This window comes from Oculina patagonica, chromosome 9 (genome assembly GCF_052425735.1).
Source record: "Oculina patagonica isolate OP01 chromosome 9, crgOcupat, whole genome shotgun sequence".
Taxonomy (NCBI): Eukaryota; Metazoa; Cnidaria; class Anthozoa; order Scleractinia; family Oculinidae; genus Oculina; species Oculina patagonica.
In genome coordinates this window covers 4,114,398-4,258,055 of record NC_135766.1, presented here as the reverse complement: position 1 = coordinate 4,258,055, position 143,658 = coordinate 4,114,398, and the positions used below count along the sequence as shown (strand labels likewise).

At 38.4% G+C, this 143,658-nt stretch overlaps 10 protein-coding genes and 1 long non-coding RNA gene across 15 annotated transcripts in view; 5 read left to right on the top strand and 6 right to left on the bottom strand.

Annotated features, from left to right (window-relative positions):
- Positions 1-18,558, bottom strand: part of LOC144665354 (dnaJ homolog subfamily C member 27-like) — a 29,438-nt gene extending 10,880 nt beyond the window's left edge. The window contains exons 1-6 of one of the 2 annotated variants that reach the window (XM_078526595.1): positions 18,230-18,558; positions 12,241-12,323; positions 11,633-11,702; positions 9,618-9,782; positions 6,382-6,501; positions 3,427-3,593 (exon numbers count right to left, since the gene is read on the bottom strand). In XM_078526595.1, the coding sequence (XP_078382721.1) occupies positions 3,427-3,593; positions 6,382-6,501; positions 9,618-9,782; positions 11,633-11,702; positions 12,241-12,323; positions 18,230-18,304 (680 nt within the window). In that variant the 5' untranslated portion in view covers positions 18,305-18,558. Of the gene's footprint in view, positions 1-430; positions 510-3,426; positions 3,594-6,381; positions 6,502-9,617; positions 9,783-11,632; positions 11,703-12,240; positions 12,324-18,229 lie in introns of those variants that run through there. The other variant, XM_078526596.1, reaches the window with a different exon arrangement.
- Positions 13,958-16,034, top strand: LOC144665418 (uncharacterized). The gene is made up of 2 exons (XM_078526678.1): positions 13,958-14,263; positions 14,713-16,034. The coding sequence occupies exons 1-2, from the start codon at positions 13,978-13,980 to the stop codon at positions 14,742-14,744; spliced, it is 318 nt and encodes a 105-aa protein (XP_078382804.1). The 5' UTR covers positions 13,958-13,977; the 3' UTR covers positions 14,745-16,034.
- A 407-nt stretch (positions 18,559-18,965) lies between the features above and the next one.
- LOC144665320 (uncharacterized) lies at positions 18,966-20,533 on the bottom strand. The gene has a single exon (XM_078526551.1). It carries the CDS (start codon positions 20,382-20,384, stop codon positions 19,428-19,430), a length of 957 nt encoding a protein of 318 aa, XP_078382677.1. The 5' UTR covers positions 20,385-20,533; the 3' UTR covers positions 18,966-19,427.
- A 4,966-nt stretch (positions 20,534-25,499) lies between these two features.
- LOC144665217 (salivary peroxidase/catechol oxidase-like) lies at positions 25,500-34,142 on the top strand. 2 transcript variants are annotated; one of them, XM_078526409.1, is made up of 8 exons: positions 25,500-25,608; positions 26,609-27,049; positions 27,699-28,459; positions 29,166-29,344; positions 29,690-30,003; positions 30,790-31,046; positions 32,801-33,140; positions 33,865-34,142. In XM_078526409.1, the coding sequence occupies exons 2-8, from the start codon at positions 26,610-26,612 to the stop codon at positions 33,947-33,949; spliced, it is 2,376 nt and encodes a 791-aa protein (XP_078382535.1). In that variant the 5' UTR covers positions 25,500-25,608; position 26,609; the 3' UTR covers positions 33,950-34,142. The 2 variants fall into 2 exon arrangements, with proteins under 2 accessions (XP_078382535.1, XP_078382536.1); XM_078526410.1 differs by having other exon boundaries at positions 32,801-33,175.
- A 742-nt stretch (positions 34,143-34,884) lies between these two features.
- LOC144665236 (cocaine esterase-like) lies at positions 34,885-41,385 on the bottom strand. Its single transcript, XM_078526440.1, has 7 exons — positions 40,659-41,385; positions 38,623-38,802; positions 37,970-38,124; positions 36,685-36,786; positions 36,048-36,504; positions 35,577-35,797; positions 34,885-35,032 (listed from the first exon to the last, which is right to left on the bottom strand). Exons 1-7 carry the CDS (start codon positions 41,240-41,242, stop codon positions 34,896-34,898), a joined length of 1,836 nt encoding a protein of 611 aa, XP_078382566.1. The 5' UTR covers positions 41,243-41,385; the 3' UTR covers positions 34,885-34,895.
- Positions 41,386-42,163: 778 nt separating this feature from the next.
- On the bottom strand, positions 42,164-53,300 carry LOC144665233 (cocaine esterase-like). 2 transcript variants are annotated; one of them, XM_078526438.1, is made up of 7 exons: positions 52,638-53,300; positions 51,853-52,032; positions 47,001-47,155; positions 46,677-46,778; positions 45,829-46,291; positions 42,980-43,200; positions 42,164-42,612 (listed from the first exon to the last, which is right to left on the bottom strand). In XM_078526438.1, exons 1-7 carry the CDS (start codon positions 53,225-53,227, stop codon positions 42,476-42,478), a joined length of 1,848 nt encoding a protein of 615 aa, XP_078382564.1. In that variant the 5' UTR covers positions 53,228-53,300; the 3' UTR covers positions 42,164-42,475. The 2 variants fall into 2 exon arrangements, with proteins under 2 accessions (XP_078382564.1, XP_078382565.1); XM_078526439.1 differs by lacking the exon at positions 46,677-46,778.
- A 1,264-nt stretch (positions 53,301-54,564) lies between these two features.
- On the bottom strand, positions 54,565-66,184 carry LOC144665239 (neuroligin-4, Y-linked-like). The gene is made up of 7 exons (XM_078526444.1): positions 65,530-66,184; positions 63,533-63,712; positions 61,699-61,853; positions 57,169-57,270; positions 56,286-56,742; positions 55,423-55,658; positions 54,565-55,003 (listed from the first exon to the last, which is right to left on the bottom strand). Exons 1-7 carry the CDS (start codon positions 66,105-66,107, stop codon positions 54,942-54,944), a joined length of 1,770 nt encoding a protein of 589 aa, XP_078382570.1. The 5' UTR covers positions 66,108-66,184; the 3' UTR covers positions 54,565-54,941.
- Positions 66,185-68,171: 1,987 nt separating this feature from the next.
- LOC144665463 (uncharacterized) lies at positions 68,172-71,602 on the top strand. Its single transcript, XR_013572955.1, has 2 exons — positions 68,172-68,392; positions 70,595-71,602. It is a non-coding gene; the product is annotated as an uncharacterized LOC144665463 (long non-coding RNA).
- Positions 71,603-73,926: 2,324 nt separating this feature from the next.
- On the bottom strand, positions 73,927-82,931 carry LOC144665238 (liver carboxylesterase 1-like). Its single transcript, XM_078526442.1, has 7 exons — positions 82,282-82,931; positions 80,453-80,632; positions 78,589-78,743; positions 77,310-77,411; positions 76,377-76,809; positions 75,288-75,511; positions 73,927-74,325 (listed from the first exon to the last, which is right to left on the bottom strand). The coding sequence occupies exons 1-7, from the start codon at positions 82,854-82,856 to the stop codon at positions 74,189-74,191; spliced, it is 1,806 nt and encodes a 601-aa protein (XP_078382568.1). The 5' UTR covers positions 82,857-82,931; the 3' UTR covers positions 73,927-74,188.
- A 1,103-nt stretch (positions 82,932-84,034) lies between these two features.
- LOC144665371 (ribitol 5-phosphate transferase FKRP-like) lies at positions 84,035-90,348 on the top strand. Its single transcript, XM_078526614.1, has 3 exons — positions 84,035-84,163; positions 86,216-86,515; positions 88,891-90,348. Exons 2-3 carry the CDS (start codon positions 86,272-86,274, stop codon positions 89,367-89,369), a joined length of 723 nt encoding a protein of 240 aa, XP_078382740.1. The 5' UTR covers positions 84,035-84,163; positions 86,216-86,271; the 3' UTR covers positions 89,370-90,348.
- Positions 90,349-96,068: 5,720 nt separating this feature from the next.
- Positions 96,069-130,842, top strand: LOC144665201 (uncharacterized). 2 transcript variants are annotated; one of them, XM_078526389.1, is made up of 17 exons: positions 96,069-96,229; positions 96,815-97,164; positions 97,454-97,618; positions 97,907-98,017; positions 103,650-103,775; positions 103,883-103,979; positions 104,312-104,530; positions 104,672-105,048; positions 105,837-106,004; positions 106,285-106,395; positions 106,569-106,685; positions 110,295-110,385; positions 110,707-111,081; positions 111,777-111,899; positions 112,849-112,971; positions 113,981-114,112; positions 116,261-116,670. In XM_078526389.1, the coding sequence occupies exons 1-17, from the start codon at positions 96,091-96,093 to the stop codon at positions 116,617-116,619; spliced, it is 3,183 nt and encodes a 1,060-aa protein (XP_078382515.1). In that variant the 5' UTR covers positions 96,069-96,090; the 3' UTR covers positions 116,620-116,670. The 2 variants fall into 2 exon arrangements, with proteins under 2 accessions (XP_078382515.1, XP_078382514.1); XM_078526388.1 differs by lacking the exon at positions 116,261-116,670 and adding an exon at positions 130,392-130,842 and having other exon boundaries at positions 96,071-96,229.
- Positions 130,843-143,658: the final 12,816 nt, after the last annotated feature.

The window sequence follows — 143,658 nt, the reverse complement described above, 5'->3', positions numbered from 1 at the left end:
ATGTGAAATTTGACATTCACTAGGTGCCCAGGGGTGGGGAATTCAACTCCGTCTGGATTCTAAAAAATATCAAATTCCCCTGGAGTTGCCCATCGCATGACAATGTATGACACTGCATAATGACAATTTTGGACTTATAAATAGCTAACAAAGAAGCTCAAGATTACCTTTTCTTCAGAGTAACTATTGAACATTTGAACAAAAAAAATACGTGTGATGTATCCTTAAAATCTAGATATTTACATTGACTCCGTCGCTGATTCCATCCCCCTCTAGGAGAAGGAAATGATTACAACACCATAAAGTCACTAATTACAATACTATATTGCAGCAATAGTGTCACTACTATCGCAATAGTATTGCAATAGTAATTTGACTATCGCAATCTAGGCAAAATGACCCCAATAGCCACCCCTACTCTATAACTCACTTTGTTACGCCATAGTCTATTCCTATTGTTGTCATATACTTGCTCACAAATCGCTTTTCACAATACCTCTTGATAATACAACTCTGCAGAGCAAATGGCAAAACGGAACTGAAATGAGTAATCTGTTTTCACAGGCCTACATGTATATGAGTCAAGGGGCAAGTCTGTGTTTGAGTAATGGCATATCAGGCCAGACTCCCCAATTTCAATACTAAACATAAAATGAGTAGGGGTTTGTTTAATACTTTCCCTAGGATTGTTTCATCCTACAACATTTAATTTGTTGTTATCTATCATCATCGTCATTATTATCATTATCCAAAGTCACTGCTAGTCCTACACCATCCACACAGAATGGATATCCTGCGGTATTGACGTACGTAGCTTCCCAATATTCATCTGAAGTATTGCAAAGCGCTACATAACCACAATATCTTTAAAGCTGTAAAATATTTCTTGTGGGTGACTCAAAAACCCGAATAGCGAATAGCGAATACTGTCGCGAATAGCGAATAGTGCGAATAGTGACGAATAGTCGTGAATAGTGACAAATAGTCGCGAATAGTGACGAATAGTGACGAATGATCGTGAATAGTGATGAATAGTGACGGATAATTAGAGACATGTAGTTCCCAGTACCTCACAACAACGTGGGTTCTTCCCGCTAAAATGGATGCTTGGTAGGAGAGAAGTTATAAATGATAAACAGAATTTCTTTTGTTTTATACCGTTGAAAAAGGTTATTCATTAGCTTATTATCGTGTTTTTTGTTTTCTTGCCGGTGATCAACAGCCCCAGGCAGAGTCCAGAAAAGAAAAGGGAATAAAATTAATGGAAGCAAGCGTTGCGTTACGAGCCTAAACAACGGCTGCGAATAAGACTGGCTTTGGCGTTGTTGTTTTTTTATAACACAACTTCTATTGTCTTCTCACATCTCATTTTCTTTTATTTGTATTTTAAATATTGTTTTGCTGATAGAACGTGCCTCGGATCGTGATTCATGAGAATGAAATGCGAGTCGGTCGGCATTGAGATGTAGGCTTGATAGATCAATAAAAGTGATTCATATAGTTATATCTTGACTTGCACTCTCTTTTAGAGTGAGTGAACAAGCATGTGATATATAATTTGCTTGAACTTCTAGACTGCTCTGTGCATGTGGCGGTAAATTTTGTAGAAACCCTGTAGGCTTATTCACGGCGACTATTTACGACTATTCATCACTATTCGCAACTATTAAACGACTATTCGTCACTATTCGTCATTATTCGCGACTATTCGTCACTATTCGTCACTATTTGCGACTATTCGTCACTATTCGCGACTATTCGTCACTATTCGTACTATTCGCTATTCGCGACTATTCGCTATTTGGGTTTTCCAGACACCCTATTTCTTGTTGACAATTTGTTGTGGAATGAATGTATACCTATGGCTTGCAACAAGTGACTTATACTCTCTCATTGATAGTTAAATGTCCCACTTGATGGCACTTGTCTTGTCTCAAGTCAATTTCCCACTCAACTGAGAAAATCGCATCAAATTTCCAAAGGGGGATGGGGGATAATCACTCCTGGATTTGACTGATAAATTACTTTTCTGAATGTAAAGTCGCAGGCTTTGGCTTTCGAAAGTTAAAAGATGACAGATCTTGCCTTGTCAGGGCACTTTTTGTATTGATGTACTTGTCGACTAAAACGTACAACACTTTGAATAGCATGTACTGATTACTTGAACTCCCCACTGCAGCTTGGCTTCACACTAGAGCTTGTAGGTGTAATCTAAGTGCACTTGGAACCTACTTTGAGTGTGACTGGGTAAAATGTACTTACTTGAACTTTACTTAGTGACAATGGAAACTTTCATAGTTCAAAAAAGCCGAAGTATACTGCCAAGTATGGTCTACAACACACTTCAGAATCACTTGACCAATAGGAAATCAAAGCCAAAACAAAGTGGTGTGCAGCATTGCCACGATTCTGAAGATGTTTGACAGCTTGTACCTCAAGTAAGATACTGTCATCAAGAGAGAAGCCAGACTTTGTAAAATGTGACTTGAGTTTTCCAAGTGCAATTGATTCAAGTGCTTACATGAAACTAAGTTAGCTTTAGGTCTGAAGCCAAGTACTACAAATGAAGTGATGTAAGCTAAGAAAATCACAAAGTGTGCTTCACTTTTGTACATTCATATACAGAAGTGAAACAAGATTAAACACAAAATTAAATTATAAACATTATTTGAACCAGCACAAGACTGTTCAAATACTGTAATAAAATACTTGAAAAACGTCCCTAAAAAAATCAGTTCACGTCTCATATACATCATCTGAGCAACCCGTAGAAACGAGTCTCATTTGCATGAACCTGACTTAAAAAGGCAAGGGAACCGTACCTGTATTTCAGGTAATTCTATTTATTTTCGTTAAGTAAGAGTTGGGTAATATAATAAACAAGGATGATTTTCGAGCATTGTAAATGAGACTTCCATACAAATTGAAATAAACTTGAAAAATTGGGCAGACGTTTTCAAGTTTTTACGAACTTAATCTGTTTTAATGTTCTCGAAGTTTGCCCAACGATGCCCCTTTTTGGCCTTTCTGTGTTTCTTTTGAGTTATTCTGCAGTTTCAAGCCGTTATGTTGTTGTGATATTTCAGTTAATTCTATGACCAGTTGGTCAGTGCCAAAATTGCCTAAAATTGCGTGACATAGCCCCTTAAAAAAGGGCTTCAAAACCAGCATAGCGAATTTCACAACAGAGCACAATGATATTTAACAGCTGTCAGTCCAGAGTTGTTAAAATAGTACAGGGTGAGACCGGCATTAAAAAAACAGGTCTTCGGCGTTGCACATACATATCGTACCCGCCTTAAGTTTAATAGTTATCAACAGCTTAACAAAGGTGTACCACTTTCTCTGGATTTGAATTGCTTCACTGTTCAAAGAGTAATTTAATATGCATGCCCGGCACTGCAACATGTAACATAGTCATCCTACCTGCTTGCCCCTGCTGTCAAACCCAGTCTCTCATAGTTATCTTTAGCCGTTTTCAGCCTGTGAATGGCCTCAGCCTGTTCTTTGGTGTAACCCAGAGTAGTGGATGCATTAATCTGAACTGGTTTGCCTCCATTTTCTAGTGTTGCCAATACTGCCTTGAATAAGGTCTAAAAGAAAGTGATTTTTTTTAAGAATCAGGATATGCTCCATTGCGATGTAACGGAGCATTCCCCCCAGTAGCTTGTGTATGGGTTATTCACTCCCTTTCAAGATATTCAACAAGAAATGATTATTGACTTGATTGATGGTATCACATGACATTCATGTACATTGTACCGTAGTAAACCATTGACAGTACTAGTCCTGACTCAAGTATGACCCACTTATAACAAGACAACATTTTTGAAGGTGGCAACAACTGATTGATGCAGCTCTGAAGCTGTAGCACTTTTAAGGTCATTGCCCTGTTTTGCATTGCGCATCCTTACTGCGCAGAATTTTACGCGTAATTAGCGCGCGCGCGCGAGCACATCAACAAAATGGCAGCTTTTTTCTATGGGGCTTAGTCCGCGAGAGAAGTAAATTGTCACTTTCTCCTAAACGAGCCTGGTGACCTGCCAGACCTATCAATTTTTTCTCATATTTTGGCTGGTGTGTTACCTCAGTCTGGAGATGAGCAAAGTGCACATACCTGAGCGTAGTGAGTCCAGTTCACCAATAAACATAATTATATTATGTGCCTCAGGGTTACACGAAATACATGTATGTATGTGTATCTACAAGTGCTTACTTTATTGTCTCGCTCCTGGACGGCGTATTTTTGAGGTGTTTTTTGGTTAGTTAAACTAACCTATCCTCAACGGTAGTCTAAGACTACTGGTGCGCTCGTCTCCAGAGATCCACCTTGTGTACCACAAGTGTTGGATCACTGAGGTGGGAGAAATAAGAACTTTTCTCCCATTACCACCATGCCTTACGCAGTGCTGACGAGTCCCAAAGAGGACGAAACAGCTGTCCACTGCTAGGCTGGTGTGTTACCTCAGTCTGGAGATGAGCAAAGTGCACATACCTGAGCGTAGTGAGTCCAGTTCACTAATAAACATAATTATATTATGTGCCTCAGGGTTACACGAAATACATGTATGTATGTGTATCTACAAGTGCTTACTTTATTGTCTCGCTCCTGGACGGCGTATTTTTTGAGGTGTTTTTTGGTTAGTTAAACTAACCTATCCTCAACGATAGTCTAAGACTACTGGTGCGCTCGTCTCCAGAGATCCACCTTGTGTACCACAAGTGTTGGATCACTGAGGTGGGAGAAATAAGAACTTTTCTCCCATTACCACCATGCCTTACGCAGTGCTGACGAGTCCCAAAGAGGACGAAACAGCTGTCCACTGCTAGGCTGGTGTGTTACCTCAGTCTGGAGATGAGCAAAGTGCACATACCTGAGCGTAGTGAGCTGTCCAGTTCACTAATAAACATAATTATATTATGTGCCTCAGGGTTACACGAAATACATGTATGTATGTGTATCTACAAGTGCTTACTTTAGAAAACAAATCAATTCATGTGTTTGAAAAATAAATTATCGCTAAAAAAGTGTACTTTGCCAGTACTCGCAGAGGAATTATAAAGGAATTATATGGAATATACATGGTCGTCCTGCTCCTAAACGAATCTGGTGACCCCCCTTTTTTATTTCAAAATTTAAGTTCCCTTGAAGTAATAAACCAGTAGGCGAAGTTTGGTTAAAAATTCAGTTCAGTTTTATTTCGGGGCAATGACCTTAAGATCACGTAGGTGGTGCGAGTTAAACACTTGAAATACAAGAATTCTACTCCCCACTGTATCTTACTGAAACCTTTGTAGGTAACCTACATGCAGGGTTCTATCTAGAGGTGTTCAGGGGTAGAAGCTTCCTCCCCAAACAGCCCAGCTCCCCCCCCCCCCAAAAAAAAAAAAAAAAAAAAAAAAATTGTGATAATTTATACAGTACATAGATAAATCAATATATCATTTAGGTCAGTGTACATTCAGTTACATTGCTATCTAGAAATTTTCCAAGATAAGTTAAGAACTGAAACATTGCCGCTGTTTGTCTCTTTTATTCACTTCTTTGTAGTGTATAAATAGCGCAATAGGAACTCTTCGTCTCAGGCGAGCTAACATTGTCAAAACCTAATCATGTGATGACCAAAAAACAATATAAAATTACGGTGAAAATATATCAAGGTTGTGTCTCAAAATACACCAGATTGCATCACAGCACATATCCATTTATATCCGGACCCGCCTAGAAGCTCGTGGCCTTCCCAGTCGGCCACTTGCAACTTCTCCCCCAAACGAAAAATCCTAATATCTAGAACCCTGCCTAGATGTATGACACATCCCTTCCTTTAGCCCCCTCCCCCTTTCTTTTTTCTCCCGAGGGTGCCAATTACTATACTGCATCTACGACTGGCCAAGAGATGCAACCAAAACTCAGTGGAGAATATCAGATTATATACCCCAAGTGCTATTTCCCGATTTCAATCTTCAATTGTCAATCGGTTCTCGTCCCATAGTTATTGTTAACTTGAGTGAACTGAACACTTTGAACAGACTAGCAATAATTTTAAATGCTAATAGAGTGACTTTGATGTTTAACAGCTTGGGGAAAAAGGTGTCCCAAAATGAGTGGCCTTGCAAAACAAATATTGAAGAAAAATGAACACAATAGTCTCCATTTGGCTACAAAAGACAGTATGCAGTGAAATTGTCCTTAGAAATAATCCATTCCTTGTTCAAAGGTCACAGTTTTTGTAAATCTTTGCTGTCAAAAAACTGTTTGTTCCTTAGAAGAGATGTCAGTCTGCAAAAAAAAAAAAAAAAAAAAAAAAATACCAGTGCATATTTTTGTGCCAAATAAGTCAGTGGAGGCTACTGTTTACATGTAATCATGGAATTTCTTACTTGAAACATGTCATTTATTCCATCTCCTGTCTGAGCAGATGTCTCAAAGTAGTGAAATCCATGACTGTTTGCCCATAGTTGGCCTTCTGTTTCTTCCACAACTCTCTTCCGACTGTCAATCTACAAGTACAGTACACTCCATTAACAAAGTCAGGAACTTTGCATGGACCTCTCATAAGTTGTCAATTAACCCAAAACAACAATGGCATTGCTGCAATTTTGCAACAGATTATACCAATTGCACAATTGATCAATAAACCAATCCAGGGCTCGAAATAACGGCCGGTCAACGGTCAATGTCCGTACTGATAGGGACTTGACCGGTCAAATGTTCACCTTACCGGGCTTGTTTTCCGTTCACTGAAGTCGATAATATAATAATATTGAAATAAACTGTCTATTTTTTCGACGTTTTTGCTTGTTTACAAGCTAAAATGGTAGAATAGGGGCCATGTGGACAAGATTTGGAACCACATATTTGTAAACTCTCAAGGGACTTTTTTAATTTCTCAAGGGACTGTTTTAATTTCTCAAGGGATTACTTTCCGCTGTGGCTGATCACTTGCGATCTCGTGGAAAAAACGTGACTTGTCACATTTACAAAGTTAACGTTATATAACAATTTTAAAAGTGATATGTCAGCTTTCTTATCTCAACGCACGTGTGTCTGAAAGGCGATCTATAAAAAGCGTCGCACAAACAATGGATTGCGTAACTAAAACACGAATAAATAATCACTAGCACTTACATCGTTTAAAAATTACAATCGTCAAAAATAAACCATACCAAAAAACTCGCTCTTTTCAAAGATATTATTGAAGTTAAAACAAATGCAAGAGATGGGGGCTTCTTTTAGCTTAGGAGCGGTTAAAAATTAGGCCAAATTTGGTCGCTACATGTAAACGCAACTCTATTTCGTCATCAGCCTAGGTCGATAGGGACGTGACCTCGCGTTGACAGGGAATGACAGCAATGTTGCATGAATCGGCTTTACAACATGCGATCGTATCTACGCAGTTCGAGTGGAATTTCTTTCGTATTAATTTTCATCTTCAAATATAATTCGAAAGCATTCACTGTATATATGGCTTATGTTTAATCCTGGGTCTTGATATCCGACCCTCGCAGAGCCTAGACAAAACGCAGCTTGAGTGTAACGATTTGTTTACGCCGCAATTATATGCGCAGTGTTTTCTCCGACAGTAGTCGGAAATATCCGTATTTTTTTTCGTGCTTTTTCGTGGAGCAATTGTAACGATACGGCCTTGAACACATTGAACAGCGGTCTACCTATAACAATTCAATTATGGCGTCGCAAAAACAAAGCGTCGAACGCATATTTTGCTGTTTCATTTGCTAATTTCGCTGCCGTAATCGACTGCCTCGAATGGTCCTTGCAATTTTAAAGTATAGAATTGTCAGATCTCGGTGAAATTTGCACTGTTTATTTGTGTAATCAGTGCCGTAGCAAGGGTAAAAAAAAGTGGGGGGGGGGGGGCATGCGAGCGCCGGAGGCGCGTGCTGCTAGGGGGGTCTGGGGGCATGCCCCCTCAGAAAATTTTGTAATCTAGAAGCTTGGAAATGCAATTTCCAGCGTTCTCCAAGAGCTATTTGTGATTTACGCATATCGCGAATTATTTACTTCCTACACTGTCTCAGCAAACCACTGAAGAGAGTATAACACTTGCAACGTCAACTACAAAATAGAGAACCGACTGTCTCTGTATCTTGAAACCAGCAAATGTTTCACCTTTCAGAGTCATCATAGTACGTTCTGGTCTTAATTTCTGGTTTGTTTTAGTTTTTGGCCGTTTAACATTGTTGTGCATCACCCTACGTACGTTAAAAAAGTGAAAAGAAGTACAAATGTTATTGTTTCAAACCTCTCAGGAGATAAAATTTTATTTTCAACATTTTATGCAGGTCTGTTTTTCCTTTTTGGGAAAAAAAACTGGGGGGGGGGGGGCACGGGCCCCCCCGGCCCCTCCCCTTGCTACGGCACTGGTAATGTTAAGGAATATGTGTATAAATACCCGGCGCGGACGAGCCATTTTTGACAAAATTATATGGCTGCATTTCCGCGAAGATAGGAAATTGTTAAACTAAACTACAAAGAAACTGTAATGATAAGTTCGAAGAACAATGCACAGGATAAACCTTCGACTCATACTTCATGCAAAAACGTCGATATCTCGAAGAGACTTTGATCTATTACTTAGTGCATACACCTCGCTGTATTGCGGAGCTTCCAACCAAAAATGAACTTGAACTGATCGAATTAAACGATTGTTTACAAATTTCGTATTACGGTCTCAAATTTAAAATATTTCCCCTGAGTTGTCATTTTCTTCCTGGACAGAAACAAATGATTAATTACTATGATTAAAACAATCTTTGACTTCTTTGCATTATTTATTCAGGGCTCAAAATTGAGACCGATACGGTTGCATTTGCAACTAATTTTTGTCTTTTGATGACTACAAAACCTTCTTTGCAAAAAATAGAGTCGCAATCAGCAAAACACAGAGTCCAAAAAATGACTTACTTAAGGAATATTTCTTTAAGGTGGGGGTGTTATATTTTTACAGATATTCAATATAATTATTGGAAATTACATGTTGTAATTTTGTCAAATCAGAAACGAGGTATGACCATTTCGAGCCCTGCAATCACAGTAAAAACATGCAAATGGTGCCAGGCATGGACTGTAGGTTTTTTAGGTGACATTATACATAGTCGAGGATGCCAAAGGCTGAATCAGTTGTACTGTCACTTGTAAAAATCGAGAGTGAATAGTCCAATTGTTTTTAGAATTTCAACTTCGTTGTAAGGTACCTCCAACAGACAATTAATAACAATTTGTCTGCATTCTAAGTTTTTGCTGACTGTATTATCAATTCATTCAAAACTTGTAGCTGTGTGCACACCCTCATTTGGCCTGTGAGCAATCTCACCATCGGGTTGCAAGTGGCATTAAGGCATCATAAGTGAGGGCTCCAGCAGTGAGCCAGTAAGGAAGTGACTTTTGCCTCCACTTTCTCACTGGCTCAATCCCCTAATTACTTAGTCAGGTTTTAACTTTTCAGTAATTTTCACTGGGAAATCTTGCATGGAGTAGTATTAATAAAATAATAATAACAAAAATAAATATAAAGAAATCAAATGAATACAAATTTAATTATTGTATCATAACTAAAATGATATGCCAATGATACTTCTAAATGGATTATAGCTACCTTGTTACCACAAACAGCAAATGCAACCCCTTCAAAGTCTGCAGCACTGCCAATATCTCTCTTGATTTCCTCCAACCAGCTATCCAATGCATCAAAACTCTCCCTGTTACCAACATCATACACTAACATGGCACCTTGGGTATCCTTGTAGAATTCATTACGAACCTTGAAAATAAAGCATAATATACAATAATGCACCTATATTTACAAGCTTTACTGACAGGATATTTAAGGTCATTGCCCTGTATTGCATTGCGCATCTTTACTGCGCAGAATTTTACGCGTAATTAGCGCAGGCACATAAAAAAAATGGTGGCTTTTTTCAATGCGGCTTAGAACGCGAGAGAGGTAAATTGTCGCTTTCTCGTAAACAAGTATGGTGACCTATCGATTTTTTCTCATATTTCGGGTGTAGCGATCAAATTCTTTCTGTAAAATGAAAACAGATCAATTCTTATGTTAAACTTTGAAAAATAAATTATCGTTAAAACATGTACTTTGCCAGTACTCGCAGAGGAATTGTAAAGGAATTATATGGAATATACAAGGTCTTCCTGCTCTTAAACGAATCTGGTGACCCCCCTTTTTATTTTAAAATTTAAGTTCCCTTAAAGTAATAAACCAATAGGTGAAGTTTGGTTAAAAATCTATGTTCAGTTTTATTTTGGGGCAATGACCTTAAAATGGGGCTTGGCTTGGGGTCAGGTCTTGTCTTCCCTTCAGACAAGCAGCTCTTAAATGTTGCTTGCCTGGGGTTGTTGCATGTTTGTTGTCTAAATAGTCTTAGATTACTTTTTGGTTTGATTTGGTAAGGGAGATGACCACCTATGCTCTTTCAAGCGAGTTGCTACGGCAGAAAAAATCACTTTTCCCGGACAGCCAGGCAGCACTTTTTTCAAGCCTGGTATGGCCAGCATATAAAGGCATCGTCCTCTAAGGGGGGTCTTGGGTAAACTTTAAGCATATAGATTTGAGTGCATATTTATAAGTTGACAAGTTCCAAATTTGGCAAAAAACAATAATTTCAAAGGGGCAGTTCACATTTTTACGACTGAACTTTTAATTAAGGAAGTTTAGTGGCTTACACATGGTTGGTCCATCATCTTTAAACTTTTTTTTTTTCTGCAACTCCGCTGACCAGCAGATATAATAGTAGAAAGAGTGTGGCAAGGCGTCGTAAACTGAAGGCGGCCATATAAAGGTGGCCTTTTAAATTTGAAGGGGTTTGACAAGAAAAACAAGAAGCAAAGAAACAAAATGTGGCTGACAATTACGTGTTGAAAGTAATCCACTGCCAAAAAGTGGACATTAAGAGCCATTAATTGATCGATGACTTTCATGTCTTAATCTGTACAGCTAGCGTCGTACATGAAGGAGCATTCGAAAATTAAATCAGGTTTTACATAAGAGTTATCAATGATGGATCTATCTAGAAACCAGAGCCCTGGCTAAATTAATTTGAACTGAACTCACAACATCTTGCACCACATCCTCACACCTTCTCCAGTGAGCTTATCCAACATGCTCAGTCTTGAGAGAGGAATACATCGTATATCAATGTAATAGACATTGTGGGTTCTATTAAACCGCCGATTATCTGCAATTGTCACGCATGTTTCCTCATTTATTGCTTTTTTAATTGCATCAAAGAAAAGTTTGAATCACCTGCTGCTCATAACTTTAGACATATATTTTAAGGTACGAAAATTAAACGTAAAACTTGGTGACAAAAATTCAGCCATGGCTCTAAGAGCTCTTTGAACAGTTTTCTATAAATTACAGGAACATCCACAGGACAGTCCTGTGCACCCAGGTGTTCTGTTAGTTGGGAGCAGCACAAAGAATGGCAAGCGAAACACAAACGTCTGGAACAGGCTTATCAGTGACTAAAAGAATGATCGCTAATCATAATCAGCACTCTGCTGTTCATAACCTGTAAATAAGGTGAATTTACAGTGTACATCATGGAAAAACTACATTTATTTAATATGTATAACTCATCAAATGTGTCTTACCTCATAAAACACTGGATGTCCAGCCATGTCAAATATGTTCACTTTCACTTCTTTATCGTTTATTGAAACCCTGTATTGAAAATAAAATTTGACTGAATGTCATATTTTGTAACAATAATTTTGATGTAACGTGTATGGGGTACTTTAGTTTCTAAAAAGTAAATAAAATGTAACTTACACAGTCATACTTAATTATTTAAACCCTGTATTGAAAATAAAATTTGACTGAATATCACTAAATTTGGTCAAGAATAAGATCGCAGCACACTGTAATGGGAAGGTTGGGTTGAATACCGTCATATATAAAAGGCTTAATTTCCTGCATTCTGTTTGGCTGTATTTTTATGGCATTGTGTAAAATGTGTTCTCAGTATATTTTCAACTTTTAAGGTAAATAACATTGTATGACATTGCATAATCTTATGACAATTTTGGACTAAAAAATAGCTAATGTCAGGAAGCTCAAGACTTAACACCCCTTCTACAAAGTAACTACTTGTATTGAACATTTTAACAAAAAAATATATATGTATCTTAATGATACCTGTTAAGACAAAACATTATGTCGATGTATATCTAGATGTTAAAATAAAAGCTCTTTAACTCACTTTGTTACACCATAGTCAATTCCTATTGTTGTCATATACTTGCTCACAAATCGCTTTTCACAATACCTCTTGATAATACAACTCTGCAGGGCAAACAGCAAAACAAAACTAAAACGAGTAATGTTTCTACAGGTTATATGAGTCTAAGGACACTGGGGTTGGGGTAAGGTTAATGCATGTATGTAAGTCTGAGTTTGAGTACCGGTTATAGCCCATCAGGCCAGTTTTCTTTGATGTTTGTTTTCAGTAGAGCGGTTTTCACTTGAGTGTCGAAAGTAATCCGTGTTTGCATTGCAAACTCTCGCGCCACTTTCTCAGCCAATCAGAAGAAAATCCTAAACCAATCGTGACTGGGTTGGGCACGTTTTTCCACGCTTCGTGCCAGCTACGTGTATTTGCTTCAAGTTTTCATTGGTTTACTGGATTGTCTGTCATTTTTTTTGTGATTGGCTAGAGTGATTACTTTCGTTTTGGTTTTACGACACTCAATTGAAAACTGCTCTTCCCTGGTGAAAATCTTTTGAAGATCCTCAAGGATCTTCAAAGATCTTTAAAGATCTGCAAAGGTCCTGTAAAGATCCTTACACACAAGGATCTTTTAAGGATCTTTAAGGATCCTAAAGGATTTTATGAGGATCTTGTGAAGATCTTATAAGGTTCCTGACAAAAATCCATTCAAAGATCTTTGCAAGGATCCTCTAGGATCCTCAAAGATTTCAATAGGATCTTATAAGGATCCTTTGAAGGATCCTTTGAAGGATCTTTTTTAAGGATCCTCAAAGATTTAATGAGGATCTTACAAGGTTCTTATTAAGATCTTTCCAAGGATCTTACAAAGTTTTTTGTCAGGATCCTTTATATAATCCTCAAGGATCTTAGAAGGATCTTAATAAGTTCTTGAAAGGATCCTTTAAATGATCTTCATCAAGATCTTTAAAGATCCTCAAGGATTTAATGAGGACCTTTAAAGGAACTTAAGAGGATCCTATTAAGGATCCTTTAAAGATCCTTCTAAGGATCCTCAAAGATTTGACAAGGATCTTTCAAGGTTCTTAGAAGGATCCTTTTAATGATCTTTGTCAGGATCTTTAAAGATCCTCAAGGATTTAATAAGGACCTTTAAAGGAACTTAAGAGGATCCTATAACAGATCCTTCAAAGATCTTCTAAAGGATCCTTAGGGATTTTACAAGGACCTTCCAAGGTTTTGAGAAGGATCCTTTTAATGATCCTTCGAAGATCTTTTTCAGGATCCTCAAGAATCCTCAAGGATTCAATGAGGACCTTTTACACGAATCATAAGAGAATCTCATCAAGGATCTCACTTGGTTATCAGTCAAACAACAAAATGTTATCTGATTATCTTGTAGTTTGAGTTTGATCTTTATAGAAACAAACCAACAATATGTGAGAAGCTCGGATCTGCATCTATATTTATTGACTCTTGCTTAATTTAAAATATTCAGTTTTTCTTATAAAAGCAATACACTTTCCAAAGCAGTCATGTTACCTCTTGCAATGCTGAAGGCTGAATGAAGCGGCGATTACAGTTGCATTCCACGTATCTGACTTTATTTTATATTTAATTTAAGTTTACTTTCTTACACAGAGATAGACGCGACTTCTCAAGTTCCAGCTTGAATAATTCAAATCACCTCATCTTTCTTGCAATATTAAGTCAATAATTTCCCGATTGTGTGAGAGTGAAATTTCCTGGAATCACCATGCACTTCTTTAAATGATTCCTGAATACTTTCCAGCCTATTTCAGACCGCTAAATGGAGTTAAAATCCAAGTTTGTTTCGTGAAAATCGAACAAAGACTGAGACACGAGCCGCCATCTTGGATTACTGGGCCCTGGGAACGAGTGGATATATCCCATGATGCAACGCTTTTTGAAAGGCGCCTGAATCTCAACTTCTTTTCAACGGTCGAAGAACAGTTTACAGCGAAATGCCTCAGGATTATGATGCCCAATTCCCAAAAAGCAACAAAATACGGATCGTTTGCCTCTAAGAAAGAATGTAAGTAGACAGAGAATCTTAAGGCTTCTGGAAGTAAAAGCTTAGACAAAGCGTTTCGGTTTTGTTTAAAGAATCTGCTCGGTGATCAGATCAGTATTAAACTGTTCATACCAGTTCATACACTGTTCTTTCGCTCTTTTACTTTAACAGTATTATTTATAGTGATAGACCTCTCGAGATAGAAAATCATTTTTCTGTTTATATGCATAAATGAATAATTTGATATCTGTTTAACAACATACATACAAAACAACATACATGTATGTATGTATGCAGCTTAGCAATCTTCGATTCTAGAATGATTAGCGATGCAGAAGAGTGCTGAAGAGACAAATACATGTACATCTAGTACGCGCGATTATTGTCAGTATACCTGTCAGTATTATTTAAATATGAAATAAGCTTCAGCTTCTAAAGGCTTTTAATTGTTGTTTTGTGCTTTCTTGTAGGTTTTGAAGGGCTAGAAAAAGACTTTCACTAACAAAGCAATATGTTTAAAAAGCTAAGTGAAAGCCATTCACAAACATGAGTGATTGTTAATGCATGTGGCAGGAATTGTAGTTTAAAACTCTCAACTGTTAGTTGTCTATAAACAGTCAGTATGTGGTACAAGAAAGAATTCCTGATAAATATCTCAATCTGAATGAGAGAAAACAAATTTCCTGATTACTGAATCTTTCAATTTTTGTTGTTGTTGTTTCTCCATATTTTTACATTTCTCATTGTATGATTTAAAATATTATTGTTTAGTATTGGTAATTTGTTTGCAGTGGTAAATTTTAATAAATTCATTCTTTAGTTTTAAATTGAAGCAGTGTTTTATGACCAATTCTGTAATAGTATTTCAATAACTAATTATCCCTGGACAGTGGAGACATTTTCTCATCCTACCTAACCCGGACTACCGCTTAAGAATCCATTTAACATATCATCCCACGTATAAACTTTTCCTCTTCACTTGTCTTGCAATATCATTGAAAAGAATTGTTGCAGACCACCTGTGTTACAATTCGCGGTGACATATTGCACAAACATCAAGGCTGTGCTCCAAGAAAAATTACAAGGAGCCCAAAGGTTCCAAACTATAAGATCCAGGGTGCCCAGCATAAAGCTTATATGAAAGAAATAAGATTATCTGGTCACCCAAAGACAAAAGTTAGTCACCTGAGGCACCTGAGTGCCATAAAAGCACAGCCCTGTAGAGATCAACTTTGTGTGACTTGTTTCTGCAACTTGCAACACAGTTTGTAATATGTAATAATCAACAATGTTAATCTTAAAGGACCGTAGTCAGCCATGCCTTTGTTTTTGTTTACATACCAGAGTTACGGTATTATATTGTACACATACAGTGTTTTAACAAAAGAGATCACTCACACTGTAAAACTGTTAAAGGTAGTTAAACAGACTTTCAGTAACACAATTTACAGCAATGTAATAAGATTTCCCTGCACCATATAGTTTTCTTAATTTCGATAGCATGGAAAATGGCAGAGGCTGACTAGGGTCCTTTAAGGCTGCAATTTGTAAATTTGTTGTTGTTGCTGAAAGGACATAAGTCCAAAATCACCACTTTGGCCGTACAAGATAAAAATTAAGTTGAATATGGCATTATGTTGAAGCTTTTTTGAATTGAAAATTGTCCCAGCATAAAGTAAATTTAAGAGAAGCAACATACAATCAAAATTGTGTTAGTGCATAAAATTAATTCATTTTCAGAATGAAATTTAAAGTCACTTATGATTTGAAAAAGTAGGGCAGACAAGGTCCAGCTACAGTTGGGATTTTGCCCAACATGGACCAAATTTAGACAGCCATTGTCTGATGATTGACTGTTATTTGCAGTCTCCAGTGCTCCAGTGTTTAAAATGTGCTGTGACAAACTGGAAGAAAACATTGCCTATATTACATGTACTTTAATGAAAGCTTAAAAAATGGCTTGTTGCAAAAGCAAAAAATGACAAAAGGTACCTTTGTCAGGCTGCAAATATAAAGATATTAACATTTTGCAGAACTTTACTGTATTTTGCATTGATTTTAAATCAATGAGATGCTTAGTTGTAAGACCAATAACATTTCTTAAAAAATGAGAACAATTTATCTGAGAAATAAAATACATTTGGAATTATATAAACAGTTGTTAGTAATGTTTATTGTTTTTGATCATCATTTAAATACTAGTATTGTTTTGCAGGATGTGATTGCAGGGATTTAATCAGCTCGCCCCGCTGTCAGATCCTTTCTAAGTCCCTGCAGGGACCCAGTAGGATCCTACCAATCAAGATCCTTCATGTTCCTGCTAAGATCCTTCAGGTTCTTGTAAAGATCCTTCACATTCCTGTTAAGATCTACCAGGTTCCTGCAAAATTCCTTAACGATCTTTTAAAATTCTTGCAGGACCATGCAAAGATCCTCAAAGTCCCTGCAAAAAATCCTTAAGGATCTTTTAAAATTCTTGCCTGACCATGCAAAGATCCTCAAAGTCCCTGCAAAAATCCTTAAGGATCTTTGAAAATTCTTGCAGGACCCTGCAAAGATCCTCAAAGTCCCTTCAAAAATCCTTAAGGATCTTTGAAAATTCTTGCAGGACCCTGCAAGGTCCCTGCAAAGATCCTTAAGGATCCTTCAAGATCCTTAAGGATCCTTTAAGATCCTTAAGGATCCTTAAGGATCTTGAAGGATCTTGAAGGATCCTTAAGGATCTTTGCAGGGACCCTGCAGGGTCCTGCAAGAATTTTAAAAGATCCTTTAAGATCTTTGAGGATATGGATGAAGATCCTTGCAGATCCTTGTCAAGATCCACAAAGATCCTTGTGCAGATCTTTAAAGATCCTCGAGGATCTTAAAAAGATTTTCACCAGGGTTATTTACTTTCCCCAGGATTGCTTCAACCTGCAGCATTTGTTGTTATTTGTTGTTATCCATTATCATTATCATTCTCAATCCAAAGTCGCTGTTACCTACATTATCCATACAGAATGGATTTCCTGTGTATAGCTTGCCAAGATTCATCTGAAGTCTTGCAAAGTCCGACACAACCAAAATGATATTGTGATAATTATTTAACAAATTGTCAACAAGAAATATTTTACAGCTTAAAAATATTTTAACTATAAAATATTTCTTGTTCACTATTAGTTGAATAATTATCCTGCTCAATCTTGCAGAACGTGGTTTAGTGCCAACCTGCTCTGCATACAGACTGACGCCTGCTAAGTATCAGGTGATATTTGGTTCAATTTTGTATGGTATTATTGTTAAATAATTTGTACAATGTATGTTGTGGGTCAAAATGATTGACAGGTTAAATTTGTTTCCAACCAAGGTCAATCTGTTATAACCCGAAGATAACATGCTAATAATGACAATTCAAAGGGCGAAAGGATACCCAAAGAATAACCCGGCAATTTATTGTGGAATGAATGTATACCTATGGTTATTGCCCCCCTCCTTATTGAAGGATGTTGTAAAAAAAAATTTCGAGCTTGCAACCAGTGAGTAATACTCTTTCGCTGATAGTCAAATGTCCCACTTGATGGCACTTGTCTCATGTCAATTTCCCACTTAACTAGAAAATCTCATCAAATTGCCAAAGGGGAACGGGGTATAAGCACTCCTGGATTTGACTAATAAATTACTTTCCAAATGTAAAGCCAAAGTCTACGGTATTATACTGTAGACTTTGACTCTCAAAAGCTAAAAGATGTCAAGGCACTTTTTGTATTGATGTACTTGTCGACTAAAACAAACAATTTAAATACCATCAGTGTACTTATTACTTGAACTCCACACTGTTACAATTAATGAAGTGATGTAAGCTTATGAAGTAAGCTTACGCTCAACACATTGTACAAACAGTAACGTACAGTCATGAAAATTAAATTATAAACATTCTTTGCACAAGCACAATACTAAAATAATGCAATAAAATACGTCAAGAAATGTAAATTTTACATGGTATCGTACCTTTCCTGTTTCAGCATTTCCCATGCTTATAATTTTAATCCGAATGGCTGTCTTGTTCCGATGAAATTTATCCATACCGATCAAATATTGTTGACCCGTTAGATATTCGTTAATCTTGTTACAGCCGTCGAAGCAAATTTCGCCATGGCTCCACAACAAACAAACTTCTAACTGTGTAGAGCATTTTCTTGAGTAGCACTCCAGGAGATTTTAGCTCGGAAACAATTAGGAAATAACTTTTGAAGTTATGAATTGGCGTAAACAAACTCAAAAGTTCATGGAAACCGCGCCGACGCCATCTTGGTTGTCAACGTTGTTACCAGTCCCAACGAACACCAAACGTCGAGTAAGAACTGGGTCGAACTTCGCCAGTCTCTCTCGGTTTCTACCGTTCCCTTTCGGGATCTTTCGGGACGACTTCCGGGCCAACTTATTTAAATATCGATTTATGAAGAACTTTATTTTGCGACACATAATTTTCGCGAATTTGCAGAACTTGTGTATAATTTTCTTCATTAAAATAATTTTGGTCGTTTTAAAATGTTGCGAAAAACGCGAAAATTTAAGGTCGTAAAAAATTTGTGTTGTAATTAAGGGTCAATAAAAAAATCAATAAACAATAAAAAGAAAAAAAATAGAAAAGAAAAGAAAAAGAAAATTTCGCTGAAACTCATGAAACCATCCTAGTCGAAGAATTGCTACGATTATAACTCAGTAAAAACCAAAACAAATTCAAAAAAAAAAAATCTTTATTCATTCTTCAAAGAAAGATAACAAAATATAAATAAATAAAAATAATATATAACTCTTCATTTGCCTTTTCCCTTTAAGCCTCTTTGCCATTAATTTTTATACATGGTCTAAAAATATTTTTAGTTAATGTTCTTACTGTATTCTTGCACGATACATTTATTATTCAAATCTAGCTGTCCGCTAAAACAAAAGGCGAAATGAACGCTAATCTTTCAAAAGAAATAAACAAACGAACAACCCGGATATAATTATTATCAAATAAATTAAGCGAAAATTACTTTGTCCCTAACTTATACACGGGCTAAAATAGATCTTGACGTATGTTTTAATGATAAATGATGATAATTTCTTCAAAATTACCCATGGCCAACTGCACGTCGAGTACTGTTCATTAACAAAATATCATTTAACTAGCATCAAAAAAATGTCAAAATTCTTAAAATAATCAAATTAAAAGAATATCCTCGTCGCGCAGTTCAGAGCTTTCCTTGCTGGACAGTGAAAATAACCGTTTCGTCTTCTTACAGGCAACGGCACAACAAACTAGCGACACAGAACACATGGGAACAATTGAGATTAAGGCAGGGTATGGTTTGTTGGTATCCACTTGACTCAAGAATGCAATGGCTGTTGAATAACTTGCAACGACTCCAAGGAGACATCTAGGGGACTTGAAAAACGACATGGCAAAATTGGCGACGATGGCACCGATTATTATATCGCCCGTCCCGAGGAAAACGTGTGTTTGGTTCTCTCCAAAGCGTACTGTAAAAACCGATGGCAGCTCCCAAGCGCTGTTCATTTCAAATAATTGGCAAAGGAGATTTCCGCACTCCCCGATGCTTAGGACCTGTGGCGTTGGATCATTCATTCGGGCGAGAAGGCATACATCGTAGACCAGCGCCGTCCATAGGAAAATCTGCAAAAAGGCAAAGTTGCGAAATTGAACGTGACTGGCCAAAAACGCGAACATTGCGATGATAATGTTGTTGATCATCCATCGGAACTCGGTCTGTACTGATAAAAGCCAAATTGCGCCGAATAAAATTCCCAGTAAATAACCCAGCTTCAAAGGCAGCCATTGGGCGAACGCGATCATTATAAAACTGACGACGGCGACATGTTGTAAAAATATCATCACGGACGGGTAATATTGTAGGACGACAACAGTTAAGCCCATAGCGGCGAAATAAGTAAAATTCAGCAGAAGATAGTGGGGAAGTTTAAGTTCTGTTCCTTTGCCTTGAGTTTCAAGCGCTTTGTTTTCTTGACTATCTATTTCGTCGCTCTTCGAAACGTTAGTCCATTGTCCATTTCGCCGCATCTTTTCGCCGTAAATAGCGCTGAAAAAGACCAGAGCGCTAACAGAGACATCCATTATCCAGAAATTGTAAAGCACCATTTTTAACTCGAGAATTAAGTCCAAAACGGCAACTATCTGCCGTTGCTCAAATTGTTTTTCTTGACGATCGTAGCGCTCTAAAAGAAGTTTTGATTTGAAGCTATCTATTATCAGAAAACTTATAACCTGCTATGACGTCACAAAGTGAAACACTGATCGGTAACAGGCGGTTTTGAATAATAGAAAAGAAGCAGAGAGACTTTTAATGGTTATTTACTGGTAGAACAAGCAAAGATTCGCCGTATTGACCTGCGACTTTGAAAATTGTTGACAAGGAAACACGTTCTTTGTTTATCGTGGTTAAAAGAAGGCAGGCCATCTGGCAAATTTTAAATTAAGTGCACTGAGATACCGGCGGAATTTTCGCTCGGGCAGTCTATCTCGATCTCTCTTTATTTTTCGATCTCGATATCGTGATATTTAGTAGTACGAGTTAGGGCATTACCGGAAGTAGTTCTGACTTATAAATTTAATTATCTATAACACAGGAAGTGAATGCACATGTCCCCTTGGTAACTTAAAACGCATTTTTTATGTTGTGAAACGGAATTTACAATTCTTTCTTTAGACGCCAATTTTAAATGTTTTGCCGGCGGCCCCTTGGTAACTTAAAACGCATTTTTCATGTTGTGAAACGGAATTTACAATTCTTTCTTTAGACGCCAATTTTAAATGTTTTTCCGGCGGACAGTCAGTTCCCTGCCTGATCAGTGATGGAACGAAGCAATAGCCAGAGGCTTTTAAAATGTTTCAGTGTTATCAACGTATGGTCAATCTTATTATTTGTTGAGATTTTTGTGGAAATATATGTAGAAGTAAGTTTTCTAGTCTACGTAGCGAAGCAGAAAGTCTCCGTCCCGGATTTATTTCGTCGCTCAGTTGAGACGGTTGAGCGATCACTCTGTCGCGAGCCACCCGGCCGGCTAAGCTGAAAATTCACTCACTTAAACAAAAGCAACCCAATGACAAAAAACAACTATTTGGCGATAGCTGTGCAGAACTGCCCGTGTTTGAATCTTTTTATTGCTGCTAGAACTTGTACAAGGCCGGAAACGCAAAAAAAGATTTCGAAGTTTCTATTTAATTTTGTAGCAGTTTGAGTTTTAAGGTCCTCTCGTTCCATTACAAATATCTCAAGAAACAAATGGCCCTATTGTCTGTTAACAATAGATAACAGGTCACAACAAGGCCCTTAGCATTGTAAACACAAAAGATATTGTTTTTGTAACAGGAGAATGAAAATGGAGGTTCCCAAGAGGTACATAGCGACTTACTGGAGTCATCAGTTACTGAGAAAGTCGTTATGGCGTGAAATTTCACATTTCTTCTTGTAATCGTTTATATTACATTATTATTCAACACATGCGCGCGCTGCCCATATATGGTCAAAATGTTAACGTTATCTGTCATCCGTACATAACAGATATCCTGTGATATACGTAGGTTGCGAAGATTCGTTCCGAAATCTTGTAAAACGCTGCATAATTACAGTTTTTCTATCTGCAAAATGTGTTTCGTTGACAATTTGTTGAATAATAAAACAATTATTCTGCTCAATCTTGCGGAATATCGTCTGATTTTAGCCAACTCGGCCTACGGCCTCGTCGGCTAAGTATCAGGCGATATTCTGCGCGATTTCGCAGGATAATTGTTAAGTACATGCTCTTTTTATAAGAATATTGTTTTTCCAACCTAGGCTAAATGCTCTTATTTTTCTGGCAATTTTAGGCTGAAAATATTCTTATGAACGTTTTTAGATAATACAGTTTGACATTTCCGTTTTAGCATAAATGGGCCGCCCATTTTTCGTCATAAGCATCGTATCGAACATTTGGCTAGTGCACTGGATCAGCAACGTCGAAATTATCAAGTGTGTAGTAAATAATAAAGATGGTAAATTTTGAGCTCGATGATAAATAATGAAGATTAATTTTTCAACAATGACACGAGCATGGCACACAAAAAAAAATTCTGCGTCCCCGACGGGAATCGAACCCATGGCCTCCCCGCAGTTAGAGGTTGGGCGCCCTAACCAACTGAGCTACGAGAGACTCGTGGTGAGCTGGGCCATTTGCTAGGTTGATATGTGACACGCGTCCTGCATACTGCTAGGATCAGTAGTGTCGAAATCATCAGTATTTATCACCGAGCCCAACATTTACCATCTTTATTATTTAATTAACTACACACTTGATGATTTCGACATTGCTGATCCTAGCAGTATGCAGGAGGCGTGTCACATATCAACCTAGTAAATGGCCCAGCTCACCACGAGTCTCTCGTAGCTCAGTTGGTTAGAGCGCCCAACCGGTATCTGGGAGGCCATGGGTTCAATTCCTGTCGGGGACTCAGAATTTTTCTTTGTCCCACTCATGCTCGTGTCATTGTTGAAAAATTAATCTTCATAATTTATCACCGAGCTCAAAATTTACCATCTTTATTATTTACTACACACTTGATGATTTCGACATTGCTGATCCTAGCAGTATGCAGGACGCGTGCCACATATCAATCTAGCAAATAGCCCAGCTCACCACGAGTCTCTCGTAGCTCAGTTGGTTAGAGCGCCCAATAGGTATCTGGGATGCCATGGGTTCGATTCCCGTCGGGGACTCAGAATTTTCCTTTGTGCCATGCTCGTGTCATTGTTGAAAAATTCATCTTTATTACGCATTATTATTTTTCAATGTTTTTTTAGTAAACTGTTCCAAAGTTGGCAGACTCGATGAGAAAAATGACTTCCCTTCCATTTTGGATAATTTTAACCCTATCCAGACCGGGGGGGGGGGGCGGCAAGTGCCCGCGCCGACTTTGAACGCTTATAACTTTTTTAATATTCAACCAAACGCTGCCAAACTTTGAGACTTTATCTAAAATTTATCTGGGAATAATTTGGTAGGGTAGGTTGTTGTGTCAGGAACTTGACGTCACCATGGCAACGGCATTTTGACAGGCATGTTTTCCCAAATTTGTAATTTTCCTGTTTCTATTAATGAAAAATAACTTTAAAGCAATTATTTTCATCTGTTTACGGGTTTTAAGCACATTTTTATTGGTTTTGAGTATTTTCCAGTAATTTTGGGCGGTTTTCTGACGTTTTGAAAAAATTCGAAATCCAAGATGGCGGATCCAAGATGGCGGCTGTTTTGACATTATGATGTCATTGTCACGTGATGTGACGTCATCATCCCACGTGACATATAGCAAAAGATAGATTTTGGGACATACTATATATCCTGTAAGTTTCATTGTGATTGCTTAAATATTCTGGAAGTTACGGAGGGGGGGGGGGGGGGCGGAATCCTAATATATAGGCAGAGTCATTATACCAAAGACGGCACTTGTGCTAGCGATTAGCAATGTTTTCCATGATTTGTAGAGTAGATAACCGTAAAATGCCGAAGATATGTCCTGGGTGTGTATTTGCATTGCTTAACATCCCTTTCAGGTAGGCTTATTTTCGGGTAGGACTTATATAGGAGTGGAATGGAGTTGGGGGGGGGGGGAGGGGGGATTTTTCAGATGAAAATTGGCCTTTTAAAAAGTCTGCATACAAGAATACCACAGGGAAAAACTCTCTAACTGAAGAGAAAGATTTGTCACCCCGAACAAATCCTACAATGCCGTAGAACAAACACATTAGGTCTCTGAAAAATAATTATCTAACGTAACAACATAAAACACACTAATCGGTATATAGGAGTTGCCTTCAAAACTGATTTTTCACGATCATCCCTGCCAATTTTGTATGCGAATCCAAACCCTCCCTCACGGGAGTGGTTACGAATACTTTGGCGCGAAATGCTGTGTTTGTGCGCAGAAACTGATCCCAAATATGACCAAGAACTTCCGTTAAATTCGATTGTTTAAATATTATTTCATTTGTAGTTTCTCAAACGAGAGAGCGTACAGAGGAGTCTAATGTTATTTGATTTATTGTTTACGTTCACCTGTTGTCTGGGTTTTATCCAGCTGATATTATTGTGCCCGAGTCGCTAGCCGGCTTTCCGAAGGAGGTACGATCTTGTGGCACCCACAAAAAACACAAAAAGACGGACGTCGAGACCTGCTCAGGAGGCGAAAACAAATACGTGCAACTCATAAAACTCACATTGAAAAATAATGTCCGCACTCGGTCTCTCATTTCATGGTGTTAAGGGCACATGCCATATCCGGCTCGCAATCCTCTTGCCTTGTTACCAAAATCTGACAAAAAATATACCCGTACCTCAGTTTTCCTGATTTGAGACGTGCTTCATTCGTTTTCGTCACACCAAAAAAAAAAGGAGTTGCTATGATTTGGCTACCCTTCTATGGGATGCAGCTAACAACTTGTCATTTTCCTCCATCTCATTTAAGGTGGAGAATTTTGCAGTAGATCACAACAGTTTCCCTAGCTTTGAGTTGATTATTTTTTGTATTCTATTCGCCTTTGCTTCATTATACTAACACTGTTATGAGAAATAAGATGTTGACCGAATCAGGGAATAAAATAATTTTGTAGAAACGAACACGAAACTAGCGTGCCTTCGCGTGCGTTAAGCCTAATTGTTTATCTTGTAGATTTGGTAGTTTATGTCTGAGTTATACGGTGGCAAAACTGTCTGTTTCTGTATTTTGCTATAAAAATGTCAAAATATCGGCTTAAAAAATGTTATTTTGATCGAGAGTTGGACGCTTATTGTTCTTTGGCTCTTAAACTTGGTTTGTTATCAGATTCGTTCACTTTCAATAACCCAAACTAGTAACTCTAAGAAATCACAGTTTGTTCCACGTTGTTAGTAGCGTTCTTCTTACATAAATATTTACTCATTACGAAATAAGCTTATATTCCTTTTTCTTCTCAAGTAACTACATGGGAGGCTAAAGGCCTTTCGAAATGTATGAGCGCGTTTTATTTGTGCACATCTCATAAGCAGACTTCGCTAGCAACGAAAAATGATTTGGTACAGTTTCCATTTTAGCTTAAAATGCCATTGAAAAGTGTGACAGTTAAAAACAAAGATATATCTTACAAATAAATATTTGGAAAATAAGTCACGAGATAACCGGTACCAGAGGCATGTTATGACATTTTTATCATGGATCATTGCATAATTAGCTAGATATATCAATTATTAGCTCCAGAACCATTTAGAACAACGCACGACAAAGGATCCAGCGTACAAAGTATCACGCAAACAGCGGCTGCTTTAGCTAGCGAGAGATTAGCTCTGTAGTTTAGGTAAGCAGTTTGTAACATTTTGGAAATCACTTTGAATTCAGTTGTAAAAGAAGAAAACGTTTAGTATCCAGTCTTACAAAACAACTTGATACAAAGCAGTTAAATTATTTCAAGCAGCTTGCATGTTTAAAAGTTATGTTTCTTTCTCGCTACATTTTATTCAGATATTAACTGAAAAGATGTAGTGTTTTAGCATTAGCTCAATTATGTGGTTGAAAAAGGACCTTACCAATTAATAAGCACGGACAAAAGGGTCACAAGAGACTCACCAAGTTGGCAAAGATTCGGATTAAGATTGCACGAAGCTTATGGACAGCTTAATATGAACCATTTAACAACAGAAAGACTAATTATCTAACAAAACGGCTCTAAATAGAACTAGTTTAAGTTGGGTGTCATTTTGTTATTGACGATCGGTAAGGTTTAATCGGGTAAGACCGGGATAAATTAAACCGAGCAAAATTGATTTCAGTTACAAAGAACACTATCAAAACAAAGTCCAACTCTCGTTTTGTAAATTCAGTAAAAACTTGAAAAAAACCTGGTTTCAAAAGAAAATCGCATTTCTGGCATGTATGGTTAGTTTTGGTTTGTAGATGTTGGAAAAATCGAATCGTACTGCACTAGTTTTGGTCTAGTTTTGACGACCGCAATCGAATGTATCATTTCCCGATTTGCTTTTTTGAGCAAAGTCATGAGTTCATCTTATAGATAAATCTAACAAACAGATAAGTTCTATGTTAGATTTAGACGCTTTAGTATAATGGCCAAGCTTAATCCTAGCACTTTTTTTCTGATCTGGGATTGAGCAAAAACGTTACCTAACTTTATTGAACAAATTGATTCCGTCGCAAAATAAAACAAATAAAACGCCTCGATGTGTCCAGACTGTAATTGACAGATTAGGTAATTGATATGTTATGTCCTTTTAAATGACGGCTTTAATCTTATCTGTAGCTTAAAACTCAATTACTGACCTACATTTCTATTTTTAACGCAGAATGGCTCGTAGCTGTGTCTTGATTGTCCTCATTTGGCTCGCCGCGCTTCAGTTGACGTCATCTTACGTCATCGACGACGTACACCCAGATGATCAGGGTGCAGATTTTGTGACAAAAGTGAAAGATGACATGGATGCTAGCGCCGGAGACGAACCTTACATGCAAAGAGATCAAGAGATGCTTGGAAGTGTGCTGAAATTTATTAATGAAAAAGGTATACAGACAGAATGCACAGAGGAAGCGGTAAAGAAAACAGGTCACGTACTCAAGGAGAGGAAAGAAAAGGACAAGACCGTTCTAAGAAAAAACTACCAGATTTTGCAGCACGGCGAAGAATCTATTGCTTCCAATAAAGAATGGCTGGAAGCTATAAAGAGTGGTATTTGCAGTCGATGTGTTGTGACGAAAATATGTGATCATCCACCAGACTATCTGTCCAAGTATGTTTCTCTGTGTTATAAGTAAAATGTTAACCTGAGCTTTTGCTTCATGAGTTGGGATATAATTTAAATATAGTTTAACTGATGACATCAGCCTACCTCCTTCCTTGGCCCTTACCACTCTACGGAGCTCCCCTTATAGATTTAGTCACCCCCTTTTAATTCTTGAAGTAAAGCCATACGATTCCTAAACAATACTATTAAGGGAAGTATATCGCGTTGAAGTATCTACACGTTCTTAGAACTATCCATTCAGCACATATGTTTTGTTTTTATGTTATTTGTGAATATGGGTAATTAAATATATTAAACAAAACCACCACATTTTTCATGGTCTACGCTCTTTTAGACCATACAAACGACGTCATAAAATGTTCAGAACTCAAGTGAAACCATCCGCCGCTAGGCAAGTGACCTCACAGCAAAGTTTAGGCCATTTTATGGATTCATTTCTATGGCCTATAAGACTCCAACTGATCGATTTGTTTTAAACAATAACACCAAAAAATTACCGGGGAAATAAATGGAAAATAATTGCGAAATCGCTCGCGCGCGTGATAAAGCGGAAGAATGGAATAAAACAATATGATAATAATAATAAGCCACCTCGGGGTGTATCAGGTAATGCTACCTTGGTTATTGTTTGCAGTGATACATCACAATGCCGGAAGCAGTTGCTTGGGCTGACGTCGTTGGTCTCCAGTACAGAACAGAAATTGAAATGTAACCGTCACGAACGCTTCCGGTCCATAGATGGGACATGCAATAACCTGAAGAACCCAAACTGGGGGGCTGCTCTAACACCCTTCGTAAGAATCGAGTCCGCGGATTACGCTGATGATCTTTCGGAACCCCGGAAATCTCAGTCTAACAAGGCTTTGCCGAACGCTCGGGATGTAAGTCGGAAGGTCCACGGCAGCAATGCAGATCGCACTAATCCTGATTCTAAGACACTCAGCCATCTGGCCATGATATGGGGACAGTTTTTGGACCACGATATCACACTGGCACTCGCTACTGGAATCAACTGTGAACTGGACAACACAAATCCAGAATGTGTTAACGTGGAAATTCCCGAAGACGATGAAGTCTTTAGGAAAAGGAAAGTCACGTTTATCGAAGTTGAACGAGATTCCCCTTTCAGGCCGCCAAATTTCTGTGCTTTGCGTCCAAGAGAGCATGTCAACCGGCTGACGGCTTTCATTGACGGCTCCCAGATCTACGGTCCGGAGGACAAGCTGGCAGAGAATCTTAAGGGTAACGGAGGGCAGTTACGAGACATGCAACATCCGCATGGGTGCCCTTTTAAGAACATGTTACCAAAACAGGATCCTGATGTATTCTGTGTCTCAAAAGACCCAAACAGGCCTTGTTTTATGGCGGGAGACGACCGAACCAACGAAAACCAGGGTAGGGACACATATTAGATTAAGATGCATATCTTATAAAATGAATCAATGTTATTATTTATTTATTTATTTATTTATTTTTTGTTATTTTTTTATTTTTACGTAATCCCCTTTAGGCCATGTAGATATCCTGTTATTTATTCAGCCTAGTGCTAGTTGGGATTAATAACTTTGCAATTATAACTTGAATTATTCGCCTGCATTAGCCAAAGTAGCTTTTAGCTTTCATTGCTTGACAAAGTTTCATCATTGATTCTACTCCTCATTAAAAAAAACGGTCACCACAGGTTTCAACCGGAATCAGTTCATCTTGTAATTTATCAATTACTTTTTAAAATACCCTAGAACTAAACGACGTTCTCACTCACAGGATAGCCCATTTTTTCGTAATGTTACTTTTTTGTTTTGTTGGAAAGAAGACCAGCTCAATATAATAGTTGACTTTATGCAGGTGGAAGGTAATCCAAGGCTATAAATCGGCCCCGGGCAACGCACTTTTTGATATAGGGCAATTGCCCTTTGGAATTCCTTGCCATTTATCATCATCATCATCATCATCATCATCACCATCAACATCGTCATCTTCAACATCATCATCATCATCATCATCGTCGTCGTCGTCGTCGTCGTCACGTCGTAGTCATCGTCGTCATTATCATCATCATCACCAACATCAACTAAAAATGTGATCTTATACGTTTCAATAGGTCTGATGTCGATGCATACTCTGTGGCTTCGGCAACACAATCGTATTGCTAAGCAACTGAGCAAGATTACCAACTGGGATGCGGCAAGAATTTTCCAAGAAACAAGAAAGATAGTTGGCGCACAACTCCAAGTGATAACTTACAACGAGTTTCTTCCGTTGATACTGGGCGACAAAACGGTAAGTCGGAATAATTTGAAAAATCCATATGATTTTTAACTGGAAATATAATAGAGGAATGGTAAAAATATAAACTTTTATGATACTCAAAGTAGCGAATCACTCGTTTTGTTTGTTAATAGTGGATGTAACTTTTTTGTTATATTTATAACAAGCCATGCTTTAACGTATTTTAAACGCTAGCTGGTATGATGCAATTTGTTGTCTGAGAGAGAAGCAAAAAAGAAGGCTTCTTAGCGCCAGAATATAAAGGAGTTCAAAAGGGATATATTTAATATGGTAGTGACGAGTGCAATAATGTATTATTTGTTACCGTTAGATTAAATTTGTCCTTTCTGTTTTTAGATCAAGGACTTTAATTTAGAGCTGTTGGAAGGGAAAACATTTTTCAAAGGCTACAAACCAGATATCGACCCATCAATCTTTGCAGCTTTTGCCGTGGCTGCTTATCGCTTTGGGCACAGTCTCGTTCAAGAGGAATTCCGGCGATTTACTCAAAAGGGCTTTGAACACAAATACTGCAACAACGAAAAAGACGAATTTTTCTCAATCCCGCTGAAGGATTTCGGGAACCCTTTTTACTTGTACGAGAAATGCGAGGGAGGAATTGACAGTATTTTTAGAGGACTGGTAAAAAATGCGGCGGGAAAGGCTGATGGGTAAGTACGGTAACACTTGAGCTGGATAGTTCCAGGCCTACTCGTATTTTTAAAGATTAGTGCAAAGAACGGCTGGTAGGGATTTGAAAGATGAAGGAGGGGGGGAGAGGGATTTCCACTTTTTAACTCGCAGCATCCCGCACGTGCTCACACCCCTCCCCTTTCTCGCCTGCACCTCGCGCTGTTCCCAAACACTTGAGCATGAGTACTGTGTTGCAGAAAAGTTCTTAAAAATTCTCTCATACTTTTTTTTCAGCAAGAAAATAGCTCGAAAATGCTCTTTTTTGATTGCCAAACTTACTTTGTAATGTTAGTGCTTAGCGCTGTTATGGTCAAGGCAAACATAAAATTTTATGTAGTAAATAAAATATGAGCAGGAGATCTGGGCATTTACAATGGTGAGCCGTTAGGCTCAAATCGGATGCGAATATTTTATTCTACTTGTGAAATGAAAACAATAAATTGAATGCAAAGTATTGTTATGTGAATCAGTAGAGATCTGTATCAAAAGTTAATGAATACTAATTAGCTGAGCAGGAGTTTGTATCAAAAGTTAATTCTCTCTAAATATCTCAATATCAATTATGATATCGGGTTGAAGTCTTGAAAAAATTTTCATACCTCCAATCCGTGCATCTGTGTACGTTATAGTACCGCGTTACATTTTTACTCGTTTTGATTAGCCGGATCGGGCGAGTCCGTTAGTCAAGAACCAGCCAGGCTCGTAGAATTAAGAGGCTATACATATTAAAATTTGCAATAAAATGATTTTATTTGTGTCTTTAGAAAATTTTCCAGTTCTGTCCAAGAAAACCTGTTTAGAGGCCCTGGTGATCTATCAGACCTCGTGAGCATCAATATCCAGCGGTCACGTGAGCGTGGAATACCGTCGTATGTCACGTACCGAAACAGTGGTGTGTGCAACCTAAAAGCATACATCAACAGCTTTGAAGATCTCGGGAAAGTTGGATTCAGAAAAGAAGATATTGAAAATCTTAAACATGTGTACGAGGATGTCAAGGATATCGACTTGTTTACAGGAGGTATATCGTAATGTAACATACGAATTGTAAAATCACAGTGCGTTGACCAATATTTTATAAACGAACGGTACGGCATCTCATGTATGTTCAGTTGCCATAACGTAAAAGTCAAAGAAGGCCTGAAAACCTGTTCAGAGGCCGTCAAGGATATCGACTTGTTTACTGGAGGTATAATAATCATGGTAATGTAACAAACCAATTGTAGAATCACAGTGCGTTGACTAATATTTTATACACGAACAGTACGGCATCTCAATGTAAAGTTGCCATAACGTAAAAGTTAAAGAAGGTAGGGCTTTCCACAAGCTGCTCGGCAAATTTTTGGCAACTTTTCATGTTTCGAGCAACTTTTTCCCCTTCGAGCAACTTTTTTTCCTCTCGAGCAACTTGTTGCATTTTGAGCAATTTCCAGACCGAAGATCTTCGAAAATTATCCGAATGTTGTTCAAAGGCCATACGAACGTTTCCGAAGATTTACGAAGTTTGACGAAGATTTTCGAGAAACGTCTGACGACGTTTCAACTTTCGGCTCATTCTGCACTAAAACATTACAAAAACTCCTCAGCAAACATGACGTCATCATTTTTAAAAGTTTTCCCATTGATATGTTATTTAGATACTTCTTTTGCTGTAAAATTGCATAAAACTGCTTAGAAATATTGTTTTTGTTTAGAAATTTAACCCTCAAAGGGAAATTAGCATTTATTTAAAGAAATTATATTGATTAGAAGCAGCGCTTTGGATTTTTTGGAGCAACTTTCGAGCAACTTTTTGAGAAATTACGGGCAACTTTTTGGGAAATCTCGAGCAACTTGTGGAAAGCCCTTAAAGAAGGCAGGACTGAAGGAATTTCGGCTGAAGAATTGCTATTGATTTTTTTCTTTCTATAAGGTCGGTCTTCTTCAAACTTTACACAAATATGCGCTCAAGTCGCGTTTTGTTACTATACAATATGAGAAGCGAGGGACGTGGGAGATTGATCGTTTAAACGGATGTTTATCGGTTGAAGGGGTTTATTAAAAAGGACGCTGTTTTTCCTTTGTTTTGTAATTTTTCTCAATTGTACAACCTGTTCCGTTAAAAATTGCAGTTTCAATAATAATTTTTTTTAAATGTTCTGCTTTCGTCGCCTTAAAAAGGAAAAACAAAATGGGAAGAATCTTGAAAATTTGGATACGATCTTTATTCATTGTCACGAAATTTTGGCAATCTTAAGGTGGCACTGCTTTGCGTCAATTTTGTGCGGGCCTATAATAACTCTTTCTTCTCGGGTTGGGTGAAAGCGTTAAACCTTTGTTTTAATTTATGTCGAATGATGATGATAAATCGTTTTGAGCTGCATGTATTCTTAACACTTTTTATGGAAATCCTTCTCCATGAATAAAAAATCACTGGAATGAAATATCTTAACACCATTTAAAAGAACACGACTTCATGCATGTGTGAATACGCACGAAGAAGATTTAAGTAAAATTTAAAGGACTAGTGATACGGGCAACATTTTTTTCAACTTGCCCCGCAACATTATTGCATTGCAATTTTCTAAAGTGTTGTTTCGCGTATTATCATCCGTTTTGCAAGTTGCGGCAACATGTTGTACAAAGTTGAACTCATGTCTACTATCACAAGATGTGATATTCTCAAACACTTTACAAATTGTAAAGCAATTTTAAGTTGCGAGACAAGTTCAAAGAAAATATTACCCGTATTACCGAGCCTTCAAAGAACCTCACAGCATTTTTGACATTCATTAGGTCTTCTGGAACAGCGTAGTGAATCTACTAAAGGTGGTGTGCTTGGTCCAACTTTCCAATGCCTCATCGCCGAGCAGTTTCGACGTTTGAGAGTTGGGGACCGTTTCTGGTTTGAAAATGAGCCCTCAGCTTCGTTACACACAGACAAAACAGCATTCACAGCCTGTCAGCTGGAGGAGATCAGAAAGACGTCTTTGGCAAAAGTGATATGCAATAACAGCGACAACATCTCCGCCATCCCAAGGAAGGCCATGAGTCTTCTGAAAGCGTTTGTTAGCTGTGATGAGCTGCCTGATGTAAACCTTGAGGTCTGGAAAAGTAGCTTTGAATGCAAGCAAGAGTAAGCAGACATTTTCCTCTTGAATTTTTCCTGAGGTACCTGTTTTTTTTTCTCTATAGCGATATTCCTTTCCGTCTCCATGAAACTTTTTCGTTTCATGGAGCCACATGACAATTCCATGATAAACAACTTAATTTCTCTGTAGGCTCGATGAACTAGCTCTTTATAAAAAATAGATAGAAAAGGAGAGCGAACAGTAAAATTATTTTATCATCCCAAAGCGGATCATATTTGAAACATTAAACTGGATGATACTGTTTTTATGTCTTTTCACTGAAATAACACGTTTTGGCCACGATTCGTGGGAACCCCCCCCACCCCCCCCCCCCCCTGCAGTGAACTTTTATCGATCGACAGATGGCAGATGAGCAATCAGATTTTGAGTCCATTGGTTTAGGACGGTTTATTCAAACTGGTTTCTTTATATAACGCCTGGCTAGAAGGTGTCTCCATGAATTTTTTGAACTTCACGAGGCTATATGTTAAAACAAAGTAATGACCTTAAGTAACAGATCTAGCCTTCTATGGGCATGACTCCATGGTTAGTCCGTTATTTAATTTTATTTTATTTTATAATAATGTAACGACATTAATTTCTTGACGGCCTTGCCGAAAATAAACTGGTGCGAGGAGCGTCCCAGCTAAATATTGCTACTGTGTTGTTATGAGTCAAGATCAAGGTAAAGCTTATGATGGCTTGCTGTATGCTTTTACGTACTTGCAGATCTACAACCTATTATTGGAATGACGAGAGCAATGCTGGCACCACAACTAAAACGAACGACTACGAACATTCTACGTTCGACTAAAAGCAACGAGGATACCGCATGGCTTTAAATAAAATGAAAATACGGATAACAGTAACCACAAAATGCATGTAGTAAGGTAATAAGGCCAGGTACGCTTCAAATTACTATTAAATAGTATAAACTTGAAGTTGACGTTAATCGTAATTCTGTCAGATGAAAAATTCTGACGCCAATAAACATTTTAAAAACTGAACTAGTTTTGTCTCCACTTGCTTTGTGTACTCCAGTCTCTTGATATTTAATTGTAATTGATTACCAAAACATTCGCCCAATTTATTTTTAAGTCCAATTATACTATAGCTGTGTTAGGCTTCGGACATTTCCTTAATTTGCACATCCATGTACATACATGGAGTTTTCCAAAACACTTTACTTGCTTGATTTCAAAGTACAGCATTCTCCCATGTCTTATACTGGTAGATACAAGTGAAGGGACATGGTCCGATGACACGTCTGAGCGACATGTAGCAGGAACAAAATCACAATGCGTACACGCACAAGAAAATGTACCTGGGGCATGTTGCAGCAACACGTTCCATTAAGCCACAGTGGAACGTGTAACTGCAACATACAGTAGAATCATGATAACACGAACACATGCACCACGCATATTCAGGACTGAGGAATAGAAAAGGTTCGAGATATCTGCAGGTTCGGGTCATCGAGGGTAAAGTTTGTAAAGTTTGTTTGTCCGAGGTTCGAGATATCCAAAGTGAACATTATGTCCTTCTGTATTTTCTTTCGTGTTTCACATCTTACATGCCTTGTGGTGCTAGCTGGGAGAGTTTTGCAATCGATTAACTGTGAGAAAAATAATGATGTTCCCGTCTGTGGGAGCGTGGTTTCGTCACACCTGTGACCCGCTTGAATGGTGTTGTGAATGTTACATGGTCGAGTCAGATAGCATAGAGTGAAAGGAAACTATTTACTTAGCATCATAAGTCAGCTACATGTTTAATGGCTGTTCAAAGTCTCTTTCTCGCCGTTTTCGTTTACAGCAGGTTACAATCAGCACAACAAGTAAAATGACACCTAGAGCCCCAAACACCCCTGACAAGATGGCAAGGACCATCACGAGGTTATCTGAAATGAAGGTAGAGCAAAGTTGCCGTTACACTCAAATCGAAAAAGAATTCACATCTTAGAAAACTTGCACCTTTAAATACACTTTTGGGTATATATATGCTGTTAAATTTTATCCTTAGTTTATTTTTGTTTTGTTTTAAACTCATTGTCATGCCGGCATTGCCATACCCAAAAACAAAGAGAATTTGAACCAAGGATAACATTGAACCACAACATCTATGCCTTGTCCCGCATTGTGTCTAGGGTTTTTGTCTTACTTCTCCTCTCTAGCTCTCAATAAGTAAACTCCAATTGAACAGAGACATGCATTCACGATAGAGCTAGTGGAATCTGCTTCTTCCCTACATGGGATGACATGAACCTGACAGAGGTTCATGTCAGGTTTTCACAAAAGTTTGTCGGTACCCATATACACTCTTGGGTGGAGATAGGCACTACGAGAGTAAAGTGTGCTATTCACGACCACAACACCATGACCCCCGGCCAAGGCTCGAGCCGACACCGCTGGATCTGGCTTTAACTATTATTGTGAATTACATACCTTTTTGGTCTTCAATTTCATCTGATGTTGTCGGTATGTGGCTGGATGTTGTGGGTTTAATCGTTTCTTCAATACTCGGTAGAAGCTCATTCCATAACGCCATCTTGTCTGGTTGCATCTTGGACCTTACTGTCAGATTCGGACTCAGTCCTAGGTATTCTTCTTTGCTTGCTGTGTACTGGGGCCAAGCCACCCCTAAAGGCGTTGGTTTGTTGGGATTTCTAGCATGACAAACAAATTGTGCTTTGTTTAGTAGTTTTTAGTTGCACCATTATTCTTTCAAATGTACAGCAACTGTCAGCTAGCATGCGTTTCGCGTACATCAATAATCTAAGTCCGCATTAAGTTACATGTAAGGACGGTGGCTTTTGGTGAGTAGACTACGTTACTATAGAATGATGCTTGCTGTTTCTTAAAGAACATAGGTGCGTGCGTTACATTATATATAAAGGAAAAATATTCCTAACTTACCCTGTTTTGGCGAAATTAGTCCACAAGGTCATAATATCCTTACTGAGTTTAATTTCCGCGGCAGTTGTGAGATTTTCGGCAATTATAAGAGGGTCACCAAACGTGAACACAACATCAGCCCTATGATACACTCCAAACCACATTGGTAATGGGAACGGGATGGCGGGGAATACACTGGGCGCTGTTTCTAGTTGATAAAAGTAGGTAGGAGACTGTTCCTTTACGAATGCTTTGGCCGACAGTATGGCAGGCGCCTTGAAGGTTGCATCCGAGTTAATGTCTATGAATTGTTGGCGTAGTAGATACGGGTCTGTGGCATTTGACCAATCGGTGTATTGGTAGATGAGTAACTCGACGACTTGTGAGTTTTGATTACGAAGCCAAGTTCGTTTGGTAATCTCCTCTTTGAAAAAAGCCCTTGACATGCCGTTAGAAACATTCACGCCTTTCATGACCCCTTTTGAACAGAAAAAAAAAACAGAACAAAACTAATTTAATCGAACTAGAAGATGCGAATGTTGCATGGTACCTGTTAAATGAAGGTCTAAAATAAACAGCTAAGTTCCTTTTCCGATCCCCGAACAACAAGAAGAACGCCTCTAAGGTATTGTGAGAACATTAAAAACATAATGCTAACCTGGGACACCAGAAATAAAGATAGAGCCATCGTCTCGTGTCACTCCCGCGATTATGTTAGTTTTGTTGAACTTGCCAGCTTGGAGGAGTTTAACAGGGGAATCTGTTGATAAATGGTAGAACAGCTAAGAAACGTCCATTGTGTTGGTTTTTATAATGTAGATACTGTACAATCATAAACTGACAGTGTGGCCTTAAACAAATTATTCGTAAATTAGATCTAGTTTCGCGTTCAAGGGAAATGCTTCGATGTTAATTAACGTACATTATTGAAAGTATAAGAAAACAACCGATAAAATTCTACGCTATCTCTGCATTTTCAGGAGGAACTGTGCAACCATGTTTCGTGATTCCCTTGGTGACGTGCTTGCTTTATCATTATGTACCGTACTGATTCGATTTAGCGCCCTCCTTCCGTACAGTTCATGTATACGTTTACTGCTACTGTACTTGTAATAATTTGTAACTGTTACAGTTTCTGTTATTGTTAGATACGTTTGGTTGTTTCTCAAAAAATTAAATAAGCGCCCTGTCCCGAATAAGCGCCCTGTCTTGAATAAGCGCCCTCCCTCGAGGTGCCAAAAGTAAATAAGCGCCCCGGGCGCTAAATCGAATCATTACGGTAGTCGGCTTTTGAAGCACAGGAAGAATCATCTGAAGATTAGCTAGCGGTTCAACAGATGTCAAATCAGCTCTCAAATCCTAACTGGTCTAACAAGACTACGTTTCACAACATTTTCAAAATATTTAATTTAATGTGAAAGATGAAATATTCAGCATGTCGCGAGCGTGCGACAAATTTAGCAAGAGAACGGGAACGTCAGTTTACGACGGCGCGCGCATTAAAAAATGCCCATATATGGGTGTTTTTATGCGCGGGCTACCCCTAATATGGGTAGTTTTAATGCGCGCGCCGTCGTCTACTGACGTTCCCGTTCTTCTCCTAAATCTGTCTTTAGAAAAAATCTGAGTCCCCGACGGGAATTGAACCCATGACTTCTCAAACACCGCCCTGGCACTCTATGCACTGAGCTACGAGAACTCATGCTATACCATGGCGCTACACAATTTTTAACCGTATATATGTTGCACAGCAAAGTCCATTTTGGGTTGAACGTTTACCACTTCCTGTTAGAGTCTCTTGTAGCAGGCGCCTATGTAGTTTGTGCGAGCGTTTGGGAAACGCAAATGGCGAGAGACGGCCACACGAGGGAAAAAACTGAACTACATGTCTGTAAATCAGTAAAGATAATTACTTTTGCAACTTGAGACTAAAACACTCATACCTGGTAGGAAATACCCATCCACAACCGGCCCGAAAGACAAAAGAATTGGGTTTGAAAATACTTGCAATTGTGCATCCAAAACCTCTTGAACGGATTTAGTTTTGACACACGCTTTCAATGAACTCATTCCACATCCAACTGCTTTGGCAAAGCTCCTATAAAATAAAAAAATATATATTGAAATCATTTGTAAACCTAACATTAAGTCACTTTCTCGTCATTTCTTAGTATATGGTTTAAGCCCACGCCAGCTGCATGTATTAGTAGTACTAAGAGAAGTTCTCCAAAAAGGGAACTGATGTTTCGACAACTAACCTGATCTGAATTCATCTTCAGGGGCAAATTGCAAGTAAAAAGTTGTTTACTTTCGATGTGAAGTTTTTCGCTGTAATATTCGTGTAACGTTGGTCGACAGTTTCTGCCCGTCCTATACTGACAAACTACTTCGTTATCCTCCCTCTTATCATTATCGGCATGATCATTCTAATACACCTGTAGCTCAGATGTCTTTAAACAAAATAACAGGTTTTGGCCACTGGCTTGCATGCGATCTATCTGTTTAAAAATACTCGAAGTGATCACTTTCCCGGCGAAAGTGAAAAAGCCGACAAATCTAAATGTAAGTATAAGATGCAAAATTTACAATTGTCTACCTTGCTCGCATATCAGCCTCGTTTCTCTCCATCGCTGACGAAAGAGCCGCAGCTGTTCCACTCTGCATGATCACGTTTTGATATAAACCGCTGGACAAAGGAGACAGCATCAACAGGGCGACACACATGCCACCAGCAGACCCACCAAATATAGTGACTTTGTTAGGATCCCCTCCAAACCTAATCGATTGGAAATAGTAGAGTTGTTCGGCACAAAAACCTTAGTGATGCAAATTTCCACTTCGTCATCTTAGGCATGCAAATTAGACAGGCGTTCTCACCCCTTTCATTTACCTATTTTTATGAGCTGGCCGACTGAATGGCGCAATTGATGCGACGAAAACGTACACAGTATTTAAAGACTTAAAATTGAGAACGCCTGTCTAATTTGCATGCCTAAGGTTACGAAGTGGAAATTTGCATCTCTTAGGTTCTTGTGCGGAACAACTCTATTATCTGTAAGAAGTCATAATCACACTTAGTTGTTTTGCTTTAAGCTGCCTGGTGATGAGTTGTCCGGCTTAGCGGGGTGCAGCTTGGTGTCGGGCTAAGCGGGTGGCGGGGTTGTTGGTTCGCTATCGACCTCAAATTTGGTCATTGCTGGATCAGGCCTGGTTCACACTAGCGACATAACAAAATATAGACAAGGTGAACCAGGCCTAACAAGTATATAAAAAAGCGGGTACAAAAGTAAAACAGGAAAAATAATCATTCAATATAAATCTTAATAGAAATGGCAATACTTCCTTTCATACTCTTTACGTTACGTGACGTCATGCCTAACTGTAGTTGGTGTTTTCGGTCGTCTTTGCGGTCACACCAATGCAGTTTACTACAGTTAGTTCTGATTAGCCTTTGGATAATTTCGAATTGAAATTAGTTCATGACAGCGCTTGTTGTTGATCCGTCAAATGTAAAAAAAAGTGTACCGGCAAAAGCTGTGCCTAGTTTTTCCTCTATTTTTTTCTATTTTTTGTACGGCAACTCGGCGTCGTAGAAAAAAATGCAATGATTGAGGTAAAATATTTTTTACGGATGCTAGACGGCGAAGAATTTAAGCTCTATGTTTGCTAACATTGGTTATATGTAATTTCTTGGCATGTTGTTTTTTTCTTTTTTCCCCTCGCTTCACGCTTCGTTTTGCATATTTATGTTCATCTCGCACGTGCGAGAAGAATTGTCACTTCTTGGTTGTCCCTTTGTAAACTTAAGACTAACCAATGAACCCTGCTTGGGTATAACTTTAGTTAGTCTGTATTGTTTTGGATCACCGAAGCGTAAATTTTCAAACTATAGTTATAGTGAACAGAGAAGCGGTCACATTACCGATATAGCTAACTATAGTCATCTCCGTCTTAACATCAGTTAGTAGCCTAGATGCGACAGCAGCCATTGTTTTGGGTCACCTAGGCGTAAATGTTCGTACTATAGTTATAGTGAACAGAAAAGCGGGCACATTGCCGATAAAGCAAACTATAGTTATCCTCGCCTTAACTAGTGTAGCCTATAAAATGTGACCGCAGTCAGTGATAATCAGCGAGTATTATCATATTCAAAGCTATTCAAAAACTAAATTCCTGTGCGTCACGCGGTTTTTGTGCATTTTGATATTCTGTGAATAATTTGCATAAACAATCAATATCCTTAATATCAATTGGTCGTAATCAGGTATAATTATACTTTTCTTTCCTTTCTCAATTTGCAATCTTATTCCGTTAAATGCCAAGAAAGCTTCAAATAATCACCCCCACCAATAAGTCATCGACCGATTATTTTTTGAAAGCGCTGTTTGCAAACAACAATTAATGTTTAATGATCTTCTCTTCAGATATTGCTTCATGACAAGTTCCTGAAAAAACTTTATATTTCAATTCCTGATCAAAACCATAAAAGGAAAATCCATCATGCGACGCAAATACTTCACGTTAATTTTTTCCTTTTAATCAGTCTATAAACAACGTGATCATTTTTAAAAGTTTTCAACTGAGGTCACTTAACGCTCGTATTAAAATATTTACATAAACTTTGTAACGCACCTTGCAATATTCTTGTTCACCCATTTCAAGGCCGCTATCTGATCCAACATGCCGTAGTTACCTCTCAGATTGTCGCTGTTCGCACTCAAGAACCCAAACACTCCCAAACGATAAGCAGCCGTGACAACTATCACGTCCCCCTCTGTTGCCAGCACGCTGCCGTCGTAACCTAACGTATCTCCCAACATAAAGGCGCCACCGTGAATCCATAACATCACTGGAAGAGACGAACTGCTTGTTGCATTGGCAGGGACGTACACATTAAGAAGAAGACAATCCTCGTTCATGAGAAGGCGTTTGCTTGGACGCAGGTTCGGCTGTGGACAAATCTTGTCAATCTTGTTTGCCTGTAGTACAGAACTCCACTTGTTCGGTGGAACGGGATCCTCGAAACGTCCCGCTTTGGCGAAAGGGATTCCTAGGTAGGTTATGACAGTCTTGTTCGTCTTTAGTGATATCACGGACCCATTGACAGGGCCATAAGTGGTGTTAACGATCACAGATGCGGAGGTCATTGAAGACCCAAAGCAAATGCAGAGTGACAGGGAGTAGAATAAGCCCACGAGGCGTGTAAATGTAGTCATCGTAATGTGCCGTTTCAGCGATTAAGGTCTCGAAACGAAGAAGCCGTTTAGGCTTTTACAAACGTCGTGACTTGGTTAAGTTTTAAAAATGTTAATCTGATCAACACACCAACTGATAATCATATGTAAGCACATTAACTCACTTCGCAAATACACCACCACTTGAATAAATAATGACCGTCACGCAACTACTCAGCCATAACTAAAGCTCTTCACATTGCTGCGAACTATATCTCAGGAGAGAGATATGCGAACTATATCCCATAGGAAAGGGTTCAGGGATCCGAATGCTTATCGTCTCTCTTACGGGTGAAGGATCTTGGTCTTACGTAGATGTTCCCCAATATTTTTACACGTCAAGGTCTTAGGGTTGCACAAGGAGAAATAAACATAAAAATACCGTCAAACTCTTATGGCGCTCCAGACCATTCAGACACGAAAAAAAATGTCTCTCAGTGGTCAGGCAAGAGCTTTCGCTTAGCTCAGATTAGTCTCCTGGAGATGGGACCTCGTTGCTTTCTACAATAGACAATATAAAATTGTATTCGTGGTATGCCCAAAACGTTTTACGCCAAAAAATTTTTCAAAGTAAAAATACAATTATCTTTCTTTCAGTTAAGTAGCGAAAAGATCTTCGACCAGCAGAAAGACGTTCTGATTGGACCATTCTAAGTATTGGCTCTCATGACTTAGCTAGTCGTGAAATAACTCAGGTAATATGCAATCACATCGTTATCAGCCTGAAGGCAATCATATATCTCATTAAATAGCCCACCAATTAATTTCTACACGCACTCATTGGACAAAACATACAATATGTGGTACAGAATCGGACGACGGGAATCACACAATATACCCCGTCCGATTTGATATCCCTTATCCGATTTTATAGAGAAGTGCAAAACGTAAACAAACAAAGTCTCCTTATCAGGTTTAACGATTTAATCAAATCACAGTGTGTAAAAAAATTAATAAAAACAATCAACTTCAGTTTTTTTTTTCGTTTTTTTTTGTTTCCACTTGCGTTTCCCTTCTCGGCCAACTGTTCATTTTTCGTACAGTCTTTCAGCCTCGGGCATTATCCTCCAATATACCAGCCATCAAAAGGGGTTTATTCACCTAATAATTAATTTCTATTCTTTTCTTTAATCCTAATCTAAATCTTGTCTGTTTTATCCGCTGATGAAGACGTCAAGAATTGCTCAATGGTTCAATGCAGTGTCTTCCAGTAGACTACATGTTAAGGGGCTCTTCGTAGTCTTTTCCTCGTCGCTTTCGCTTGCAACAGGTCACAATCAACACAACCAGTAAAATCACAGCTAGAGCACCAAACAGCCCAGTTAAGATGCCAAGGACCAACACGAGTTTATCTGAAAAAAAAAAGAAGATATTATCGAGGATCAATCCTCAATTAATTGAACGACGCTTGAGAAATGGACACGTGATGGCCAGCGGTTTGATTATCTATAAAAGAATCGTCTTTTTTTATTCAGGTTTTTTTGACCCGGACTTGATAGACATTCTTGTGTTTTCAATTACATTAGTAGAAAGAGCTATTTGTGAAACATAAAGTAAACAATAATGTGTAGAAGCTACTACACAAACGAACTCAGACAAGCAAATGATCAAACAAACAAACACTCAGACAGACAGATAGTTAGACAGACAGACTCACAGACAGACAGAGACAGAAAACCTAAATTTTACTTTAGCTTTTTTGACGTTTCATTGCAATACCTTTCTTGTCTTCAGGTTTACTCGATGTTGTCGGCATGTGGTTCGCTGTGGTGGGTCTCACTGTTTCTTCAATACTTGGTAAAAACTCATTCCATAACGTCATCTTGTCTGGAAGCATCTTGGACCTTACTGTCATATTTGGTCTTAGTCCCAGATACTCCCCTTGGTCCGCTGTGTACTGGGGCCAAGTTAACCCCAACGGCGTCGGAAGATTGGGATTCCTAAAATTTTTAAACGGAAGGGTAACGCATGAAGTCACTCACTTATCTTGAATTAACGATTTAATGGACAATAGTTTTTTCCTTCCAGAACTATCACGTGTGAACTTTACAAAGAGTCTTCAATGTCATACTCAAGGAAATGACCGTAAAAACTTCGAGCGGAAGCCTTTAGAGTATCATTTTGGCATACTAATTTCAGTTGCATGCATGCATACATGCAGGACCACTGGAAGAAAAATTTAAGAGGGCTTGTAGTGACGTTTGTTTGTTAGGTGATGTACTAAGAACCAAGCACTTGAAATGATCTTAAGAAAGAACAACGTTATAAGAGATACTGTATATAGTAAACTATATTAATACTAGTAATAGTTCTCACTATAAAGCTGCCCCCGCTTTTTTATAATTTGTTTTTTTGTCGCCTTTAATTATTTATGCCGATGGACTGCACAATTAGGCTTCTTTTTTACTGTGTCATGCGGAATTTCTTGTTGTGTGACACCGTTGCGTCCTAAAAATATTCACAAGTTCAAGTCGAATTATATTACCTAGCGCGCGGAAATAACACCTAGCGGAAATAACACATAACACATTATTCGTGATGACAACAAAAGCTTATTCCCGGGCTTATAACATTCAAAAAAACTTACAAAATTTCCAGGCCAAAAACCTAAAAAATTCCACGAGTAAAAAATATGGCACATTCAAAATTCGAGAAAACAACCACTCTTTGGATCAAATAATCTGACAGTTTGTTAGCGAAAGAAAGGTACCTTGTACTACATGACAAAGTTCACGCGTTTGTTTATTAGTCGTTGTAACTTGTAAGATGTATACGATACAACAAACCTCCGAAAGCAAACCTTACAAATGTAACGCTTGGAACATAGGTAGCCGGCACGTAGCCAAGAACACGAAACAATTGCTCGAAATCTTTCGACGTATTACTAACATTTGCTTCAAATATCACTTAACACAACCAAAGCAGAGAAACCGCTCGAACAAATCTGTGAACACGCGTAGGCCAAAACCGGAAAACAAAACGCTGCTAGCAGATGGCGAAGCTCGAAACGCGAAGGTGACCAAGTCACCAAACGCGACCTCGTGGTTGCAAGTACCCGACACCACCGTGCGCGCTTGCTAAAATATTATCCGTCACGACCGTGCGCGCCTAGTTTTGTCAAATCGAGAACGCTTCGCCCATTACAAACACATTTCTTACTTTTTCAACAAATATTCTTTGTCCTTGTATGTATACACGCGGGGAGTCCTAGGGTGCCTCCTCGGGTTTTGGCCTCTGGGCCAAAACCCTGCGGGGGCAATAAATGCGACAATCTGATTGGCCAAGCTTCTCGTGTACTATCAGCTGTTTGTACACGAGTACGCACGAGCTTAGAATTTCTGACAAAAATAATTGAAATTCGTTGAATTAAGAGTACTTTCTTAAGAATTCTACCCGCCCCCTGAAACAATTAAGTTATTACTTGGCTTCACACTAGAGCTTAAAGTATAGTCTAAGTGCACTTGGAACCTACGTTGAGTGTGAAGGGGTAAAACGTACTTACTTGAACTTTTCTTGGTGACCATGGAAACCTTCGTAGTTCAAAGAAGCCGAAGTACGCCGCCAAGTATGGTCTACACCACACTTGAGAACGCACTTGACCAATAGGAAATGGAAGCCAACTGAAAGCGCGCGCGTGCAGCGTTGTCACGATTCTGAAAAACAACTTGCCAACTGAAATCAGAAGAAATTCAAAATGGACGGCTGGTGTTCGGAGGAGCAAGAGTCTTTTATGTAAGTTAACAAAGAAAGAAAAGAAAAGTCGATGCATATGGTTAAACTTATAATAAACTTATAATCCTATTTTAACTTCCTTTTTTTCAGAGACTGCTTTAACCATCGGTTTATTTCTACCACAAAATGCGGTTCTTCAAAACCAGCCACACGTGCAGCATTTCTTGTAATGTTGAAATTCTTTAGGTCAAAAGTAACGACAAAATAAATAGGAAATTACAAAAAACTATTCTCTTTTGCAAAGGCCTCATGATTTCCCAAGCGTGCAATCGTGTTTGTGATAATTATGCGTGACTGATTTTACCCCGCGAAAGATGATTGACAGCTTGTACCTCAAGTAATATACTCAGTCATCACGTGTGAAGCCAGATTTTGTAAAATACGACTTAAGATTTTTAAGTGCACTCGATTCAAGTGCTGACTTGAAACTAACTTAGCTTCTAGTGTGAAGCCAAGTATTCACTCGACATTTACAATACAATACAATACTTTAATTTGACACTCCCCTTACGGGGTTTTTCAGTGACAATAAATTACAATAGAAATAACAATTTTAAAATTATAAAAATTACAATGATAAACATTACAATGACAAAAAATTACAATGATAAAAATTTGGAGGAGGTGATAAATTTCTAGGAGGTGATAGATGATTCGTCTTGCGTTCTCATCAACTATCACCTCATTGAAACTTCAAGCTCATAATGAGTGGTTTCGTCCGAAGATAAAAGCCGACTATGAAAAAAGAGGGGAAATAAGTATTTGTTTGTTCACTTGAAGTCACGAGGATGTCGAAGGTAGGGGAATTTAAGGCGTTTTTTTTATTAACTACTTACCCTGTTTTGGCAAAATTAGTCCACATGGTCATAATATCCTTAGCGACTTTGATTTCTTCGGCAGTTGACAAATTTCTGTCCATGAGTAGAGGGAAACCAAATACATAAAAGATATCAGCTCCGTGATATATTCCGGCCCATGCGGGTTCTAATAATTCAACACCAATGAATCCGAATCTTTTCGGTGCTATTTCAAGTTGGTAAAAGTAGGTATAAGCTTGTTTCTTGACGAATGCTTTGGCTGACTGGATGGCGGGAGCCTTGAAGTTTGCATCTGTGTTTATGTCAATGAACTGCTGACGTAAGAGGATAGGATCACTGGAATTCGACCAGTCTGTGTACTCGTAAATTAGCAACTCGAGGATCTGTGAGTTTTGATTTCGAACCCATGTTCGATTGTTGATCGCCTCTATGAACAAAGCCCTTGAGATGCCTTTCGATAGGTCAAGAACTGGTAAGAGCCCTTTAGACAAACGAGATGCTAGAAATTAGTATATAAACATGCTTTATCGACTCACTATCAGGAAGTCATCCCCATCAATTAGTCCGGCAATCAGTCAGGTCGGTTGGTCGGTCGGTCGGTCACTCGTTCAGTCAATCAGCCGTTGCTGTACTGACTAGCTGTTACAGTTACCGTCACCGTTTCCGCCATCGTTAACATTAAGACCAATATGATATACTAGTCTCATATTTCCAAAGAATGACAATTTTGCACTTAAAGTCGTAGAATAACCATGGATATTTTGAGTTAGTGTTTATTAAAATGGTATTCTAACTTAGTGGTTATTAGAAATGATATTGTATTAGACTCCACTCGAAGTCCACTTCCAAAGTTGATTCGCTCTAACCTCTAGCACCAGAAGCAAAGATTGTGCCATCATCTCGTGTCACTCCGATAATGATGTTGCTCTTGTTGAACTTGCCCGCTTGAAGAAGTTTGGTTGGAGAGTCTGCAGTATAGAAAAAAGTGTTATTTTGTAACAGTAACGGGTTGCTTTAAGTGACCGATACATACAGGAGAGGACAGGGAATAAATTAGTTTATATTTACCGGGCTTCGTCGGTCTGTATGGGAGAATCTTGACCGAGGTTCGTGAGTACAGACCGCACAAACAACCGAGTCAAGCACGACTCAAGGACGACCTATGCATGTCCTAATGGGACAACTCATACCTGGCATAAAGAAGCCATCCACTACTGGTGCAAAGGGCAAAAAGTTGACCACATTATCTACTTTGTGTAGTACAGCTAAAAGGTCTTGAAAGGACTTCTTTTTCGCACACATTTTCAGCGACGTGATATCACATCCAACAGCTTTAGCAAAGCTCCTAACAAACAATAAAAAACAAACAGAATCGAAATATCACCATAAAAATGGGTCTTTCGATAGCCACTATAATCTCCAATATAAAACTTGTTTGTAGCTTAATAAACAAAAGAGGGCATTTGTGCATGAAAGTTTTACCTCCCTCATCGTGTGTGAAAGGGGCTCATCGTTTTAGTTAAAGATTTTGAACGCCAGTTTTTTTGAATTCCCGATTAACAAAGAAAAAAAAAGATTTCCAGTGATCTGTATACGTTCTGTCAAGTCTCTCAGAAAAACATTTGAACATTTCTTTTACCAGTGTGTTTGTAAACTTGCAAAGTTTTCGTGCAGTCTTTTACTTTCGCGATGAATGGCTCCAGCCACAGTTTGCTAGATTTCCACGTCAAAGAACTTTAAAATCGTTGAATACATTTTGTACCGTGACAGTTTGCCTTTTTCCTTTCTTTTCTTATGACTTTTATAGGTTTAAGAGAACTTTTAAACGTCTTTGTCGCGTCGTTCCGTAAATTTTGTGCGTGGAGCTGAACCTGTGTTTTATTCTTTCGGCCGCTGTAATTGGTTTACCGCGTCATCCGATGAACTTGTTGAGAATAAGACATTTGATCACGAAAAATAACATAGATTCCTATTTCTTTGACGAACGTTTTCTATAGTAATTTCATAAAAGCAATAAACCGCACTTTCTAGGGCTTTACTGGCTTAAAAAAAACACCTGGGATGTTGGGAGAACACTCGAAAAGCTTGTAAATCACTCGCCTGACGGCTCGTGATTTAAAAGCTTTTTTCGTATTCTTCCAACATCCCGCGTGGTTTTATTACGCCAGTAAAGCCCTAAAAAGTGCGGTCTATTGCTTATAGGTGACTCCATACCGGGTAATCACATATGATGTGGCGCGCGCCATATAGTTTTATATTTTGAAATGTGGTTTTGCATTCGTTTTTACTCCCAGTTCACTCAAACTTATCAAATGCGAGCAGCAACGACGAAACTGTGTCCTACAACCATCTCTGTTAAAAATGATGGGTTTGAGTCGTGAATTAAGACTTCTCAAAGAAATATGTCTTTTAGTGTTGAGGTGGCTTTAAATGCGATTTTCTTCAATTTCCTTCGGTAAAATCTTCCTAAATTTTTACAGTACATCAAAAATACCTGGAAAAAATTTTAAACAGAAAAAAAGTAAAGGTTGTAAAGGCAGATTCTTTGTTATTTGCAAACCCAAAAAGAGCGCCACGTAAAGTAAAATAATAGTAACCCCTCTGCCAACTTTTACGAAATTTCACCAAAGGAAACTCGAGAAAAACTTGACGAAAATTGCCATTTTTGCCCCATACATTTGTAACAACAACGTCAGCAGAATAGAAATTCGCCAGAGCGCTATTTGAGCATGCTTCAACGTCGAAACTGCTAGGCTCGCTTACAGTTTTTACTGGGCGTTCGATTAAATTTCATGGAAAAAATCTATAAACTCGTAATCTTTGGAAGATTAAACAGCATTGTCCGGCCTTGAAAATCTATTACGGATAAAGTTATCCTTTGAATTGTTTTTTATAAATTTTTCCCACTACAGCGAGAAGTCAGACAAGGTTGTCCTTTGTCCTCGAATAGAACTTCTTTCTAGATCCATAAGAAGTGATCCCACTATCAAAGGTTTCCAAGTCAACAAGCATGAACTAAAAATAAGCCAATATGCCGACGATACAACAGTCTTTGTTCGTGACCTTGACTCCGTCACGAGTCTACTGAACTTGCTCAAAGAATTTAACGAATGCTCTGGCCTAGAAATTAACAACACCAAAACCGAAGCAATGTGGTTAGGTGAATGGAAAGATAAAACAGATGAACCTTTTGGTTTTAAGTGGCCAAAAGAACCTATTAATGCTCTCGGTGTTTTTTTCTCTTACAATCATGTAAGTGCCGACAGACTCAACTTCGGCGAAAAAATAATTAGCCTTGAAAAAACACTTAACACTTGGAAACGGAGAAACTTGACTCTTTATTGTAAAATCAACATTGTCAAAACTCTTGGGATATCTAAATTGATCTATTCAGCCTCTGTACTGCCTGTTCCAGACCACTATATCCAAGAAATAAATAAATTAATTTTCGACTTTATTTGGGCGGGAAATCCCCCTAAAATCAAAAGAAATACTTTAATTGGAAATAAAAAAGATGGCGGCTTGAAAATGTGCGATTTTAATATCATGGAAAAAGCACTCAAAATAGCCTGGGTCAACAGAATTCAAGACGACTCACAAGCTTCCTTGGAAAATAATCCCCAACCAGCTCTTGCATAAACATGGAAACCTCGCCTTTTTAACAAAATGCAACTTTCCAAGAAGTTTACTCGAACATGAGAAGAAGCTTCCATCTTTCTATAAAAAAAAATGTTAGATTATAGGTGCGAATTCAAAACCTCAACGGGACTCGACTGTAAAACGCTTCCAAAAAACGAGCTATTGTGGAACAACAGGAAAATTCTTGTAGAAAATAAACCTGTCTTTTATCACAATTGGTATCACGCCGGTATTACCAAACTTAAGATAAGCGTAGGGCTTTCCACAACTTCTCATGTTTCGAGCAACTTTTTTCCCTTCGAGCAACTTTTTTTCACTCGAGCAACTTGTTGCATTTTGATCAATTTCCAGACCGAAGATCTCCGAAGATTATCCGAATGTTGTTTAAAGGCCATACAAATGTTTCCGAAGATTTACGAAGTTTGGCGAAGATTTTCTAGAAACGTCTGAAGACGTTTCAACTTTCGGCTCATTCTGCATTAAAACATTACAAAAAATCCTCAGCAAACATGACGTCATCATTTTACAAATTTTCCCCTTGATATGTTATTTAAATACTTCTTGTGCTGTAAAATTGCATAAAACTGCTTAGAAATCTTTTTTTTGTTTACAAATCTAACCCTCAAAGAGAAATTAGCATATATTTAACGAAATTATCTTGATTAGAAGCAGCGTTTTGGATTTTTTGGAGCAACTTCCGAGCAACTTTTAATATCAGAAGCAACTTTTTTGGAGTTTTGGAGCAACTTTTGAGCAACTTTTTGAGAAATTACGGGCAACTTTTTGGGAAATCTCGAGCAACTTGTGGAAAGCCCTAGATAAGCGTCTTATTAAATCAAAACGGCGACTTTCTAAAATGGCATGAGTTTGCTTTGAAACTCAACCTGAATGTCCCTTTTACTAAATATTATGGTCTGGTCAATGCAATTCCAAAAGATTGGAAAGCTTATTTTAAAAACCCAATTCTAATTACCGAACACAATACCCCGGTCAACACTCTAAAAACCAGTTCTATTTACTCCTCTCTTTTAAAAACCATCTTCATCCCCCCCCCCCCCCCACCGCCGAAACCAAACCCTTCGTTACGGTTTTACAAAACACACCGTCCAAAAAGTCTATCACATGCCATTTGCAGTCACAAATGAAGTTAAAATAATAATTTTTCAGTATAAAGTGATTCACAATGTGCTTCCAACCCGCGCCACACTTTATCGAGACGGCCTGTCAGAAAACCCCATATGCAACTTATGCAACGTCGAACCCCAAACTCTGCAACACCTACTTATAAACTGCACTCTATCAGTTGACTTCTGGACACTGTTCCAAAACTGGTGGCACCAAAAGACGAATGAAACAATAAAATTATCCGCAACCCATGTGCTTTACGGCTGGCATGATAGAACAAAGCATTGGCAAGCTCTCAATTATTGTCTACTTATAGCTAAATACTGTCTTTTTTGCACAAGCGTGCGCGGAGATGTCCTAGATTTCCAATGCTTTCTAGTGTTACTTTATGGAAAACTTGAAATTCACAACGAAATCGCGACTGAAAAAAAAGCACTTCCAAAATATTTTCTCACTTGGGCTGTTTTACTTAAGCTTTAATAAAAAAAAAGTTGTCGCTGTACATGTGCAATTTTAAACAGGTTGAACGTTAATGTAGTGTATCAAAAGTAATATTGTGAAACGTAATGTAGTGTATTCTATAATTTGTAAACTTTTGCTGGTGTGGCGCTTTCGTGAATTGTAATTTGTAATTTGTAACTAGTGTTTGTATGTTAGAAATAAATAAATAAATTAACAAAAAAAAACATCGTGGTTGATCATTTTTGCCTGAGCTCGCGTCAGCTCGCGCGGGCAGATTCCGAAAGCTTGCATCATCAGCGCGAGCGCGCTCAAAATACTCTATGGAGCCTCTTTAAGGTAAACTTTATTTGTGGAATTGTCGAAAGAATAATCAAATCCCTCTTTTTCGCCTTTTGAAGACACAGTCACGAGAAAATATAAAACTGGGGGTTCGTAGTGACTTTTAACAGTATAAACTGTACATTTTGGTATCACTTGGGGAGTTTAAAACAGAAAGCCGAAATTTTTAGCTGTACAGAGAATAAAAGTGTGAAGTAAGAAGGAGGCGTTAGTGTGTGTGTTGTTAATGGATCCCCTCCCCCCCCCCCCCCCCCCCAATGCAACCGTGGGAAAAAACTTCGCATGTTTGTACACTTTCCCGTCCTCATATCCGCTTGTCCCTCTAAGCCGGCAGAGCATGGGGCATGAGGAACAAGTGACACTGGGGACAGATGATTTGATTGGCTAGATTTTTAACCAAGGAAAGCGGGTAATCTATTGTATTTTTTTGCGATTTTTACAACATACTGAAAAATCCGATAATAGAACTTGCTTAACCTCGCTCGTAATTCCGCTTCATCTCTCTCTAACAATGCTGCTAGAGACACTGCTGTACCACTCTCTATGATCACGTTCTGGTACAGACCGCTGGCCAGTGGGGATAGAAGCAACAGCGCAACACTAAATCCACCAGCAGACTCTCCAAATATGGTCACTTTGTTAGGGTCTCCTCCAAAACTAATTCGGAAGAAAAATAAATAAAATTAGGGTCAGTGCAAACAAGATGAGCCCTGAAAGACATTTCGATGTCACCAGGCATAGAATCACCTTGAAGTTTCATGAACATAATTTAATTAGTTACAAAAAGTACCAAAAATGAAACCGTGATGATGTAAGAACGTTATACAACTTCGAACATATTTGTTACTCCGAAGTATTCCGCGAAAACAATATGCATGATTGTGATTGCGTGATTGCCGCGAAGTGGGGAAGGGACTTATTGTCGTGATTGTCATCAATTTGCATCGAAGTGGGCTTTTGGAACCCTTCGTTGATTAAATTTACATGTAATTCGCTGATACTTAATTTTCAGTCTGAAAGAAAAAATAGAAACATATATAGTTTCCCATTTGTAGCTGGCAGGCCACCGCCAAATGTTTTGAAACATAACCTTAAAATAGATTCCTGATCAAATATAATAGAGAAGGGAATTTAGAGAACAGTCAATATTGCCTCTGTTTACTCCCAAAGGATCATATCAATTAATTCGACCGCGCTTACTTTCTAATCATTCAACAAAAACAAAAACTATAACATGAAAAGACAGTAAATTATTGTCTAACCTTGCAATATTTTTGTTCACCCATTTCATGGCCGCTATCTGATCCATCATGCCGTAGTTTCCTCTCAGATTGTCACTGTTCGCGCTCAGGAATCCAAACACTCCCAAACGATAAGCAGCCGTGACAACAATTACGTTCCCCTCTGTTGCCAACACGCTACCATCGTAAAATATAGTATCTCCTATTATATAGCCGCCACCATGAATCCACAGCATAACTGCGAGTGCAGAGCCGCTTGTTGCATTACCAGGGACGTACACATTCAGCAGAAGGCAATCCTCGCTCATAAGAGGAACTTTGTTCGGGGGCAGAGCCGGTTGTGGACAAATCTTGTCAATCTTGTCTGCCTGTAGTATGGAACTCCACTTGTTCGGTGGAACGGGGTCCTCGAAACGTCCCGCTTTGGCAAAAGGAATTCCTAGGTAGGTTATAACAGTCTTGTTCCTCTTCAGTGATATCACGGACCCGTTGACAGGGCCATAAGTGGTGTTAACGATCACAGATGCAGAGGTCATTGAAGACCCAAAGCAAATGCAGAGAGACAGCGAGTAGAGTAAGGCCACGAGGAGGGCTAGTGTAGATGTTGTCATCGTAATGTGCCGTTACAGCGATTAAGTTTTCGAAACGAATAAGTTGATTTGGCTATAATTTACAAGTGTCGCGACTTTGAATATATAATGACCGTCACGCAACTACTCAACCATAACTGAAGCTCTTCAGAGCTGTCAACATAGCCTGCGAGCAGGGTGCACGCGCGAATATACCTTGGGGCACGCGCGAGTGGCGAGCGAAGCGATACGGCGGGGAGGAGACTGGCGGAGAGGCACTAATAAAGTGAGCCGCATATGCAATCACACTAGACCACTAAGTCTGTCTTAGTGATCTCTTAAGTCGACTTAGTAAAAATGACGCGTGTGAACGACTAAGTCACAAATGCGTGATTTCTGTCTTAGTGTCGGCAAACTCAAACGAACTAAGTAGATCTTAAGTCTGTTGCAAACATGACTTAAAGCTTGCTTAGGAAACCTGATAGCAAAAAAATCAAAAGCTCGCAGAGTTTTATCAGATACAAGTTCCCGCGCTGTAGGCACGAAAGCCCTAAAAGATCACGGAACGGCCACTTCTCATGAACAAGAATCAATTCTGAACATGTATCGCCGAGAAGAAGACTCTTTTGAAGGGGCAGCACACAATTACACTACGGACTTTTCTCCTTATGCAACGTAAGTCGAGTGGCTTTGAGTGTTTATTTTTTTTTATTCTTTTACGCACATGCCATTTTCTTTTCTTATGACATTACTTGCCGTTTTCCAAACAGGTCTGAAGCACGACTCCCGCATGTTTTTAATTCAGCCACACCACCACAATATCATCATAACATCAAACCAGTTCTGCGGTCTTGGCCAGGCCCACGCTCTTCTGCCTATACGACGAAAATGTCGTCTTCTATGGTGTACACTCAACAGAATTGCGGTCAAAAACAGCAGGCTTTCGCTCTCTTGGACGAAATCTTCCACTATTCTTTCACGAAGGAACATAAGGTTTTGTAAAGTGATTTGATTAATCAACCTTTGTAAATTTAATAAACACACAACAGTCGCAATTAAAGCGATGTTACGGCTTCTCGGTCTCATCTTGATCTTTGTCGAATCGCAAAAAATAGTTCGTGACTAAATTTACGGCAAGCTGCTTACCTTATCTGTGATTTCTATCGCTAATGATGACAGTTTTGCACGCAAAGAATTTGTCTCCCAAAATACGTCTGAACGCTTAAGCAGACTTAGGCTAACTTAGCTTGACTGAAGCTAAGACAGACTTAGTGTGTAGTGTGAACCTAACTATACGACGGTTATCAGTCAGATATACCCCGTCCGATTTAATATCCCTTATCCGATTTTATAAAGCAATGCAAAACAAACAAACAAAGTCGCCTTATCAGGTTTAACGTTTTAATCAAATCACAGTGTATAAAAAAATAACAAAAAACAATCAACTTGAGTTTATTTTTTTGGGTATTTTGTTTAAACCTGCGTTTGGCTTTTCGGTCAACTGTTCAATTTTCGGGCATTATCCTGAAATATACCAGCCGCCAAAAGGGTTTCATTTACTAAACTTCAAGTTAATGTCTATTCTTTTGTAATCCTAATCTAAATCTTGTCCGTTTCATCCACTGATGAAGACGTCAAGAGTTGCTCTAAGGTTCAATGAATTTTCTTTATTTTCAGTAGACTACATGTTAAGGGGCTCTTCGAAATCTTTTCCTCATCGCTTTCGCTTGCAACAGGTCACAATCAACACATCCAATCAAATTAAAGCTATCGCACCAAACAGCCCTGTTAGGATGACAAGGACCATCACGAGTTTATCTGAAAGAAAAAAAATATATTATTATAACCGAGGGTTAATCCTCGACTAATTAAATGAAGTTTGAGAAGTGGTTCGAAAATCTATAAAAAAAAAAAAGAATCGACTGTTTTGATTTTTTTGCCCGGACTTGGTACACTAATTTTTTCGTTTTAAATTGCATTTTACTGGTGAAACGTATTGTATAAAAGAAGTTCTGGGTACAAGCTACTTTACAAGCAAACTCAAACAAACAAACAAACAAACAAACAAACAAACAGACAGACAGACAGACAGAGAGACAGACAGACAGACAGACAGACAGACGGACAGACAGACAGACAGACAGACAGACGGACAGACAGACAGACAGACAGACAGACAGACAGACAGACAGACAAGATGCATTATGTACTTTAGCTTTTTACGTTTATTGCTGTACCTTTCTTGTCGCCAGCTTTATTAGATACTGTGATCACGTGGCAAGTTTTTGTGGGTTGTGGTGTAGTGGATTTCACTCTGTCTTTAATACTTGGCAAAAACTCATTCCATAACGCCATCTTGTCTGGACGCATCTTGGACTTTACTGTCAGATTTGGACTTAGTCCCAGATACTCCCCTCGGTCAGCAGTGTACCGGGGCCAAGTTGTTCCCAGCGGCGTTGGAGTATTGGGATTTCTGAAAATTCAGGTGAAAGGGCAGTGTATTAGATCACTGTTCAGTAAATATACACTTGAAGAAATATAATGATCAAAAGTAGCAAGATTTTAATTCCTCGTTTTATTGCGACAACGCTGTTTCGTTCGGTCAAAGAATGACCGCACTTGAAGAAATACATACATGCGAAATTAGATTACAGTCCCGCTGGAAGGATAATGTTGATATTGTTAGGTTCGGAGCTTTTATAGGTCGGAAGATTTTCTTGCAAATGAAAATAGAGTTTACAGAGAAGAAATAAATATGCGAAGTAAGATGGAAGGAATGACGGTCTTGTTAGGTTTTGAAACTTTTATAAGCCTGGGAGGAATTTGCCGTGCGTCTGTTCAGTTATAGATCACAGATGACGTCAAAATGTGGTATGAACAAAAAAGTAGCCCAAGACCCGCTAGGCGAGTTTGTCACTGATGTTCATACCACATTTTGACGTCTTCTGTGATCTATAACTGAACAGACGTTCGCTCGGCAAAATGGAATCTATTTGCTATGTAGAAGCACTTTTTGCACTCCCATTTGCCAGAATTCCTCCCAGGCTTATAAAAGTTTCGAAAAAAAGTTTCAAGGTGTCTCTTTTTTATTTATACTTACCCCGTTTTGGCAAAATTAGTCCATAAGGTTATGATATCCTTAGTGACTTTTATGTCATTAGGAGTCGTTAAATGCTCGGGCACGAGTAGAAAAAGACCAAATACGTAAACAATATCAGCTCCATGAAATATCCCGAGCCATTCAGGTATTGGGCCCGGAACGCCAGGGAATCTCTTCGGTGCTGTTTCCAATTGGTAAAAATAAGTAGGAGACTGTCCTTTATCGAATGCTTTGGCTGACTTTATGGCGGGAGCTTTAAAGTTTGCATCAGTGTTCATGTCAATGAACTGCTGGCGTAAGAGAATAGGATCGCTAGCATTTGACCAGTCTGTGTACTCGTAAACCAGCAATTCGAGGATTTGTGAGTTTTGATTTCGAATCCATGTTCGATTGTTGATCACCTCTTTAAACAAAGCCCTTGAGATTCCTTTCGATAGGTCAAGTACTGGTAAGAGCCCTTTGGATAAACGAAAAACTAAACGTTAGTGTAAGGATTGGGGCTAGTCAGTAAGTCAGTAAATCAGTCAGTCAGTCAGTCAGTCAGTCAGTCATTTAGACAGTCAGTCAGTCAGTCAGTCATTTAGACAGTCAAGCAGTCAGTCAGTTAGGCAGGCAGGCAGGCAGCAAGCCATTAAGTCAGTCAGCCAGCCAGCCACCCAGTCGGTCGTCAATGAGTCTGCAGCCAATCGGCCGGTCGGTCGGTCGGTCTAACGGACGGACGGACGGACGGACGGACGGAAGGACGGACCGACGGAAGAACGGACAGTAAGTGAGTCAGTCAGCCAGCCAGTCCGTCAGTGAGTCGGTTAGCGTACGGTCGTACTGATACCGATGCTGTCACAGCCACTGTCCTACTACTCTTGAAGTTTTAATACATTCTAACCTGGAGATCCGGTGGCAAAGACTGTGCCGTCATCTCGTGTCACTCCAATAATGATATTACTCTTGTTAAACTTTCCAGCTTGTAGAAGTTTGGTAGGAGTGTCTGCAATTAGCGACAATATTAATACCGCTTACACTTGCAAAGTGATAACCTGTAATCGAGTTGCATATTTTATAACAGTAACGGTGCGCTTTTTGGATTTGTTTAAGATTCTTCCAAGTGCGCTTATCTAGTACATACCGAAGAGAACAACAGAATATTTCGGGTTTCCAACACACTTAAGAGGCTGTATCTGTAATAGTGGTCTGCCCGATCTGGCTTGTTAAATAGATTTCGCTCTTTTCTAGTGTGTTGCAAGACTTTCATGTACTTATACTAAAAACACAATTCACTTGACCGGATCATTAATTTTTTTCGAGTTTTTAAGGATTTTCGGTTCACTCGAACGAGCACTTGTAACGACCACTGTCAAGGCTTAAATTTACCACAACTTTGAAAATTAATTAAAAAAGAACTAACAACTTCTGTACCAAACAAACACTACAGCCTGTTAAATTATGTCTTTTTAATTTATCACACCAACTTTCACAAACATTGAGCTCGAATCAAGCTAGCAGCAAAACATTAATGACACCCCTATCACACACCTTGATGAAACACTTGAAAACAGCTCAGATTCAAACTTTATTTTTGAAAAAGTGAGGCGGTCTACTTCAATCAAACCAACGCAACCGAAAAGTAGATGTAATAGAAAATGTTCCTATCGAAAAAAACCTTTTGGTATCGTCTTAATGAAATATTTACAGCTGTGTAAACTTGCCCAATTTCGAAGATCTTCATGTTTGCAGCCATTTTGAGGGACTCGTCAGGACGAGGAGTTTCATCAACTGGCCTCGCAGACATACCTCACACCTTCAGAAATAAACAAAGATTAGATATAAATGCAGTGCAGTTCAACTGAAAGAGAATAAATCGTGTTTAAAAATGGAAGCTCGACTTACATTTTGACTGTCACGAACGTCTACGGACGTACGGTTGTTATTATTGGAATTTCGCTCGATGATTCCATTAGAAATAACAATATTTGACACACAAACTTCGACTTAATGTAACCTATGAATCATCTCAAGGCAGTAACTTTGTGCTTTTCCTTCCTTACTGGCGTACAGCAAAGATTTTCCATCGCAAAACGTTGAACGTCGAAGAAACAGCTGAAGAAACGGCCTGTCGGTCACTACTTCATGTATGAGGCACTATACGGTACACATACGGTACACAACGGTACTCCATACATGAAGTATATAACCGATCAATCGATAAACATGTCAGTTTGGTCTTCTTTACCTGATGCTTGCTGTTTTGTCGTGAAAACAACTTCGCTGTACGCCGGTAAAGAAGGGAAAGCACGAGGTTACTACCTTTAACTGATTTAAACGCTACATTCAGTCAAAGTCTGCGTGTCAAATATTGTTATTTGTTGTGGAATCATCAAGCGAAATTCGAACAAGAATGAGTAGACCTTACGCCCGTAGAAATCGTTGAAATGTAAGTCGAGCTTCCTTTTTTAAACACGATTTATTCTCTTTCAGTTGAACTGCAATGCATTTATATCTAATCTTTGTTTATTTCTGATGGTGTTAGGTATGTCTGCGAGGCCAGTTGACGAAACTCCTCGTCCTGACGAGTCCCTCAAAATGGCTGCAAACATGAAGATCTTCGAAATTGGGCAAGTTTACACAGCTGTAAATATTTCATTAAGACAATACCAAAAGGTTTTTTTCGATAGGAACATTTTCTATTACATCTAGTTTTCGGCTGCGTTGGTTTGATTGAAGTAGACCGCCTCACTTTTTCAAAAAAAAAGTTTGAATCTGAGCTGTTTTCAAGTGTTTCATCAAGGTGTGTGATAGGGGTGTCATTAATGTTTTGCTGCTAGCTTGATTCGAGCTCAATGTTCGTGAAAGTTGGTGTGATAAATTAAAAAGACATAATTTAACAGGCTGTAGTGTTTGTTTGGTACAGAAGTTGTTAGTTCTTTTTTAATTAATTTTCAAAGTTGTGGTAAATTTAAGCCTTGACAGTGGTCGTTACAAGTGCTCGTTCGGGTGAACCGAAAATCCTTAAAAACTCGAAAAAAATTAATGATCCGGTCAAGTGAATTGTGTTTTTAGTATAAGTACATGAAAGTCTTGCAACACACTAGAAAAGAGCGAAATCTATTTAACAAGCCAGATCGGGCAGACCACTATTACAGATACAGCCTCTTAAGTCGAGTCTAAAACGAAAGTGTAAGACGTTTCAGCGTCATAATGTCGCCACTATTAAGTTATGTAAAATTTCAAAAATTTTGTAAGAATATAGGAAAGGATGGGAAAGGATAGGATAGGATGGGATGGGATGGGATGGGATGGAATGGAATGGGATGGGATGGGATGGGATGGGATGTGATGGAATGGGATGGGATGGGATGGGATGGGATGGGATGGGATGGGATGGGATAAGATAAGATAAGATAAGATAAGATAAGATAAGATAAGATAAGATAAGATAAGATAAGATAGGATAAGATAGATAGGAAAGATAGGTAGGATAAGATAGGATAGGATAGGATAGGATAGGATAGGATAGGATAGGATAGGATAGGATAGGATAGGATTGGATAGGATAGATAGGATAGGATAGGATAGGATAGGATAGGACAGATAAGATAGATAGGAAAGATAGATAGTGTAGGATAGGATAGATAGGATAGGATAGATAGGATAGGATAGGATAGGATAGGATAGGATAGGATAGGATATGTAGGATAGCATAGGATAGGATAGGATAGCATAGAATAGGATAGGATAGATGGGATAGGATAGAATAGGATAGGATAGGATAGATAGATAGGATAGGATAGATAGATAGGATAGATAGGATAGGATAGGATAGATAGATAGATAGGATAGATAGGATAGGATAGATAGACAGATAGATAGGATAGATAGGATAGATAGGATAGATAGGATAGGATAGATAGGATAGATAGGATAGATAGATAGATAGGATAAGATAGGATAGGTAGGATAGATAGGATAGGATAGGATAGCATAGGATAGAATAGGATAGGATAGATGGGATAGGATAGAATAGGATAGGATAGATAGGATAGATAGGATAGATAGGATAGATAGGATAGATAGGATAGGATAGGATAGGATAGGATAGATAGGATAGATAGGATAGATAGGATAGATAGGATAGATAGGATAGATAGGATAGATAGGATAGGATAAGATAGGATAGGATAGGATAGATAGGATAGGATAGGATATGATATGATAGGATAGGATAGGATAGATAGGATAGGATAGGATAGGATAGGATAGATAGAGGAGTCATGAATGGTTCCTCAAAATGTCGCAGTGCTCGCAGTGCTCGCAAAATTTTAGTGGGTGCTCGTTTGCTCGTGCTCGCACATTTTTACAAGTGCTCGCATGCTCGATTTTTAGTGGAGGTAGGTTTTTGAAAAGTGCTCGTTGCTCGCAAGGCTAATTTTTGTCAATGCTCGTGCTCGCAAAGAAAAACCCTGTGCTCGCATGCTCGGAAATGTTCGCAAAGACCATTTGATATCCCTAGATAGGATAGGATAGGATAGATAGGATAGGATAGGATAGAATAGGATAGGATAGATAGGATAGGATAGGATAGATAGGATAGGATAGGATAGGATAGGATAGGGTAGGATAGGATAGGATAGATAGGATAATATAGGATAGGATAGGATAGATAGGATAGATAGATAGGATAGGATAGGATAGGATAGGATAGATAGATAGGATAGGATAGATAGGATAGATAGGATAGGATAGGATAGGATAGGATAGATAGGATAGATAGGATAGATAGGATAGGATAGATAGGATAGGATAGGATAGGATAGGATAGGATAGGATAGGATAGGATAGGATAGGATAGGATAGGATAGGGTAGGATAGGATAGGATAGGATAGGATAGGATAGATAGGATAGGATAGGACAGGATGGGATGGGAAAGGATAGATAGGATAGGATAGATAGGATAGGATAGGATAGGATAGGATAGGATAGGATAGGAAAGGATAGGATAGGATAGGATAGGATAGGATAGGATAGGATAGGATAGATAGGATAGGATAGATAGGATAGGATAGATAGGATAGGATAGGATAGGATAGGATAGGATAGGATAGGATAGGATAGGATAGGACAGGATGGGATGGGAAAGGATAGATAGGATAGGATAGATAGGATAGGATAGGATAGGATAGGATAGGATAGGATAGGATAGGATAGGATAGGATAGGGCAGGATGGGATGGGAAAGGATAAGGATGGGAATTTAATACTAGGCCTCTTATTGTTTTAACAACATAAGTTTAGGTGTGAAATAATGTCAAGAAACAATGTAGGCTGATTAAAAATACATTTGACACGGAAAAAGATTTATTTTTTTAGATGGAGCAATAAAAGCAAATACTCGAACATGGATTGATATACCTACTCATACCTGGCATAAAGTGACCATCAACTACGGGCGTAAATGGCAAGTAATTAGAGCGTTGAAATACTTTGAGCTGTGCAGCCAAAAGGTCTTGAAACGACTTCTTTTTCGCACACATCTTCAGTGACGTGATATCACACCCAATTGCCTCAGCAAAGCTCCTACAAGCAGCAACAAACGAACGAAACTAACATCAAATATCACTGGATAAGGTATAGTATTCTATAAGCTCTATATACGTACTATATAATCTCCAGGGAAAATAGCCAGCGAACAGGCTTCCCATTTTATTTCCGGACGGTGGACAACCTCGTTCCCAGGGCTTTTCAAGTTATCTACATCGCTAAGCGATTTTCTCGCGCCGTTAACGAGTACAATACAATACAATACAATGTTTAATGTGGTCATACACTTAGCTATGGTTTCGATGCGTCCCGCAGATATGGTTAGCAAAATCTGCGGGAACGCACCAGCTAGTTTACAGGTAAGCCACAATGAAAATAAAAAATAAAAATAAAAAAAAAATAAAAAATAAAATAAAATAAAATAAAATAAAATAAAATAAAATAATCTGAATAAAATTCTTCAAAGCTTTAAAGCTTTAAATATGTGCGACATTTCCTGATTAAAAATGAGCTACCATTGACTATTAGAATATAGTCGCTGTATACGTGTGATGGAATTCTAGCCGTTTTTTTTTTAAAGAACATAGCTAAAAACTATAGAAGTCCGGTACCCCGGATGTGCGAATTGCTTGTTGAATTTCGCTGAACGACTTCACCTATATTCTCTTGTTTTGTTGTTTAAATGATCTTTGAGACAGCAAGATTTCACCAGAACGTTCTACCTACCCTAGCCACGACCTGAAAACAGAGGACTTTACTTTTGTTCTTTTTAAATTAAAATTACTGTAGCGGCAAATTTGAAAAACATTCTACGAAACGAACGCATATTTTTTTTAATGAAATTGAAATGAAACATGAATACGTAAATATTTCAATTCGGTTTGTCCACTTTTTCAGCCTTTCAAAATCTTTTGGTAGTTGGAAAAAGGACTATGAATTGAAGATATAAATGAAACAGTATCTTCGCGAATAAATGAAAAAGTCACCAAAGAAAAGAATAATCTTCCACTTTACCGATGCTGCATGCATGTTTAACTACTGTCATAAGTGTCGGCGAGTCTTGTAAGTTCTGTGTTGAACTTCGTTGTTTAATGCTAGCTATCTAAACCAACTAGAAGATGAAGTAAATATTAAAGATTGTAAATGTTAAGCTCGGTAATAAATAATGAAGACGAAGTGTTCAACATGACACGAGCATAGGACAAAGAAAAATTCTGAGTCCCCGACGGGAATTGAACCCATGGCCTCCCAGATACCGATTGAGTACTTTAACCGACTGAAATACGAGAGACTTGTTGTGAGCTGGTTTATTTTTACTAGGTTGATAAGTGACACGCGTCTTGCATACTGCCAGGATCAACAATGTCGAATTCATCAAGTTTGTAGTAAATAATAAAGATGGTAAATGTTAAGCTCGGCAATAAATAATGAAGATGAAGTGTTCAACATGACACGAGCATGGGGCAAAGAAAAAGACTGAGTCCCCGACGGGGAATCGAATCCATGGCCTCCCAGATACCGATTAGGCGCTCTAACCAACTGAGATACGAGAAGATGGTTTACCTATGTCCTAAAAGAAAATAATGCTCTTTTGCGGTCTAGAAAAGCAGCTGAATGCCCTCGCCTAACGGCTGTTTAAAGGATAACGGCTATAACACCCACTGAGGCCGTCATGTTGATGATCAGAAGGAAGTGGTGTATGATAACTAGCTTACCTCGCCCGTAAATCAGCTTCATCTTTCTCTAACAATGCTGCCAGAGCCACTGCTGTTCCACTCTGTATGATAACATTTTGATACAAACCGCTGGCCAGTGGAGAGAGATGCAACAGGGCAACACTAAATCCACCAGCAGACTCTCCAAATATGGTCACTTTGTTGGGGTCGCCTCCAAATCTAATTAGTTTGTGAAAAAATAAATAAATTAGCGACTGTGCAAACAAGTATAGCCGGAAACCGCATTTCCATGTCTCCATGCATGAAACTACCAAGAAATTTATAAAGTACAAAGCGACCTTATGTTAGCCATTTTCGTTAAAACTGATGTCATGGACATATAATAACGTGAAGTGACCTTCCATAATTACCGTAATGATTCGATTTAGCGCCCTCCTTCCAATAAGCGCCCCCTTCCGAATAAACGCCCCCCTTCGAATGTGTTTTTGTAAATAAGCGCCCCTATTCCAATAAGCGCCCCCATTCTAATTAGCGCCCCCGTTCTTATAAGCACCCCTATTCTAATAAGTGCCCTTATTGTGGATAACTGCCCATACTGAAGTCATTGACGTCAACTAGATAAACTCCTGACCGTTCGCTGTACAGTTCATGTATATATTTACTGCTAAAATGAACAATTATTTTAAAAGTAACTGAACTTTAAACAATTCTAACTGTTATAGTTTCTGTTATTGTTAGATACATTTGGTAGTTTCTCAAGAAATTAAATAAGCGCCCGGTCCCGAATAAGCGCCCTGTCTCGAATAAGCGCCCTCCCTCGAGAAGCCAAAAGTAGATAAGCGCCCCGGGCGCTAAATCGAATCATTACGGTAACTTTAATTCTCAGGTGTTTCTACTTGCAGGAATGCTCATTAAATTCCGTCTTCCCTCGTTATCTATTTCGATGTAAAATATGAGAAGCCGATTTTTTTTTTTCTTTTTCCGTCGAGCGCGAAGCGAAACTAAGAAACTAAGGTCGAGTTTAAAGATAACTGTTAAATATGATCTGTCACGCTTTTCTGCGCTTTATCTGGGGGATTAAGACAAACAAACAAAAATTGTTTTTCTTGTGACAAAAGTGTCAATCAGTTCAGTGATCCTTAATAAATTGTTCGCTTCACATTTTACTGTCTAGTCATGAGTACGAATTCAAGCGGTCTTTGACCGAATATTTCCGTTATTTTGGAAAAGAGCCCTCGTAAGATAATCCAAATGAAAGGAAAGATCGGTATAGGCCAGAGCAACTGTTCTGTTGCCGTAGTCCGAATTATGATGCACAGCAATTTGCTCATAATTTTTCGCTTTATACGGCGGCACGCTTTCTTTTATATGAGCTTCGACATCGTTACGAACGCTCGCATTAAGAAGGTAGAAACAAAAACTTGCGTTGATTTGATTCAATGCATCCGGTTTGTCTTTCCCTTTTGAATATTATTTTTGCTGCGAAATTAGCACAGTATCAAGTGACGGGTAGTTTTGTGTACGTGTGTCCAAGTGCGACCCTAAATACAACAATTCACTCGGACAAGTTCCGAGACAAACATTGTCCTCAACATCTTGCAACATTTCAAATGTTTGTCTCAAGTGCGACCCGGGCCTAACTCACTGCTAGCTAGACAGTCTTTTTTACATGCGTGACCGATGTACACGTATAAACAATGAACAGCTTTTAGCACCTTTTAATTTCATTTGTTCGTTTTCGCTTTATTCTAAAAAAGACCGGAACATAGCTTTCCTCGTCGATTTTCAATGATCAAAACATAGCACCGAAAAACGTTTTGAAGCTTGAGATCATTCGAGAGATTCGTGATCATTATTACTGTATTATACTGTAAACCGATATAACAGGGACGCCCGATATTTCTCTTTCACTCACAACAATCACGCGATTGATTCGAAACCGTTTACTTTTCCTACACTCTCCAACAACAGCAACAGCAGTAGCTGCCGAAGCAGCAACATCAACAAGAGCAAAAAAAAAAAAAATTCCTACGTACCTTGCAATATTCTTGTTCACCCATTTCATGGCCTCTATTTGATCCATCATGCCATAGTTACCACTCAGATCATCGCTGTTCGCGCTCAGGAATCCAAAAACTCCCAAACGATAAGCAGCCACGACAACAATCACGTTCCCCTCTGTTGCCAGAACTCTACCGTTGTAAATTATAGTATCTCCTGTTAAGAAACCGCCACCATGAATCCACAACATAACAGCAAGTGCAGAACTACTTGTTGCATTCCCGGGGACGTACACGTTTAGTTGAAGACAATCCTCGCTCATAAGGGGGACTTTATTTGGGGGCAGAACTGGCTGTGGACAAATCTTATCGATCTTGTTTGCTTGCATTATGGAACTCCACTTGTTCGGTGGAACAGGGTCCTCAAAACGTTCGGCTTCGGCAAAAGGAATTCCTAGGTAGGCTATTACAGTCTTGTTCGTCTTCAGTGATGATACAGACCCGTTGACAGGACCATAAGTCGTATTTACGACAGTAGATGTCATAGATGACCCACTGGAAAAGCAAAGCCAAACCGTGTAAAGTGAGCACACGAAGAAGGCAGATGTAGCCATTGTAATGCGTAGTCAAAGGTTTCGGTCTCTACAGTGACAAATGCTTATTTGTTTATCGAAACAATATACCGCCTGCAAGTCTGAACGTATTGTATTCAGTTATTCAGTGACAGTTTGTTTACAGAATAATAATCACATGAATATGACAGTCACGCTATGCTCACTCAAATGGTCGGTATTCTACTCCTCAAAATCTAATAAAATTAATTATAATCACAGGTAGGTGAAGCTCGTTTTGGAGCTGTTAACGTTACATTTCGTAGAACGTTAGGCTTTGGCAGACTCTTATTTTATAAAGTCTAATATTTCATACGCTCTTCACTGATGCGTTAACTTTTATGCAGACTTAATTATAAGAACTTTTATGGAAATGCAAAGATAGCCGACAAAACAGTTCAAACTCCGATGGGGGGTGGGGGGGGGGGATTGGTGTTAATAAAACCGTTTAACTTCACATCACGTGACAATTACATTATGATGTCAAAATAGCCGCCATCTTGGATCCGCCATCTTGGATTTCAAGACGTTTGGAGGTCATTATTCAAGTCGTTCCTTTTTGTTGTTAAATATATACGCACCAACTACGACAACTCAGCAATCTCAATTTTTTGAAAAACTATCCGATCTTATCAACGAAGAGTATCACTTCAAAGAATGCAAAATTTAACTCGGTGACGATTTCAACGTGACTCTAAATCCCTCTCTCGACGGTTTAGGTGGAAATCCGACTCTTAAAGAGTCCGTCAAACGTTTAGATGACACGCTAGCTATTGCAGAATGAGTTGACTGATATTTGGCGAATTCGAAACCCCGCTCGTAGGAGTTTTACTTGGAGATAAAAATCTCCCTTTAACCAAAGACGACTAGACTACTGGTTTATCAGTGACCAATTGCAAGATGACGTAGCCACAGTCGACATTGTGCCTGCTATTAAAACCGACCACTCAGCGGTCGTTCTTGTAATAGATAGCATAGGCGAACAAAAACACGGCCCGTCCTTTTGGAAAATGTATTTTCTACTGGTATGCAGTCAATACAGTTCATTAACAGGTTTTTGGTTATTTATTTCGCTGTGTATGACACGCCGCTTGGGCGTGTCCCTTGGGTATCTCTGATTGGTTTGATAAGGTATTTATAGACTGTTCAGAGTTGTTCAGTCCTCTCGCTTTCGCACACCATGCTGACATTGAAGTTGTAAACCCGAAGTTTTGAGTAATCCTATGGTTGCAGCAAGAGTCTTCAAATCCAGAGTTAGTCAATTAAGTGTCCTCCCTGTTCAAGAATTACCTGTCGTCCTAGTTCGGATAGTCAATTAGAATTCGGAGGAAAGTCGAAAATCGACATTGAAGCATTGTAGTTTAAATTCATAGTAATTATAAGCTGTTTGAGTTGAACGTTCGCTCAGCTAGAGATCAGCCAGGATAAACCGTCAGAAGTCTGCAAGCTGGTAACGGAAGGAGGACAGCTCACAACGACGCGGCAGAAGGCGATAAATCTCGCAGATAGAAGCAAAGACGAGTTGTTGGCTCTACATGTATACGAGTCGGACGAGCTTGCTTGTCAGAAGATGCAAAGATAATTGACTGTCAGCCGAAAAGAAGAAGGCGGATTCGGACGCTAATTTCGCAGTATTCTCAAGAGGTTCTAACCAACTAGCAATTTAGCCTTCTCGCGGTAAGATCTTATATTTTTTACTTTGTGATGTCTCGCGTAGGTTGGATTGCCTGAGCATCCAACCATCATTCCCTTGGTGTGTATTTTTTGCAGTATTGAAGAAGAAAATAATTTACGTTCGTTTGAGCGTAGCGAATTAGAACGTAAATGTATTTTCTACTGGTATGCAGTCAATACAGTTCATTAACAGGTTTTTGGTTATTTATTTCGCTGTGTATGACACGCCGCTTGGGCGTGTCCCTTGGGTATCTCTGATTGGTTTGATAAGGTATTTATAGACTGTTCAGAGTTGTTCAGTCCTCTCGCTTTCGCACACCATGCTGACATTGAAGTTGTAAACCCGCCCGCCCGCCCATTCGTTTTTGTTATCTTGTCTTATTGATTGCTTGTCAATTTTATACATGTTTTTTTGTCCGAACAGAATGTGTTGCAGGTGTTAGTTTTTATTTCAAACGGCGGACAGTGGGCTAAGGACTGGAGGTTCGGAAACTTTTGCAGACTGCAGTAAAACTAAAGTAGTTGAACTTCCCATTAATTACTGGAGCAGCGCCGCTTCCACTAAGCCCGCCGGTATCAGGAGCACGCAATGATGGGGCATCGAAATGATATTGGTAATGTCGATCTGTTTGACGAATTGAATGAGGTAACACAAAAATCAGATATGAGCGTGAAGTTTCTACTAGACCAGGTGTGTTGCAAGTTATTAAAGGGCAGTCTGGGAAGAAATATTCATTTCTGTTATTTTTAGGCGTCTCAGAGATTATTGTATCAGTTGTTTTAGATGGTTTTCGTCTTCCTTTCAAGAAGATTCCCTCAGAAATTTTTCAAAAGCTATGTGTTATCTTTGCATCATTCTGTATTTGTAGATAAGCTATTTAGTGCCTTTACATTTTACCGGGTTGGCAGAAGTTAAGGCTCCTTCTTATATGGTTTACCCTTTAGTGTTTCGAATTAACCCTATGGAAGAAGAGATAAACATTTTTATGAACAAGAATTTAGTGCGTAAACGGGAATATCACTTTGCCCTATTCTAAAAGGGAGTATTTATGGTTTTGTTTGGTCCAAGTGGCTATTACCTATCACCTTTATTCACACCCTGATCATCGTACATAAATTTATATTGTTAGGTTTTCGCTTGCTTTTCGTTAGGTGACGCTTAGTTTAGGTGTTTTTCTGTTTACTGTATTTCCATTTGGGTTGGATCTTTATTCCATGCCTCAAGTCGCTCGAACTGAATATTGAAGGATTTTAAGGGGGTCAACATTGTTCTATTCCTGGACGAGGAGAAGTTGATCCATATTGATTATTACTCTTGTGCAGTCTTAGATCCAGTTTACGGAAGTTCAGATTTATTTTTTAGCTATGGCGGGAAGTTTTAGTGGACCCTTGTTAATTTTCGAATGGTATAGTATAGAACACTATCTATAGAACAATTCCTATTTCGGATAGACGGTTATTTTTACTTTGCATTTCTGTATGTCTTCATAATTGTTTCAGAAAAATGTTTATGGGGAATTGTTTAGCCTGGCTTGGAGGAAATTTGTTTCCATTGGTGTAGTATTTGAGGACATTTCCCGAATTATGACTAGTTATTACAACAAGGACATTGAGGCTGCGCAGGATTACGATTTCACTAGACGTTTACTTTGGCCCAATTTATTCTCTAAGAAAACATGTTGAGTATTGAAGTGGACTGGACAGGATGAATTTGAAAAGTCATTATGGATTGGCCCGTCTTATTGTATTGTTAGCTCAGATGCTAGTGCCACAAAATGTGGCGTCCATTTAGGTAACAGTGAACAAGTGCGCCATAATGATAACTGGGTGCATGTATACACGTTTGTGGTATGACTTTTCTGGAAAAGTTTTTGTCATTTCAGCAAGGCTCTTATGTTAAGTTGGTTTTAGATAGTTGTTCGTTTGCAGAGTATTACATTCGAGTAGCACGAAGTTGAAGTTTACATGTTATATAGCCCAAAATTTTCAGCTCCTATTGACAGCGGTGTCAAATTGTATGCTATGGTTTCCCGTACGGAGCTCGTTGTGAGGATTATAAAGTCGCATTATTTATACATAAATGGTTGACTAATTACAACTCATCATGTTTTCAAGCATTGAATATGGGTGGGAATCCCATATAGTGGTCTACTTTGTCAGTTTGGCAACAACTAGGTTTTCACTTTAGTTTTTGAAATCCATGCAGGACTTACGGAGTGGATTTATTAATTCACTAGGTATTCACTGCTCGTATACATGCAAGGCCATTACCACATTTATCGTACTGTTCTGGACCTCGTCTCGTTTTTTCCTAAACTTTCAGAATAATTGCTCGTTTTGCAATAGATGGCAAGCTGTTTATAGTCTTTATAGCAAGAGTGTACTGGAACATCGGCGAAATACTGTTTTACTTCGAGCAGATTCTTTCATTTCAACATTGGTAGCTGTTTGTATAAAGTTTTCGCTGATTACAAGACCGCTGAGGCAGTTTCTATTTATGTTTGGTTAAGATTGATTGACGTTATCAGCAAGGAGGCGCTGGCCTGACTTTGGGACGCTTGTCCATTCACTCATCAGAAGGAGGCGCTGGCCTGTTTTTGGGACGCTTGTCCATTCACTCATCAGAAGGAGGCGCTGGCCTCATTTTGAGTCACTTGTCCGTTCACCTTTCAGAAAGGAGGCGCTGGCCTGATTTTGCAGAGCAATTTGTCTGCATTCAGCTTGTGTTAATTTATTTCAGTTTATGTGCTCGCTCGCTTCCATGTAGGTTTATATGGATACAAATGCCTGTCACTTCTCTTTTTTCTTCATTATAGATGTTAACTATTCAAGGTTATCAGAGGAGCCCCCAGCTAGCAAAAAACCAAGCACGAAGGACGTCCTGAAGTTGTTTATGAAGGTTACTTCACAGCAAAAAGATATTCAAAAAAAAAAAAAAAAAAAAAAAATCGTCAAGTTCTTTATAAGATGCGGTATCTTGTCCTCATACTGTCTCAGTTTCAGTTGTATCGCTTTACAAGCCGCATGCGCATCTTACGTAGTTTCAAGTCTTATGCTGCTTTTATTTTGATTCATGTCCGCATTATCATTAATCATTTGGCCGGATAGCTCAATTTGAAATAGTTTTTTAATAGCGGTTCAGCATTTGTTAGGGCCGTGTTTATCTCTGCTAATAAAATCATCGATAAGTATGCTGCTCCATCAACAAGCCTGAAGGACTTGCGCTTAGCTTGCATATGTTTGTTAGGTAGCGAAAGTTTCTTCGAAATGATGTATTGAATAGTTTGTTACCTTAAGCTTAGCTTTTGGCATTTTGGCTGTTCATTCTAGTTATTTGTTCCTTACGTACATGTGGAAATCTACTGATGTTTACAGTGAAGGGACTAATGTTTAAATTAAGAGGTTATGTAACTATATTATCTCGTCTCAACAACAGCTTAACATTATTGGATCAATAAGTTTTTTGTGGTTTTTCAATACCGTCTAGCAGAATGGTACCAAGCTGTTATGCGCAAGATGTAGGGAGCTATTGAAGAACTGTAAAGGATCTTGCTCTGAGTATTTCATTGTCATTGATAGCATAAGCTCGAAGAAGCTACATCCGTGGTTAGAAGTAGCGCCAATTTATCACAACGATTACTTTTATTACATTGTACATATAATTATTTTGAAATAACTGCTCACCTTATCCTAACTGATTTAATAAGTATTTTGGTACTTCTATTTTTTCTGGTAGGCGTCAACATTAGCTCTAAACGTTCCTTTTTCACTGTATGAAATGATCAATAAATGTCAGCTTGGATTGCCTGAGCATCCAACCATCATTCCCTTGGTGTGTATTTTTTGCAGTATTGAAGAAGAAAATAATTTACGTTCGTTTGAGCGTAGCGAATTAGAACGTAACTAAATAATAGCCTTCTAGAGGACAATAAATATGTCCTTATGATGCGTGAAAAGTTTCGAGAATGGAAGGCGGAAATTGACTTCTGCAACGACCCGAGAATAGTGTGGGATTGGATTAAACACAAGGCTCGCCAAGAAACTATCTCTTTTAGTAAGCAAAGAGCTCGCCAGAGAAGAGACACCATAAAAATAATTGAGACCAAATTAAGGAAATGCGAGGAAGCAGTAGCTGCGTCTCCAACAAGAGAAAATATTGAAAATTTAGAAAGGGTAAAATTGGAATACGAAAACGAATACAATTACATCATAACAGTCTCAATTATTCGTTCACGTGCCACATGGTACGAGAAAGGTGAAAGGAATACAAAGTATTTCTTGAACCTAGAAAACAATAAAAAGAAAAAGAGCTCTGTAAGAAAGCTGTTACGGAAAAATGGAAAACAGACCACAGACCCCAACACAATTGCGGACGAAATGGTTTCTTTCTATTCTGACCTCTATGCTGAAAAAGCTGACGTTACTGTCGACCTGTCGACATGCCCTTTCCTAAACTCTGCGTACATTCCCAAATTATCACCGGAAATGCGCGACACGTGCGAGGGCGAACTAATGTATGCCGAGTGTTTTAATGTTCTCTCTTCTTTTAAAACGCCAGGAAAGTATAAAAACAAAACGCCAGGAAAGTATAAAAATAAGCGAAAATAAGCCACGACGTTTCGAAGTCATCTTGAGTTCATTATCAAGTAGATAAGAGTAAAATAACGGTCGAGTTAAGTTTAAATGCAAATAGAGGTGATAGAGTATATTAGAATATTTTAAAAGAAGTGGTCAATAGCGTCATTATTTAATTTAATTATAACGACACGACAAACGTACATTTGCACCTTTTCTTTCTCTTCATACATGCTTATTTTAGCTTATTTGAGATTGTTGTTTATTGTAAAGCCACACGTCTGTTGTGACTAGCTTCTTAAGTAAGACTTCTACTACTACTACTACTACTACTACTACTACTACTACTACTACTACTACTACTACTACTACTACTACTACTACTACTACTACTACTACTACTACTACTACTACTACTGCTACTGCTACTGCTACTGCTACTGCTACTGCTACTGCTACTGCTACTGCTACTGCTACTGCTGCTACTGCTACTGCTACTGCTACTGCTACTGCTACTACTACTACTACTACTACTACTACTACTACTACTACATGCATATGTGTAAACGTACGTTTTGCCACACTAAATTTTAGAAAAAAAAATAAACTCAAAGCTATGCGACCGGGCACCAGTTAAAGTAAACCTACAGAAATGGCCTCCCGAAAGAAAAAACAACTGTTTCGCGTGCAAAAATACAAACAAAAATACAAACATGACTCCCCCCCCCTAAAAAACAGTAATCATGCAATTTTTTTTTTTTTTACTGATGAATGCATTCATTGTTCATCGATAGTAATAGGCAAACTATCCCTCCCAAAAAGCTGACATTACCTTGACTGTTTACCGTGGATGCCGTTTTATATGGCTTGACTGCATTTGTAGGGAAATAAATGTTGTGCAGTGTTAATGGAGTTTGGTACATAATAAAGTAGGGACATCCGGGGGCCTACTCCCCTGGATAAATTTGAATTTTACGTAAAAGTATTTTTTTTCAGGGCCCTTCCCCTCCCTTACAAACCATATATTTTTGGCTTTTTTTTCATGACACCCCCTTAAATCCCCCCGCCATGATACCTCATAAAAAATGAATTGTCCCTTATCAGCCGTGACGAGAAAAAAATTCTGGATGTGAAGAATTCAATTGCAGGTGAATTACTCGCGAACTCAATCTTTTTAGAAAAGTGCTGACTGTGTGGGGAGATGAAAAACAGTTACTAATGCGACCTCATAGCCTGCGAATACAGCCGCCTCTCATTCGCGTCCCGCAACGAAGAGCGAAACACGCCAGGCGGCTGTATTCGAAGGCTAGCGACCTCAGTGACCTTGACAGTTTGGCTAAATAAGCCTTGGCTTTGGATTAAGTCTGCGATTGAACGGTCTTCTTCTTCTTCTTCTTCTTCTTCTTCTTCTTCTTCTTCTTCTTCTTCTTCTGATCTTCATTGTGTTTGCTTATTTCTCTGTCTGTCTGTCTGTCTTTCTGTCTTTCTGTCTGTCCGTCTGTCTGTATGTCTGTCTGTTTGTCTGTTTTTTTTATCTGTTTGTTTGTTTGTTTTCAGCTAACACAGCCAGGTGCCAAACAAAATCACACGTCTTTATTAACCATAACACATTTTATTTATAATCATAACTACCCTAATGCCATACAATCAGCTACCAACTAACGTCACTTTCGTACCGTACTGGGGAATATTGGCGCTCAGTCATGATCATCCCTGTACGGACCTCGCTACACTCAGTCCGACACCCTACAACCGCAGGTCAATAATCCTTGGTACGGTACTCGCTCTAGATTAGCAAAAAAGCTTTTATTCTACTGATTGTTCAAAGTCGTGGACTACATGTTTAATGGCTCTTCGAAGTCCTTTCCTCGACGCTTCCGCTTACAGCAGGTTACAATCAGCACAACAAGTAAAATGACAGCTAGAGCACCAAACACCCCTGTCAAGATGGCAAGGACCATCACGAGGTTATCTGAAAAAAAGTATATATCAACCATAAATAAAGATGTACAGAAACGAGATAAACTCTATATCAAAAGGCGTGTTTAACACTCATCTGGACTACACTATCAGTAAGGGCACAGGGAACCCGAACGCTGTATTGGCAAAGTTAATAATGAAAATAAAGATATTTTGTTACCTGTGCTCCTGTGTCTTCTTTGTCCTAATGGTTGTGCTCTTGTGTCTTCTTTGTCCTAAAATGGTATTTGTCGGTGCGAACGGTTGAGCGCCTTGTCTGACGCTCCGTAAAAACGACGCAGTAACACGTCTCGATTTCCATTCATGTTATTAACTATTAATTCTCAACTGAAATACGAGATTATCTCCCCAGGAGTGTTAATGGTTAATATGGAAAGAAATAGTTAATAACATGAATGGAAATACGAGACGTGTTAACTGCGTCGTTATTTACGGAGCGTCAGACAAGGCTTGCTCAAACCGTTTTCGCACCGATTCAAATACCATTTTAAGGACAAAGAAAGACACAAGAGCACAACCATTTTAAGGACAAAGAAAGACACAGGAGCACAGGTAACAAACATATCTTTATTTTCATTATTAACTTTGCCAATACAGCGTTCGGGTTCCCTGTGGTAAGGGTATGCTTTCAAGTTTCACGAAGTCCAAATTTTTCTTAGTTTTTCGAGCCCATGGTCAACAGTGTTATTGCCAGGCATTATCAAGTGTCTAAAACTCGGCCGACGGCAGAGTCTGTTAGGGTGCTCGTCTACAAATTCGGAAGTGCCCGAGAAACCTTATGCCCAGCCAATGATTGTATGTTTATACAAAGTAGCCACTGCAGTTTCACAACTTGTTTAAATGCTAACAATGTGGGCTCTTGATTACTCTTAGTCCGACTTATTATAATTATTTTACCGGCTAGCCTTTTGCAGTCAAGATTCGTTTGGCACCTTTCTTACAAAGTGTACATACCTTTTATCTCATCTGTTTGTTTAGTTGCACTCGGTATGTGACTCGCTGTGGTGGGTTTCACTGTTTCACGACCAACACTCGGCAGAAACTCATTCCAAAACCTCATCTTGTCTGGACGCATCTTCGACCTTACTGTTATATTTGGTCCTAGTCCCATATATTCCTCACTGTCAGCGGTGTACTGAGGCCAAGTTGTCCCCAACGATGTCGGATTATTTGGATTTCTAAGAATTGCATTAAAATAGTTTAGTAGGTATATGGCTTCATTTGGAACTGCATGTACAAGATTAACGTCGGTCCTTTCACTCACACACAACGCTCCAACTGGCAAAGGTTTAATTACACCACATTATTAACGAGCCTTCAGTCCTCGCCAGAATTTACAGTCATTGTCCCGAAATAGAACTGAACATAGATTTTCAACTAAACTTTGCCTACTTGTTGAATACCTTAAGGGGACTTAAATTTTGAAATAAAAAAAGTGAGGTCCGCATATTCGTTTAGGAGTAGAAAGACCTTGTATATACCGCATAATTCCATCATAATTCCCTTGCGAGAACTAGCAAAGTACACATTTCCAGTGATAATTTATTTTTCAAACATAACAGTTGATCTGTTTCGTTTCACAGAAAGAACTTGATCACTACACTGAAAATCTGAGAAAAAATTGAAAGGTCACCATACTCGTTTACGATAAAGAGACGATTTATTTTTTTGCGGACTAAGCCGCATAGAAAAGGCCTTCATTTTGATAATGTGCGCGCGCTAATTACGCGTAAAATTCTGCACAGTAAGGATGCGCAATGCAATACAGGTCTTACTGTAGGTTATCTCCGGCGAACAAGAACTGAAGCCGTAGCGACGTTTGGTGACTGCCTTCGTTTGCATTAAGTGCCAGTATGCACCTCATGGAATGGGCATTCAAATGGTTCATTCACAACTAGATTGATACCACAGTTGATGAACGAATAGAAAACAGAGAAAACAGAAACGTGAAAACTCACTGAGCTCTGTGTAGTCATACTGTGCTTGCTAATAAAAGTACCTTATCACCTGCATTTTGTTGTTTTGAACACAAGAGCCACTTACCCTGTTTTGGCAAAATTTGTCCACATGGTTATAATATCCTTGCCAAGTTTCATATCTGTTACAGATGAGAAATTCTTATGCACGAGGAAAGGTCCACCAAAAACGTAAAATACATCAGCACCATGATAAACTCCAGTCCACGGAGGCTGTGGGAGACCAGGAAATACCTTAGGTGCTTTTTCAAGTTGGTAAAAATAGGTAGGAGCTTGTTTCTTGACGAATGCTTTGGCTGACTGGATCGCGGGAGCTTTAAAGGTTCCATCTGTATTCATGTCAATAAATCGCTGGCGTAAGACGTAAGGATCTGTGGCATTGGACCAGTCGGTGTACTCGTATATGAGTAGCTCGTGCAAACGCGAGTTTTGATTTCGGATCCAAGTTCGATTGCTAATCACCTCTTTAAACAAAGTCCTCGGCATTCCGTTGGAAAGGCCTTTGAAGCAAAAGAACAAGTAAACACATTAAGCGAATTTTAATTTTGTAATATCAGTATCGTCAGCTCTTAACAACTCTAAAACGGCTTAATACATGGTGGTTGTTCCTTGCGTCTTTGTCCCCTACAAGGCGTACGGCAAATTTTCTCCCTTGCTGCGTTCTTACTTCCATATCCCGACCACTGACCGATTCCCGTAGTTAGCTTTTTGTACGGATTTTCAAGCTTTGTACGAACATCACGCCAGGTGATGTTACTTTGTCTGAAGTAACGCTGTGTCGCGTCAATTCGCGTATACTTACGTTGACTCGCGTTAAGTCGCCTCAGGTCGCGTCAAGCGCGTTGAGTCTCGTCAGTCGTTGTACGCTTCGGCACTCAATAAAAACGAAAGCACAAGAAACAAAAATAAAGCTCTTCGAGCCAAGTGTGGTCCACTTGGCTCGAAGTTTTACTTTTAACCTTATATATGGTTTGCGAATCAGATAAATACATTAACTAACCTGGAACTCCAAAAGTAAAAATTGAGCCGTCATCTTTTGTGACTCCAATCATAATATTACTCTTATTGAACTTGCCGGCTTGAAGGAGTTTGAGAGCGGAATCTGCAGAAAGAAACTGTGTGTTAATTTAATATAGCACAATCTAATAGCAGTCATAGCCTAGTACACCTCATCTGCAGACAGATCAAGAGCATTAAGCAACTGGGAGTGCTCCTACTCCTACTGGGTAAGGGTCACCGTGCAAACAACCGTTTATACGATGCTATTACTTACAAAGCCCTGGCCGAGGTCATTGTGTTTTGTCCTTGGGCAAGACACTTTACTTTCACAGTGCCTCTCTCCACCCAGCTGGTGTATAAATGGGTACCAGCGATGTTAATGCTGGGGGGGGGGGGGGGGGGGGGTGGTTTAACCCTGCAATGTACTAGCATCCCAACAAACGGGGGGGGGGGGGGTATTAATACTCCTTTTCGCTTCATGCTACGGAAGCCGGGATAAGCTACGGCCTAATGTGCCACAAGGCTTCGACTTAACCTTTATTACTTTCAAAAAGATGTGTTAAAGGAAAGAACTTATTAATAAGTCTAACGCGAAGTTGCATGATGGCTCAAAGTTGTTTGGAAAGGACGTTTCGCAAGTTCGAGAGGTTATCTGCTAAAGATGTTATAATTATTATAAACAAAAACCAAATTGGGTGTGGGAGAGAAAGTTTGTTAGCCTCTTCTTTAATTTGCACGGACAGTAAGGTTGTCCCTAAGATGGTCGTCAACTTTTTGGGCAGCTTTTAATATTTCAAGCAACTTTTTCCTTTCGAGCAACTTATTGTATTCTAAGCAATTTCATTATCGAAGATTTCCGATTATACAAACGTTTCGAGTACTTTTTGAACTTTTTCGAAGAAGTTTGCCGAATATTTCCGCGGAGGAAGTTCCGAAGATGTTTCAACTTTGGCTCATTCGGCATTATGAAAACTCGTCAGCAACATGACGTCTTCGGTGTCGGTATTCGGCCTTTAAATGTTGTTTAGATACTTTTGCTGAAGTAAAATGCATGGAAATGCTCAGAATCATACCTCCAAAGGAAAACTAGAATATATATACATGTATGGGAAAAAATCTAAATAAAAAGCAATTTTTGGATTTTTGGAGCAACTTTCGAGCAGCGTTTTGGAACAGCCTTAATGGACTGTTTTTGGCGGTAAGTTTTCATAAGAACGTCCGCAGGAAAAATGTGTTTAAGTGGAATTTATTTTTATTTCCTGTGATTAAAGAACACATACCTGGCAAAAAGTATCCATCGGGCACCGGTGTAAGGGGCAAATAATTCTGCGGTGAAACTATTTTGATTTGTGCTGCTAAAACCTCTTGAACAGTTTTCTTTTTCGCACACTCTTTTAGCGAAGTAATTTCACATCCTATAGCTTTGGCAAAGCTCCTGAAACAGCAAACATTAAAATCAGTTACAAGAAAATGTTAGTTATATATATGCAGGGAAAATTAAAGTGAGGTACAAGAATATAATTAAGTCCGGTTCCAAACCACGAAACACGACATAACGAGAATTCTTCTGGCATGCGTGCCCGTGTCATCACCTTTTTACCTGATTTCCCGTGGAGGGTCACATATAATCACAAGATATGCATTTTCGTTTATCACATACACCAATAATTGACACCAATAAAAAATCCTTATGCTTTCAAAACTACAGTGCTCCGCTTGACTATAATATCTTTTAGTCTCCAGATCCAATATACATATTTTTTTGTTTGTACTTTTGTTTGTTTGATGATTTGTTTCTTTGTCTGTCTGTTTGTTTGCTTTTTGTTTTTGCTATAAACGAAACAGGGTACAAAACGTTGTATTTGGTTGAAGGTCATCTATTATACCGTAATTTTGGGAACATAGAAAATTATTAAAGGTGTTTACTTCATATAAAACAAGTACAAAACTCGCCTCAAATGTCTTTCTTTTCATAGCATTATTCCCATTAATTATAAGATGAAGGAGAAGGAAGGCCAGGGGGGGGGGGGGGGGGTCATTTTTTCTTTCTGGCAATTCAAGTTGTTTCTTAAATCATTGCCGTCACCGTCGATACTTACCAGCGTCGTCTGTTACGTTTACAGTACAAAAGCACCAAAATAATATGAGCTATCTCAAAATGAATTACTGACAACTAATTTAAAAATGGGCTAACAATTCCCACTTGCTCTGCTTTTGAAATACACTTAGTCCACAGTATTGTTTTTTGGTTAACTAGAAGCAATTTGAGAGTGATAAATGATCGTCGCAGTGAATTTCCAATTTAAGCAATGGGAATAAAGAAGCCTGAAAAAAATTCAGGGCTTCAACGGGATTCGAACCCGTGACCTCCGCGATACCGGTGCGATGCTCTACCAACTGAGCTATTGAAGCCACACATTGAGAGCGAGGTCAATTGTGAGTTCATATTTTCCCGTGAGAGGAGTGAAATGCTGTAATGTATATGAAATGATTCATATATGAACTGCGGATGTATATGAGAGTGATAAATGATCGTCGCAGTGAATTTCCAATTTCACTCCTCTCACGGGAAAATATGAACTCACAATTGACCTCGCTCCCAATGTGTGGCTTCAATAGCTCAGTTGGTAGAGCATCGCACCGGTATCGCGGAGGTCACGGGTTCGAATCCCGTTGAAGCCCTGAATTTTTTTCAGGCTTCTTTATTCCCATTGCTTAAATTGGAAATTCACTGCGACGATCATTTATCACTCTCATATACATCCGCAGTTCATATATGAATCATTTCATATACATTACAGCATTTCACTCCTCTCACGGGAAAATATGAACTCACAATTGACCTCGCTCCCAATGTGTGGCTTCAATAGCTCAGTTGGTAGAGCATCGCACCGGTATCGCGGAGGTCACGGGTTCGAATCCCGTTGAAGCCCTGAATTTTTTTCAGGCTTCTTTATTCCCATTGCTTAAATTGGAAATTCACTGCGACGATCATTTATCACTCTCATATACATCCGCAGTTCATATATGAATCATTTCATATACATTACAGCATAGAAGCAATTTGTAGTTTTGTGGTTTATGAGTGTTGTGTCTAAGCCCCTTAATTTATAAGCATTGTTTCGAGCTCTAGGGCATGGATACCTTGCTCGTAAATCAGCCTCATCTCTCTCCAACGTTGCAGCAAGGGCCACTGCTGATCCACTCTGTATGATGACGTTCTGGTACAAACCGCTGGCCAGTGGGGACAGAATCATCAGCGCAACACTCATTCCACCGGCTGATACACCAAATATGGTCACTCTGTTAGGGTCTCCTCCAAATCTAAGCGGTTATAAAGGTACATTGAAATTAATCAATACCTCAGTATTTTAATGTCTTTTCAGACGAAAAAAGCCCATGCCCAACCTCCAAAAATAAACTCTCTCGAGAAGGTAGTCCCCTTTTCTTAGTTGGGATGATTCGAATCAAAGTTCGTGTTCCATTTATTGCTTTACATCCCACAGAGCTTTTGGTTTTTACGGCCATGCCAAATTTCGTGGTTCAGCCGAAAAAAGGTAACACCAAAATGGTGAACGTGTGAGTACAGCCTGTCGTTGCTCCAGTTGCTCCAGGCCGGTTTGGCGTTCACAGGCGGCTGTATTCGATATTATGGGTTCTTCGGAAAAACTACAAATGGATAACATTCCTCCTAAACGAAAATTATATGCTGTTTCTCTTACATAACAGGAACTGAAACAGTTAAAGATGATTTCCAGTCCGTACTGCGCAATCTCCGCCTGCAATGTTTGTGAGTCTTGCAAACAGAAGAATGTTTACTAGCAAGAATAAAAATTCCGGGACAAAACTTACCTTTTTCTTCATTATTAACGCCAGATATCCTTGCAAAACAATAATAACGAGTAAAAAAAGCTCGACGGTATTTCAAACGGACGTTTTAGCTCATCGTGAATTCTCGAACGAAACGATCCGTAATGGCGAACTAAAAAACCTCATGTACGCTATCACCGAAGTGTATCGTTTCAACGAATTCAAAACAAAAATGAAAACAAACCCTGAGTCTACGCAGTACGGACTGGAAATCATCTTTAATCATTACAAAAATACAGCTTAACCCCAATATCTCGAACCTCTAGGGGCAACGAAAACTGCTTCGAGAAATAGGGAGTTTCGAAAAATCGGGGGTAAACTTACAGACAAGTACTATACAAGGAAAACAAAATTTGTTTCGAAAAATCGGGACTTTCGAGAAACCGCGGTCTCGAGTAATCGGCATTCTACTGTATTAAAGTACACTCTTTTTATTTTACAAGAATAATGTTTTTCCAACCCAAGCTGAATATTCTTATTTTTATGCCGATTTTAGGCTGAAAATATTCTTATGAACATTCTTACATAATACCGTTTGACATCCGTTTTAGCTTTTAGCATGTATTGTGGTATCAAGGTACCGTACGCGTTCATCAAACTGTTATAAGAATCGAACATTTGGCTAGTGCAGGTTTTTATCGATTTATTGACAAGTTAGAGGTTTTTTTACGGTACAGTAAATTAAAAAACATGATATTTTGCATTGTATTTACAAATTTTTCAGCTCAAAATTATATTCTTTTTTAAAATCTCACCTCGGGTTAAACATTCTTTAAAATTCGCATATTTTAGCCTCGACATTCTTGTGAACTGTATTTTTATAAAACAAAAGAGTGTAAAACAAGTAACAGAGAACACAGAGGGGCAATGGGCACTGAGGAGTCACGCGTATTTAGCAATCCATTTTGTTATGTAGCTTTAGTCACGCGTTTGTACCGAACATCCCTTGATTTTATAACTTGATTTACCGCTTTTATATCAGATTACAAGAAATATAAATTTACTGGTGTGCTTTCGACCGGCGCTGCCTCCGACTGACGACTTAACAATTCACAAGCGATTTCCATTGATCAAGAATTAATAATATAAAATTATAGCCATACCTTGCAATGTTGTTGTTTACCCATTTCATGGCCGCTATCTGATCCATCATGCCATAGTTTCCTCTCAGATTGTCACTGTTCGCGCTCAAGAACCCGAACACTCCCAAACGATAGGCAGCCGCGACAACGATTACGTTCCCTTCTGTAGCTAGCACACTTCTGTCATAACCGATAATATCTCCTCTGACATAGCCGCCACCGTGAATCCACAGCATAACTGCAAGTGACGAACTGCTTGTTGCGTTTCCAGGGACGTACACACTCAGCAGAAGGCAATCCTCGCTCATAAGAGGAAGTTTTTTCGAGGACAGACCTGGTTGTGGACAAATCTTGTCAGTCTTGTTTGCATGTAGGGTTGATGTCCATTTGTCGGGTGGAACGGGGTCTTCAAAGCGTTCTGCTTTGGCGAAAGGGATTCCCAAGTAACGTAGAACAGTCTTGTTTGACCCCAGTACTGTTGCAGACCCCCTTACAGGTCCATACGTCGTACTTATCGTCGGTGCAGTCATTGAAGAAACGGGCGGAAAAAGCGGCGAGAATGCCCACAGCAGCACAGCGAATAAAAACACGGTCATTGCCTTTCTGATTGTTTTTGTTTGACTCAGTAATATTGGACTTCACATCAGTGATTTCTAGTCAGCATTAATGTACATGGCATGCAGCTCAGGCAAGGGGTGTTGTGTTACGTCTGGTGTTACGTAGTGAGGATTGGCCGTGACAATAAAACACGCAAACACCGTGACATGACATTGTCGAAAAAAAGAGCTTTATTTCGCCTTCAATAATTCATTACATCACATATGATATACATTCTAAATACAGCAGGAGATCTAGCAAGCTCTGCAGAGCTTTTTTGAAGATCCCCACTTAATTATAATATTATTCATAATAGTTAACTAATATTAGAAGGCGGATATAAGTGTCTTGTTGGCTTTGACTTTGTTTATGACAGGTAACCTGGGTGTTCTTTGCCATGACATAAATATATCACACATATGCTACACCTTAGTAACGCCCTGCGTATAAATTTAGCTTGTTACCTATACGGAAATCCGTAAAAGTAAGTGTAAAAATAAGTTGTACGGTTTACAAACATGCATTTTTCATTTGTAAAACTCGCTGAAGAAGTCCGCGACAGTCGGACGACTCGCGTGGGAGAATAAATCAGTTTTACAAAACAGATATCGTTCTCAAAGTGCTTCCTACTAGTTTATTTTTCAACTAAAAATTCCGTTTTCCAAAGTCGCAGGAAAAGGAAGACGAAAATGGAAGTTCGAATTCCGTTTTCCAAAGTCATAGGAAAACGGTTGGAACTAAGGTACACGCATTCCCAATACTTGCTAAAACAGAAATATCAAATGGTGTTATCTAAGAATGTTCATAAGAATGTTTTCAGTCTAAAAGCGACATAAAAATGAAAATATTCAGACTGAGTCGGACAAAAAAATATTCTTTTAAAATATAAAGAGTATACAGAATAGTGACGGGATGCAATAGAACAAACAACATAACCAATACCCCTAGGCCTAGGCCTAGCCCCAGACACAACTGCTGCAGCGGCTACACTAGAGGACCACTAGAATTTCAAGCTTGCGAGAGCTGTTGAACTACTGTTGAAAATACCTATTTTGCATTTGGAGCCTATTAAATTATTTTAATTATGCATGTCATGTCCACTACCTTGCGTGACAGGTGGCAACACAGTAAATTAGCATAATTAGCATACCGTAACTAACACAGTCAAGGACAAGTGAAGACAGCATTTAACGAGGATTGTGTATTGGGTTTTCAATTGAATTCTCTGTGAGAACCAGAAATAACCATACTTCAAGTATAACTGGCCTTGGTTTATAGAAATGATATTTAATCACTGTGAGTTATGGTGAGTTGAAACCATCTTGTTGCTTGCTCGTGTTGTTGTCGTTTAGCATTATACTATTATATGTATCGAGAAAAATGTCCGTAAGCTAAATTAACCCTTGAGGGCTTATTTTGGGACGAGATTTCCCAGGGTTTAAGTGTATATTTTCGTCTTACTTTTAAAACTTAATTTCAGAATCTCGCTTTAGTAATACGGCTTCTTTCAAGCTATCGCGCTTTCAATTCGTGCCGAGTTTCAGTCGCGATCAATACTAACAAGTATTAAGTATTAACATTAAAATGCCATCTTACTGTCCCATTTTTTTATTGTCTTTATAAGGCCTTAGTCTTCGAGGTCTTAGTTTGTGAGGTCTTAGTTTTCGAGGTCTTAGTTTTTGAGGTCTTAGTTTTCGAGGTCTTAGCGTCTTAGGTCTTAGGTACTGTTTACACGGACGCGGTTTCATTTGCCACAAATTGACTGGATCGCAAAGAGTAAACATGACGAACCTAGTACAGAGTGCAGTGCTTGCTTATACAATCACGTTCGAAAACACTTGGAAAGCGGTAGGATATGTTTCGTGTAAACACTTCGAAACCGTGTCGTTTTCGATACGGTTTTGAGGTCATGGAACCGTGTTGATTTTAATAACCGCGTCCGCGTGTAAACGATGCCTTAGTTTTTGAGACACACTACAGTTGAATCTTGATTTCACCATCACGAACCTCCCGAAAACGCGAACCAAAAGTCATTTCCGTTGAATTATCTTCAAAGTCGAACACTACAATATTTTAACCCCGATCTCTAGGACCAATTTTCGTTTCCCTTGGCGTTTCGACTGGAGAGATCACGTCGATCAGAAAGGATTGCGTGACCTCGCTAAAAACACATTTGCGAAGTGGCGCGTGGTTTTTAAACGACCAATATCGTCCCGCTGTAATCGTATAACAGCAGTTTCTTGCCATGGTTGAAATTTATTCTCAGCGATATCGGAACCGCAAAAGCGACAGCAGTTAACGATACCCGTATTGATGGACTTTGGAAGTCATATTTTGTCACGTATATGTAATTCACAAATCTCAATAAAAATGGACTTTGCATTTATTAACTCAATTGGTATGCTTAACGACTTGTCTATAGAATATTGTATGTAATGGCTATCATAATCTTAATTTCTACGTGCAGCAATAAAGGCCAAGACAACCAGCCAGCATCCGTTACAAAATAAGTCTACTATGAGCATATTAGCCTGCGTAGCAAGCGTTCCCGTGCGAGCGAAGTGCTGCTATGTGTCGGGCGCGAACGAATATTCTGGCGAAGAGCGAAAGATTCTGGCCGTGCGAAAATTGTGGCGAGAGCAAAAAAGGGAAAAGAAGGGGGCCCTCCCCGCTCCTTTCCCTTTTTTGCTCTCGCCCCAATTTTCGCGCGGCCAGAATCTTTCGCTCTTCGCCAGAATATTCGTTCGCGCGCGACACATAGCAGCACTTCGCTCGCACGGGAACGCTTGCTACGCAGGCTATGAGCATATATTTTGGGTTTTACCTGTGTGTAACAGCTTGTGAATTTCTCTTTGTTTTAGCGCTATTGTTTTTCTGCTCCACATTGTTTCGAGGTTCTTTATTGCTTTGTTGTTTTGGTCGTTCTTTGTTTTGCGTTTACGACAGTGGTGTTTTTTAGCAAGTTTATACACCAAGGATGAGCCATACACTCTGTTTTGTTTTTATTTATATATAAAAATGCGTAAAATTTGGCTGAGCCTGATGACGTTCTTATTTTAGCCCATACATTTTCTTAAATTTTGGGGCAAACCTTAGCCTCAACGTTCGTATAAAAAAATGGTTCTTACAAAATAAAAAGAATGTATTTTGTTTTGAATACGTGACGTTTTGATTCCTGTGTTATTTTGACAGAGTTGTCACGCTATGCATCAGGACTGGAGACTAGTATCATCATTTTCTTAAATTTTGGGGCAAACCTTAGCCTCAACCTTCGTATAAAAAATGGTTCTTACAAAATAAAAAGAGTGTATTTTAGTTTTGGATACGTAACGTTTTGTTTCCTGTATTATTTTGTCAGAATTGTCACGCTATGCATCAGGACTGGGAAGACTAGTATCATCAAACAGATCAAGCATGCTTTGCTGTTATTGTTCACCAAGAAGACGGCGCATGCTCACCTACAAACTGTTATCAGTACTGTTAATTGCTTTGCTTGCTGTTCTTGCGTGTCTACATCTGATTATTTTGCCATCGGCGAGCGGTGGATACAATGAAGAGTGTTACTTATCTGATGAAAAACGTCGAACATTAAGGATTATGGTGCAAAATATTACACGGGTATTTGACAAGTTTGGCGTGCAATATTGGCTTGACTATGGTGAGTCTTGTCTGTGCTTATAAATAACGTAATATAATTTTAATAATCATTAGAACGGTTTTCACTTGAGTGTCGAAAGTAAATTGCGTTTGCTTTGGTTTTGCATTACTACGCTTAGTGATTGGCTTAAAAATCTCGCGCCACTTTCTCAGCCAATCAGGAGTAAAACCAAAACCAATCGTGACTCGCTCGCGCACGTTTTCCCGCGCTTCATGCCAGCTACATGTATTTGCTTCGAGTTTTGATTGGTTCACTGGATTGTCTGTGTCCTTTGTGATTGGCCAGAGTAATTACTTTGGTTTTGGTTTTACGACACTCAATTAAAAACTGCTCTAGACAATTTATTTAGTATTTCCATATCTATACATGTCATAGCCTGCGTAGCTGGCGGGATTCGTGACCGAGTGCTTTGTTTACGGCGAATGGCAGACCCGAGCTGCGAAGCCGCGAGGGAATTGGGGAGGAGTCGAGCACTCGCGGCTGCGCCGCTCACGCACGCTGGCTTCGCTCGCGATTTTTCTCGCGCCACCTTATCCCGCCAGCTACGCAGGTTACAAGTCATTACCAAGATTATGTCAATACTATTAATTACAGTTGTTACAGTTGGTTTTCCATTGTTTTCATTTAGATTGATAGAGCTCGAGTTATATGTATTTACTACAGAAGTGTTTGATTTTTTTTTTTGTACCAGGCCTGGATGGGTTTTATGTTATCGGCTGTAGGTCTCCTTAGAAGGTTCTGTAAAATAAATCCAGAAATTAGAAATAAATAAACTCACGGGATATTTTTATGTATCAGTCAATTCCAAGGGAGATCACCCCCCCCCCCCCCGGGCAATCCCCGGGCATTTGACCGCTACTGAGGCCCAGATGGTGGGGAATTTGATCGAACAGAAGCCCGGATGGTTGGGCATTTGACCGTTCACAAAATGTATCATAAACTATAAATCGCTAACGAGCTCAAGCGCGTGAAGTTGGTTGAACTTGAATTTGGTTACGTTAATGTAAAGTACCTAGTTTCAACGTATCTATCTTTTCCTATTAAAATTGGTTGATAAAAAAGGCATGAGTGTCCTTTTTGTCCAAGTTTTAACGAGAAGGTAACTGGTCGTTAGTGAATCCGCTCGTACTTGTGGGCAAAACGACCGCAATTCAAGGAGAAAACCGACTTACAATGACATTTCAGCTCCGACCTTTGTGGCATTTGACCGTGCAACTGACCCACGTAGTGGGGAATTTGATCAGACATTTTGAAAAAAGACAAATGCCCGGTTTTTTGCCCGGGGGTATGATCTCGCTTGGAATTGACTGATATATTATGGGTAATCTCCATGTCCAGTTCATTTCTTGCAGCGACATTTCCGCTTTGCTTGTTTACTTCTTGAAACTGTTTGCAAATATATTACGCATTTTTTTTTTTTTACTTCATCTTTCTCCCAGTCGTTGTAATCGTCTTTATTACGGCCACCCTAGACTTTGTCTGAACCGTACAGTGGATAAGGAAAACACGAGAATCAAGAAGTTTATCGGTGCATGTATCGAGTGATGACTTTGAAAATTAAGAAGTGACAAGTAGCTATTACAAATCCCTTCACAAAAACACTACTAAATTAAATTCCAATTCGTTCTTGAATCAGTGGGATCAGAAGAGCCACTATGTGGAAGATGCCACTGTAAATTCCCATTTACTTATTAATTTATTTATTATTTTGTTTTGTCTTGCTAGTTTGTTTTACATTCTCTAAAGTTTTTGTTTGTGGAAAGAAATAATTCCAAGTAAGGTATAATTGTTGGCGGTTTAGTTTTGACTTCGTTAATTTTCCCTACGGTACAATAGACCATATTCGTATTCTCGGTATTGGACTGGAACTAGCTTGCAATGGAGGCTCATGCGGGGGAATATCATTAAAAACAGCTTCATGTCATTTGCATTTGAAAAGATTACCCGCGTTTAAGCTTCCATTGCAAGCTAGTTCCAGTCCAATACCGAGAATACGAATAAGGCCTATTGACGTTACGTGACCAAAATTCATTCACGAGGCAAATTGGTATTAGCTTTGTCATGCCAACCTTTTCTAAGGTTGAATCTTCGTCGGTGTTCCGGATTCTAAAGTTATGAACTATCCGGATTATTCCTTAGGGTCTACTTCTTAAGTTAATATAAAATAATTGTCCCTACACCCGTTGTTACCCTGTCCCCACCCCTCCCCTTACAAAAACGCCAACATTGTAATTTCTCATGTAAACAGTTTGCGACGGGGTGGCTTGGTGTGGAAGGTGACCTCCTACCAGAGACAACTTTTCTCCACATGAACAAGCCCTTAGAAGGCTCATAGCAGTATAAAACCTAATATTGCATCCACTGCTTTGTTTCAGGAACACTTCTTGGTGCGTATCGCACGGGAGATATTCTACCACACGACCACGACGCTGATATTTCATATATTTTAAACACAGAGAGCGCAGATGCCTACTCGGAACTGAGGAGGCTGGGAATGAAAGCAAATGGCTTAATAGCAATCTTTGGGAATGTGACTGTTGATTTTGTAAGGTGGAAACAAGTAAATGTGACGACTGCCGGTAAAACGGAAATAATGCTTCACAAATTCTACCCATCCTCGTCGAAAGACAATTTAATTCTTAAATATCATCATACGTTAGAAACATTTTCTCAGTCCTGGGTAGTTCCCCCATCGAGGATCAATTTCCTTGGGGTCGATGTCTCGATTCCTAACTCCCCAGAACGTTTATTGGCTTTCAGATACCCTTACACTTACGGATTTTTTGGGCTTCAATTTCCTTACAAGTGGAAATGCTGGGTACCCTGTTTGCTACGAGCAAGCAATGGATGCTAAAATTATAAAATGGATAGAGAAAATGTGAAAGAAGGATTAAGTTCAATTTCTGATCGAAACGTGTGTACCTAGTCTCTAACCTTCATATGCAGATGTAAAAGTACAGCATTTAGTATGTTCAAACCAGAGTTTTATGAATCATAATCCTTTAATTTCGTGTTTAAACATCAATAATAACCAGTACATGCTTGAATGGGGTTTACCAACAAGCGAAAAAGAGCGAAAACTATAACTGAAAACCGACAAAATAATGTATTTTTTAACTAACTACCGACACGAGGGCCCTCCAATTCATACCCGACTAGCGACGATGACAGCCGACAAAGTAATAAAATTTTAACTGACTTTACCGAAATGTGCACAACCCCATTCAGACCGTCATACATGTATGCAATGATTAAATCAGTGTTTGAGCGATATCTTTTGCCGTCCTTGAAAGTCGTTTTCGTTAGGGTTTCCTAGATTTAGTTTCGTAATTTTGCAAAGTATTCCAACGGTAATGAGATTCGCTGTTTCGCGCGCAGACAAAGTAAAGCCTACTTAATAGATAATCCGCTAAAATCTGATTACCTTTACTACATTGGATACGCCGCTTTGAAATAGGGAAAAACCCCAATTTAAAATTTGAAGTTCGGGACTGCTTTAGGTCTATAAGGACGAGGGGACAGCTTAGACTTGCAACTAGTTTCTGCTTCAAGTTCCAGCGGGGACGAGTTCCTACGTCCAAACAATATAGACGCGTGGAATAAACTTTGATCCCTTTGTAGTTCGGACCCTCGAATAAGGCGAAGTATTCATTAAAATTAAGGTCGGACGGGTGGAGAGGATACGTCAATGCGACTAGTCCTGTCGTGTAACTCTTCAAGAAACTTGTTGCAGGTAATAGTCGCAGGGACATGTCCCTTCCTGTGTTCCGTCCTATATAGTTTAGCCACATTGTGTGTTTGGCTTGTGAGTAGGCTCACTTTTGAGTCACGCACAAACAGCAGAGCAGCACGTGACACACGTGCGTCCGACTCGTTTACTCGCAGGCTGTTGTATGTCTTGCGTGTTCGTGTTCGCGTTCGCTTGACCAACCAAAACACGCGCGCGTTGCATTGGTTTACGCCCGTTAAACCAATCTAAATTCGAACTGTTATTTTGTTGGTCGCGTTTGTCTGTGCGCAATTATTTCAACGTCGGCGGAAAATCGTTGTCTTTTCAGTTTTAGATATGTTTTCAGTCAGATATGACGATATTGTGCGCGCTATGTTTAGCAAGGAAAGATATGAATATTAATGTGCGTTGTTGATTTATCAAAGCGCAGGAATCTACCAGAAAAGGGCACAGGACCGGGATATACGACACGCAATCGAGTGCTTCTCAACTGATTTTTTTATAAAGTCCCACAATGCTTGCACCATACATCAATCACTCCCCACGGTTAACTCTAGAACCAAGGAATGTTCGTTTTTTAATGAAGAACTCCCCGTTTTACAAGCCTGTATTTTTTTTTAAGAAAATTTATGTTACATGACTATTGCGTATTGTAAACAATAGGCACACAAATTATGCCATATGTGTTAAATCAGTTCAGGGTAATTTTACTGTGCTCTTATTATTAAAAAATCAAGTTTCGTGGCAATGTGCCCAAGTTGATAACTAGGTTGATAATTAATCGATAAGTGACACGCGTCCTGCATACTGCTAGGATCAGCAGTGTCGAAATCATCAAATGTGTAGTAAATAATAAAGATGGTAAATTTCAAGCTCGGTGATAAATAGTAAAGAAATTATTCTACATGACACGAGCGTGGGACAACGGTCTGCTTGTCAAAGTATTAGTTCAATCAGGAGATTTTAGATGTTGATCATAACAAATGCGACCTTTATACTAAATGCTTTGCACTTAGCAGTTTAATTAAAGAAACTCTAGGAGGATTTCACAACTCATTAAAGATCACATGATAACCTAACATCAGCCTAACAAGCACTCATAATAGTTGTAGCTGTAGTGCATGCGTTTATCAACTTACTTTCGGCTGTAAAGACATAAAACTATCATCGTTTCACTGTATACGAAAAGTGTGTTTTACAAATAGTTTCTATGCATCGATATGCCAAAGTATGTTTAAATTCATCTGGCAAATGTACACAAACTGCGATCATTAGGTCAGTGAGTGGTCTGTTGCAGCATCTCTGTTATGCTTTTCATTATCAAAATACGGTTAAATACGGAAATCGCTTTGTTTTAAATCGGATTAAATTATTTTGTCTTTTTACCTCAAAAAAAAAGAAGACACTTTTCTGTGCGACTGTGAAATCCTAATAAGCTCAAAAGGGATGCCGCCGGGGTTAAAAGCTAAGCCGGAGAGCAGTCGTGATTCTTCATTTTGTTGTTGCACATCGTACACGATAGATATTGTATAGTTTTGTATTTTTACAAACCAAATAAAACCACTGCTCACCGTTATGCCACTGGATGCTACACGTCGTTTCAAAGAGCCAGGTAAAGAAAAAAAAACTTTAGGACCCATTTGCTGTCGACCATTACTAATCCACCGCTCTACCCTTCACCCTTCCAAACAATTCAGTCACTAAACTAAACATGCACTTTATAGAATTCACACAGGACAACATTTGCATTGTTTTCCCAGTGGTAACAAATAAGTTTGATTCATTGGCTGAAATGACTTGACTTTTACGTTGTGGTAGATGACTGTGTTGAAATTCTGTTTGCGTGAAGTTCCGTTTTTATACCTGATATAAGCTCTTTCCGTTATAAACCCACTTGTTAAAGCACTTAACTTGCGTACACAAAACGTCCCAAGGCTTACAAACGGGACTTCACCGCAACACGCAACTTAGACTAACGTTAAGAAGAGAGGCAGCTTCGAATCCAATCCCCAGCTGAGAATTTAAATAGGTTGAAAAGGAACACGAATTAAAGAAAATAATTAAATATAAAAACTTCGCGAAAACAGCGGACCATAGCCAAAAGACAACAAACAATACAACCCGTTCTTAAGTGACGACCTTTTGACTTGAAATTAATTAGTTCTTTTATTTAGTTTGACATCATTTGAAAACAAGACATGGCATCTTTCCCTGAACGATTTGTTGACGTCCCATTCCAGCCGTATGTCCGAGAAAGGCGCTATCCAATCATCTGAACTATATAGAGATGTCTTGATCGAACCGAATCCAAACTTCTATAAGTAACTCTTGAAATTTGAAATGTTCCAATAGAAATTACATCGGATTAGCGCTGGGATGGAAGCAAGTGAGCGAAGCGCTCGAGATGGGCCTTTCCTGAGGGTCATGAGAAAACTCATATTCCGATAAACACGTTTGGCCGTTTTTGTAATCGCTGAAATGATACAGACTGAAGAGGTTGTTTTTTGTGTATGTCACATCACTGTTAATGCTACACAGAGGATGTCAGTTTAAAGCCAAAAAAATACCAGATAAATTTATAGCAAGTCCTAGCTGTGTGTACATCTTTAACTCAAAGTCAGGTTCCGGATCTTACTACAAGGTCCGTAAAACTTCTGGCACACATGCACAGTACAGTGCAACACGTTAAGTATGTGATAAAAGGCTCTGATCTCAGGACCTTTTTACATGGAGGGTGGGTGCCTCGGCTAACCGAATTACCCGGCGGCTAGAAGGGCTGAGACATAGCTCGCGTTTACATGCAGAATTTACAACCCTTCTACCCGAGTTGAGACACCGTCGTAGATAGTAACAGCGTGGAAAATCATGCAGCTCACACGATTGAAGAAAAATGTTACTTTTTACTGAATAATCAATGCTAGCTGTACCCTGGGTTCCAGAGGTTTTTTTTTTTTTTTGCGGTGACAAAGAGCGGCGAAGCCAAGATCGTCGGCTTCGCCACTCTCTCGACGATCGCGGCTTCGCCGCTCTTTGTCACCGCAAAAAAAAAAAAACCCTCTGGAACCCAGGGTATGCTAGCTGACCTCAAAGCTCTTAGAAATTTGCCGCGTACATTTTCACTGTTTTCTTAGAGAATTTAACGGACAACGTAACGGCAACCACATTGATTTTATTTTGTTGAGTGAAGTAGCATAATCATTCCTACAAAAATTTAGAATTAATTAGCTGTGTACGTTGGTCAATGTTTGGGTTCAGAATTATATACATTTTAAGCCATTAACTTCAAATTTAATTTACAAACACGCGCGAAGACTTATCCCGGGAAGCCGGGATATCCCTGATATAACCGTTAACACAGCAAAAAGATAGCCCGCTTAAACGGGTGCCCCGGGCAAGTAGACGGGGTGCCCCGGGAAGGCAGTGTATCCTGTCTAGCATGTAAACGCCTCAATGCGTTTTCAAAAGGACTATTAAATGTTCAAGCAAGCAACCGTCTACGATCTCCTACCGGTATACGTTGGATCAATAGTGATCTCATAGGTTTGACATATAGAAAACTGAAATGAAAAAGCAGAGACCGATACAACGTAGAATGATAGAATTATTTTTGTACTATATCATAGTTTCGGCTGGCCAAACCAGCCTTCTTCAGGTACAATGGAGTACGTATGAAGAGTTGGCTAGCCTAGGGTACTTCGTTACCCGGATAACTCGGTTAGCCAGGGTACCCTCCCTCCCTGTACAAAAATCCTTATTCACTCACACTTTGAATGAAAGTGATACAACACAGTCAACTATTTCCTTAATTATCTTTAAACATCCGCATCTGAAAGAATTGATTTTATCACTGGATAAATTAGATTAATGTATTAAGAAATGCCCGACTGTACCGGCTCAACTAATCCCTTTAAACAAAATACAATAGTATGTTCGTTTTTAGTAGCGCTACTGGACTTTTGCTGAGGCTTAGCAGTACAGCTTGAGATCGTGATCATCGGTGTGATAAATTAGCTGCATTGGGGGAGTGGGAGGGGGAAATTCGCTCTCACTCATCAGATTAAGTTTCTACAGGTGTACCGGAAGGAAGAAATAGTCTTTGGTGCGCGCATCGTACTGATCCCAGTAGATAGAAATTGTAATAGAGGAGCAGGATTGGTATTTCGTGGTTTGTACGTCGAAGTAAATTGCAATTGTATCGTATAACTAGTACGTAGAGGGAATGACGCACTTCACAATTCAGTAGATAAACCTTTAAATGACCCCACCTTTCCAAAAAAATAAACCCTGTCAACAACTCAAAAATAGGAACAGACCGATCAAGCAATTCCACTGTTTTTCATGCGTTAACCCACATGTTTGCTTGGGAATAAAGACATAAAATTGTTCTTTCCTAGAAGGAAATATATGTTTTACAACATGATTAATTTCGAGTCAGATCAGGAACTATAGTGTCTTCATTTGTCTTCGACAACTGACAGTCAATAAATTGAACTGAGCTGACAGTCCATAAATTACTACTCCTGGGTCAACGAGCGCTATGTTTATGTTTATTAGTAAATCAATTTTATTTTTGGAACGATATAAAAGCCTCTTGTCCTTTTTTTCCTAGAAAGACTAGCAAATACTTTCATTCTCGCACGCACCTCTCGAATCTACAGTTCAGAAGCTGTCATAGAGATGCTCCCGGGGGTTAGATTAGAAGCTAGGAGAGCAGTTACTGCACGTCTCACATCAATAAAAAAAGATAGACGTTTTTTTAGAATTGTACATTCCTTTAACACAGTTAAAAACTGTCGTACTTATGAGTTATTCATGATGTTACCAGCAATTACGGAAATATAGGAAAGCGGAAGACGATGGCTCAACACTCCTGATATAATCGTTATTCTGCAATCCAATGCATGTCAGATAGTCAGATTACCGCCCCTCCAAACCCCAAATACTTTTTTAGCTCAGAATGCATTATGTAAAAATCATTTTGCAGAAAAACGATGCTATTTAAACTTCGGTTTCATGACTCTGTTTGATCTTAATTCAATCAATTGACTGGGATTACTTTTCTGTTATGTTTTTGCTAAATGACATTGCATAGTTTAAGCTTTTTACGTTATACCAGGTAAACGTTTAAGCCTTCTCCGTTATAAACCCACTTAATAACCCTTTGGGGCAAAAGAAGGTCCATGGGTTACAATTGAGATTACCGTACGCAACACGCAGATACTACGTCAAGAAGAAAGACAACGTCAAATTCCATCACCTACTTAGAATGGAAATAAATTGAAAAGGGACAAGAATTAAATTACATGTACAGTATAGAGTAAAACGAAATAAAAAAAAACCGTCCAAAAACACGAAAAGCAGGAGAAATACAAACAAAATGTTCTTTTTTATGTTATGGCCTCGTGACTTTAGTAAAATAGGACTATAGTGAAGAGCGTCCAAACATAACAAGATTCAACAAAATTCCCTGAACTATTTAAAATGCTATAATTACTATATTTACGAGCTAGGGGGTAGAGGCGTACTTGTCGAGGGGGGGGGGGTCTGCAACAAGGTATAATGAAAATGAAATGCAGATACCAATCTGCACAGAGTCGTTCGCTTTGATTTCGATGAAATGCACAATTGCCTATTTTCGATAGGGAATTGAGGTCAATATTCAAGAAAACGTAGATCTCATTTGCGTAGAATTCCCATAATTATGTCTAATAGTGACCACACCTTCTATCTCTCCCAACACGACCCCCCCCCCCCCCCATAATAACTCATCGTAGAACGTGATGCTTTCCCTTTGTCTTTATGATTATCTTATAATTCGACATGTGCAAACAAATGACGATCGCTTATGGCTCGCGTGGTCATTATTTTATGCAGCAGGGTAGAGATTTCCTTCAGTCGGAGTAAGATGTCGTCAGTGCAACAATACCCGTTGTACTCCTTTCTTGTTTTCTTCATCTTTTGTGCCATAGTTCCAGCCAGTGAAGGTATGGTACTTCCTTTTGTGCGTCCTGTGATTGCTTACCTAAGCGTCATCGTCTGTTTAGGCCTACTTTATGTTTTTTTGGAAGAGACAACTTGTGGAAGGAGAATTGGGGGAGGGGCGCACACAAGAAGGAATTTATGTGTTTACATGGACATAGACGTTTGCGTATACTTAAAGAAGGCAACATGCTGTATATGCATTGCTTTTAAAAACTTAAATGAATTGTTAAACAGAGCATTCATCGACGTTGTTAGCAGGTTATATTTAATACTGAAAGAAATGTTGGCTTTCAAGTGCTGCCAAATTGCTGGGTTGCAGAGCGCTAATAAGCCCATTTATTTTTTGTAAAAAAAATCAAGCGGCGTCACACAAAAGCTATTCCAATCGAGGTCAGATCTCCCCTCAGAGTTGTTATTTTTGAAGCTCGATCAGAAACTGAATTGCTTGTGCCGATGAGACAAATAAAACTGCAATCAAAGATAAGCCTTTTATATAACCGACCTCTTTTTCGGATATTTACAACGTTTTTTTGAAAATAGAGAAGCAATCATTCTGAGGAGAATTTGTTTTATTTATCTCTTTACAGCATTCAAGGCTGGGAAGGAAAACGTTACTACAGTTCCACCAGGACTGTTTGCTTGCAAGGTGATTTACTTCCAAAGTCCTTTCTATGGCGGACAACAAATTATAGTGCTCACCTCAATTGGCCATAACACGAAGAGTCAAACACCACGGAACGGCGCTTCAGTCTGGGTTGAAGATGTTAAAGCAAGTGAATTCACCGTTTGTGTTCTCGAGCTTGGAGATGCTTCTAATGGCACGGCGATGGTTAACTGGTTGGCATTTGAAACTGTTCAATCTGGCTCCCAGATAGGTACAACTTCTTTAAACTCTTGGACAACTGGAACAAAATGCAAGCGAATCGACTTCCAACAGGTAAGATTTTGTCTATGTTTTTTTCTTCAATTGTTACAAAAGACAATCATGTAGGGTTAAGAGTAAAGCTTCCGGCTATCAAATTAAGCTTCCACCATCCAACGCTCCCTCGCTCCCTCGCTCCCTCGCTCCCTCGCTCCCTCGCTCCCTCGCTCTTTCGCTCCCTCGCTCCCTCGCTCCGGTTCCTACTTACCCTAGCTTTGCCTTTCCTTCGTCGCAGAGGACCTCATTTTTTCGTAGATCATCGATTTTCCCTAACGCATATTGATGTTACTGTCTTTTATTTCAGCGTTTTTCGACTCTTCCAACCATATTTGTGACGGCTAGTCACCAAATTCCAAAGAGACCCCAGGATGCCATGGTTGTCTGGGTACAGGAGATGCGCCAAGACAGTTTCAAAGTTTGCCTACGAGAGGCAAAAATGTTCGATGGGTCCCATGAGAACATTAAGATAGTGAGTGATATTTTTTGTTTTGTTTTGTTGAACCAGTACATTATTTGAATCATCTAGGGCTATCTATATATTACATTGAACAAAAGATTCCCTAATCGTTCCAATAAAAGCTTATGGTAAACAAAGAATGATAACTTGATATTATGCACCACTATAATAAATAAATTTTTAACTACTTGAAGAAGCACAGGTGCTGAAACCGACGATAGACGTAAACTTGAAATGAAACGTAATACTTTTGATCCTTTTAAACTGATTGTTTACTTTTATCTTTTTTTATTTTTGCAGAATTGGATGGCGTTTACACAACTGAGGGTGAATAATTTTACCCTCATCGACAGTCTCGTGTTTACCAATACAAAGTCGCCATCCCATCAAGATAACTACGCTTTCTGTCAGGTAAGAATTAAATCAACAACAACTAACGTTACCTTACCTTACCATATTTTTTCTTCTTTTCTCTTTTCTTCCTTTTTCTTAACTGCAGGTACCTTACCTTAACTTACCTTATCTAACCTAACCTTACCTTACCTTACCTTACCTTACCTTACCTTACCTTACCTTACCTTACCTTACCTTACCCTACCTTACCTTACCTTACCTTACCTTACCTTACCTTACCTTACCTTACCTTACCTAACCTTACCTTACCTTACCTTACCTTACCTTACCTTACCTTACCTTACCTTACCTTACCTTACCTTATCTTACCTTACCTTACCCTACCTTACCTTACCTAACCTTACCTTACCTTTCATTACCTTACCTTAACTTACCTTACCTTACCTTACCTTACCTTGCCTTGCCTTACCTTACCTTACCTTACCTTACCTTACCTTATCTTACCTTACCTTACCTTACCTTACCTTACCTTACCTTACCTTACCTTACCTTACCTTACCTTACCTTACCTTACCTTACCTTACCAAACCTTACCTACCCTTACCTACCCTTACCTTACCTTACCTTACCTTACCTAACCTTACCTTACCTTACCTTACCTTACCTTACCTTACCTTACCTTACCTTACCTTACCTTACATTACCTTACCTTACCTTACCAAACCTTACCTACCCTTACCTACCCTTACCTTACCTTACTTTACCTTACCTTACCTAACCTTACCTTACCTTACCTTACCTTACCTTACCTTTCCTTACCTTACCTTACCTTACCTTACCTTACCTTACCTTACCTTACCTTACCTTAGCTTACCTTACCTTACCTTACCAAACCTTACCTACCCTTACCTACCCTTACCTTACCTTACCTTAACTTACCTAACCTTACCTTACCTTACCTTACCTTACCTTACCTTTCCTTACCTTACCTTACCTTACCTTACCTTACCTTACCTTACCAAACCTTACCTACCCTTACCTACCCTTACCTTACCTTACCTTACCTTACCTAACCTTACCTTACCTTACCTTACCTTACCTTACCTTACCTTACCTTGCCTTACCTTACCTTACCTTACCTTACCTTACATTACCTTACCTTACCTTACCAAACCTTACCTACCCTTACCTACCCTTACCTTACCTTACCTTACCTTACCTTACCTTACATTACCTTACCTTACCTTACCAAACCTTACCTACCCTTACCTACCCTTACCTTACCTTACCTTACCTTACCTTACCTTACCTTACCTTACCTTACCTTACCTTACCTTACCTTACCTAACCTTACCTTACCTTACCTTACCTTACCTTACCTTTCCTTTCCTTACCTTACCTTACCTTACCTTACCTTACCTTACCTTACCTTACCAAACCTTACCTACCCTTACCTACCCTTACCTTACCTTACCTTACCTTACCTAACCTTACCTTACCTTACCTTACCTTACCTTACCTTACCTTACCTTACCTTACCTTACCTTACCAAACCTTACCTACCCTTACCTACCCTTACCTTACCTTACCTTACCTTACCTAACCTTACCTTACCTTACCTTACCTTTCCTTACCTTACCTTACCTTACCTTACCTTACCTAACCTTACCTTACATTACCTTACCTTACCTTTCCTTACCTTACCTTACCTTACCTTACCTTACCTTACCTTACCTTACCTTACCAAACCTTACCTACCCTTACCTTACCTTACCTTACCTTACCTTACCTTACCTTACCTTACCTTACCTTACCTTACCTTACCTAACCTTACCTTACCTTACCTTACCTTACCTTACCTTACCTTTCCTTTCCTTACCTTACCTTACCTTACCTTACCTTACCTTACCAAACCTTACCTACCCTTACCTACCCTTACCTTACCTTACCTTACCTTACCTAACCTTACCTTACCTTACCTTACCTTACCTTACCTTACCTTACCTTACCTTACCTTACCTTACCTTACCTTACCTTACCTTACCTTACCTTACCAAACCTTACCTACCCTTACCTACCCTTACCTTACCTTACCTTACCTTACCTTACCTAACCTTACCTTACCTTACCTTACCTTTCCTTACCTTACCTTACCTTACCTTACCTTACCTTACCTTACCTTACCTTACCTTACCAAACCTTACCTACCCTTACCTTACCTTACCTTACCTTACCTTACCTTACCTTACCTTACCTTACCTTACCTTACCTTACCTAACCTTACCTTACCTTACCTTACCTTACCTTACCTTTCCTTTCCTTACCTTACCTTACCTTACCTTACCTTACCTTACCTTACCTTACCTTACCTTACCAAACCTTACCTACCCTTACCTACCCTTACCTTACCTTACCTTACCTTACCTAACCTTACCTTACCTTACCTTACCTTACCTTACCTTACCTTACCTTACCTTGCCTTACCTTACCTTACCTTACCTTACCTTACCTTACATTACCTTACCTTACCTTACCAAACCTTACCTACCCTTACCTACCCTTACCTTACCTTACCTTACCTTACCTTACCTTACCTAACCTTACCTTACCTTACCTTCCCTTACCTTACCTTTCCTTACCTTACCTTACCTTACCTTACCTTACCTTACCTTACCTTACCTTACCTTACCTTACCTTACCTTACCTTACCTTACCTTACCTTACATTACCTTACCTTACCTTACCAAACCTTACCTACCCTTACCTACCCTTACCTTACCTTACCTTACCTTACCTTACCTAACCTTACCTTACATTACCTTACCTTACCTTTCCTTACCTTACCTTACCTTACCTTACCTTACCTTACCTTACCTTACCAAACCTTACCTACCCTTACCTTACCTTACCTTACCTTACCTTACCTTACCTTACCTTACCTTACCTTACCTTACCTTACCTTACCTTACCTTACCTTACCTAACCTTACCTTACCCTACCTTACCTTACCTTACCTTACCTTACCTTACTTTACCTTACCTTACCTTACTATACCTTACCTTACCTTACCTTCCCTTACCTTACCTTACTTACCTAACCTTGCCTTACCTTAACCTACTTTAAATCACCTTACCTAATCTTACATTGTCTGCTCTTCTTTTTTCCCCTAGTCTTCTATTCTGTTACCTTTCCTTACCTTACCTCACCCTTCCTTGCCTTGCCTTTAAGGGCCCATTACAGTATCTCGTTGCCAAGCTACGCGGTTGCCACGTAAGTGCAAATTTATTTCCGGTTTCCTCGCATTAGCGGCTAAATTTTACGCGAGTTTAGGTTCCTTTCGAATTCGGTTGATTCTGAATCATATTCCTATCACGGAAATTTGTTCTGCAGTAAAAGCAAACTGGGTAATACTAAATGATTGCAAAACATATACGAAGCCCGAAGCAAGTATCCGAAATTGCCGAAATATTTTTAACAGCAGCGCCGATGCATTAGAAAACATGCGAATGTGTGGCGCTACCGTGTTTTCATCGGTTAATCATTCAGCTCACTGAAGAAATCTGTAAAAGCCACGGGCAAAAATTAAAGCATTGTCACTTGAACTAAACCAGGCTCATAGAAAAAACAATGATTCATTTCGTCCGTGAAACGAAGATAAGGTAATTTAAGGCAGTTACCGAATAAATATTTAGGAATGAACTCGATTTATCTGCCGTAAATTGCTTGCAGAAACTGCTAAAATGAATAGTACAGCAGTCCTACCACATGACAAATTCACAAAGGTACAAAACTGCGAAAAGTAAACTATATAAAACACCTGTATAAAAACATTTCAGCTCACAAACGTTAACTATTTTTTAACCGAACTACGAATTGTAGCCTTCTTGCTCAAAGCATAATAACGCCGTTTACGCTAATTCGCAAATTAATACGAACCGAAAATAAAGAAACTCACACTAAACACTTTTTAATACTTACGACCGACTCTGTTTACATTTGCCATTGCCTGTACATGTTTGTTGAGCGACAGTTAACGTCGTTGAAGCTTTACGAATACAAGAAGTAGTAAAGTTTGCCGAGCGTACGTGAGGGAAAGCCAACTTAGTGCGGCGACGTCAATTACGATGATTTCAACCAATCAGTCACTATAAAATTTTATTTCCGGTACAGACGAAAATGCGTACTTTTCTCGGAACGAAAAAAGCGTACCTTCTGTTTTTTGCAGTAAATCGAAAGAAAATACAATTTTCTTGAAACGTAAGCATGGGTTTTTGGAAAATCAAAACAACGCAAAAGTTGTGTTCAAAAAGGTGGTCAAAAGAACACATTTTCTGTCCTTATTTTTCAAGTTTTTGTGCTAACGGAAAACGCATGCTTGCATTTTTAAAGATCAATGTACGGATTGAAATAATACTACAAACTATGAATAAAACCGTAAGTTTCTTGCGAAAAACTCCATTTTTTGTTCTGGGTCACGTGACATTAGACCTGCCCCGATGACGTTATCAACTGGCTTGCACTCGCACTTTAAAACTACTGTCCAAATTTGGTTAAATAAAATCAAAGATACATCAAGTTACAGCCAATTGAATTTTCCCTAGCAACGGCCCAAAAAGATACTGTAATGGGCCCTTAATGCCCTTCTCTTCCTTTCTGTTCCCTTGCTGTATCTTACCTTCTCTTCTCCTCTCTTCTCCTTCTTTTTATTGTCTTCTCTTTTCTTCTCTTTTCTTTTCTTATTTGCTATTCTCGTCTTTTACCTTCCCTTCTCATCGTCCCTCTTCTATTCTCTTCTCTTTTCTTTTATTCGTTACACTTGTTTTCTTTTCAATTATCTTCATTTCTTTTCTACTACCTTTTTTCTATTATATCCTCTTCGCTTTTCTTCATTTCTCTTTTCAGCTCTCCGGTTCTCTACTCCTTAACTTACCTTACCTTACCTTACCTTACCTTAACTTACTTTACCTTACCTTACCTTACCTTACCTTACCTTACCTTACCTTACCTTACCTTACCTTACCTTACCTTACCTTACCTTACCTTACCTTACCTTACCTTACCTTACCTTACCTTACCTTACCTTACCTAACCTTACCTTACCTTACCTTACCTTACCTTACCTTACCTTATCAAACATTGTGTACCTAACCTAACCTAACCTAACCTAACCTAACCTAACCTAACCTAACCTAACCTTACCTTACCTTACCTTACCTTACCTTACCTCACCTCACCTTACCTTACCTTACCTTAACTTACCTTACCTTACCTAACCTTACCTTACCTTACCTTACCTTACCTTTCCTTACCTTATTTACCTTACCTTAAATTACCTGATCTAACCTAACCTTGCCTTACCTCACCTTACCTTACTTTCCTTACCTTACCTTACCTTACCTTACCTTACCTTACCTTACCTTACCTTACCTTACCTTACCTTAACTTACATAACCTTACCTTACATAACCTTACCTTACCTTACCTTACCTTACCTTACCTTACCTTACCTTACCTTACCTTACCTTACCTTACCTTACCTTACCTTACCTTACCTTACCTTACCTTACCTTACCTTACCTTACCTTACCTTACCTTACCTTACCTCACCTCACCTTACCTTACCTTACCTTACCTCACCCTACTTTACCTTACCTTACATTACCTTAAAAGTATTACTTTAACATTGCAGACAATAAACTTTACAGAGCCCTTTTATGCTCCTCCTGTTGTGATAGTGACGCCAAAGCACAGTGACAATGGTAACAAGTCCCATCTGTTTGGGTCTCTTTGTAACGCTGTTACTGCTTGGGTAGAGGTAAGATAAACTTCCTGTTAAAAATTTATTTGTTAATTTGTTTAAGTGAATAATCTGTTCAAAAAACAAAACATTGAAAATTTGCTTGTATTTTTGTCTTTATTCAGCATACATCTACAACGGATGCACAAGTGTGTGTAAAAAACTACAACAGTGACCCCAACAGTAAAGATGTTATTACAGTGGACTACATGATCACTGGAGGTAGGCAAGAAGGTTTAATTCATTAAGATGCAAAGATGTATAGAAGTAAAATATTGTGCTTACTTCGTGCCAATATTACATGGGATTTTCTTTTTGTCCAATCGTGTCCATTGTATCTCTATAATTATTATGAGGCTTCACTACAAAAAATTAAAGCACTGTATGTTCAACTATCGTATACCATATCTTTTCTAGTGTTACTTAACTGTACAGATACCCAACGTTTCTAATTAATTTTGGGAATTTTTCTGTACATTACAATATATTTCTTCCTAAGAACACAACTTTCAAATCTTCACTCACGATTTTTTTGCATGTTTTTATTTTGCCAGACTTGGATCCCTGCATCGATGTGACATGTCATTACCACTGTCTGTGTAAAGCGTTTGGACCTCAAGATGCTCGCTGCGTTTCTGTAGACAGTTGTCCATCCTACCAAGAACCTGTATGTAGCTCAAACGGGACAACGTATGACAACAAGTGTCTTTTCCAACAAGAGATGTGTATTCTGCGGCTTAACTTCTCAGTGCAACACCCTGGAAGCTGCGAAGGTTAGAAAATCTTTGTACTGTATTTCTAAGATGAAGTTGTCTTTGTTGTTGATGATGATGATGATGATGATGATGTCGTAAAAGGAAGCAAATAGGAATATCTTTGATACTAAATAATATTTTATCTTATTATATTTTCAGGATTTCCTTTCCAGCGAGGCCGTCGTCACATGCGACACATTCCATCCCTAGGCTATTCACATTGTGAAGTTATTCGTTTGAAGCCTTATGTGTTTTACCCTGACAAACCACTTGAGGTCCAAATCACGGTCAATCATATCGACACGAAGGATATGTCCTTTGTTCATGATGCAGCCGTGGCTTGGGTTGAAAATGTCGCTTATAACCAATTTACTGCGTGTGTGATGGCGGCAGGCTATAACGAGCGAAAGTCATATGCTAACGTGACAGTTGATTGGATGACGTACCAAGGGGCGCCAGTGGGTGGTGTTGCTGGGGAAGCGCGAATTTCACAGTGGTGGACTGGAACGACTTGTAAAGCAGTCAATTTTCCATCGGTACGTCATTATTTTTGCTTATTTTGAAACTAGATGTCAACACATAAATTGACTTGTACTAAACTCTAGCTTATGCCTACGACATTACTGCACCTTTGAAGATTTTGTTTACTGTTACAGAGCATGTATCCTCCATTACTGTCTTAAATTGTTGTAAATACTTCCAACAAGGGAAAACAACAGCAATAAAACAAAACAGGACCACGGCAACGACAACGACAACGACAACAGTAGCAATAATATAAAACAGTAATAACAACAGCAACAACGCCAGTAACAACCACAAGCAACACAACAACAATGACTATACCAAGAACACATCAATAGCACAAGACGCAACAACAACAACAACAACAACAAAACAGCAGCAACAAAAGGAAGAATGGAGAATGTTTTTTTCCCTATCGCTGCCAGATACACGGCAGGGGGGAGCAGCAGGGATAGCGCAGTGCATGGTGAGACTGCGCTCGCTTCCCACCAATGTGGCCCGTGTTCGTTTCCCGGACCTGGCGTCATATCTGGGTTGAGTTTGTTGTTGGTTCTCGTCCTTGTTCCGAGGGTTTTTTCCAGGATCTCCGGTTTTCCTCCCTCCACAAAAACCAACACTTCTAAATTCCAATTCGATCGGAAATTCGAGGACAACAGGTTTGTCAGTTGTAAGACTGTTGCGTACAACCCTCGTTAAACAAAGCCGGTTATTTTTTTTTTTATTTAAAAGAAGTGTTCGCTTATTTTTTTGTTGCTTCAGTGTGTGTAATTTTCTGTTTGTTTCTTTTTTTTCCATGCAGGGGAAGTTTTCAGTGATACCTTCAGTATTTGTAACTGCTGCGCACCATCATGCTGGACTGAAGCGTGACGCTGCCAGTGTGTGGATTGAAGATGTCACACAATCTTCATTTAAAGTTTGTTTGAGAGAACTACAGAACTACGCAGGATCACACGAAGATGTTTACGTTGTAAGTGTACAGCTTTCCTACTTTCTTAATTTATGAAATTGAGTGTCTGTGCAATTTTCCATATGAAAAGAAACGCTTAGGGCTATTCCATAAGTCCCCAGTTAGCGGTCGAGAAGGAAGCTGTGTTGAGATTCAAATTTACAGTTGGTTTTGCCATCCACATGTATGTTATTAAAACAATTCGAAACAAAACAGAACAAAAAAGTTAGTTTTTTTTGTTTTTTATGTTGTCATTATTATCTTGGTGTTTGTTAATGGGTGATCTATTTTCTACTCTTAGAAATGGTTGGCGTTTTCGTCTCTCCACAAGCCTCTCTTCTCAGAACATAGCTCAGTCTATTTTGCTAACTCTCAGCATCCTCCTGCAGATTACAACAATGCCTATTGTAAGGTGAGCATCCCTCTCTTCTACGCCGAGAGCTTTTCTTTGTTATTTTCTCGATAAGTCTAATAGTAGGCTTCTAGGCAAAAATTAAATTTACACTGTATGCTTGGGTGTTAATAAAAAAGGTGGGGTTATCAAGTGAAATATAGCGACCCTAATTACTTAGAGTCTTTCTTTAGGATGTCCGCTTCACCAAGAACTACAACAGCACTCCAAACGTGTTTGTTTCGGCGAACCATTCATCTGGCGGTGGAAATAAACAACCAGAACACAATGGGATAGCCGCTTGGGTGGAGGTACGATCAAAATGTTTTATGTTTTCTTAAACTCTTTAAGTCCAAATTTCGTCATAAAAGATATCATTACTGGTCTTCAACAGTGATCAGTGATCAGTCACAGGGTCCATTTGGTTTTAAATCAGCGTAGGTAAATCATATGATTTGAGTACAATACATATTAAACAAATGCATGCCATTTCATTTTTCGTTGTCCTTGCAAAATCACTGATTCTCAAATTATCAGCAAACTTTGGGTGCCGTTTCAAACATTCGAATGGGCAATCATTTAAACTTCCTGGTGGAAAAAAAAACTTTGAAGTATATGAACTCGTGCTACAATTTGCTCACTGCTGCACGCTCAGACTGCTTAATTTTAGCACTTGCTTTAGGTGTTAAAACTGAAGACAAGGTCTCTTTTGTTTTGTTTGCATTTTTACTTCTTGTTATTTTTTGGTTGTTGTTGTTTCTGTTGTTGTTTTTCCTTTGGCACATTAACACTCGGACGCGTACAAGGGGGGGGGGGGGGATACCACCCCCTTAAGGTTTTTCGAAAGAATTTACTCTACAATGCTGAAACTTTCAGTAGCTGTTTATTCATCTCTTGCAGAAATTTTGATATGTCACTCATGTGTCCATGATATTTGACGTCGCCATGGTAACGTCATAATTACAAGCTGGTCCGGTAAAATCGTCAATTTTAACATTTTTCTTTATTTTTCTAGTTTTTGAAAGAGAATTACACGATTTGATTATTTTTTGCATTGTAAAAGCATTCTATATTTCCTTGTTAGCACTAGTAAAATTACTAATTTTAAAAACACGAAACAACTTTTTAAAGACATGTTTCGGCATGACTTATGCCATCTTCAGTTTATTGAGAATTTAAAATCTAGGGCTATATATATACCCAAGCTACAAATACAAAAATAGAAATGTATACAAAGTAAAATTACAATAACAAAAGATAATGGTAAAGCCGTTACAAAGTGGCAGGTACTGTCTGGTACTGTCTAGAACAGTAATTACTCACAGTGTGAGCTTTAGACCGTTACTAATAGAACAAAAGATTAAAATAAAAAGGTGTTGACATGCTGCACTTGAGTGTTTAAATCTGGTTTTAAACTATTAATGTAAAAGGCCTCTTTTAATTTAAGAAAATAAACGGTTTGAGCAGAATCCAAAATTTTAAAGCAATCAGATGTGTATAAATTTTTGCAATTAGATGAACTGTTAAGGTGTTTAAAAACATGTGAATTTTTGTCAGTTAAAGTATGCTCTTTGATCCTTGTTGAAAATTGACGGGAAGTCTCGCCAATATAACGGGAGGTACATCCCGCACAAGTAAATTGATAAACAACAGAGGATCTAATAGCATCAGGAATGGGATCTTTAAAACTGAAAAAATTCTTTATTTTAAAAGAGGAAAAAACTAACTTGATGTTTAAGTCGCTGCAAAAACGCCTAGATGACTGTTTAATTTTTATCTGGGTTATATTAGAAACATTGCCGATGAAAGGTAGTTTGAAATAGCGAGTGCTAGTGTTGTTAGAATTACTAATACTAACATCACTAGAGGAATTAAGTCTAACATTACCTAGATAACGTTTAATGATTTTGTCAATTATGTGGGAGGGAAATGAGTTACGTTTAAGAGTTTCTGTTAATTTAGCGAGATCTTTGCGAAAACCCGAATTAGAGTTATTGATTTTAAAAGATCAAATGAAATAAGAAACGCAAGATTCTTTTTCTTTTGTTCAGGAGTTTCAAAATATTAGATCATACGACAAGTTTCTTATTTCATTTGATGTACAAAGTTTATTTACTAATATCCCTCTTGAGGAGACTATAAATATTGCAGTCAATACTATCTTCAAACATAATCCTGATTTTCCCATTAGTAAGGTTAGTCTTAAAAAGTTGTTTTCATTTGCTACTTCTCATACCCATTTTTTATTCAATGGTTGTTTTTATGATCAAATTGATGGGGTGGCTATGGGCTCCCCTTTGGCTCCTATCTTAGCTAACTTGTTTATGGGTTTCCATGAGGAACAGTGGTTAAATAATTATAAAGACTCCCCTATCTTATTTTACCGTAGATATGTCGATGACACCTTTTGTGTATTTAACAATGAGCAAGATGCCATGTTATTTTTAGATTACCTTAATACCAGACATCCTAACATAAGATTTACATTTGAAAAGCAGTTAGAGGGTAAATTACCTTTCTTAGATATTTTAGTAGATAACTCTTCTCCTATTTGTACCATGTCTATATATCATAAGAAAACCTACACTGGTCTTCTTACTAATTACTTTAGTTTTACTTCATTTAAGTATAAAATAGGTTTAATTCATACCTTAGTTGACAGAGCTTTTAAAATCAATAACTCTAATTCGGGTTTTCGCAAAGATCTCGCTAAATTAACAGAAACTCTTAAACGTAACTCATTTCCCTCCCACATAATTGACAAAATCATTAAACGTTATCTAGGTAATGTTAGACTTAATTCCTCTAGTGATGTTAGTATTAGTAATTCTAACAACACTAGCACTCGCTATTTCAAACTACCTTTCATCGGCAATGTTTCTAATATAACCCAGATAAAAATTAAACAGTCATCTAGGCGTTTTTGCAGCGACTTAAACATCAAGTTAGTTTTTTCCTCTTTTAAAATAAAGAATTTCTTCAGTTTTAAAGATCCCATTCCTGATGCTATTAGATCCTCTGTTGTTTATCAATTTACTTGTGCGGGATGTACCTCCCGTTATATTGGCGAGACTTCCCGTCAATTTTCAACAAGGATCAAAGAGCATACTTTAACTGACAAAAATTCACATGTTTTTAAACACCTTAACAGTTCATCTAATTGCAAAAATTTATACACATCTGATTGCTTTAAAATTTTGGATTCTGCTCAAACCGTTTATTTTCTTAAATTAAAAGAGGCCTTTTACATTAATAGTTTAAAACCAGATTTAAACACTCAAGTGCAGCATGTCAACACCTTTTTATTTTAATCTTTTGTTCTATTAGTAACGGTCTAAAGCTCACACTGTGAGTAATTACTGTTCTAGACAGTACCAGACAGTACCTGCCACTTTGTAACGGCTTTACCATTATCTTTTGTTATTGTAATTTTACTTTGTATACATTTCTATTTTTGTATTTGTAGCTTGGGTATATATATAGCCCTAGATTTTAAATTCTCAATAAACTGAAGATGGCATAAGTCATGCCGAAACATGTCTTTAAAAAGTTGTTTCGTGTTTTTAAAATTAGTAATTTTAAAAGCATTCTGTCTTGATTTCGCATCAATTTCCGTTATTTGCTGACTTTCTAAGAAAATGGTGAAATCCAAGATGGTGGCTATTATGACGTCAAGGGACGTCATGTGACGTCACAGTCAACAAAGAATTGTCATCTTGTAGGGTTTGCAACAGACTTTGCGCCTTAATAGGACAAAAACTCTGGAGAGGGATTCCAGCCCCCCCCCCCCATTGTACGATAGTGGGCGAGGGGGGGGGGGGGTATGAGTTTGCTTGTACGTCCGAGTGTTAAACTATATTCAGAATGTTAAAGTGAAGCATTTGAAGACACCACTGATAATGTTTTTACTGTTTTTGTAGTATATCAACAACACCGGTGTTCGAGTTTGCTTAAAGGAATTATACGAGACAAAGTATGATCCGCTGTCCATATCATACACTGTCTTATCAGGTATGAACACAAAGTATATCATCATTTTAATCATCTCTTATATCAGCAGCAATTTCTGTCATATTCCTTTACACAATGTTTCAATTATCGCGATGAATATGTCTTGTATCGCTATAAATGCAATTTTTGAGTTTGACCTTTTGTTTAACTTGATTGTTAGAAATTTATTTTACAAAAAATAAAGCAGAACTAGTCGTAGGAGGGCAACTTAAATACCAACGCACGTGAAGAGATCAAAATATAAACAAAAGGATCATGGCCCTAAAGATATACATATACGACAAGTCAAATCACATAATTGGCTTCTCTTTACATCAACAGATGTTTGTCATCCCGGATGGAATTACTTTGGCGGTTATTGCTATTTTGCAAGCCCCATCTGCGCCTCGTGGCTGAACGCCGAGTCAAATTGCTCTGCGATGAACTCTGATCTAGTCACAGTTCATAACCAGCAAGAAAATGTGTACATACAACACCAGCACAATGGAGAAAGATCATGGCTTGGATTGAATGATCGAAGTGTGGAGGGTTCGTTCGTGTGGACGAATAAAGAACTTACCAGTTTCAGGTTCTGGGCGCCACAACAACCGAATGACTGGAACAATGAAGACTGTGTGCACACTCTCGGGGCCAGGCATGGATACACCTGGAACGATGTTCCTTGTGACAGCTGTTTTAACTATACTTGTTTTACAGGTAAAAATCTCTTTGCAATGTTTCACTGGTTAATTGTAATTTGTTTACTGACTGATCAGTATATTGGTTAAGGTAGATACGTTTGTTACCTTTGCGGTGAATACAAAATACGGACACTATTAAAAGAACAGCTAACACCTTAAAATTCCTGTAGAAGCCCAGGGTTTATAACCGAAGTTTTACGGTATATGCGCAAAAATGATTCGCAATATTAATGATTCACCCTTGCTTGTGACATTTTACAAATCTATCAGTCAGTCCCATCATCGGTAGATCAGTTGAACGATTGATAAATTGTTTGGTTGAAAAAACCTTTATAGTTAAATCCTAACAAGAAGAACATGTCAGACAAGGGAACATGTACCTGGCAAGAAACTGTTTATCCGTAAAGGCTCTTAGAGTCCACATATTTTACAGTGACCCACACAAAGAAATGTACTTTCAAGACTCACTACTTCTAGTAGTCCTCTTAAGGTTCTAGGCTACTCAAGAATCGAAAGAAAAACCCTGTGTTGTTGGCATCGCCATAACATAACTATGCGCTATCAAACCATTTACAGTTGGGGTTGATTGATTACACCCGTTTTAAAATCAATACTTTACTTAGTGAGATTTAATTCTTTTTCCTTCGTGTATTTTCTTTCTTTCTTTCTTTTTGAATAAAACTATTCACTGTTGTACTTGATTTATTGCAGATCTGGACGAGTGCAGTACTCACACCTATACCTGTGACGTCAATGCAGATTGCATAAATACCGTGGGCTCATATTCTTGTTCGTGTAGAGCTGGATATACAGGAGACGGACAAACTTGTAATGGTAAGAAAACAAACAAAAAATATATTGAGGATTGATCAAAGAAGTGACTTCCAAAGAATACATTCAACTCTCTTTAAAACGGACACCTTCGGGAGCGGCTCAAACAGCCCGTCTTAGAGAGGTGTCCGTCTTAGAGGGAGTTTTGTTACAGTGAAATGACTGAAAAACGGCAGGGATGGGACCAACACCAGGTGTCCGTCTTATAGAGTGGTCCTTCTTTATAGAGATGTCTGTTTAGAGAGAGTTGACTGCATATACACTTTCACGCTGTTTTAATTATTTGTAACATCAGAAAATTTTACTTTCGTCGTCGTCCTGACAGGGACGTTTCATGAAAGAAAAAAAAAACGTTCTCGTAGCGAAAATATACTTAGAGTTGGGAAATGTTATTTCTGTGTATTATGCACAGTGAACTTTCACTCGCGCCTGTTAAGGCGAGTGTTATGAGATTACAAATATTACTTGGGTTAGTTAGTTTTGTTTTGTTCTGTTATGTTTTTTTTTTTTTTTTTTTTTTTTTTCAAATATCTGTCACCGTTCACGTGCGTTCATTTAGTGGTTCATAAATAGGAATACCGCACACACCGCGGCGTCAAAAGCCACATCAAATACTGATGCCATGTTTTCATTAGACTAAAAGCCGCGTTTTGGATCTATTTACATGCAAGTATCGATATAAGTAGGACAATTAGGCTGCCAAAGAAATCTCTAGTCCTGTGATAGTTCATTACTATTTAGTTTTTTTTTTCATGCATTTCGATGATGGCTTAGAAGCTGGGGATTACAAACATCCCGACAGCAGATCGAGTATTTGTTAATGAATTTAGAAAGTAAGTAAGTTAACGGTCCATATGCAACAGTTCTGAGAAACCGAGAAATGGTTAGGCCATACAACGGCGATAGCTCTAACATTTATGCGCTATTTTTTTTGTTTAACTGACTGTTTTAGATATAGACGAGTGCTCTTCCAACTCTCACAGTTGCGACGTCAATGCTGTCTGTAGCAACAATCATGGATCTCACACTTGCACATGTAAAGCTGGCTATTCAGGGGATGGCAAAAGTTGTACTGGTGAGTTTTCATTTGTGTTTTATGTGTCTATACAGCCTACAGGGTTTCTGTGTATCTCTATATTGCGTAAACAAATTTTTGGATTCCGCCACTTCTTCGCTGCCAAATCGAGCTTTAAAGTTCTCGCTTCAGCCGCGCCGAAAGAAGCTGAACGCGTGTCAACACAAAAAAGAGTCTGGGTTTTAGCACGGGCTGGGACGTTATCATGTCAGGAAGCGCGAAATCTTGCCGCCATTTAAAGTAAGTATTACTTTAGTAATCGCGAGTAGTTTTTGACGGCGTAAATATGCAGATAGATGTGATATTGCGGGATGTTCTAATACTCCAAATGCAAAGAAGATAATGCGTTGCACAAGTTTCCAGTTTTTGGCGATGATCGAACAGAAGCGAAGGCAAGAAGGAAAAAGTGGACGGACCTCGTCAAGTTAAAACGTGCGAAGTAGAATTCGAGTTCTTCGTCCGCCATTTGCTTTTGCCACTTCGCTGTTCTCTTAATTAGATCTTTTAAAAGCAGAAATTTAGTCTCTGTGGGAGAAAACACACCGCAGAATGACTTCAGATGGTTAATAAAGCCATTTAAGTGGCAAGTCGATATTTTTGATTCAAAGACAATTACGCGTATGTCTAAATGTTTAATTAAAAGAATAGTCATAAGAGCTTCAAATCGTACAACTGTGCCACTGCGGCCATATTGGTGTTTAGAATAAATGATTGAATTTATCACTATTGCAAAGTACGTTATTTCCTTATGCAGATTTCGTATCTTGGGAAGCACCAATTAATAAGGGGGTCATTGTTCAATACAGGTTACTGCAACCGTGACTGCTTTCCTTTAACGATTTCTAATCTACACGGTTTATTTTACCACAACGCGTATATGAAAAACATGATAGCGTGTGCTCATTAAAATATCCTACTTCTGAACATAACAAATATAATAATTTATGAATATGAACTAAGCAACTGACGTTATGTTTTTCGTTCTTTTTTTTTTTTTTAATGTCCACAGATATTGATGAGTGTGACAGCGGTGTACATGACTGTCACAGTTTAGCTTCATGTACAAACACTGTAGGATCCTTCACATGTTCGTGTAACCAGCCTTACACTGGAGATGGAAAAACTTGCAACTTAGTTGCAGGTAAATATTCCACGTTATTTCTGTTTTGCTTTAAAGTAAATCCGTGAAGCTCAATTTACTTTATTTTGTGATACAATGTTGTTTTCAAATGTTACTTCCTTTAACGAAATACCCTAAATTGACAAAACACAAACATAAAACTCACTAGGCGAGAAAAGTCCACAATTTTGGTGTTATTACATTTAATATTCAGTATTCTGGCTTCCTTTTTTTCATAATTTTCGTCTTTCTTATAATGACATTTATTCATTTCAATATAAATACTATAAACGCTGACAAGAGCACAGACATTGTTATTGGCATGGTATAAAACATAAGCTGATAAAATAAATTAAGAAAACGCTGAAGCACAAGACGGGACGTAATTATGTTTTCCAATCAAGACAATGAACGGTGTACATTTGTTTTGTTTTGTTTGTTTGTTTTGTTAACAGTATTAGAACTGCCACCGTATAAACATAAATGAAACATGTAGTAAAACACAATTTGTATTAGTTATTTGGAGATATTTGCAAACGAACACTGTGTGTGCATGTTGAGTTCCTGTTACACTGCAACCTTGTACCCAGATTCTTAGTTCCCCTTGACCAACGGTCTGAAAACGAGCGAGCCTGAAAAGTCCTGATTGGAAGTCAAAAAAACATCGGACTTCTTGTTGAATTGGCATGTCTAGCTTTCAAAAGCATGACTCAAGGAGCTCCTTGGTGTCTCAATATCGGTCATTTTTATTGTTTTTATAACCAATCAAAATCGATTCCGCAACGGAACTTTCAAGAGTCCCTCGTTTCGTCAAGTCTGCGTTGTACGGAGCGTAGACTCGAGGTACAGGAATGGCTCCAATGTTCAGAAAATTTTTGTCCAATTTTCAGAAAAACCGCTTGTTATTATGAAGTTGCATTGCGTTATTATGAAGTCACATTAAAGTTTGTATTGTAATTTGTATTGTATTGAAAATTGTAAGTTGCCATGGCAACGTCAAAAGTCATGGACACATAGTTGACAAATAAAAGGCACTAAAAGTTTTAGAGTTATAGAGTAAATCGCCTTTTCCTGAAAAACCTCAAGGGGGTGGTGTACCCCCTCCCCCCCCCCCCCCCGGCCACCTTGTACGTCAAAGCATAAAAAGGGCAGCGGTATTAATGTTCCAAAGATGTGAGGACGCACTTTCCGCCACCATGGTTACTCTGATAACATGACTCCACACACTATTACAATGAGAGGGGGGAATATGTTCGCTTATAGACGGATGTGGCCTAAATACGCGTCGGGATTACGTTTTTTGTGATACATCGAGCGGATTTAATCAAAAACAATGAGGATCGCGAACTAACTACCTTTCAGGAAGCTCTGATCGTTGATAATAAAACGAAGTCCTGATCACTTTGGTCGGTATCCACCGCTTTTTTCGCAAAATTGTCATTAAAACAAGCAAAATAACGAAACTTTAAGAAGCACTAAAAACAGTGTCTACCGTCCGTCGAAGTGGAACTATACCACATAAAGTCTTCAGGTTATGCCACGGATTCGTATTTGAACGAAAATAGTGACGGATTAACGGATTTGGCCAAAAAAAAACAGCACGGATTGACGGATTGGTGTCCCCCTTTCAATCCTCCGCTTTGCTAAACATTCAGCAATCTAAATCTGTAAAATCAAGTTAAAAAAGAAGGCTTAAAAATAAAATGGTAAAAAGAGATTAAGAACATAGTTTGTTTTAATTTTCATAAGCTTCAAGGAAAATTTTTTCTTGAGACATCAGCAACACTGAGAATCGGCTTTCAATCCGTTATCATCTGTGTAACGATTATCAGAACAAGTTTTTGAATTCTAAAGCGTGCCGTTACAATATATATTTATATGTAAAATAATAGCAGAAATACAAAATGCACGTGCAACTGCTCAGAAACAATCGAATATCTAGACGCCTGATTATGTGTTTGACCCGTTGATTCACGTTGGGCTTGTCCGTAAGTTTTTTTAGCTTTACGTGAAACTTAAAAGCCGCACAGAGTATAAGACGCTGAAAAAATATGTTCAACAGCAGGCAAAGTACGACTGTAAATCATGTATAGTAAATGATGATCATGACGATGATGATTTGCTGAAATGCACGACTCGCTTGATTTAATTATACTCTCTATTTAACAGAATGTCAAAACTACCAAGTTTTTAACAGCGTGGACAGAAAGATAACCTACTACCACCCAACCGATAAATGTGACAGTTCACTTAGTTCTGGTTGGTATCGTTTCCAAGGATCCGCGGGTACTAGAATGCCTACTTCATGTCCACCTACACACAAGTGTCAAACGGACGCACCCGGCTGGTTAAACGGTGGGCACCCAACAGTCGCTGATGGCCAAGTATCGAGGCAGGTCTGCTATCACTGGAGCTCAAACTGTTGTCTCTGGTACAACAATATTCAACTGAGGAACTGCGGCTCTTACTATGTTTATTACCTAAGTAGGACACCTACCTGTGACCTACGCTACTGTAGCACAGACTAAATCTAACTTTAACCCTCGGACGTAAATGCAAACTCATACCCCACGGCTATGCAAAGGGTGAAGGGAGAAGGTTAACTTTCCCCTTTGGTTTTCGTTGTTATTAAAGGAGCTACGTCACGGGGATTTAGCCGATTTTTGGTCTAATCTGCGCTTAAATTGGTGGCAGGCAACCTAACCCATGTAAAACATTTTCTTGAACCATCTAAAGGAAGATATAACCTTGATTTGCTGATAGAAATCACGCTACGGCTGTAAATATCGATTTTTTTTTTAAGATGCGCGAGAACAACAAAAAGCCTTAATTTTTTAAGTTGTACTTCATTTCTGTCTTAGCCATCCGCAGCCAAAGACGCTTGTTAACAGTTTAAGTGCTCTAATGTAGCAGTTTGTAATAAAAATGGACTATGATTTTTAGTTTTCCTGCAACATAAACATAAATTTTGCCTGTTCAAAAATCTGGTCAAATCCGTGACAAAGCCCCTTTAAGTAGTATATCTTCCATAGATACTCCAGAGCTTACTTTGCAAGATAGCATGGAAGGACCTCATGCAATCCACCAATATATCAATATATCAATACGTCAAACAAAACAGTAAAAAATCGATTAAGCAAACACCAAACAGTTATCGTATGAAAAAAAAAACACTGAACCTGCTTAGGTACTGAAGGCAAAACGCAGTTGCGAAGACAACATTAAAAACTGGAAACAAATAACTGTGAAGCATAAAGTAACAGTAGTGAAGGATAAATAAACAGCTTCTAACTTTGAGGTGGGAAACCCACACCCCCTATCTCACGTTTTTGTCTGAGGGTTAAAGCAGTGAATCGACATAATAACAATTATATAGAACGTTTATGTGATCGCCTGATTACATCTATGCAACGCCTATGAACCATTACATGTTATCAGATTAAAATAAACTATTAATAAATCAAAGTAATAATTAGAAGTTTTTTTCCGAGTGCTAAGTGGTTACGCGATGCCGTTATGGTAAATATATATAATAATTATTATTTTTTTATAATTGACTCCTTCAAGTGAAGCATTAGAAAGTTCCTTATACAGCAGTATATTATAAGTGGCAAGCTCTAAGATCGCCTCGCCGTCTTATTTCTATTATTTTTTTCGCTTCTTCCATACTTAATTTACCTTTCTGTAATAACATTCAGCTACAGAATAATAGAATTGTGGCAATAAAAGCGATATTGAAGAAAAAATAATCGAAACCATTTTATTTGTTACCTCCAGTTTGTGTTCAGTCTACATCGTCTTTTAAAGCGCTACTATTCAATACAAAACTTCGATAAATTGGAACATAAAACCATAGAAAATCCCGAGCAAAAAATAGTTAAAGACATTTCGAAAATATAGTAGCTTGAATGAAATTAAGAAATGAAGCTTCTTGCTACATATATAAGTTAAATCATTGGTGAATAAAGTGGACGAGACAGTATAGTATGGTAACTAAAGATTATGCCCGGCTTTCTTTCGACTGAAGCTGATTTTTGTGTTGTTCTTTTTAAAAACTCAAAATGAAAGCGCAACTTCTATTAAGTGGACCTGGGAACTGGAAGGTTCCATCTATAAAATAAATGATATTCATAGTTTATCGTGTATTCTTTTACGTTTTGTTAGAAATAAACCTTAGTTCCTGTACTAATGAAATGACTTTGTAACCATGAAAACGTTCAAATAAAGCAAACTTTGTTTTATTAATTTTGAGATTCTTCTCTTGAATTCAGTGAACGAAATAGAAGGTTCCCAGTCCTCGTTTTCCTCTTTGAAAATATCTCCTCCAAAAAAAAAACAATTAATTCAGTGGTCGAAATGAAAAACACCAAGTCCTCTTTTTTCCTATCAAAAATATCTTTCCTATAAAAAGTGTGTTTTTTCCCAATAAATCAAATAACAACACTCTGTTTGAGATTATTTTCGAAAACGCAATTCAATAAAAAGAAAATTACCATTGTTCTTTACCCCTGTTTGATCTGAGACGAGAGGGGTGAAAATTATAAGAATGGAAATTTCGGGGAAAAAATTCTGAAGAAGACTAAGGATTTTTGGGTGTTATTTTGGACTTTCATATCATGAATACTTCAAATAGTATAGCTAGAGCAAACACGCTTATGAAGGAGCCCGGGAGGCAAAGGAAAAGCAAGAAAAACGGAACTTTTTTCGTCCTTAAGAATCAGAAATAACCTGGGAGAAAACAGGTTAATTTGTACGACTGTTTTTTTTTTTCTTTTTAGGCCATCCCAATAAAATGTTTCGTTTCCCATCGCCCGACCGACCCATTTTTTCAAAATGTAAAAAAAAAATCCAGATTCACTAGTCCAAGAGGAAAGTACTTTAATTTACAAGCACACGATCTTGTTTTATTAACAGCAATTGGTATTACGTGAAGTCCTTGTCTTTAATTAACATCGATAGTAAGTTTTTCAAAGGGTGTTTCGTGCAAAGGGCATTATTGTTTGTTCCAACATTCTCAGCGAGATCGACTGAAACAAAATCTTTTGGTTCTTCATCTCTTGGCTTCTTAAATGAACCTAGACCCATTAAAGTATTCATTCTTTTTTTTTTTTTCGCCCGACCGACCGACCCACCATCACAAGAGACGGGGCGATGGCAAACGAAACATTTTATTGGGATGGCCTTAACAATTATTCTTTGAAATCGATGTGAATAGCTGTAGACAGCTATTCACATCGATTTGCACACGAAAATATATAGTATATGCACACGAAGTGATCTCAACATCAAGCGATCTCAAGATTTTCAAAAGGAAACCATTTAAAGTCGATTTAATTGACTTCTCAATTCATGCGTAAACGTACATACAAGCGACACTAACCGACATGCGCAAAACAGTTCACAGAATCTTCAGACATGGAAAATCAAGTTAATCTTTCGGAATCTTCCATAAAATCTTCGTTACAATTTTTAGAAGGAGAGACAACGATTTCGAATAACTAAACTAAACATATGCACGTCGCCAGACAATAAAAAATCTTTAAAATTGCAGTCACTTGAGAAACACACAATTCGTGTTTGCCTGAATCAAGAAGTGTGCATAAGGCCATCCCAATAAAATGTTTCGTTTCCCATCGCCCGACCGACCCATTTTTTTCGAAATGTAAAAAAAAAAAAAAAAAAAAATTCCAGATTCACTAGTCAAAGAGGCAAGTTCTTTAATTAACAAGCACACGATCTTGTTTTATTAACAACAATTGGTATGATGTGATGTCCTTGTCTTTAATTAACATCGATACTAAGTTTTTCAAAGGCTGTTTCGTGCCAAGGGCATTAGCGATTGTTCGAACATTCTCAGCGAGATCGACTGAAAAAAAAAATCTTTCAGTTCTGGATCTCCTGGTTTCTAAAATAGCCCATACCCCTTAAAGTGTTCATTCCTTTTTTTTTTTTTTTTTTTTTTTTTGCCCGACCGACCGACCCACCATCACAAGAGACGGGGCGATGGGAAACGAAACATTTTATTGGAATAGCGTAAGATGAATGTCCTTCATCACGTCATCTCTTGCCTGGCCGGATAAATTCCTGCTTACGCATTTGTGAATGGCATTAAAAAGAAGTCTATTTCACGCCAAAATAAAGAGTAGACTAAGGCTATTCCATTGTATTTCTCCGTTCAGCGTCGTCTGACGAGCATACCTGACTGTGCGATTCAGCGGGTAATCCCCTGGCGCGATGAAGTATTTCCTGTGCCTTGACACATTCTTGCTGGGCTTCCAATTTTCGTTTCGGATCCCAAAATAAACCCAAAACAAAAATTGGAATATCCAGAAAACAAGTTGTTGTTTAGCAACTATTCAACACGTTTCGGGTAAATTGTGTACGACTTGTACTCGCTCCGAGCCAAACGCTTGAATAACACAAAAATAAATATTTCACACAGAGCGCAGAGTATTAGTAAATATTTTTAAAATAGGTGAATTATTAGCTACATAGCTACAAGCAAGCGATCCCGTGAGTCTGTCGTAATGGTAGTTTTAAATAACTTGGACATATACAAGTGGTCTCTGGTTTCGCTATGTGATTATTCAGCCCTCTCTTCTGGTAAAACACTGGAATGAAACAAAATTATACATTTCACTCTAAACAGAGAACAGAGTGCCAAAGACCCATTATGTGAAAGAAACTAAGATGAAAATCACTATGTTTGCCCATTTTAAAAAGTATCACAAAAATCATAAAAAATATAAGAGTTTATATGGTTTGGGGGGACGCTGTCTCAAAATAAGAGACGTTTGTATGGATTTTAAACCACGTTTCAAGGCCCATAACTTCGTCTCTGTAATAATAATAATAATAATAATAATAATAATAAAAATAATAATAATAATAATAATAATAATAATAATAATAATAATAATAATAATAATCATTTATATAGCGCTATTTAGCTAATCTTTCATGGCGCTTAAGAGGACATATGCACAAATTTCAAACAAAAATGAAAATTCTTGGCAAGAGCTCTGTTACGGATTTCGCTCATTCTCTTACCATGGGTAGGCCTTTATATGAAATAAATCACAGTATACTTTGTTTGGCTAAATATCGATTTGTTTTCGAGAAAATCGATAATTCTAAAATCCAGCAAAATTGACGCTTTCGGAGCTCAAAATTTATGCCGAGTTTGTTAGCTTCGCGTCGAAAAATAAAGCACTCTGGAAGAAAAATACCTATTTAATATCGAAGAATAACATCAAATTAGTACGTCGAAAGCAATTTCTGCTCTTGAAGTCCTTTTATCTACAAAATATAATTAAGTTTATTCGACACACTTTTGATTTAATTCAAAATAGGTCAAACTTATCGCTTTATTTAAGTATGAGCGAAGCGAAATAAATGGCCGAAAATTTGGTACTAGACAGATAAATGATTGTTCTTTTCGATACTAAAAGGATTTCCTAGGGAAATGATTTAGTGCGATGCTTTCAGATCTCAAAGTTGCTTAAAATTCGTTAATTTAACCGACCGTGACATTGTTGATCTTATCAACATTATGTAAACAATCCACGCAAAGGTTAATTTTCCCCATGTGAACTTCAACTGAGCAAAATAAAAACATAGACTTGCTTACCGTGGTGTTCGCTGATACATTGTAAAACCTGTTTTCCTCATTTACGGCAAAACCTAAGCCCTCGGCGAAGCTGTTATCCTATTTTCTTGACGCGCCATTTGTAACTGATTTCCACGTCTTGAAGTGACAGTTCTTTTCCATGCATTCTTGAAAACAGTCCATTCTTAACTGATCAGTGTAAACAGGAATACGAAGTACTTTGCTTTAAATCAACTTAAAGCTTAGCAGCAGTGGTAGATAAATCGATACGACCGGCGAATCTTCGTTTCGAAAACCGCCATTTGAGATTTGTCGGCCCAGTTGTCCTGCGGTATGCAGATAATTAATTCACACTTGAGTAACTTCCGGCACATGAAATCGACAACCACCGCGACCAGATAGCACCCTGCTTTTTGGTGTATTGGTTGAGGCATTATTTTTATTATTTTAACATAAGCTCTCAATGAAAATTTTTTGGGCTGAACTTGTAATTAAGTTTCACTTCAGTAAGCCACCGTTCGAGAGAGTTGTTAAATGGTTGCATGAAAGCGCTTTTAACTTCCGGGTCGAAAGTTCTTCTGTTGCGTTGCTTCGCTTTGCTGCATATTTTTATCCAGTTCTTACCCTTGTTCAAATTCTTGATTAGGCTGAGGCAAAAGAGTTGTAGAGTCAACTCTCCCTTATTGAAGATCTCTATAAGACGGACACCTGGTGTTGGTCCTGTCCTTGCCGTTTTTTCAGTCATTTTTATACTCTAACCAGCTAGGCTACGTTTACACGGGACCGGACCGGAGCCGTTCCGAACTGGACCGGACCGGATCGGCCTCTGTTTACACGGAAGCGTTTGGCACCGATCCATGTGTTTACACAGGACGGTTCTGGAACCGGTCCGGAACGGTTCCATAACTTGACCTGCAAAATAGCAGGTCTAGTTTTGGTTCCGTCCCGCACCGGTTCCAGAACGGCCCCGTGTAAACAGAAGACATAATTATCCTATCCGAAAATCGGACCGAAACGTTCCAGACAGCAGCAGTGGTTGATAAATCGATTCGGCCGGCAAATCTTCTTTTCGAAAACTGCTATTTGAGTTTTGTAGGCCCTGCGGTGTGCAAATAATGTGTTTCACATTTGCGTAACTTCCGGCACATGAAATCGACAACCGCCGTGACCAGATAGCACCCTGCGTTTTGGTATAGTATTGGTTGAGGCACCATACTATTGCTATATTAATATAAGCTCTAAATGAAAAACGTTTGGGCTGAACATGTAATTAAGTTTCACTTCAGGTAGCCACCGTTTGTGAAAGTTGCTAAATAGTTGCATGACAGCGCTTTTAACTCCCGGGTCTAAAGGTGGATTTCCACTGACGCGTAATTTTTTACGTGCGTAAAAAAATTAGAGACAATGTATGAACGGTTTGCGTACACGTTTACGCAGGCCGTTCATACATTGTCTCTAATTTTTTCACGCACGTAAAAAATTACGCGTCAGTGGAAATCCACCATAAGGTTCTTCTGTTGCGTTGCTTCGCTTTATAGTTTTTTTTGTTCTTGCCTTTGTCCAAGTTCTTGATTAGGTCAAGGCAAAACAGGTGAAAGCAAAATCTAAGATGTTATCGTTGGATCCGTCTTCCGTGAATGTTAAAAAATATGACCATATATATATTCTGTTGGGGTCCGGCGTAAACAAGGGAAGGTGCCCCCCGCCAGAGCTTGCGGGGAGAGACAAGCGCCTCGCCGTCAGGGGACCCAAATGTATTAAAAATATCATGGTCATTATATAAATATTTTGTTTTTAAACCTGTTTTCCGGTGTGTTTTTGAGTTGATTTGGAAGCTATTAGGTGAAAAACGGTTTAAGTTTCAAATATTATCCGCAGTCTATTCCTTCGTAAATAAGACGTTTAATTATAATACGACTCAAGTTTCCAAACAACAAGAGATATAAAGTAATAACTTAATAATCACCATAATTCTCAATTCAATAGGCGAACTTTATTAGGAAGGAGTTGTCGAAGCTGGGGTATTCCCCCAAAACGGCTCTGTGCCGTCCAATGAGGTCGTGGCTTTGGGTTCCCGATCTAGAACGGGATTTTCAATATCAGACGATATCTAGAACGAGATATGGTATTTTGAACACACAAAAGTTCCAAAATATCAGCAGCCAAAACGGGGCGACTTGTTTCTAGAACGCGGTATCTTTTGAATGCAAGTTCTTTCTAACTGAATACCAGAGGCCCTTCCAATTACGCTGGTAAAAAGGGAATGTTATGCTTCTAACAATGCTTGTTTTTTGTCCGATATAATGCTCAACTGTAATTATGCTCATTTTTTTTTTTAAATAATGCTACTTTGGTATAAATGCTTTGTTGTACTTTGCAGAAATAAATACAAAAAATGGCATCACGTCAGAAGTCCATAACAAACTTCTGATTACGTGTACTTTTCTTCACCTAGCTTTAATCTAATGAAGTGAAAAGCACCCTTTCCTTTATTTTTACACCAATATACACCTTGGCGTAAACAGTCATAAATGTTCAGCGTTTTATTATAAATTGTTTACCGTGACTGGTATTACAACTGCATATACATGATATATGGTCCCTTTTTCCTCCACCCCTTCCCCACCTTTCATTCCCGTTTTTATTTCGCCCAATCCTCCACAGGAGAAAGAAGGAGAGCTTGTTTACAGGCTAGACTACACAGAATATATATTTTTAACTGACATTCACGGGAGACGGATCCAACGACGCCATCTAAGGTTTTGTGTACAGCCAACTCTCTCTGAAACGGGTACCTTCGGGACCGGCTCCAACTAGATTTAGATTTTTTAGATTAGATTTTTTATTATTTCACACTATTTACAGATCAGTTCGGATTTTAACGTCGTTTCAAATTTTCCACTGAAGAAGAGGCAAGAATTTGAACAAGGGTAAGAACTGGATAAAAAATATGAAACAAAGCGAAGCAACGCAACAGAAGAACTTTCTACCCGGATTTCATGCAACCATTTAACAACTCTCCCGAACGGTGGCTAACTGAAGTGAAACTTTATTGCAAGTTCAGCTTAAAAGTTTTTCACTGAGAGCTTATGTTAAAATGATAAAAATAGTGCCTCGACCAATATTTCGAAAAGGAGGGTGCTATCTAACCTGCGATCAGGTGTTATTTTTCTCGCGGTGGAGGGGTAAGCCTGATCGCAGGTTAGGTGCTATCTGGTCACGGTGGTTGTCGATTTCATGTGCCGGAAGTTACTCAAGTGTGAATTAATTATCTGCATACCGCAGGACAACTGGGCCGACAAATCTCAAATGGCGGTTTTCGAAACGAAGATTCGCCGGTCGTATCGATTTATCTACCACTGCTGCTAAGCTTTAAGTTGATTTAAAGCAAAGTACTTCGTATTCCTGTTTACACTGATCAGTTAAGAATGGACTGTTTTCAAGAATGCATGGAAAAGAACTGTCACTTCAAGACGTGGAAATCAGTTACAAATGGCGCGTCAAGAAAATAGGATAACAGCTTCGCCGAGGGCTTAGGTTTTGTCGTAAATGAGGAAAACAGGATTTACAATGTATCAGCGAACACCACGGTAAGCAAGTCTATGTTTTTATTTTACTCAGTTGAAGTTTACATGGGGAAAATTAACCTTTGCGTGGATTGTTTACATAATGTTGATAAGATCAACAATGTCACGGTCGGTTAAATTAACGAATTTTAAGCAACTTTGAGATCTGAAAGCATCGCACTAAATCATTTCCCTAGGAAATCCTTTTAGTATCGAAAAGAACAATCATTTATCTGTCTAGTACCAAATTTTCGGCCATTTATTTCGCTTCGCTCATACTTAAATAAAGCGATAAGTTTGACCTATTTTGAATTAAATCAAAAGTGTGTCGAATAAACTTAATTATATTTTGTAGATAAAAGGACTTCAAGAGCAGAAATTGCTTTCGACGTACTAATTTAATGTTATTCTTCGATATTAAATAGGTATTTTTCTTCCAGAGTGCTTAATTTTTCGACGCGAAGCTAACAAACTCGGCATAAATTTTGAGCTCCGAAAGCGTCAATTTTGCTAGATTTTAGAATTATCGATTTTCTCGAAAACAAATCGATATTTAGCCAAACAAAGTATACTGTGATTTATTTCATATTGAGACCTACCCATGGCAAGAGTATGAGCGAAATCCATTTAAGGACTCTTACCGACATATGTTTGACCGTAGGAAACCTGTGCTCTTAACAATCACTATGCTAAAATATAAAAATACCTAACTAAATTAAATCTACTGAGCTAAAATATTAATACATGCACAAAATGAAGTTATAAAAGTTAAAAATTTAAAAGCTAAAAATATCATGATTATTTAATTAACAGGACTTTAAGTATAAAAACGTGTATAAGAAATAAAAATTAAATTCATCCTAAAAGCGTCAAACTTGGTCAAATGACCAATCTCACCGAGTCCTTTCATGTGAAGGTGTCAGATTAACGATTGCTTAAAATTAAAAACTCGCCCTAGTCCCCTGCGCAACCTCGTAATGGCCAAATCTTGCGTGATCGTGACAAAGGAGCCAACAGAGCCGCGTGGGTCTGAAACGATTTAACGACAGAAAAAATGGTGGAAATCAGTTTTTCCGTCAACGCAGTTGTACTTATTATTCCATATGACAACTTTAGCAATTTATTCCTGTCTGTTTCTTAATCGGTTACTTCAGTGGCTGCTGAAAATTCTGCTAAATGTTTCAAACATTCTTCATAAAATTTAGGCAACTTTATAGGCAATTTTTTAATATCAAAGACGCAATCAAAAAACAATTTACCTCCAATTGGATTTAAATAATGTAAGATAATTAATTTTCAACTACTCCGTTGAGTTTCAAAAACTTTTTGCATCAGACTAGTCGTTGAGTTGTAATAATTGATTCTAAATGTGGTTCAGTCAAACCGCCGCTTTCTTGGTCACTTATAAGGATTGAACGCTTAACTTTTTCCTTTCCAAATAAACTGAAATATTAATTTGTTTCCTTCTTTGATTATGTCTTTGTGAACGCTTACCAAACCAGCTCGATACATAAAGATAGGGATAACAAAGGTCTTAACTAACTGCATTCTGCCGAGAATTGTCAAGTTCCTCCGGCCAATTCCATGTGGTATAACTCCAAATTTTCTCAATTCTCGTTTAAACACACATGTAGATGTTTATCTAAGACATACCTGAGAATTGGCTTGGGTTGTTAGAAGGCAGACTATTTACCAATGCATCGTAGTCCCACAAAATGTTGTGATATGGAACAAAATAGCCTGTCTAACAGCTAAACATTTCTTGGCACCAAAATACAACAAAGCAACTGTTATGCGCCAAAATTCCTTTTGTACCTTCATCCTTAGTAGTTTTCCATTATCGTGGTTCTTTTCTCTTGACAAAAGTGTGTACAGAACTCAAGAACGATCAATTTGTTTCTTAAAACTTTCTTGGCGGTGATGAAAAATTGTTTTGCGTTATTATCATCTCTGTGACTGATATCACTACTGCGCAGACTCAATTTACCCCACAATATCCAAAGAAGGAATCATGTGAGATCGAGAAAACATTTCTGCCTCAACAATTGCTTTCGAAGCTGTTTTCCCTCCCGAATGTGCTGAACTTGTACGTAACCGCTTGTAACACGTGAAACAAAAAGTATTTCAGGAGTTATTATGATTGTTGTCCATTCAAAGGCTCAGCAAGAATCGGTATAAATCTGATCAAAGAAAGGGAAATCGTTAAAAGACAGCCTGGTCTCAACATCTTCGCCAAGTTCAGGAAGAGAGGGAAAAGAATAGTATATCTTTTAATTATTTTATATTTTTTAAGCAGACAGTAGTTTATCGCTTCGAAATTAGATGCAGCGAGTATTGTTGATTTATTTACTGCGTGGAAAAGAGCTATTTTTTTCCTTTCTTCACATTTATCACTTTTAAAGGGCTTTACAGCTAAAGTTACTATTTGAGACAGATTGGTTTGTTTACAGCCTGATGGTAACAGAATTAGTGGAGATGTAGGCATTGGGGATGATTTTAAAAGACAACAAAATAAGTGGAAGTCTAAGAGCCTAAGTGCAAGATTATTTCATACTACAGAGATTATTAAGATGATAACATAGTTCATTGAGAAGAGAAAAGAGGTGATCATGATATCAGTGGCTGCCACAGGTATGGCATGTATTGTTATGAAAATAGCCTTGTAAATTATTGTTGTTTTTATGTTGATACAATTCAAAACTCAAATTGGTTGTTTTACCTGTGCGAGGCAGTCTGGACAAATTGCAAGTGTGTCGTCGGTTTTGTACCTCCTCTTTACATAATTTGTTTTTAAAATTGTTTTGATTTGCTCGGCCATCGCAAGTTTATCAATGTTAGCGGATTTTATATCCATGCCACCGCCATTGCACAGGACTTGCAAATTTTACTTATTTGGCAGCTACACAGTGATCACATGTATATATTTATTAGTTAGTTCATAGCCCATGAGTTTAGCTCTGGAGTATGTACATATGTAGCATTGAAAACAGATTTATTTTGCATATTTTGAATTCATTATTGAGAACATTATTGGCATGTGACCATCAGCTTAGGTTGCGGGAGGTTGAGATAAAAAAAGTAGTATTTTGTTTAGGAACAACTGATGAACCGTTCGAGCAGAGACACATGCTGTGATCTCCAAAAAGTAGCCTCTATCCTGGCCACAATTCCTGCACATGAGTGTAGTTCGAAATAGAAAATTTCAAAGCAACAAAATGAGTTCAACACGCATACTTCCTTATGTGCTTAAAGAATACGGAAATATATACATGAATTGGTAACATTGCCTATCGCCAGCACCTTGACTGCTAAAGAGTGGGGACGCTTGTCAATTTATTCAGGCGTACTGGCTGGGGGCTAGGAAGGCTTGGAACGAGGAGCATGGGAACGTCTCTTATGTGCTCATATGATAAATTCATATGTAAGAGTATTTTCACTTCATATGCAGGCCTATGCTAGTGCATCGTATAACCCTCCTTTTGTTTTCGACTGTTTCGTAAAAATTTGGGCAACTTACGAAAATTTTTTGGCCAATTGGTACACCGCCCCCTCCTGGTAAAAAATGCCCACGGTACGCCTATAAGGGTGACAGGGAAGACTGGACCACTGTGATTAAAAGAAAGTGTTATAGTCTAGGAACAGTCCGTTTGTTCAAAAAATATTAATTGAGCACTTTACATTTGTACGGAGAAACCAGTTATTCGGGTGAAAAATCAAATTAAACGTTCCTTCCCACTGGAAAATATGTTGGGATTAAAAAAGAATACTTTCAGAGGTTTTCCTCTTTGCTTGTTTTAACCGGAATGCTCGGGATATCACTGTACCATTTTTCTTTTTCGCACTATTACCATGCTCCTGGATGAAATACGCGGCTGTTCCGGTGGGAAATCAACTATGGTTTTTCCACTCTACACGCTCGTCCCGTACCATTGTATTTGCTGAAAAATTGCTCTGTTTCATTTGCCGGAACGTTCTCACCGGTTTCTCCACACAAATGAAAAGCGCCCATTTTTAGCAATTCAAACGCATTATTACTGAAAACAAAAGTGGCATCTTAATTTTAAGTTTATAAAAGTTTAAATGATTAGTACCGTTACCTTTTGTTGTACTTTCTGGTGTTGATTTTTTTAGTTAAATTAAAGCGATGTGCTACATGATTTTACCTGTTTATTGTGGAAGAAGGAATAAACAGGTAATTCAAAAACAAACTTAAAAATAATAATAAATAATAATAAAAATTAGACGCAAGTTTACACAAAACAGTTATTTGAACACATCTAAAATAAATAAACAAGCAAACAAAAAACAAAACTAAAATAGCACATTTTACTTGCAGCTAGCAGTCGCTGAATTGTTCCCTTAAGGTAAATTTTATAGTAACAAAATAAATGTCAACTGTACATATGATCCACATGTTAAGAGAACAGGTTAAAAATCTTCCTAAGCGCTTTTTTCATGTAATTGAAATTTATGGAGCAAAAGCATCCCGAATAGAGCAAAAATTCGCATGATTTAGGATTTTAGGTATTTTAGCTTAAGAGAACAGGTCAAAAATCTTCCTAAGGCGCTTTTTTCCTGTAATTGCAATTTATGGAGCAAAAGCAACCCGAATCGAGCAAAAATTCGCATGATTTAGGATTTTAGGTATTTTAGCCTAAAATTCGATGTCATCGAGTTACAAAAGTCCGTGCATGCTTAGCGTGACACACATGATAAAAATGTTATTCTTACTGTGCTTGAATTTATTGTGAACTGATCTGCCGCTTTTATTTCTTGGTCGTAGAAATGAAAATACAGTTGAACCCCGGTAACTCGAACTCTGATCATGAAGGGAAACGAAAAACAGTTCGAGTTAGCGGGGTTTTCGAGTTAACCGAGTAAAAATGACTGAAAAGTGGGTCCAAGGGAAAAATGGAAGTTAGTTCGAGTTAGCGGGGTTGTTCGAGTTATCCGAGTTCGAGTTACCGGGGTTCTACTGTAGTGACAGTACATGACCGGTGAAATTAAAGGCTTTTTTTAACTATAAACAAACCAAAAAAGGACACGTCGATTGTTGTTTTCTCTTCTTAATTTGTTTACTCACTTGCCATCCTCCACTGACTCTCATTTCTTCTTTGTTCCTCAGAATGTCAAAACTACCAAAATCTGACCAGTGCTGATAGAAAGATTACCTACTCCAATAGCACCAACAGCTTATGTGACAGTGAACTTGGTCCTGGCTGGTTCCGTTTTCAAGGATCTGCGAGCACTAGAATGCCTACTTCATGTCCACCTGAAAGCAAGTGTGGCACTGACGCAACCGGCTGGTTAAATGGTGGACATCCTACAGTCGCTGACGGCAAAGCAACCAGGCAGGTCTGCTTTCACTGGATTTCAAACTGCTGTTGGAGTTCCACCAACATTCAAGTGAGAAACTGCGGTCCTTTCTATGTCTATTACTTCAATGGTACACCGGGCTGTCAATACCGCTACTGTGGCACTGACTAAATCAAACATTAAGTTATAATGTATGCAGTAAACCTCAAATATGAACAAAAACAAGAAAAAACCTTATATTTCTCATGTCCCTTGCTTACTTAGAATTCAGACTGTTGTTGTGATTTATGATAATAATAATAATCAACTTTATTTAATGAGGGTAGACACATGACAGTAAAAAACTGAAAAACCAGTGGCCCTCTAATATATAATACAATTAAGAATTAAGAATTAAAAATTCGTTAAAATACGCTAAAATAAAAAAAAATAAGTATAAATTACCCTAAAAACAGACGAAATTAATATAAACGGAATGAAACTAGAAGATACTGAAACGATCTAAATGTTTGTAGCTGTCCTTAAAATAATCAAATATGGCCTTCTTAAAACTTGCTAAACTTGGTTTGCTTCTTATGTTACTTGGTATTTTGATTAAGACAAAAAGGCCGCTATAGCACTGTTGTTTCCATTCTTTTGACACACTCTTTCCTCTTATGGCCCTCACCTAGGAAAAAATAAGTCCAACCGTATCGAAAGCATGTTTTACCTGATTGGGAGAAAAATAATTAAGCGGTCTTAGGAAAATATGGTCAAAAAACTGACCAACCGACCAAAAAAGCCATATACAGCAAAAACCGCGAGTAAGAAACTAACATTGAAAAACCTATTAGGCTAAAAGTTGCAAATTAGATGCCATTTTTATAAGAACCTATATTAAGCCTAACATTTGAAAACAGGTTCTTATTTTCTAAAATTGATTAAATGTGGAAAATATGAAAAGTCAACATTCTGGATCCTCTTTGGAGATACGTAACCTATACTTAAGTCTTATTACCCCAGATGCCATGTAATACAAATTTTAATTATACAAGAAAATGGCGGAGTTCTACTAAAATCTCTATTTAACAACATTGAATTTTTTCCTCAGAAATTAAGAACCTATTAAGAACCTAATTAGCCTAAATTTGTGTTAAAACCCTTTATGTAAGAACCTGTTTAGTCTAATCTGAAAAACAATAGGTTCTTACTCGCGGGTTTTTACTATATTAATAGAACAAAAACAAATTCAAGTCGGAAATATATAAGTTATTCATTAATATAAGTATTCATTTATCATACCTCCTCCATTCCATTAAAAAACTTGTTCCTTCCAGCGGTGGTACAAAACGAAACGCCGATAACAAAAACCTTTAAAAAATCTTAGTTATCTACTTGGTCATATCAACCTCGCGAGAAAGACAGCGAAATACTGGTATTTATGACCTATAGCGGGGAAGGTGGGCGGGGCTATGAGAGCCGGGCGCATTTCAACTTAGCTGATATTTTTGGTTCGATTGCTTCAAAACGGGCATTTGTGGATCGTCAAAAGAGTTACTCAATTTTAATAAAATTCTATTAGAAAGTCCACTAGACCGGTCAAAAGTCCCCTTCCCCTTTACGGCCAAATAATTGATTTTCTCTTGTTGCTATCAAAAACCCTTCCTATGCCCGGCTCTCATAGCCCGGCTCTCATAGCCCCGCCCACCTTCCCCGCTATAGGTCATAAATACCAGTATTTCGCTGTCTTTCTCGCGAGGTTGATATGACCAAGCGACCGTTCCATACGTTTCCAGAACTGTGAATTGTTTCAAAGGCACTTACTCCTCATTTAGTGATAACTTCTTTTTAACTTTGTACTTTTACAAGTGCCACGCACCACCCGGAAATTTATGTTTCCATTTATCATCGATTATAAGACTAATAGATACCGTACATGGAAGAGTACTATGTATATATTGAATCTTATTATCTTTAGTATATTTTGCTATAAAATACTTGTATTTAGCTATTTTATAAGAAGGGCATTTGAAGTTTACTAATGGTACATTTGTAGCAGTTTTATCACAGGTAACCAAAGCGTACTATAAAGGTTTGTATTCTCTATTTTTCAATTGCCCATAATACACTTTGTTTGGCCCCCAAATTTTGCATCGACTTTAGAAAGCCGACTCTACTCGCATTTAAGAAGAACTAACAAATCTATCTCTTCATATGGATACACGGGGCTTTAATTCAATCGACGATAATTGGAGCTGCTTCGAAGACAACATCCACCGTATAATGGATTCTTGCATCCCCTCAAAGTGGACTAGCTCACGATATAATCTACCATGGTTCAATCACTCTTTGAAACGTCTTGCCAGGCGTAAACAAAGGCTCTATAATAAAGCAAAATCATCTGGAAATCGTAATGATTGGGAGGCATTCCGCGTGGCTAGAAAACAAATGCACAAAAGTCTTAAAGAAGCAAGGAATGCATATATTTCTGATTATTTAGGGGAAGCTATCGAAGAAAACCCTAAGCGATTCTGGTCCTATATCAAACAACTGAACAAAGAAGAGCTGGGGATTGCAGATTTCGAAATAAATGGTTCCATAATTAGCGATAACAAATCAAAGGCTGACTTGTTAAACAATCAGTTCGTAAGTGTCTTTACTCAGGAAGACTTATCAAACATCCCAGATATTGAATATGACAGAATACCAGCTATTGACAGTCTGTCTATCACCATTAATGGCGTTGCAAAGCAGTTATCGCTGTTGAAGACAAATAAAGCTTCTGGACCTGATGCCATTCCACCGTGGTTTCTAAAAGAATACGCAGTCGAAATTGCTCCTATCCTAACTAATATCTTCCAGGATTCTATCGTGAGTGGAACCGTACCATATAGATGGAAATCGGCAAATGTATGTGGTGTCTTTAAAAAAGGGAAAAAGTCCGATCCTTCCAACTACAGACCCATATCTCTAACCTGCATAGCATCGAAAATCCTCGAACATATTGTACACAGCCATGTGATGAAACATTTTGATCATTATAACATACTATCAGACTGTCAGCATGGCTTCAGATCAAAAAGATCTACAGAACTTCAATTAATACTTACTATTCATGACATTACAAGTTCTCTACAACAAAACAAATCTATTCATGCTGCTGTGTTAGACTTTTCGAAAGCCTTTGATAAAGTTCCACACCAACGCTTACTAATGAAGCTGGAGCGTTACGGTATCCATGGTAACCTTTTGTCCTGGATGGAATCCTTTCTCACTAAGAGGGTACAAACTGTCATCTGTGAGGGTGCAACATCTACCTCCTCCCCAGTGACCTCGGGTGTACCACAAGGGTCAGTATTAGGCCCACTGTTGTTCCTAACGTACATCAACGACCTGCCAAACGGTCTAACCTCTACAGTTAAGCTGTTTGCCGATGACACCCTTTTATACGGTGTGGGGGTTGAAGACTCAGATTACGACAATCTCCAAGACGACCTCAATAAATTAGAAATCTGGCAAAACGAGTGGCAAATGGAATTTAACCCTTCTAAATGCAACATCATCTGCATTTCAAATAAGCAAAGTCCTCCTCAACGGACATATACTTTCTGTGGGTCCAAACTTGAGCAAGTTGACAGTAAACTAAAGTGGTCTGAACATATCTCATCTATCTCAAGCAAGGCAAGTCGGTCCTTGGGGCTGATCAAGAGAAATCTCTGGAACTGCCCCAGGAAAGTACGCGAAACGGCCTATACCAGCATCGTCCGACCCAAATTGGAGTACGCAAGTGCCTCGTGGGACCCACACCACAAAAAAGACATTTCAACCCTGGAGAGAGTTCAAAGAAAAGCTGCCCGTTTTTGCCTTCAAAACTTCAACAAAACAGCTAGCGTGACAGACATGTTATCTGATTTGAAATGGGACACGCTAGAGACAAGACGAAAGAAAAACAGACTGACTCTAATGTACAAACTTAGTCATAACCTAGTAGACATAACTACGGAAAATCACTTAATACCAAACAGTAAAAAAAGAACACGCAATAGCCATGCTTTTAAGTATAGGATGCCAAAAGTTTCTAAGGACGTTTTTAAGTTTTCTTTTTTTCCTAGATCAATAACAGAATGGAACTTGCTGCCCGCTGACTTAGTGAATTGCAAGTCATTATCGAATTTTAAATTAAATTTAGGGAAGCATGTAAACAGGTAAATTGTAACTAAGTATTTTTATATCTTATTTATACATGTATATTTTGTTTTTGTTATTTTGTACTCTTATAGTTGATGTGATGTCTTAAACGATGTTATCAACTTAATAAATGTAGATGTAGATGTTGATGTAGAAACTATTGTTTTCAAATTCTCTTGGGAGGACTGCATATTTCCAAAACAATAGGTTATGCAAAATTGGGGGGCAAACAAAGTGCATATTGGGCAATTGGAAAAAAGAGAATATATTTGAAATGGAGCATACTACGAGCGTTTGTATGGATTTGAAAATAAGTTGAAAATACCTCCTTTTTCCTTTGAATTGCTGCAATAAAGCTTGAAATCTTACCATTCGCGCGGTTTTGGTTTCAACGGCCTATCACACATAGACCGTTGAAACCAAAATCGTGCGTATGGAAATGAAAAGGAGATATTTTCAACCTATTTTTAAATCCATACTAACGCCGATAGTACGCTCGATTTTAATCCGTATAAAACTTATAGTACGCTTTGGTTACCTGTGGTTTTAAGATAAAGTAACTCTCGCCATGACACCCCCCCCCCCCCCCCCCCGCCCCCAACGCTTCAATAAAGAAAAAGACACTGTGAGACTGGGCGTTCCTGTATCTTTTTTTTTTAATTTCAAGTGTCCTAGAGAAATTTGTTTACGAGACATAGTATTGCTTACTGGTACTTTTTCAACCAATCATAAATTGGTAGTATTTGTACCGTTTCCAGAACGTTCCGTGAAATAACTGACATGTATTCAAATAATTAAAACAATGGCCTATTAAAGGTGCCATTAACTGAACGCAATTTTTTTCTGACCTTTCACTGAACCTCATTTTTTTGTTAGCCCGTCAGCTTGCTACTGTAGAAATTATTTCAAACAACAAAGTTCGAAACATCTCGTAACTGAAAAAATTCTTGTAACGCTTATTGTTTTATAAGGATATAGGTGAATAAAAAAAAATATAAAAAAAATAAGAAGGATTAGTATGTTTGTGTTTTGTTTTTACTTCCGTTTGCGATAAAGGGAGTACAATGAAATCTTGACGAGAAAACGACAACTGCTTAGCTTAATATTCCATCGAATTATTTTTCCTCTAGAATGAACATGATTGCGATCGAGAAGCCGTCATCAGGTATCACTGTGAATAGCCGAGATTTGGGCAAAGGACAATATTACTCGCGGTACGGGCGGTGGGGCGTGGGAGTAGCCTTTACTTTTGCCAATGTTTCACATTGTTTCGATTTTCAGGGGTGATAGGGACAAAGACAGGACCCCACTCTGGTTTTGAGCAGAACAACAGAAACAAAAAGAGAAAAAATATAAATTGAGAACAGCAATTTCTGGAGAAAGATTACGAGGTGGCTGTATTAATAAATTAAATGCCTTTGAGTGGAAAATTTCTGAAGAAAGATTACAAGGTGGCTGTATTAACCCTTTAACCGGCAATCGTACATATGTGTACGAAAAACACCAGCAGTGATTGAAAAAACTCTAGCTTTTACATATCTGGGCACATGATAGTAATGACTGCTTTTTATGACAAAGTGATAATTTTCATAGCTTTAAAAGCCAACTAACTGACTACAACTCTTGATTTCTGTTGCATATGGTTGTTTGTTCAGCAGCAAATCTGAAAATGCCCGTTTTCTACGTAACAGGACAACAACAAAAAACACACATCTTTGCCTCCATTTTTTTAATGAAAAAATAATTCTGACTTCAAAAATATACATTTGCAGCAAACTTCAACCCTATTCCCTTCCGTTCACCAAGGAAATTTCCCATCAATCATTCAGCAGACTCAGCAATTACTATTCGATTAGAGCTATGCTTGCAAACCTGTAATTTCCTCGTTGGTGACCGATAGGGATGCTTGGGAAAAACAGTCATGGCGGCGGCATGAAAGGCTTCCTACCTTCATTCCATGTACTTTTTATAAGTGTCGAGCCACCCAATCCGGTCGGCAAAATGTTGCACCGATTGCATTCTTTGGAAGTCAGAACTCGTCCAAAATGCCTTGGCAGGTCTTGGAATCCACCCACAGAACGGCCAGAGAGACAACTTTACCCATGAACCGCCATCTTTCGATTCGAATATTTCTGGCGTTCCAATCAAGACAAAATCATCTCTCACCTCTGGTTTCTTTCAGATGCTGGCCTCTACCCACCATTCTAGCTTAATGATACCAGCCTGGGGGCTTCTGCAGTGAAAAATGAGTCCAAAAATTACTTATAAACACAAAACGAGCCAAATCCAAGCCCAACAACGCCAACAGCTCGCCTACGAAAGAAGCCACTGCCGACTACTGACGTCACAACAAAAATTTGAGCCCTCGGTGTTTCGAAACAGCACACATTCTTACTTGAACTTCTTATATACAATCACGAAGTTCTACAGAATGTCTAAGCCCAGAAAAAAACCTTTAGAAAGTCACAGAAATCTGACGGTTAAAGGGTTAATAAATTAAATGCCTTTGAGTGGAAAGCTTTTGGAAAACTTTTGCACTCAATTTCGCGTCTATTATGTGTGCAGACTTGAATGAGAACGTTTTAGTGCAAATGATTTTTAAATTATAAACTCTATTCTCTATTTTCCATTTGCCCATAATACACTTTGTTTGCCCCCCAAATTTTGCATAAACTATTGTTTTGGAAATATACAAGAGAATTTGAAAAATAGAGAATATAGGTAACCAGGCCTACCGGTCGAAGTTCACAAGAAAAACTAGAATTTGTATGATTCTTCAGACAAATAACCTGTGTAAGTTTTATACCTTCTTGTTTGGCCTTTTCGGTCTCTATGCAGACTTGGATGAGATAAAGTCATTCGCACGGTGTTTCTTCATTTCTTTGGATGCAACCCTAAAAGGTGGGTCTATTGCCTTTTATAGGAGGTGGTTCATTCTGCACACTGCCATACGTAGTTTGTTCTTCCTAGACCAGTGAACAGCAAAGACAAAAACCACCATAAGTTCTTGACCGTAACCCTCCAGATAAATAGAAAATGACTCAAAATTGGCTTAAACCGCCAGAGTATAATAGACCCTCTGAAATATAGCTTGCAAATATTGGCGTTCTTACCTGAAAACGCTAAAAAATTACAACAAAAATCTACAATTTACTACCCTTAACAAGACGAAGAGTATCCCTGCCCTCTTTTACATTGTCGTTCCCCTTTCCCGGGAGTAAACATTTCAGTTAAGTGGTCTTCTCTGGTTCTATCTGTACTCCTATCCTTTTTTCATTCATAGTTATTCCGAGGAATTCCGGACTGCCTGGGTTACATTACACTATTTGTTAAAGCTAGTTGCGTCAATAAAATGGTGAATAATCACGCGCAGTATATCCTTTTTATAGATCTCTCTGCGGAGATTCGGGGCATTTCGAGAGAGATATCCCAGGCTGTAAGACTGGAGGAATTTTCGGCCCTTCCCCTCCCTTTCGGCGGTGTTACACACAACAAACGTTCTCGCACCGAGTCGCTTATTACATCAGCCACAATCTTTCCCCATGACCTAATAACACGAGATAACTGTCCGTTTATACCGCTAACCGGCCGTGAACATCGTTTCAGACTGCACTGATATAGTTGAACACAAATTCCACATGACAGAATAAAAAATTAAGTCATTTATTACCAAACCGGCGTGTAAATATCACACATATTCATGAACACTCTCCAAAAACCTTACTCTCCGTAAGGTTTTTTCCAAATTTTTTAAAAAGCATTTAACCTACAATGCTGAAACTTTTCGTAGCTGTTCATTCATCCTTTGCAGAAATTTTGATATGTCAACCATGTGTCCATGGTATACGACGTTGCCATGGCAACGTCATAAATACATGCAGGTCTTGCCAAAAATCGTCATTTTTACCATTTTTCTTGATTTTTTCCAGTTTTTTAAAACAGAAGTGCAAGATTTGTTTATTTTTACATTCCATAAGCATTCTAGCTTGAATTTGCATCAATTTCCGTTATTTTGTGACTTTCTAAAAAATTGTTGAAATCCAAGATGGCGGATCCAAGATGGCGGCTCTTATGACGTCACGTGACGTGATATGACGTCAATGCCAATTAAAATTATGTCATCTTGTAGAGTAAGCTAAGGGCTTTCTTCTCAGAGCAAAATAATTTCGCTACGCCTTAATATAACGAAAACTCCGGGGAGGGGTTCCATCCACCCCCCCCCCCCCCCCTTGTACGATGATGGGGGTATGAGTTTGCTTGTACGTCCGAGGGTTAAGAAAGTTTTGCGTATAAAATAAAATAGTGTTACATTGTATTATATAATAAGAAAAGAATTTGTTTCGATACCACTGTGCCTGGCTTAGACGCATGAATTTAATTACATTTCCTATTACAACTTACGTAATATCCTACCTTCTTAATTACTGTTACTTATTCCGTTCACACTTGGGAAAGCGACGGAGTATTTCTTAGAGCATTCCATTGAGCGGTTGTTAATTGAGTTCCTTTGAATCAAAACCAAACCCAAAACAATCGCAATGAGCAATCGCGACAAACCCGCGATGCTTAGTGTTGAATCTGATTGGATGAGTTGAAGGCGCGACTTTTTTAGACCAATCACAGCAAAGTAAAGTAAAACCAAAGCAACTTTGGATGACTTTCGATACTCATTTGAGAACCGCTCTTACACAAACCAACTTAGCTAATTTATTGCTTCAAAACAATTATTTAATTTTAAATTAATTAAACCCTTTACCCCCGAAAAGTGGTTCTCTCAAGTGGGCAACGCGATTAAGGAGAGGTGCATTTCCACTAAGTAAAAGCACATTACATGCAGCACTCAAAAATGCTTGTTGATATCTGCTGTACAGTAAGGATTAATTATTTTTTTCTTTGTTCGTGAGCGGGCGGTATTCTACAAATCCCGTGATCTGATTGGTTCCGGGAGCGGGCGGTATTCTTCCATCCGGCCCGCTCACAGCGGGCGGTATCCGTTGCGAGATGAATCGTCGAGTGAATTTTCCGCGCGAAATTATTTTGCAGTCTTGTACTGAAACTGAAACTGAAACTTTATTTACCCTCGGGATTATGAGCCGTGTTAGGGCTCTAGCAAGTATTTGCTAATATAACCGAGCATTCCACAGTATACAACACAATGCGAAAAGATAGACCACAACACCGGGAACTCCGTGCCCTACTCTTTTCGAACGAACACATGAAAGATTTGCTCTACAAAACCGAAATAGCTGCTCACCAACCGTTTTAAATGTGAAAAGACAAAATAGAAGTGGAATTAAAGGCCTCGAAGTTCTTCTAAAGGCGAGTATTCATTTCTTTATCGACAAAATCGAGTTCTAGTTTCGTACTTTGTTGTTGTTTGTCATTTCGCATTCATTTTCACGCCGTTACGGTAAGCTGCACCGGTTTTAAACTTCAATTTTGAGTAAAAACTGCCTTTTTATCAGCCACTTTTTGCCAAAACAAAACTTTAGTTGCTATCATTCAAGAAAATGAGATTCTTAATTAAAAAACAGTCAAAATAATTCTCGCAATAATGATATTGTGCCGTACGTCCAAACTACGAATTTCATTCAGTTTCACTTTCGCACTGTTTATCACAAAGAAATTCTGCTGGGAATCAACGCAGAGATTATTAATTCGTTAAAAACAAGTATGTATAGCTGTACCGAAACTGTCTTTCAGTCAGATAATATTTTTCGTCCGAGAATTACTATCCTACGAACACAATTTCTTTCAAAACATTCATCGGGAAGCCGAAATCGATTTTAAAGTGTTAAGTTTTGTCAATGATATAAATGCTTTGGCTCGATTTTAAATTTATGCCATATTAACTACTTCAATTTCTTTTATTGAATCTCTTCAGTGTCAATTTAATATGCTAAACCTTTCTGTTAGTTCGGTTCAATTCATTTAAGCGAGGCTATTTTATTCCGAATTAAATAACAAACAGGCAGCATTTTACACTCTTGCTAATCCGTCGATCGACACAACATTGAAATGACGCGCGTTTACAAACAAAGATTTTGTGACACAATCTTCCTAGGTTTCTTTAAAAACAAATGAAGTAGGAAAAAAATAAAAACGTTATTCACCAGCCTTGGTCGGTCCGTACTGGGAAAAACTGTGCCCTCGGTCTTGGAACCGCCCTCGGCCTGCGGCCTCGGGCGGTATCCAAGACCTCGGGCACAGTTTTTCCCAATACGGACCTCCCGGCTGGTGAATAACCTATATATACTATATTTTTAGTTACTTAACCTAGTGTTAACATGTCACGTTAAGTTAATACGCTTTTGAAGTTTGATGTTCACTTCAAAAGCATTGGCGTGGATTGACAGTGGAACACGTGAAACAAACTTCACGTTATGGGTGCTTCAGAATAGTTTATACTCGCCTGTAGCTAAAACAATACAAAATACATTATTTAGGTTTTTAAATATACTTCACGAATGCCAAAATAAGTTAAGTGAAAATCAGATGATATAACCCTGCGCAAATCACAATTAATGGCATCACTAAAAGCTTTCTACGTTAAGCATAATTAAATATATTAAGATTTCAAGTTTGAGGCATATTTGTATTTTTTACACTAGTGTTCTGTTGTCTCTTGCTCTCCGTGCTGCCTTAAAAAAGTGTTTTCTCTGTTCGCTGTACCATTCGCTTTAAATCCCTTCACTTAAAAAAAATACGCCTTATCAGTTATGTTGCAGGAAGGTGTACGAATTATATCAGAAGTTAAAGCTATCGCCTCTAAATTCAACAAGTTCTTTGTAACCATTGGATGTCGCATTGCCAAAAAATGTTCTTCATATCAAAGGATGCCTGGAAGAAATACGGATCTGCTGTCTAAACTGATAATGAAAGTCTATGCGAACTTCATTGCGGCAGTTCTAAAGTTGTGTCTAAGATTTTGCACTCATTGAAGGTCAACAAGGCAGCTGGACTAGACAAAAAACCGGCAAGGTTGGAGAGAGATGCCGAAGTGGAGCTTGCTCCCTCGATAACATATCTCATTAATACATCGATTACAGACGCAACTGTTCCTGCCTTGGTTGAAAACTATAAGCCTATTTCTGTGCTGCCGGTTCTAAGTAAAGTTTTGGAGAGAGTGATACACACACGACTGATGCTTATCTAGATCACCTGGGTTGGTTATACAAACATCGGTATTGATTTAGACGTTGGCTTAGTGTACGGCACAAGCTGTGGGTCAAGTGGGTCAAACAACTCTGTGCTTGATGCCATGGATAAAGGAAAAGTTGCTGGTATGCTATTTCTCGATATATCCAACGCATTCGACTCTATAAATCACAAGATACTCCTGGGAAAGCTTGAACACATAGGACTAGGACCAGGGAGTCTGAGATGGTTTAAATCGTGTCTTGCAGACAGACGGCAATGCGTGTATATAAACGGGGAGGTATCATAGACTTATTCTATTGACCTAGGTGTGCCACAAGGAACTATCCTAGGCCCGTTTCTATTTAATGTTCACATTAACAGCTTGTCAGCTACTGTAACGAAGAGTGAACTCACATTGTATGCGGATGATGCTGTTTTAATAGTTGTTGCGTCGACACCCCAAGAGCTTAATAATACCCGTCGACTTGATTTTACCCTATTCTCCGACTGGTACACTAACAACAAATTAACGCTAAATGTGAAGAAGACTAAAGGGCAAATGAATCGTGTTTCATCTTTTAAGTATCTAGGCGTATTATTGGATGAGAAATGGAAATGGAAGATGCACGTCAATAGCCTCTTACAAAAAAATAAGACATCGCCTGTCAGTCTTTAATCGAATCTATCATATGCTGGATCAGAAAAGCCTCATATCATATTTTAATGGCCTTATCCTACCACACATAAATTATGCAGATATTGTCTGGGATGACCAGCCTGGTCTTGCAACACAAATGAATCAATAATTATCTTTTCAAAATCGTTTTGCGAAGAAGATCGTTAAGTCGAAAATGTCATCAGCAGAGACCCTGACGTCGTTGCGGTGGATGTCTTTAAATGCGAGGCGGTTCGGTCACCGGTGTTGTGTTGTGCAAGATGCAATGAAAGGTAGCATCCCCGAACATTTCGGTGTTTTCAGATCCACCATGAAACAACAACACTGTTATAATACCCAAAATGGCTACATGCCCAAGTCTGTAGGCCAAGAACGGAATGGGGAAAAAGCAAAACATATTATAAAGCCATTAATGACTGGACCACACTACCAAGTGTTTTAAAGAAACGGATGCCGAAAACTATTTTTAAATACAAACTGAAAAAGTTTTGTTTTAGTTGTTAATCTTAGTAAGCGTACCGCATAGGTTTTGCTTTTTATTGTATTTTAGATTTTAATGTATTTTAAGGTTTAACATTTATTTTTTCAGAGGATCCTCCTGAAAACCACCCCAAGGTGATTGCAGGCCTCCTATTAAAATATAATGTATTATTATGTTAAAATCATTTGATTGTGAATGATTCTGCTTCTACATTCGCTTAATTCAAGTCGTTAAAAATGTATTTGTTCCCATTCTCTTAGATCAAGACAAACCTTGGAAAAACCCATGTTTGGCCGCATTTCATTGAGCTAAATAAAGTTGAAAAGACAATGGAATTGCACAAACTCTCATTCGATTTTGGTTTTCTTTCGTCAGCGCGAAAATTTCGAACATTGATGGCGGTACTAAAACTGAAATAGACATTAAGAAAATGTCCCAAAGGATGCTTCAGGCATAATATATTCTTACTTACCTTTTAAGGCCAAAATAAACTTGAAAAAGAACCATAAAAAAATATGCTTTTTCTACCTTATTATTATTCATGATGGTAGCCAACATTCGAACGATCAACGAGTGCCCGCTGAAATTTGCACATCACGCGATTTTTTACAC

Excerpts from the sequence above, each read along its gene's own strand:
- LOC144665418 (XM_078526678.1), top strand. The coding sequence starts at position 13,978 with ATGATTCCTGAATACTTTCCAGCCTATTTCAGACCGCTAAATGGAGTT. Across the intron at positions 14,264-14,712 it reads GTTTGCCTCTAAGAAAGAAT|GTTTTGAAGGGCTAGAAAAA; the intron begins GTAAGTAGACAG and ends GCTTTCTTGTAG.
- LOC144665239 (XM_078526444.1), bottom strand. The coding sequence starts at position 66,107 with ATGGCTACATCTGCCTTCTTCGTGTGCTCACTTTACACGGTTTGGCTT. Across the intron at positions 61,854-63,532 it reads GAAGCTGATTTACGGGCGAG|GAGCTTTGCTGAGGCAATTG; the intron begins GTAAGCTAGTTA and ends TGCTGCTTGTAG. Across the intron at positions 55,659-56,285 it reads ACTAATTTTGCCAAAACGGG|AAATCCCAATACTCCAACGC; the intron begins GTAAGTATAAAT and ends CTGAATTTTCAG.
- LOC144665238 (XM_078526442.1), bottom strand. The coding sequence starts at position 82,856 with ATGACCGTGTTTTTATTCGCTGTGCTGCTGTGGGCATTCTCGCCGCTT. Across the intron at positions 78,744-80,452 it reads GAGGCTGATTTACGAGCAAG|GAGCTTTGCCAAAGCTATAG; the intron begins GTATCCATGCCC and ends TTGCTGTTTCAG. Across the intron at positions 74,326-75,287 it reads ACAAACAGATGAGATAAAAG|ATAACCTCGTGATGGTCCTT; the intron begins GTATGTACACTT and ends ACTTTTTTTCAG.
- LOC144665233 (XM_078526438.1), bottom strand. The coding sequence starts at position 53,227 with ATGACAACATCTACACTAGCCCTCCTCGTGGCCTTACTCTACTCGCTG. Across the intron at positions 52,033-52,637 it reads GTGAACAAAAATATTGCAAG|TTTTGGAGGAGACCCTAACA; the intron begins GTTAGACAATAA and ends CTTCCGAATTAG. Across the intron at positions 47,156-51,852 it reads GAAGCGGAATTACGAGCGAG|GAGCTTTGCTAAAGCTGTTG; the intron begins GTTAAGCAAGTT and ends ATTGTTTGTTAG.
- LOC144665371 (XM_078526614.1), top strand. The coding sequence starts at position 86,272 with ATGCTTTGCTGTTATTGTTCACCAAGAAGACGGCGCATGCTCACCTAC. Across the intron at positions 86,516-88,890 it reads GCAATATTGGCTTGACTATG|GAACACTTCTTGGTGCGTAT; the intron begins GTGAGTCTTGTC and ends GCTTTGTTTCAG.
- LOC144665201 (XM_078526388.1), top strand. The coding sequence starts at position 96,091 with ATGGCTCGCGTGGTCATTATTTTATGCAGCAGGGTAGAGATTTCCTTC. Across the intron at positions 97,619-97,906 it reads CCCATGAGAACATTAAGATA|AATTGGATGGCGTTTACACA; the intron begins GTGAGTGATATT and ends TTATTTTTGCAG. Across the intron at positions 111,082-111,776 it reads TAACTATACTTGTTTTACAG|ATCTGGACGAGTGCAGTACT; the intron begins GTAAAAATCTCT and ends GATTTATTGCAG.
- LOC144665320 (XM_078526551.1), bottom strand. The coding sequence starts at position 20,384 with ATGGTGCTTTACAATTTCTGGATAATGGATGTCTCTGTTAGCGCTCTG.
- LOC144665217 (XM_078526409.1), top strand. The coding sequence starts at position 26,610 with ATGGCTCGTAGCTGTGTCTTGATTGTCCTCATTTGGCTCGCCGCGCTT. Across the intron at positions 31,047-32,800 it reads TATCGACTTGTTTACAGGAG|GTCTTCTGGAACAGCGTAGT; the intron begins GTATATCGTAAT and ends GACATTCATTAG. Across the intron at positions 33,141-33,864 it reads AGCTTTGAATGCAAGCAAGA|ATCTACAACCTATTATTGGA; the intron begins GTAAGCAGACAT and ends ACGTACTTGCAG.
- LOC144665236 (XM_078526440.1), bottom strand. The coding sequence starts at position 41,242 with ATGACTACATTTACACGCCTCGTGGGCTTATTCTACTCCCTGTCACTC. Across the intron at positions 38,803-40,658 it reads GTGAACAAGAATATTGCAAG|GTTTGGAGGGGATCCTAACA; the intron begins GTGCGTTACAAA and ends CCAATCGATTAG. Across the intron at positions 36,505-36,684 it reads CTTTATTTCTGGTGTCCCAG|GGGTCATGAAAGGCGTGAAT; the intron begins GTTAGCATTATG and ends TCTGTTCAAAAG.